The sequence below is a fragment of the Leptidea sinapis genome, chromosome 28 (genome assembly GCF_905404315.1).
Source record: "Leptidea sinapis chromosome 28, ilLepSina1.1, whole genome shotgun sequence".
Lineage (NCBI taxonomy): Eukaryota > Metazoa > Arthropoda > Insecta > Lepidoptera > Pieridae > Leptidea > Leptidea sinapis.
In genome coordinates, this window is record NC_066292.1 from 2,794,224 (window position 1) to 2,938,402 (window position 144,179).

General features: G+C 34.3%; 5 protein-coding genes and 11 non-coding genes across 20 annotated transcripts; 7 read left to right on the forward strand and 9 right to left on the reverse strand.

Moving 5' to 3' along the window:
* Window positions 1–1,738: 1,738 nt before the first annotated feature.
* On the forward strand, window positions 1,739–25,683 carry LOC126973143 (uncharacterized). 3 transcript variants are annotated; one of them, XM_050820290.1, is made up of 7 exons: window positions 1,739–1,873; window positions 3,548–3,682; window positions 14,870–15,785; window positions 18,177–18,384; window positions 21,797–22,087; window positions 22,781–23,554; window positions 25,314–25,683. In XM_050820290.1, the coding sequence occupies exons 2-7, from the start codon at window positions 3,604–3,606 to the stop codon at window positions 25,680–25,682; spliced, it is 2,637 nt and encodes an 878-aa protein (XP_050676247.1). In that variant the 5' UTR covers window positions 1,739–1,873; window positions 3,548–3,603; the 3' UTR covers window position 25,683. The 3 variants fall into 3 exon arrangements, with proteins under 3 accessions (XP_050676247.1, XP_050676248.1, XP_050676249.1); XM_050820291.1 differs by lacking the exon at window positions 1,739–1,873 and adding an exon at window positions 3,158–3,176; XM_050820292.1 differs by lacking the exons at window positions 1,739–1,873; window positions 3,548–3,682; window positions 14,870–15,785 and having other exon boundaries at window positions 17,704–18,384.
* Window positions 25,684–26,029: 346 nt separating this feature from the next.
* LOC126973145 (ribose-phosphate pyrophosphokinase 2-like) lies at window positions 26,030–27,371 on the forward strand. The gene has a single exon (XM_050820295.1). It carries the CDS (start codon window positions 26,170–26,172, stop codon window positions 27,196–27,198), a length of 1,029 nt encoding a protein of 342 aa, XP_050676252.1. The 5' UTR covers window positions 26,030–26,169; the 3' UTR covers window positions 27,199–27,371.
* Window positions 27,372–31,197: 3,826 nt separating this feature from the next.
* Window positions 31,198–39,529, forward strand: LOC126973146 (glutathione S-transferase 1-like). Its single transcript, XM_050820296.1, has 5 exons — window positions 31,198–31,574; window positions 32,410–32,468; window positions 33,513–33,660; window positions 35,937–36,124; window positions 39,099–39,529. Exons 1-5 carry the CDS (start codon window positions 31,437–31,439, stop codon window positions 39,241–39,243), a joined length of 678 nt encoding a protein of 225 aa, XP_050676253.1. The 5' UTR covers window positions 31,198–31,436; the 3' UTR covers window positions 39,244–39,529.
* Window positions 39,530–40,111: 582 nt separating this feature from the next.
* Window positions 40,112–49,748, reverse strand: LOC126973144 (ubiquitin-conjugating enzyme E2 Q2). Its single transcript, XM_050820294.1, has 8 exons — window positions 49,475–49,748; window positions 48,415–48,531; window positions 47,344–47,444; window positions 46,733–46,868; window positions 46,143–46,314; window positions 45,367–45,558; window positions 42,686–42,913; window positions 40,112–40,501 (listed from the first exon to the last, which is right to left on the reverse strand). The coding sequence occupies exons 1-8, from the start codon at window positions 49,634–49,636 to the stop codon at window positions 40,470–40,472; spliced, it is 1,140 nt and encodes a 379-aa protein (XP_050676251.1). The 5' UTR covers window positions 49,637–49,748; the 3' UTR covers window positions 40,112–40,469.
* Window positions 49,749–52,090: 2,342 nt separating this feature from the next.
* On the forward strand, window positions 52,091–99,320 carry LOC126973140 (probable ATP-dependent RNA helicase DHX34). 3 transcript variants are annotated; one of them, XM_050820286.1, is made up of 19 exons: window positions 52,097–52,790; window positions 53,027–53,145; window positions 57,018–57,184; window positions 60,077–60,280; window positions 62,792–62,924; window positions 63,935–64,083; window positions 66,244–66,351; window positions 67,295–67,400; window positions 72,498–72,703; window positions 73,611–73,814; window positions 74,881–75,063; window positions 75,566–75,663; window positions 76,655–76,859; window positions 78,736–78,798; window positions 82,169–82,350; window positions 83,566–83,676; window positions 87,262–87,383; window positions 97,299–97,578; window positions 99,029–99,320. In XM_050820286.1, exons 1-19 carry the CDS (start codon window positions 52,228–52,230, stop codon window positions 99,303–99,305), a joined length of 3,480 nt encoding a protein of 1,159 aa, XP_050676243.1. In that variant the 5' UTR covers window positions 52,097–52,227; the 3' UTR covers window positions 99,306–99,320. The 3 variants fall into 3 exon arrangements, with proteins under 3 accessions (XP_050676244.1, XP_050676243.1, XP_050676245.1); XM_050820287.1 differs by lacking the exons at window positions 87,262–87,383; window positions 99,029–99,320 and having other exon boundaries at window positions 52,091–52,790; window positions 97,299–97,464; XM_050820288.1 differs by lacking the exons at window positions 52,097–52,790; window positions 53,027–53,145 and having other exon boundaries at window positions 57,037–57,180.
* LOC126973191 (5S ribosomal RNA) lies at window positions 79,034–79,152 on the reverse strand. The gene has a single exon (XR_007731282.1). It is a non-coding gene; the product is annotated as a 5S ribosomal RNA (ribosomal RNA).
* LOC126973195 (5S ribosomal RNA) lies at window positions 79,236–79,354 on the reverse strand. Its single transcript, XR_007731286.1, has one exon. It is a non-coding gene; the product is annotated as a 5S ribosomal RNA (ribosomal RNA).
* LOC126973201 (5S ribosomal RNA) lies at window positions 79,438–79,556 on the reverse strand. Its single transcript, XR_007731291.1, has one exon. It is a non-coding gene; the product is annotated as a 5S ribosomal RNA (ribosomal RNA).
* LOC126973202 (5S ribosomal RNA) lies at window positions 79,640–79,758 on the reverse strand. Its single transcript, XR_007731292.1, has one exon. It is a non-coding gene; the product is annotated as a 5S ribosomal RNA (ribosomal RNA).
* LOC126973188 (5S ribosomal RNA) lies at window positions 79,842–79,960 on the reverse strand. Its single transcript, XR_007731279.1, has one exon. It is a non-coding gene; the product is annotated as a 5S ribosomal RNA (ribosomal RNA).
* On the reverse strand, window positions 80,044–80,162 carry LOC126973203 (5S ribosomal RNA). The gene has a single exon (XR_007731293.1). It is a non-coding gene; the product is annotated as a 5S ribosomal RNA (ribosomal RNA).
* LOC126973185 (5S ribosomal RNA) lies at window positions 80,246–80,364 on the reverse strand. Its single transcript, XR_007731276.1, has one exon. It is a non-coding gene; the product is annotated as a 5S ribosomal RNA (ribosomal RNA).
* LOC126973192 (U1 spliceosomal RNA) lies at window positions 86,011–86,172 on the forward strand. Its single transcript, XR_007731283.1, has one exon. It is a non-coding gene; the product is annotated as a U1 spliceosomal RNA (small nuclear RNA).
* On the forward strand, window positions 91,180–91,341 carry LOC126973193 (U1 spliceosomal RNA). Its single transcript, XR_007731284.1, has one exon. It is a non-coding gene; the product is annotated as a U1 spliceosomal RNA (small nuclear RNA).
* On the forward strand, window positions 95,715–95,876 carry LOC126973194 (U1 spliceosomal RNA). Its single transcript, XR_007731285.1, has one exon. It is a non-coding gene; the product is annotated as a U1 spliceosomal RNA (small nuclear RNA).
* Window positions 99,321–99,579: 259 nt separating the features above from the next.
* Trnas-acu (transfer RNA serine (anticodon ACU)) lies at window positions 99,580–99,652 on the reverse strand. Its single transcript has one exon. It is a non-coding gene; the product is annotated as a tRNA-Ser (tRNA).
* Between the last annotated feature and the right edge of the window lie 44,527 nt (window positions 99,653–144,179).

A 144,179-nucleotide genomic window follows, 5' to 3' on the forward strand; every position in this document is an offset into this window, starting at 1 on the left:
CACATTACTGTATTTCAGTCTGTAGGGCACCGTAGCTAGTGAAATTACTGGGCAAATGAGACTTAACATCTTATGTCTCAAGGTGACGAGTGCAATTGTGAGAACGCCTGATGAGAATTTTTGGGTTTTTCAAGAATCCTGAGCGGCACATCATTGTAATGGGCAGGGCTTATCAATTACCATCAGCTGAACGTCCTACTTGTCTCGTCCCTTACTGTCATAAAAAAGGCTTAAATTAATAAAAAAATTATCTAGCTATACAATAAAATATACTTATATAAAAACCGCATTAAGGTCGCAATCTACAGGTAAGGTGCCTAGAAGCTGGCAGTATCACCTCTTTGAATTGCCAAACTTATTCTTTGGCAGAAGTACGTGTCAGATCTCAGGTCACCTTCCGGGATTAGTATTTTAATCCATTTTCTGCTTTCGGCATTTCAAAAACCGTTGGTGATCTCTATTTTCAATCCTACTTTGGGAGAGTGCGTTCGTATTTTAGCTTGGTATTTGTATATACTAAATAGATTTGGAGATTAAAATTGAAAGTTTGAAATGCAGCTTCGGAATTGGTTGATGGATCTCAAACAATTCCTCATAACCGTAAGCTCGAGATCGGATCGGAAGCGGCCGTAAGTTACTCTTATGTCTTCAAGTTCATACTATTAACAATTATATATCAAATTCATAGTAATAATAATCCAGGAAATACACAAAAAATTGTAAAAATTTAAGGATGTATTATATTTACTACAAATGAAACGATGAATTACTTACGTACTTAACAAATTTTACCTTTATTTTATTACTTGATTAATTCGACCGTTACTACGTAATTCATTATTTAAAGGTTTACACCGAACTTTATTGATGTTGAATGCTAAAGTTTTGCTGAACCCAAGTTCTAGTCGTAATCTAAACGAAAACCTTTTAAAATGAACAAAGTTTGAGTGGGCAGTTTATTTTCAGGCTTTAACATGTTGAAATGTAAATTTAAATTGAGTGTTTTAAAGCGGAACGGATGGTGAATATGATACATTTTCGATTCTGATTTGTATGTTTAAATTATATACATGTAATTCTAATTCATTTACACGACAGCTTGCATTGTCACGTCTTATTTGTCAATTTTCTGCACGTGTCATTTTGTACATTCAGCTTTTACAAGTTTTTTTTATAGGTTATCTACACTCATGCTTTAAATCCTCTATTAATAATTCTAAAACAGTTAGCTTATTGCCAACATTAAAACACCCAATGTCTTAATAACCATTACATCATCCAAACGAGTGTTGTAATGAAATTCAGTACAACATTACAACACTCGTTTGGATGATGTAATGGTTACTAGGACTGGCTTTTTTAATGTTAGCAGTAAGCTGTTTCAAAATCTTTTATAGAGGATTTATATTTTGGGTCTAGATAAAGTCTTGTATGCAACTGTTGATAATTTGGTATTAAAACACTCATATGATACTATTATCACATTCGTGTTTTAATACCCCGTATAACACAACAGTTGCATAAATAACTATTTATGTGAATACAACCAAATTTTATGGCATTCTTGATTTGGGTCGTCATCACTATTTTAATAAAATTAAACCAAATATTTGAATGTTTTGTTTGAACAATGACGGTTAATCATAAAACGAGCTATCACACAATATCTCCAATTAACAAACTGTTATCATATTTATCGTTAATGAATCTTATCTGCATTTAGTATTATCCTGAACGCAAAGAATTAAACTACTAAGTACTGTGATTGAATGTTTTTAAATAAATTATAATAAAAACGTGTCACTTCTTAAAAACACTATTTAAACAGTATGTATATATCGTAGACATTAATGGGACTTGATTTGTTGTCGAGGTATGCTTACTTTATTACTATTTCTCATTTCTAATGTTTACAAGTTATTGTGGTATTTATATATTAATTGCACTAATTATATACTGAATTGAAGTACTTTGTGTAAGAGAGAGATAATGTATTTAGGTACCCCAGATAAAATTAAATGAAGAACCCTGCAAAAAACGACAGCTGTTTGGGTTGGAAATAGTTCATACATAATGTCTTAAAATGCGATTTATATATAATACTAGCTGACCCGACAGACGTTTTTCTGTACTTAATAAATTATTTACTGCTTTTTATATATTTGTCAATAATTTTTCATAACATCAAGAATTATTTCGTAACGTATGCTGCTTGTTGTTATAATGAAATTGTTTCACAGCAGAACTGTCAAAACGTGCGTCAATAAATTCTCTCACAGAATCCTATCTCTCAAGTTGGACTAAACTGCACTCCATGAAGTAATCCCCATTTAAATCCGTTCATTAGTTTAGGAGTCCATCGCGGACAAACAACGTGTCACGTAATTTATTTATATTACGATAATCGTTTGTCAAAGTTTGACAAAGCAAAAAACAATAAAATTGGGAAAACAATGCTATTGTCTTAGAATGTGGCTCTGTCATGCTCCTAAGAAATGTTTCGGGATATTATGAAGTCCATATTCATTCTTACCTTACACTACGGTACCACCGGTTACCTTGTACTACAATATCTTGGATGAGGGCAGTGCAGGATCGATGGTCGTGGAGGTCTTTGGGGGAGGCCTTTGTCCAGCAGTGAAGGTATTCCGACTGATAATGATGATGATTAATTAGTCTATACTAATTGTCATTAAATCTCATTAGGTAGACAGAAAGAGAACTTCTTATTTGTAATAGTAGTTTAGGTTTTTATTTTAACAATGGTATTATTTTATGTCAAGTAACTCATTGAGTACACACTCAACTGTAAAATCTAAAAGAATGTTGTATGTGGAATTTTCGTTAAACAAATGATTTTATTTATATATATACTTATATGTAAATATGTTTTATATGGGGCCCTGGCCTGTAATAAATGTTTTTTTTGTTAATTCAGCACAATAGACTTCATTTATAGAACCATAAGCTTGATCAAAGTAAACAGTTTCTAAATGACATCAAAACAAGATTCGTGAATATTATCACTATTTGATCATTATCATTTTATTAACTTGATAAGATTAAATGGTAAGAAATCTAGATAGAATATTTGTATAGGAGTATATAAATATTGCACTAGAATGTTATTTCATTACTGCCAAGGCTTGTAACTGGTTTTAAGAAATATATATTATGTGTGTATCTATAAGTTTGTTAGAAGTGTAAAAGATTAATATGCTTTATAAACCTAACAAGACGAGCGTACAGTAAAGAATAAAAGCTGTAACATAGTCTCGTTTTGTTAAGAAATTATTAAGTAAATTATAAAACCGATCTTAACCGGTTTATCCAACCGAACCGTTGTATTGAACTTGAATAACCAAAAGTTGTAAAGTTTTGATGTACTTTGTAATTAACCAGTTATAATCTTTTTTCGTTTCCCAAGCCTTAATTGTTACCACTACAGTACTACGAATAAGGCAGCATATTAAAAGTATTGATGTGAATAGAATGATTTGCACATGAAGAAAATAAACTCATCTTTTAGTGTATGCTTGTATTTCAGATTTTTCCCCTCATGCCTAGAAGGCTAATGATAAGATACAAATTATACTAGCAAATATGATTCCACGAATTAATGATGCTAAAAGTGACGATGATGAATCAGAAAACATCAAACTTTCATACGATGCTCTAAAAAGTAAGTACATCTTAAGTATTCTTTGATTAAATATATAAATACAAACTAAGATACTTTAGGAAAATAATTTGAATTATATTTAATTAACTAAAATATCTACGAGGGACTGAACTATGAATGATGACCGTTATGGAAAGAAATTACGTACGCCGCCAATACGTGGGCGCTGCAGGACCAGAGCTCTAAACGTAATATAGACAAATCACGTCGTATAAAAACAAAGCCGAAATATGGAACATACCTCAAGTTGCACCATAATAAGCTTCGACTGCTTTATCTATACATTGCTGCATTTATTCCAGTTGTTTAAAATATTCTTGGTCAATAAGCAGCAATGTAAAACATTTATTCAGTTCAAATTTGAATCGGACAGTGACAGTTGACACATGATTTAAGAGAAAAGTGTGCTTACTTTGTCTTTGTACTGTACTGTCTTAAAGCACATTTTTACTGTTCTGCTATCAGACTGCGAATTATATGTTTTTTTTATTGAAAAGGAGGACAAACGAGCGTACTGGTCACCTGCTGTTAAGTGATCACCACCGCCCACATACTCTTGCAACACCAGAGGAATCACAGGAGTATTGCCGGCCTTTAAGGAAGGTAAAGATAGGAAGGAAGAAGCTGGGACGTCATATATAGAGCACGGCAAACTTTAAACTGGCACATATAAGCGCTGTACAAAGCGCAGGTTCGACCACATATGGAGTATTGCTGTCATGTCTGGTCTGGCGCCCCTCAGTATCAATTCGATCTATTTGACACGGGAAGTGTTTCGAAGAGCTGTTTCAGCTGATTCCTGCGACCGTATTCCAATTTAGCACGACATGCCACAAATTAGACTATAATCCCCACCATCTGGATGTGTGGTGGTCCTGCACAGTGCGGTCTTGCAATCAGCTTTTTTCTACGTACTACAAGGCTGTGGAATAAGCTTCCTTGTGCGGTGTTTCCGGTACGATACCTTCTTATCTTCATGGGTACCTTCAAAAAAGAGCGTAGGTGCACTTCTTAAAATTTATGGATGCGATTAATAATTATGACAGTAATCACGACCAACATTTTTTCACTTTCATTTTTATTTCATTCCTTACACAAAAAATGAATTCAAGCTCTAAAGGTTGATGCATCCAATATACGATAATATATATTTATACAATTTATTCTTTAATACTTTTTATGATATATTTGATTTTTTTTTTATGATAATAAGGGACGAGACGAGCAGGACGTTCAGCTGATGGTAATTGATACGCCATGCCCATTACAATGCAGTGCCGCTCAGGATTCTCAAAAAACCCAAAAATTCTGAGTGGCACTACAATTGCGCTCGTCACCTTGAGACATAAGATGTTAAGCCTCATTTGCCCAGATATTTAAAACGATTTAACTTTGAACATGATTCATATTATATTAGATTCAGCACCTTACAAACTTATTTGTTTTGTATCTTACAGCCATTGTAAAATACTCTATTTGATTGAAAAGAGAGGCCGTTGAGTTTCTTGGAAGTTCTTCTCATGACCTCTAATTTATCCGAACATATGGGAGATTCAGTAATTTAAAAGAAATATTTATAGTAAAGATTTAAAAGCGTTTAGTTTAAGCCTAATTGAAAAAAGTTTATTTAACTTTGACGTTGACACAAATAGGGCGAGACGTCGTTTAAATTGAATAATCGACGCTGTCGACATTTTTCGTATATGCTCTATAATTTGCTTCGGTCTTTGTGAGATTGAACGTCTGATACCGTTCTTGTAGAGCTAGGTAATTTATAGGCTGCTTCTGAATCACCGTCAATTATTATCGATCTACCCCAAATATACAAATATACAATCCAAAAAAAAATTGGCAATTGTAGAGACTGCCGATAAAAGTGAAAACCTAGAACTTTTATTATTAAAATTTGAAATTTCCTTTTTGTGATTATAATTATAATTCTTTAACTTTTTAATTTCAATTTATTAATGAAATAAAAACACTACTTCAACAATGCACAGTAATATACACATTGGATGGTGATAAGACCGGTGGAATCTGATATATTTCTTGGCATAACTCTGGATTCCAAATTACAATGGGGCCTCCAAATTGAAGGATTTGCGAACAGACTTAGTTCTGCAGCATACGCGGTTAAAAAGATTAGACAATTAACTGATACATATAGATACGGCACGACTAGTATACTTTAGTTATTTCCATAGTATTATGTCCTATGGTATATTGCTATGGGACAACGCTTCCGATATTAATACAATATTTGTGCTGCAGAAGAGGGTTATTCAAGCTATTTTAACCTAGGTCCTAAATAATCATTGAAAGCAAAATTTAAAGATATTAACATCTTGTCTGTTGCTTCTCAATATATTCGTGCAATGTATGTACATAGGCATCACCATAAGTCAATTTGCTAGAAACTGTCATAAACATAATGTTAATACCAGGAACAGACATAAAATTATATTACTACTACTCGGCTAAGTCGAGTTAGTAAGTCTTTTATGGATCGATATATATGCTTTTACCTCAAGATCCTAGAAATTTTTTAAAACAAAAGTATTACGATATTCAAAAGAATTGTTAAAAAACGTTTGAGTGCTAAAGGTTACTATAACATAAATGACTTTCTTAAAGATAACACTGATAACACAAGAATGGTGCGACCGCCCTCATATTGTAACCATGTAACCATTTTTATGTAAAAAAAGCCCGCTGAGTTTGTTGCGCCGTTATTCTTCTCAGGTCTGATGCATTCTTTTTGGAATGGTTGGTAGTTTTTGACTTTCAATAAGTGGTTTCATATCCATTCAATTTCACATATTATCGCCCATCCAAAAAGTGTCCAACTATTTATATTTATATATTTTTTTTAATTATTTATTTATCGCGTGCACCAGTCATGAGCGTTACCGACATGATAACGCGAACACATAAGACTTTCCACTACCAAAAAGGGTACCCCTACCTACTTTTGGCACTACATGGCTAAAGAAGTTTTCAGTTCAAAATTAATAAGTACGATTTAATAGCTAGTTAAGGGGTGTCGCACCGGCGCGGGTGTGCCACACAATAGTGTTCACGCATTATAATATTTTGTGTTCTTGTTTGAAGAGCAGCGGGTTTTGGTCATAACATCTTATTTCTCAAAGTGATCAGCGCAATTGCAACGCCATTCTTTTTGGCGTTTTCAAGAATCCTTAGCATCATATACCATCACAGCTTTTTTTTCGAGAGAAGGAAATAGTAGATTTTACGAGTGCACAAAACAAACCATTTTTAAGATAAAAAGGTTTTGTGGACAAGTTATAAACTCTGCTTTTCATTTCGATTGCTAGGAAATAAAACAGTAGTATAACGTGGACATTCTGAACAATTTTAGCAAATTTGAAGAAATTAATAAATGCACGAAAAAACAAGACCTGCTTCCCGCCGCTTTTTTTTAATCTTACGACATTGATATTAGGCTGGGGCTCCAGACCTATACAGCCTAGTATTAAATTAATTTTGTAACATATCTATTTCTTTTATTCATTAAATAACCTACCGTATTTTAATTTAATTTTTTATATATTTTATATCTTAAAAAACACATGAGCCAAATAATTAGAAGTAAATATTATAAAATAACAAATTCTATCTCTGAACTTTTTATTGTGTTTGGCTGTATGACTCATATTCTTTGCCTTAATATAGATACATTTATTGTGCACAAAAATCGATTTTGTGCAGCCTATATCGTGGACAAATAAGAAGTTTCAGAGCATGGGAAGTGAAAAAATATTTACGTATTTTGATCCCAAAGCGGGGCCCATTTTATGTCAAAAGTTAACATCAAGCGAGTATGAAGATGTTTCTATATTCGTCTTAGCTCGGGTGTTACCGGCGTGCGGTGCGAGTACGGGCGAGCGCCAAGCAGGCAGTCCAATGATAGTAGATAGATAGATATGATAGTAGATAGTCGATAGTTGCAATCAGAACTATCGAGCGGAGAATCTATTACAGCTGTGAAGTAAAAGTGCGCATGCCTTCCTTAAAGGCCGGCAACGATTCCTCGGAGTTGCAAGAGAATATGGGCGGCGGTGATCACTTAACACCAGGTGATCCGTACGCGCGTTTGTCCTCCTTTTCCATAAAAAAAAGTAAAGTAAAATATTTGTGAAGTGAAACTGTAGTGTTAAAGGCCTACAACAATGAACGACCACGGAGAATCTGACCATGTGACCGACCTTGCCCCGTCATATATGTATATCTAGATGAAGATGACTGGCTAAACCACAGGGCAAAACAAAGTAGCTAAATAAATTTGATTATATATTATATTTTATTATAATATCGTGAGAAGTATATCCGTGATATATATTGATTGCAGAAGGCCTCCATTGAAGACTGACAAATTGAGAATCCTTAACAGACCTACACAATGGCGAGCAGATGACAAAAGATATTCAATTAATCTTATCATCGAATTTCAAAAACCTATCAATATCCGTTAGGACTACAATTAGGATCACATACAATAAATCGTGAGATAATTGCTGATTATTACTTGAACCTAATGTGATGAAAGGCATCGCTCACTTTGATATAAGATGTTAAGACTTCTTAGCCCAGTACATTCACTATAATATAGCTCTAGCGATTCGAAACCAAAACATAATAATGCTTGCACATTTCTGCTTAACAGCATAAAAACGAAATACTGTGGTACCACCTCCTGTGGAATGAAGCCTCCATGCCATTTCAGATGCATACGGTTGCCATGTCAACGTGCTCTCACACGGTTTAGGCACGGTGGCCCGGCGGCTAGGGTTGGCTGACATACTAGACTGATGACATCGCGTAGCCATTTTGTGCCCGTGTTCATGTGAACGACGCTATACATTATACAAATAATACATTACTGCAATGACGGTTGCCACGACAAGACCGTGTTTATTAATGGATAAGTGCAGACGAGACACTATCACTGTATACATGTGAAAAGGCGCTGCCATTGATATAAAAAGGCATGAAGCTCCATCTCTTCCAATGTTTTAGCAAACCCATTAATTATCTAACTAGTAGATATAATCTAAATTTGTGCTCTTAACTACATATCGGTGTGCACGGTACGTGGGTAACACTGAAAACGTTAAGAACTGTTAAAACTCAGAAACATTGCTAATGAAAACTTTTTTGAATTTCAATTTTAGAATTCCTTGGTAACCTAATGTAGTACCTATATTGCATTCATTTCTCATTTGTTTTTGTGAATTGGCGGCAAATCTAAAAGTCTTGTTACACGTGAAAATGAACCTAACGCGAGATAATTTTCGGTCAATGATTTATTATGACTTTCGTTGTGGGCTTACTCAACAACAAAGCTATGATAGGCTGCGATTAGCATTTCTTAATGAAGCCCTATCTCATGCCGCTATTTACAATTGGTTTAAAGAGTTTAAGCGTGGACGTAGCAATCTCAATGATGATCCGCGTGAGAGACGTTCTTTAACAGCGACTACGTATTTGACATCGTCACAGGTGATGAAAGCTGGATATATTGCTACGAACCCGAAAACAAAAACAATCAGCTCAGTGGGTGTTTCATTTCGAGGATCGGCCAACTAAGGTAAAGAAAGCAAGTCAAGGAAAAAAGATGATTGCCTCATTCTTTGGACGGAAAGGTCATTTCGCGACAGTTGTGCTAGAAGATTGAAAGACAGTTACTGCAGACTGGTATGTCCATCACTGTTTGCCTGTTGTCTTGGAAAAATTCGATAGCAGCGCCCTCGAAGCAGGATCCTCCTTCACCACGATAATCCGCAATTCGCAAAACGGACTGTTGAATATTTGACTATGGCATGTGTCGAGATAATGAGTCGTCGAGAGTAACGCCGTACAGTCCTGACCTGGCGCCCTGCGACTTTTATTTATTCCCAAGAACTAAGGATAAAATTCTAAGCATTGGATTTACAAGCCCTGAAGATGCGGTGAAAGCGTACGAAAATGCCATAAAAGAGACCCCTAAGGAAGAATGGATGTGTAGAGAGGAACGGAGATTACTTCGAAAAACAATAAAAGTATTGGCAACTTTCTAAACATTTTCAGTGTTACCTAGGTACTTGCTGACTTTATTAGGAATCATGAGGGTAGTTGTACGTGCTCCGCTAGCTGACAACACAAGCCGCGCTTGGGTTAACAAGATTGAGTTTCTCTCGGGCGTAGTCGCTCACACTACATAATTATGTAAACCATGTTAACCCCAAGTGATAACCTGTGGTCATAGAGTCTACCACAAGCTTTGTGACTCTCCACCAGTGTTGTCGTTCAATCTACGATATCATTCATACAAACTTTACAAGCTTGCGATCGCCTGTGTGACGTTCACCTTGTAATACCAGAGTCAGGTCCATTGAAGCTGCTGCGCCGCCACCATCTGAGTGGCGAGGGAGTGTCCAAAGGCTAGTGGAATGCATTTTACTTCTATCCTCAATATTCTTGGTAGACTGCAAGTGCCTTCCTAAATTCATTAATTAAACAACCCAAAAATCAGCGACCCTATAAGAAACCTTACTACAATCAAAAACAATCGGTTACACCAACAATAATTTCGCTTATCTTTTCTTTCTTCCTGTATCTACGTTAGAGATTTTCTTCTCTCCTGCAAGCATTGTTTGCCTATACGTTAGTATAATATAAGTCCACGGTTATGAGACTATACTGAATAAACTTCATTTAAAGTAGAAAAAAAATTAAACAGCTTACCACACTAAAAAGTTCGACAAAGTAAAAAAAAATATAATGTTTCGGCATTAAACACATTTGTGTGGAAATTTATTCATATCGAAATACTTCAGTGGCCCATATATCACTGACTCTTAGTACCAGACCGTGTTTTATTTTGTATCTAATATAACATGGATTCTAAGATTGTATTAGAAAAACTAGATTATATTTTTATAATATCTCTTCTAGTAATCGATGATCAAAACGCTGTTCGCCAATAAACGCGGCCGCTGATTATTTTACCTTTGATTTTACCCATAGGTATCGGCAAAGCGGCCTTGCATTTTTCTTGCGGCATTCCTTAAGACTATAGAAATTATACAACTAAGATAGAATTAAGCTATTGAGTTGATTTATAATTCTCACTTGCACGGGTTTTAGTTTTTTTCGCGTAACAGTAATTCATAATCTAACTTATTATCTATCGGCGGCAAAAGCAAAAGTTTTTTTTGTTAATAATAAACATCCCCCGCCTAATTCGTTGGAGCCGCCGCGGCCGCGCCGCGCAGCGCATTTCTTGTTAGCTATACTCCATTAAACTGAGATCAGAGCAATGACCTTAGTTACTGGTAGAATAAAAAAGTCAGGAGTTCATTCAACTTCATATCTAATAGATTTAAAAAAAAAATGTGTATAAAGGCTAGTAAGCGTTAAGAGACAGTACTTTCTCCATAGTGGTGTACACGATTCTAGAGAAACGACATTGCATACAGCCCTACATACTTTTATTGTGCCCGAAACAAATTTGGACTATTTGTTTAATAACCCCATAATAATAACCCATATGGTAAAACTTAACCAATATAATATATCAGTGCTGCATTAAATGACATAGTTTTTCTGAGCCTCCTCAAAGGGAAGACAAACTTGTTTATTTAGCCTACCACTATATGTGTTGTCTATTAATTTCATCTTACGAGTATCATAAGTGAAGAGCAGAAGACAGGTTAGATCCAGCTTGTATGGGAAGATGGCCAATGTTTTTTTTTGTTTAAGCGGCGTGGGCACTTCAAGCATAACGTTACTAGAGATTAAAGAGGAATGAAAAGAAAGATAAAGTGACAATTCTTGAAAAAGTAATGTTGAGTTTTGCCCTTAAAGATAAAATGGATGAGTTTAGATTGACTTTACAAATATTAGAGCTAAAGTGGATGGAACCACTTAAGTGTCTTCGATTAGATTAGGGATATAGTTACTAGAGACTACAAGAGTACCAAGGATAAACCGATTAGTGATGGGTTGTTTGCGTTCCCTACGATATGGCTAGGGAAGCGATGGAATGTCCCGTCATTGATAATTCTGCTTTTTTCTAAAAAAATGTTTAAAACATCATTCGGCATTTCACGTTATTATAAGTAAGCCAGTCGTGTTACATAGATCGGTATGCGTCGTACACATCCAACGTTTTAACGTTGCGAGTAGGTAGGTATATCCAAAGTGCTTACGCGAAGCGTTCCTATTGGCTTGCAATTAGAATGTATTATTTATTTATGATTATTGTTTTATTTGCCTTATTTGTCGTAGAATCGTATAAATACAAATGTTAATGTGAATGGTCTTAATTTTCCTAAATTAGTTGCCGTAGTTATAAGGAAACGTAAAATAGTTTATAATAAAAAATAACGGCATCTAACATGTATATATTATAAAACAACCTAGTTTTAACCTAACTAAAAATTAAATTTCTCTATAATATTTTGCAGTTTTAAATAAAATACTCATTTTTAGTATAAATCAAATATTCTTAGCCCCAGGCTGACCGATAAATGACCTTGAATTAAAATGATGAAGTTTTGCTCTATCTACGAAATATAGTTAAAAGGATACCATACTAGGAATCCTACAGTGTGATTTGTAAATTAAATCCTCACTACCTAGACTAATGAGTGTTTTATTATTAATGCGAAATACGAATTATTTTAAATTATTTATATAAAGATTATTTGTATAAAGTTAATAGATTTTATCAATAATAGTAGATTATGTAATGAGGTCAGAGTCTTGTCATGGATGCAGCGTGAATCGTGAGTTACGCACGATTGTATGGTTAAATCCCGAGGGTGATTAACAATATTAAATCCAGAGGTTAGCTAGGGTTTTAAACTCACTCAAGAATAAGACTGATTAATCCCCAATGCACATATTCTACGTTTTTTACTAACTGCAAGAAAATAAGAGCAAATTTTTAAAAAATAACGTTTTTATACACTTTTTATTACGTTCACCTGTATGTGTTAGTGCTTGTAACTGACTCATTTGGGCGCGATTATGACCCACTACAAACGGCCAGAGTTCGTTCAAACTTCGTAGATTTATCGAGAACCGATGACAACACATTAATTTGATAAAATTATTCAATTTTTCAATTTGCAAAATAAGTTTTTGGTTAATTTATATATTTTTTTCATTTATCGTTGATAGGGCAGGAATTTATATCCCTTTTAAATTTCAACCATTATCTTTTCAACCAAAGCGTGTTTTTAGTATCTTAAGCTACTTTTATTATTATTTAAAATATTATTACTAACAAGTTCCTACAGTTTGTATAATTTTTGTGTTTAATACGATTTGACGATTTAAAATCATTATTTTTTAGCATAAATGTCTGTCCTGATGATACCACAGATTGGTACATAGTAAATATTATTGTTACAAAATTCATAAAAAAAGGAAACGCCGCTGAGTCTCTTGCGCACATTCTTTTTATAAGAGGAGGCAAACAGGCAAGAGGCTCATGTGATGTCTAGTGGTGAGGCAACCGCCCATGGACATCCGCAACAGATGCGTTGCCGGCATTTAAAATGGGAGAATGATCTTTTCTTGAAGGTCCCTAAGTCGTATCTGTTCGGGAAAACAGCAGCCGGTAATTGATTCCACAAAGTGTGAGGTTTGAAATTTCTTGAAAAACGTGCGGTTGTGGAATGCCAGACGTCAACGTTATGCAGGTGAATTTAAGATTTTATCGTAATGTGGGGGGTGGAATTCGGTTGCTTGTGTCAACCCGAACAACTCCGTTGAGCACTCTCCATGATGAATGTGGTAGAAGATGCAGAGAGAACCCACATCTCTATGCAACGTCAAAAACTCAAGACAGGTCTGAGACATACATTTTCGAATAGGTGATAGTGGACGCTTTGATTTTAATTATCTTTATTATTTTATTTTTTATTTTGATTTTAATTATTTTATTACCAGCTTGGCTTAGCTTCTTAGTTCTTTATTTGCCAGAAACATTCACAAGTAAAGTTGTTACAAATTTAAGAGTGGCACATGTTTCGTCTTGACAGACATGCAAATATTTCAGTGGTTTCGTTTTATAATATTATAACCTAACACAATCAATAATTACTGCTTTTACGTTGGTAAACAAAACTACACCTAAAAGACCTTACAATATACGATTACAATACTTAATTTAATGTTAAGAGATAATGTAGTAAAAATAATCACAAAAAATTATAATATTAAAATACTCTCTTGGTGCCAGTTACTATTTCGTTTGATAATATTCGTTTATTGAGTAAATACAATATGGGCCAACAGGACTTGAAAGAAATCTTACATATGAAAAAGTATGTGATATAATTTTCTAAAAGTTGGTTGAACTATAGACACTAGTTTCTCTCCCGATTTCAGATCCTCGGCAGTGATATATTTTTTGTATAGCTTGCATTAACAGCCTAAAACATGCGCTTTAAAAAGGGAAAATAATGTTTCAATAATATGGAGTTTCTATTATGATCACTAAGCTAATATAACGATTTCAAGAACAAAAAATATCAGTGGTTTGAGTGCACATCATAAGTTATTAGTCACAGCTTCATAGCTTCAAAAACTTGAAAACAATGCTTGGGTGGTTACTACGACTACGTAGTAGTAGGAACTTTTTATTAGTCATTATTTTTATTATGTTTTCTTTCTTTGCGGCGTTTTACTTGAAAAAAATATTATAGATTAAGTTTAGTTTATAATTGTCGTTATTCTGCGGAAATCCATAATCATCGAAATGTTTTGAGTTTTTGCGAGACTTAGTCTCGTGTAGAGGCAACACACGTGTTGAATTGCTTGAAGATAAATAATGTCGCAATTAACACTCAAGAAAACTAAAAAAAATTGGATAAAAATATAAAACAAACAAACTTATAAAAACATAATATAATCAATTTTGGAAGCATTGATCAATTACACAATAATTTCAACAATTCTCTCATTATAAACATTATATTATCTATCATATTAAAAAAAACTGACTCTATACTAGCCTAAAATAAAAAAACGAACAATTGTGACTCTACTTCAATGTTTAACCAGTAAACGCGTAAAAACAATGCGTTCACTTTTAACCAATCGTATACCGTTTCATCAATGACCGCATCACTAGAAATTATGTTGATTCTACTAAAATAGAAATTATTGTTTCAGAAGTAAAATGGTACGACCACATATTATTGAACCGACCGCTTCAAGTCATTACAACTCTAATTATAGGGGCAATCATTATTCCTCTGCTCATCTACCAATATCATTACATTCCAAGTGGTGAAGACGAACTCTCAGTCGGATCATGTCTCTTACCAGCCACCTCCAGACTACCATGTGGTCCTGGTAACGTTTCTGAGGACCAGTGCCATCCTGAATGTTGTTATGATGTCAGTGCAAATTTCTGCTTCCACCGCCTACCCTCAAGATTCACCTACCTTACTGATCGTTTATGGTCTGAGCACTCAATTCTGCACCCAAGGGTCTTTTCTACTCCTTACAATCGCAACAGCGTAAAAGACTTACGTCTATCAATCAATGAAGAATCTTCATCACACCTTTCTATAACTTTCTATAATGCAAAAGAACCATTAAGACTAGGAAAGAGGCTATATAATAAAACGTATTCCTACCAAGTCAGATCGCCTGAAATAGGGATTACGGTTCGGAGTAATAGTGGCGTAATATTTGATACAATAAGTGGACCGTTGATTGCAACAGATGAGGTCTGGGAAGTTGTTTTTAGATTAACAAATGAAACAATGCACGGTCTTGGTGAATTACCTTTGGGTAAAGGAGTGCGTATAATTTTGTTTAGTAACGATAAAGACTTCAGCGCAGTACCCTTGATATTTGCAAAATATAACGGCTCTTATCACGGGCTACTAATCGATACAAATGCGCCCACTGAAGTGATGATATTGGATGACAATCAAATCGTAGTCAGAAGTTTGACGGGGAGAGGACTCAAATTACATTTATTCGCCGGACCTAAGCCAAGTGATATTATGAAGGATGCAATGACACAAATAGATTCGAAAACAGAATTTGATTACTGGAATCTCGGAGCTCATGTTTGGTATGTTATTTTTTTGTAATTTGGAGTCTCTTTATAGAATACAATACCAAAAGAGGTTTTAATCATTTAAGAATATTACTGGCACATTTATGAAGTGTTGTAGTGTATTAAAAAAGTTTATTTCAAATTCGAATTTAAGACATAGTCGGACTTTAACGTGTGGCGGGAATCGGTGATAGTGCGTATTAACTCCAAATCATATATTATTGTCGGATTGTCCTATTTCCTTGATATTTTAAATCTTGATACCATTATTTTGCAGTCTCTTAATGGTTGAAAGAATGAACAGCGAGTAAAATTATAGCGCTACTTGAGGAAGGGTGTGTGAATGTTATGTGTCCTAGAGGCTAAATGTGAGTAGTTCAACTGTCTAGAGGACTTGGCAACGCTATCAAGAGACTGGATCTGTCAGTAGAAAGCCTGGGTCTGGAAGAAAACCATGCGCAGAAGCTCGAGATAACCGCTTCCTGGTGAACCAGGTATTAAGAAATCGCAAATCTTCTTATGTCAACCTCAAAAAGACTACAGGAATTGAGAGGTGAGCAAACCTCCTTATAGACTGTCAGGAGTAGGCTCCTCGTAGCCAATATATGCAGTCACCGTCCAGCTCGTGGCTCTAAATTATTCTGCGAGCACAGAGTTGGTAGACTTAGCTTCTCTCGAAATTGTGAGATATGGACTGGGGTAGAGGTTATTCTCGGATGAAGCCAGAATATCACTATATGGTGAGGACCGACGTTAGCGAATACTGCGAAGGCAAGGGGAACGTTTCGCAGAAGTTTGCTTTGAAGAAGTAACCCCTGATGGTGGAGACTCAGTTATGTTTTGGGCTGGCAGTAGTTGCTGTATTGGACCGTACGGAGTTAATCTTCATATAAAACGGCACTTTGAATACACACTGGTACATATCAGAAGTCCTTATTCATTTTCTCCAACAACCCTCATTACCAGTTCTTGGAAAAAGTTTGATTTTTATGGACGATAACGATCGCGCTCACCGTTCTAGCAATGTGGAAGCGTGTATTCAAGAGTTAGGGATTCATCGTTTGGCTTGGCCAGCTCGAAGTCCCGACCTCAATCGCATAGAGCACAATTTGGATGTTCTAAAGCGAAAAGTAAGCAAGATCAGTGCTCTCCGCAAAACATCAGGGAGCTAAGGAATTTAATTGCTACGCAGTGGGAGCGCATTCGACAACAAACAATTAAGAATAGCATTCATAGCATACTCGGACGAATACAAGCTGTCATTTTAACAAGAGGGGGCCACACTCGATATTAAACTTTTACTTTTTATTTTTATGTTATTATAAATTAAGCTTTTGGCCTGCTTTTTTATTAAAAAAAAAAAACAGATAAGTACGCTGTTTAGACTTTATCATTTTTCATGAATTCCATCGAAATGTAATGACGAAATTGACAGAAACTACTTTTTGCTTATTTATTTAAAGTATTACAACGATACAAGCTACATAGCATTATGAAATAATCTGAAGATGCCAGTGAAACAGGTTATTTTTTTGTAAAAGAGAGTATTAATAAGCAATGTAAGCCTCTAGTCTAAGGTCTAGCTAGCTAGAAGTATAATATTCGATGCAAAGAACAACAAATCACAAATATTTAATCAATTCAAGATTTCGATTCAGTTTAATAAATTTATTAGGAGGGCTGCTCTGAATGAATAATGATCAAATCAATTTCTTCATAAAACAGACTTGAATTAACTAAAAGTAATATCTGTTTTAATTAAAAGTTGTACCTATCTTACTTCACATAAATCGCATAATCTAGAAATGCTATTATTTTCAAAACAAGACCTTGTGCGTAAACTCGAGAAAATTAATAATTCGTAAATTTTGGCCTGCTAAGAATAAAATAATATTATTAATGAATTTAGGCGGCTAGATTATGGGTAACGGCGCCAGTTTCGACATAGAATCAGTAATGTGTAAATATTACTGTGTTTTGGTCAGAAGGGCGCTGTAGCTAGTGAACTTACTGGGCAAATTAGACTTAACATTTTACAAGAATCCTGAGCGGCACTGCATTATAATGGGCAGGGCGCATCAATTACTATCAGCTGAACGTCTTGCTCGTCTCGTCCCTTATTGTCATAAAAAAAACAATCAGAATCGGTTACACTAACAATTGATTCGCTTTCCTTTTCTATCCTACTGTATCTCCGTTTTTGAAGTTCTTCTCTTTTTGATGGTCTTTATTTAATTCAATGCTTTACTTATTTTCACGGAATAGACTGTGTACAGATTGCTTTACACTATGCCCTAGCATCCTAAGATAACAATTATTATTCGTATATGATATACCCACAGAACAATTTAAAGAGATATCTCTTAACTGTTCTGTGGATATAAGTACCCATGTGTTAAATTTTAGCGGCACGTCAGATATGGAACTCAGTGCGTATATTAACAATTTAGTATCATTGAGGGTACCGTTTGAAAGTCACTGCGGACAAAAACCAATTGTAATTGGAAGCAATCGATGTGAAGCGAAAGAAGAGGAAAATATACGCGCTGTTCAGAACAGTGCAGATGTCATTCGAAGAGTTGCCAGACGGTTCGTGCCGCGGATATCACCGTATGTAAGTTACTAGCCTGCTATCTAACGGCCGTTTTTAATAACCTATCTATCCTTAGTTTAACTTACTAGAGGTAGACAAATCTATCCTTTTACGCTTACTTACGTTTCAATAACCTATCGACAGATAGCATTGGACTATAACTATATTGGACATAACTATGGTTAGATAATATCTTGTCGTTAAACGGTGATAGCAATATATCCGTAGCTACAGATACCTTATTGAAAACGGCCGTAAACCAACCAGTGCTCTCAGATCCTGTCAGTATACGAGTAGCAATACTAGTATCTATTCCTACTCTGTGGCAGTACACATTATTATCATAATATATTTTCCATGGCAATCTTCAAGTGACTAAAGACGTAGAGTTACTTACATGTAACGTGCCTTGCTTTATATTATATATCTAATATATAAAATTCTCATGTCGCGGTGTTTGTAGTTAAACTCCTTCGAAACGGCTTGACCGATTCTCATGAAATTTTGAGTGTGTATTGGGTAGGTCTGAGAATCGGACAACATCTATTTTTCATCCCCTTAAATGTTAAGGGTGGTCCACGGCAAATTTTTTTTAACGTATTTGACATTTTTTTTTAATTTGTTTGATTATGAGTCAGCATTAAAAAATACATACAACTTCAAATTTTCACCCATCTACGATCAACAGTTACTTTTGAATCGCGATTTTAATATCGGCAATACAACGTTTGCTGGGTCAGCTAGTTACAATATAATAAATAGCACTACAATAGCGTATAGCAAAAATTAAAATACGTCGTTAATAAAAGTTCATTAGATTTCTCAACATGAAAATATAAACAGCACAAGAAGATTTTTTTACGAAGATTTTAATATTGCATTTTATGGTTTAAGTACCTGGACGATCGAGCCTTGCTCAGTTTTTTAAGAAGGTACAAAACTAGAAAAAAAAATGGGAAAGCAATAGGACTAGAGACATCTGCATTCTTCTTGTTTCCGGATTGCCCGATGTCCCACCTGATAATAATCTTTGTGGCGAAAACTACCTTTGTATTCTAATGTTATAGTAGCAGTTTCTCATAAAAACACGGATAAAACCACATTTTTTAAAATTGAAACCTAGCTAGAGCGATTTATCGTCCCCTAAAACCCCTGTACACTAAATTTTATGAAAATCGTTGGAGCCGTTTCAGAGATTCAGATTATATATGCATATATTTACATTATATATACATTATATACAAGAATTGCTCGTTTATATATATAAGATATACGTTTGTTATATATTCGGTTCTGAATATTATATTGAATACATTGCAATAATACTGATATTTTATATTAAAACGTGCGCCTGTCTTTATTTACGTTGTGATTTGAATTTGAATTTATTTTTCATTGAATCCGATTTTATTCTCGATTCAAAGGTTTGATTTTCTTTGTGCATAGCCTTAACTCATTTCAATAGAAGTAGCTTAGTCACTCCTTATTACATGAATTATTATCTTAAAGTCTCGTCAAAATGGGTCCTGACGTTTCATAGATAAAGTCATTCAGATAGGCCAAGTCTGAGGACTTTATTGTGTGGGTATTGAAGGAGACAGAGTTTATATACATAGTGGATGCTATTTATATATTACTTTATGAATATAGAATAAAAAGTATTGTATTTCGAATTACTTAGTCCCTACCGTTTTCTAAATGATATTATAAGGTAATCCGCGATTAAAACATTCATGTGCATTACGTAAAGAAAGAAGAAAAATTTAACAACCGACTTCAAAAACACTATTCCAAAACAATAGATATAATATGCACTAAAAAGTATAAAAATAATTGCGTATTCTTAGACAATCTAATTAATTAATCTAATTCTAGTTACGATTATTGTTATTATTGGAGTCGGTGTCAGCCAAGGTAGTTTTTTAACTACATACATACGACACAGTCTCGTGCTCTGGCAGAGTTTGGCGAGTCAACATCTCCTGAGGATGACTCGTGTAGAGGCGAAACACGTGTCGGATTGTTTAAAGACAAATATTGGCGGAATTAACACTAAAAAAAATTCAAAACATTTGGATAAAAATAGAATGATCAAAATCGGTTCACCCAGTCGAAAGTTCTGAGGTAACAAACAAAAAAACATACCGACGAAATGAGAACCTCCTCCTTTTTTGAAGTTGCTTAAAAAATAACGTAATTCCATAATATGTTCAAAAAAGTTATATTCATTGTTATTCTATAGTGTATCTAATTATTTAAATAAATTATTCATTTAATATAATCGAAACAAGTATGTAAGGATCGTAGCAAGTGGAAAGAAGTGCTCTCTGCCTACCCCTCCGGGAAAGAGGCGTGATTTTATGTATGCATGTATGTTTAATATTATATATTTAATATAAACTTCTTGGCTAGTAGAAATATTTTAATTCATAGCAGCCACTTTTTGGAATCAATAACCGGCTGCAGTTTTCCTGAAATGATACGACTTAAGGACCTTCAATATTAAAGCATTCTCAAAATTTCTTGAACTCTGATGCTGTGGATGTCCATGGGCGGTTGCTTCATCAATTCCCATCAGGTGCCCTCTAATGTTAAAATAAACCTTCAACGGAACAATAAAGTGTCGTGCACAAATATTAAAGCTATATCTCTAGTAGGTACTGGTGACCTGGCGACCGGGTCTTTTATTTCCTACCAATCTACAACCAAGTCTTTCATATCCCATGTTTTAAGCATGAAAGCTTACCCACTCGTCGCTGAGAAATAAAGATATTATATTATTATTACTCTAAGCTTAAATAAATCACACTGTTCATCAAGGGGAGTATGTTAGCGATCCCTCCAAGTTTCTACGATGCACAGGTTAGAAATATATTTTCGCATATTTAAACGAAATTAAGGACGTACTTTCGGCAAATTGACACATTAAATGCTGTCACATAATTTCATATGAACTGGACTGTGTCATTTTCCATCTAAATTTGAAAAAAAAACCTTCTCGCATACTTGAACGAAAAAATGCGAAACTTTCAATCCATTTGGTTCATCAAATTCAAATTTCTTTATTGATAGCAGATTTCAAGTAAATTCTATACCTCACACTTTTACCTACCAGCACCTCGACGTAAATAGGAAAATGGATTGATGAGAAGAAGTTCCGCAAAAAACTCAGCAGTGTGCCTTTTTTTCAATAAAAATACTTAAACTAAACTAATAATTGTATCATTAAAACAATCCTATATTTTGTTGTAGTCCTTTTTCATACGACAATTTCTGATAATTGGCTTAAATTTATACATCAATACAGAGCTACTTTCCGAGAAGGTAGAATATAACTGAGGTGAAGTTATAAGGTATAATATAGTAAGTGAGGCCATGCAAGTCCACCAATAACTAGTATATAGTTACATCAGTAACTTTATTTTGTTTTTAGATTCGATACAACGAGAATAGTAGCTTCCCTTTGCCAGCGATTTGCTCAATACTCCCGGAATTTGAACTATTCATGTACCACGAGCCTCGGACGTTTGGTATTTATAAAGGGACAGTTGATGACGATCAAGTTATGTACCCAGCGTACGATATAGCGACGCAAGTATTTCTCAACCGAATGTGGCCTTTTACAACACAATTTGATGGGCTTGTTGTGGAAAATAACTGGCCGTTAGACCAAAGTAATAAAACTGCACACGATCCGTCGCCTTTTCTACCATATTACAATGAGGTAAGTATTTAAGTAAATTTTTATATTTGTAATAGAATGTATGACGACATGAATACCATCACTACGAGAAAGTGCACCAAGAATACTGGCAGCATTTCCGCATTGCATAGCTAGGCTGATCCGTTGACCGAAACAGCTGCCAGCGCTTGGGTTACCAAAAGCTCTATTAAAGCGCGCATTACTTTATACTTTCATTCTACGCGGCTCTGGGCCTCACGGACCAAGTATCAACACAAATCAATTAAGATTAAATATTTTCTTTTAATGTTTTTGAATAATGCAGAACAAGTCAACCGAACTAAATGCTAAGTTCAATTATAACTTTTAATTAAAACGCTAAAAGCCTCGTATAAATGTAATTTTAAGTTTTTTCACTCATATTTTTAATCACGTCGCTTTTTTTAAAATGTAGAATAAATATGTAGTTAAAAATATCAAGAAATAAACATATCAGAAGACCACAAAATTAGAAATGGAGAAAAGATACACGACATTTTTTAAGGTAGCAATAGTAGTATATATGACAATGCATTTGATACTTTCTTGATCTTGTGGCTTAAAAAATATCTCTGTTGATGTGACTGTAATCGCAACCTTTAAAGTTCAAATCTTTTCATGTTAATCTTTTTAATCTTTCTCATGAGCTGGTGTAGCGTTCATCTCATAATTTATAATTATCAATCTTTATTTCAGCAATTCAAACAGGCTCTGCGAAATACACCTAAGTGGAATGTTACTCTTCTTGATCAGGCCAACAAATTCATACACAAACACAACACTTACGGAAAGGAATCATTCGAAGTTCTTTACAATTTAGCTGGAAGCAATATGTTTGCTATGACTACAAGCCAATGGATGAGTGGTACTGCAGCTATTAACCGACAGAATATTAACGCTACCTGGAGTAGCATTAAAAGAGAACTAGTCACAGCAGCGTTGGGAGGAATTTCCGGGCATTGGCTTTGGTCTTCTCCGATTTGTGGCGACAATAAAGACTTTCATGCTGAAAACCAGACAAGCCTATGCATCAAATGGTACTTAGCTGCGACATTTCTTCCACTAATAACGATAGATTGTACCACTGTACCCCGGGATCCAACAGCATTTAATACGACCGAGAGACTACACATGATCGAAGCTTTGAATAGACGACAAAGTCTTCTACCATATTTCAATACGGTTCTACAGAAAGGGCCGCTTTTAAGACCAATGTTCTACCAATTTCCAGATGCACATTACTTAGAGAATATTACGACGCAGTTCGGTGTTGGGGATAGTTTGATGATTGTTCCAAATTTACAGCCATTTCAAAGTCATGTTCATGTACTAATGCCTCCTGGTTCTTGGTTTGAATTTTGGGGTGGAGCTAGAGTGAATTCCAGCGAAGGACAGATGGCTACCATGACTACTTTGGAGTCTGAACTGTTGACTTTGATTCGTGCTGGCTCAATAGTTATGATTCAACATGTAAGTACAATTTTAAATTATTTGATACCTTATTCATACCAATATTATTGTCGTGGAAGTTAATCTATCTATATTTTACGATCACTTTCTATTTAATCGTAATCCTTAATTAGCGATTAACGAAATTTAATTCTATTTTCTGCTTTTGGAATTTCCCTAAAAAATTTATGAGTGGTATCTTGATAATCTTGGCCTAAAAATAATGTGGCAAGCGTTTTGTATATTAAATGACTTTAAAAATTAAGATTACCATAATATAACAATACATGACAATTTAAGATTTTAAACTACATTTTATGCTTAATTTTGGGGAGTTCCCAGTGGAACGCAATACAAGTAACCGAATTATACAGAATGACAAGGTCAGAATTTTCGTAATAAGAGTTGCTTCATCAGATATTTTTTAAATACTTAGGTTCTCCTAGTTATTGATTTTAATTTAACTTACTTTTGTCATCTGAATTGTCAGATTGAATGTACAAGGTCTGGTTAAAAAGTGTATTTATTTATTATGGCGAAATATATTCTTAATAAATAAAGTGTTTATTTAACAACATTATATAAAAAAGATTTCTTTTCGAAATGACTTCCCTTGGCTTTAATGCAGGCCTTAATCTGTCCTGCTACATATCTGTGGATTTACGCACTGCTTTCATAGAAAGTTTAGCCACTGCTTGTTCTAGAGATATCTTTAGAATCTCCAGTGTCGCTTAAAGCAAGCTATGTCACCTAAAACTGACTTTTTATAGTCCAAGGGATTCACATCTACGCTAGACGAGGGCCACGGTTCAGCTCTTGTAAAGTTCAACTCTGGCTGTGTTCTCTGTTCGGAACATTGACTTTCAGCAATGCTTGGGTATTTGGTGTTTTGTAACCACGTGCTTGCTAGACATTCCAAAGCAAATAACACGACCTGTAATGCATCAAGAAACTTATACGTCACAATTTTTTCACAAATATAAATCTTTGTGACTCTTTGTTATCAAAGAGTCTTATGACAGCCCCCACCTGAACAAACCATGACTGACGCAGGATAATAAGCACGTTGCATTTTTCAGACCACTTCTGAAGCTTCTTTTGAGCTATGAGCGTAGACTTTGATATTTTTCTCGTCAATTGTGAAAATATTTTCAGCAGTGAAATATTTAAATTATGATATTTCTGGACTTTTCAATCGCATATTTGTCACACGAACAACTAGGATTTTGATCGAGCCACTCTTTAAATGTAGGAGTTTACTTAGGTTTTGTCCTGTACATCGACGATAAGCACCAAGCTTCGCGATATTCGTACTATTTTTACACTTTCATGTACCTTTATTTTGACATAATATGCAAAGAGATAACAAAATACCTGAATTTCATTCACTCAATATTAAATTCACTCAGCTGAATTTCTACTATTTCTACCACTATGAAAGTACTCATATTATTAGTATATGTTTGCTGTAGGGTCATCCTGTTGACATTAATAAAGTGTTTGCGCTGCAGAAGAAAGCTGTTCGTGCCATAATATAATCAGCTTGGTTATAGACAGCCATTATTTAGTTATTATAAGACGATAAGGAAAGATAATTATTATTATTACAGGAGGCGTCTCAATCGTAATCCGTGATCAAGTATATTTAATCTCTTTTATGCACAGTTAAGGAGACAGCAAATTTCAGGCTTCAGCGAGTGATATTGTGTTGATGGGAAACGTATTAAAAGAATTTTTTGGCAAAGTGTCTAAGTAATCGGCTATTTATTTTTTGTTGTAGGACCCACAGCAAACAGCTGAAGAGACAAGACTAAGATCATTCCACACGTTAATAATCGCATTAAAATGTAATATTACAAACGGAACACTTCACAATTGCTCCGCATCCGGCACCATTTTTATGCTTCCTACAATATCTTTCTACTTCGAAGCGACCCAAGAGAAGTTGTATATCACAGCTCAAGGTGATGACTTCGACCCAGTCTGTGATTGGAGAAACGCTGCGATTTGGATGAATGATATACAGCATATAAAAATATATGGTCTTGAAGAGAGATACAATAATTACGATACGTTTAGACTCATCACTCAATGGATCGACTTATGCGATTTAATTAATGACGATGTTATTGTTTTTGACCTAGTTTAGTGTTGTTCGATTTAATTATGAAAAGGTTTTTCTTGAATCAATCTTTCCACAAATATCATTGCTATAATTTTGTCGGGCGTTTACAGAAAACGTTGAAAGTCGTTGCTAAACAACTGAAATTAACGATTTATTTTGGTTGTTTAGCTATTTGTACAATTTTTTCACTTGTGTTTATGTTTGCGTAACATTTATATACAAATAATGGAACTCTATGAAACAATAATTGTTAACTGATTAAAAAAGTATTTATGTCAATTTTGATATCTCGTTAGTGTTGGTTATTTCCACGTTCATGATGTAATCTTTATGTTTATTTGTCAATTCTAATGTGATTTATGTAATAACAGTGTGTACTCTGTATACTAATAAGATACAAGTTGACCTGACCCAAGCTTGAACCCTGATATGATATTTCTGAGCAAATAATATAGCATTTCACTATCAGCGACACAAGTGAACGCATACTTCACTTGCGTCAGTCAGTCTCATGAAATCAAACCGAGGCCACGAACAGTCTGTTACCGACGATAAAAATAAAACAGTACAAGAAAAACCAAGGATGCCGAATATTAAAGTATTCACAGGGAGTTCTCACCCAGAACTAGCGAAGAAGATCGTTGCACGCCTCGGTCTTGATCTAGGTAGAGCTACTACAAAAAAGTTCAGCAACAAAGAAACGAATGTTGAAATTGGTGAATCCGTCCGAGGTGAAGATGTGTTCATTGTACAAAGTGGTTGTGGAGAAATCAACGATAACCTCATGGAACTCCTCATAATGATAAATGCCTGCAAAATAGCGTCCGCCTCCCGTGTGACTGCAGTTATTCCGAGTTTTCCCTATTCCAGGCAAGATAAAAAAGAAAAGAGTCGAGCTCCAATAACAGCAAAGCTTCTTGCTAATTTAATTTCGGTCTCCGGCGCGGATCACGTAATAACGATAGATCTACACTCGTCACAGATTCAAGGTTTTTTCAACATACCTGTTGATAACTTGTACGCTGAGCCTGCGATTACAAAATGGATAAAGGATAACATTCCTGAGTGGAAACATAGTGTTATGGTGTCTCCCGATGCGGGTGGTGTAAAGAGAATGACAGCTATTGCTGATAGACTAGATATTGACTTTGCAATTATACACAAGGAGAGACAAAGAGCTAACGACGAAGATTCTACAGTGTTAGTTGGTGATGTTAAGAACAGGACCGCTATCATGGTCGATGATTTAGCAGATACTTGCGATACTATAGTGAAGGGTGCTGAGAAGCTACGTGAAGCTGGAGCTACTAAAATCTATGCCATATTAACACACGGAGTACTTGCTGGTAATGCTATAGAAAAGATCAATAACTCATGTTTAGAAGCGTTAATTGTAACAAATACAATACCTCAAGACAAACACATGAAAATCTGTCCAAAATTACAATCTATGGATATATCAGTTATGCTAGCAGAAGCAATAAGACGTACACATTATGCTGAATCTGTTTCTTATCTTTTCACTAATGTACCATATTAAAAGATAAATGTTTGCTTATCATTGTTACTTCATCTTTAACCTTAGAATTTGCCGTGTTTATTATATTTTATTCAGCTTCTGCTCATAAAACACCTCATAGGGTTCGTAATATAAACAAACATTGCGATAAAAATTACGTCATATATTATAAGATAAATAAATATTTTAATACAGTTGTTAAGTTTTATTCGTTATTTATTTTTAATTACCTTTCGGAATTAGGTACATGATACGGTTAAACATTCCTTAAATTTTATGTATATATGTTAATTAAGATTCTTAGACATCCGAAACAAATAAAAATAATACTTAAAGTATGGTCTACCTATACGTACAATATAAAGGTAAGTACTTAGGTGCCTGCCAATCATTTTCTTATACTTACCTTTCGTTCCTGGGGAACTTAGATCTGTAGAGATATATCATCCAGAACCTTACATGTCTAGAAACTCTTGAAGCTTTCAGAATAGTTTGTGCCTTCACTAAAAAGTCTTCCTTTGTCGTATCCCCTGGATTCGAGATCACTCTTCTAACTGCCACAGCCTGTATTGGCATACTTGGCGTCGATATATCGAGCGACGTTCAGTTCCGTGGTCACTTGGAAGAGAATGCCAAACTGGCCTCTAAAAAGCTTGGTGTACTCAGTATGGCGAGACAGTACTTCACTAAAAGCCATCGCCTGCAACTTTATTCGGCCTCACATGGGGTACTGGGGTGATGTGGTGTGGGCGGGTGGTCCCCAGTACCAGCTTCTTCCATTTGACCGCATACAACGAAGAGCGGCTTGAATCATCGACGATCACGTCATCTCCGATCAGCTTGATTCTTTGGCATTGCGTAGAGATGTGGGTTCGCTATGCATCTTCTACCGCATTTATTACGGGTAGTGCTCAGAGGAGCTGTTCGGGTTGATCCCAGCGGCCGAATTCCATCACCGGACATTACGTGCAAAGTACCATCCGCATCACGTAGACGTCTGGCATTACACAACCGCGCGTTTTGTTAGAAATGCCTTGCCTCGCACAGCCACTTTGTGGAATCAACTACCGGCTGCGGTCTTCCCGAGCAGATACGACTTAGTGACCTTCAAAAAAAAGCATACTCCCTTAAAGGCCAGCAACGCATTTCTTGACACACCTGTTGTTGTCCATGGACGGCTAACTCACCTCTCCCCATCAAAATATATTACTTAATGCTCAACTGTACTCTTTTTCAGCAATCATATTCGTACCTATATGATTTCGACCTAGAAACACTAAAATCGTCGATTATATGCGTTTTTATAGTCTAAGCGATGAAATCCAACCAAGCCATCATTAGCATCTTATCTGGGGGTACTGTAATGCATCCTCCAAGTCGAGAAAAAGCAAGCGGCATGGCCGTACCAACCTTTTTTCGAAGCAGTTCAGGCCATTTTCGACCCCTATAATGGCGCTGTGGATAGAAGCGTAAATTCAATAGTAGTTATTGGCAGGCATTCTATAAACAAGTTATATTTCAAATTGCATTCCATTTGAAACAGTAGTTTAAGAATTATTAATTGGAATTTTCCAAGTTCCAAGTACTAGTCAAAGTTTCTCAATTCATTGACTGACTGACTGACGGATCATCAAAACTCTAAGGCACTTCTAGCTGATATAAAAACTTCAAATTAAAAATACAATAAGTGTTTAGTGTGTAAATCAAGGGAACACCAAAATATTGACATCGAAATCAGTGGAGTAGCAGTTAGATATTTTCTAGGCCCAGGCGAAAAAGAGGGTTGCTAGAGAGATTGTCTTATGTATGACGCGAGTATACCTTAATATATTCTGATCGCATGCGCTCGACTTATTACTACATAGACACCAGGAGAACATAAATATGGTAGCGGTGATAGTAATGTATTTCATAGCGGTTGAAATCCTGTGTCATCCTAGCAACATTCTAACATTCAACATCCTAGCTTCAAGGCAGTTAAGAGTTTCATGTAAATTCGGCATCGGATTCAGCGGTATCGTTGATTGAGTTTTTGGACATCAAATTAAATTTGTAAATGTGCAGCCGTCGCAGTGTATCAACAACAAAACCGAAAATAGTAATTGACGCAGTATTCCCAAAATATATTTACCATAATATTAAGTCCAAAGTATTTATTTCATACTTTAGTTACCTTAAGCCTCTTGTATCATTTATTGAAAATGTATGCTCTGGGTCTTAATAAATCTATGTAACAAGGAATATAATGTAAAACAATGATCAAACTTTGTATCACTATTATCATTACTAAAACCTACATCTCTTCCCGAAATTTGCAGCATTGGTCTCATTATTTTGAAACCAAAATTTTTGAAGGTTTCACTACTACCACGTGTGAATTTTTACTTGGGACTTATTTTATAGATTTTTGTCTACCATGTTTCGGCGGACATGAAGTGGAAAATATTAACCAGAATAATAATTTAACACTTTTGATAGTTCCAACCCCTTGCCAGACAAACATTGTAAATCGTAAGAAGAGATTCGTGATTAGAATGACTTATAAAAATAAACTTTTTGCGCAGACCTATATAACTGTTAGTCTATGTAAATTTTGAAAACATTCTAAGAAAAGACATTCCATTATAACTATCTTAAATTTTTAATTTATTCTGTTAATAACTTTAATCTTTAAAAAAAGGAAAATTAAATATTCCTCTAAATTTTAATTAAAAATTTGTTAATGATACAAGCCATTGGTGATACAAAGATACAATATAAAAAACAATAGAATGATACAAAGGATAAAAAAAAGATTGATGACATGACATATTATTTTAAAATTAAATCACATTTTTTCAATGTCTCGTCAGAAAATAATGTTATTTTATCACTACTTTTGTTGCAAATAACACAAATTAATGTATCATCCATGACTTTTTTAAACAAATTTATTTTTATTTACAAAGTCACATAAACAAATTGCAAACATATAGGTATTCTACGTACATACATACCAATAATATTGAATTTACTTTATAGTCTTTAAATATTCGAAATATTTTATTTTCTTAATTAATAATGAATATTAAATTAATATTACTTAAAGATAGTATATAATATTATTTTAGCTTATATAAACAAGTACTGAGGACTAAACAACACATGCGCAGTAGAAATAGCAACTGCGCCGTGAGGGACCGCGGTAGACTAAACTCGCCATCTCACTCGTACTCACCCATGTGCATACTGCCTCGCGCTCTCCTACAGCTACCCTACATGCTTGTATGGCAAGGGGTTGGAACTATCAAAAGTGTCTGGCTAATGGGGAAACGTCATCTAGTTATTACCTAAGTATTATATATATATAAATCAGCTTTTATGCTATGACGTAAGTAAAATTATAATTTCGTGAACATTAAGGTTGTCTGCTAAGGGGCTGCCACGATGGTGTCTGGCAATGAATAACGTGATTTTTAATAATATTCTGAAGGTAATACCGAAATTCGAACTTTATTCTTTGATGTATTTAGATCGGTATTTTACACACCTTTAGTACCGTTTACCTTCCAAAGCCACTGCAACCCAAACTCCATAATAAACCATTGTTCTTACCTGTGTTTGGAGCGTGCGCTGACAAACTTTCAGCTTTTATAAAATGACGTAGGTCTGGGGTCCACGGGCTCTTGCTCTATTAGTTGAACTAGCAAACAAGGAACTTATAAAATATATTATGTTAAATTATTAAAACCACTTACCATAAATATACAATACTCCACCACCAATAAGAGAAAAGAAAACTGCTGCAATCAAGTTAACAGTAGACAAAGCACCAAAAGGTGATTACTGAAACTCGACTCACGCATGGCAGCCACTCTTTCTACATTTTTTTTTTTTTTGATCGTTACACTATATCCGTGGTTTATATAATCATTGGATTTTACTTTGATAGTTAACACTGACAAATGACAATAATAAGTGACCCAAGACCGTTGTCAAATGTCAATGCCATATAACATAGGTATTAACTAATATTGTTGTTTACAGTTTTGTGCCGTGTAGTGAGTGTACTTGTAGTACCCAAGTAACAACGTAGTAGGTACCTACCGGCTATAATATCTGTGAATTGTATTTTTAAAATTAAAACCTACCAAAAAATAAAAACTATAACTGCAAAACTAAGTTTACCCTAGTAAAATACAAGAGATAGTGTTCTTTTTAATATTTCTTATACATACCGACCTAGTGAAACTATTATCTGTTATTTTTTGTTACCTGCAATGGCTGTATTATATAAAGCATACTCAAGTCCACCAGTTAGATGTGTAATGATGGTTGCAGATATATTAAACATTAAGTATGAATCACAAGAAATAAACCCTTTACTACGAGAGCAGGACTCACCAGAAATGACTAAAGTAAGTATTTTACTAAAACTCAACTATGGGAGAGCAAAATTTTTTTATGGTTTATTGCTCATCATATCAGTTCAAAGTACAATTTTTTAATGACATAATTCAAAGTGATTCATAAATTTTGCTTGCCATCCATTTAACACAACATGATAAAAATCTGAATAACTTTCAAATTGATTCAAATATTTATTAAAACTTTCCAAAGACTAGGCAAAGTAGATAATACAAAGTTATCCTTATTAATATTATATATATAATCATTCATCATAAAATTTTGCACACATTGGAGTTAATAAATGGACATAATCCTCTTTTTGCTTAGGTTATACTGCAAGTTTCTGGATGCTCTATCTGGATATTTTAGTCCTTCAAAACTTATTTGTTGCCTTGTCTGAATGTTGTGAATTTGATGTGATGTATTTTTGTGTTGTAGAAAAACATTCTGGGATGTATTTGCAAACTTTTTCAATAACTCTGGAGAAGCATTTATTGACATACTAAAGTCCGTTTTTCTTACCACTGCTTTCAACTTTTAACTTAACTGTACTGACTGTACTCTGTTATGTTTATCATTTTATGTCACTTTAATGTTTCATGTAAAGGTAACCTTCAGATGAATGAGCTTCTTTTGCACTTGGCTTATAGGTCTTTGAATTTGATAGCTCAACTCATAGAAAGTAAATGTACTCTAATTGATGATAATTAGAACCATTAGAACAACTGAAGACATAAAAGCCCACTCACCCCTCCTCTTCCTGCCAAATGATACTAAGTTTTTATTCAATGTTACATATATGTGTCAACTTTGCATTAAAACTTTTTTATTTTTTTCTTTCAGAAAAATCCAATGAGAACAATACCTACATGGGAAGAAGATAACTTTGTTTTAGGAGACAGGTACATGAAAGTTTGATAATTTAGTATAAATATACAAACAGTTTTTTTTTTAATAATATACCTGACCTACACAGAATATGTACCAATACATACTAGGTAAATGAAAATGCTGGTAAACAAAAAATAATTTTAAAATCACTGGAAGCATTATTTTGTACGGTGGAAGTTTAGGTGGAAGCAAAAACATGGAATTTCATTCAGAACAAGAAGTTCATCATAGAACTGACATACACCTAAAATGGCATACAAAGACCTTGTGAGAAAAAACATAGGCATGCCAGAATAGCACCACATTCTGGTAGTAGAAATTGTGGTGACTTATTAAAACATGGCGTGAAGTAGATAATATGATACATGTAGCTAGTGATGGTTGTGTGTGGTGTCACACAAGTATATTTCAGACCATGCATATCATCAGGTAGTCTGAGATAAAATTATCAGAAGAGGTTTAGGGTCCTACTCCATATTATATGAAACAGTCAGATACTTATAATGGTGTTTGCTATTGGCATATTTTAATTCTTGAATATGGAGTGTGCTCAAAAAAACAATATCTACAAGTTGTGGACACATTAAGGACCACCCATAATTAAAAATTATTACTTTTTAAAGTAGTTTTAACATTATCTTCAATTTTCAAAGTATGAAATATTGTTGAAATGAAATGAAATTTTATTTGCAAGAAACATTGTACTCAAAATATAAACATATGTAATGTTATAATATTGTCTAAATACCAACACACTACTGTTAACATTTAAACACGGGCCACAACTAGTACTCTGCAACTAGTGTTAAACTGGCAACTGCAACTAGTTGTATGAGGGTACACCGTTTCGTCGTAGTTCACACCACTTCACTATTCTCTTGACTGGTTCTGGTTTGAGCTGTATTCTGAGTTCCTAGTAGATGTTATTACATAGGTAATGTAATGTTGTTAGCCTTGAGCTTCCCGAATTCCAAGAAAGCACTACAGCGACATTCCTGTAGCCTCTGTAGAAGTCAAAGTTTCTTTAACTCATTTTCAAAACAATTTTGTTTCAGTCATGCAATAATCCTGTATTTATTTGATAAATATGCTAAACCTGAACATTATTATCTTTATCCAAAAGACAAACAGATAAGAGCCAAAGTCAATTTACGATTGTTCTTTGACTGTGGAGTTTTGTTTCCTAGGCTACGGTCAGTGATGGTAGGTAAAAAACTTGTAAAATATTTTTAATAAAAATTCCAATAATTTTAATATTTGATGATATTATTTAAAGGGGATAAGTGCGAGTTGGATTTTAACACAAATGTTCCATGTACAGTCAGCGTCAAAAATATAACGCCACCCATTGTATTTAAAAACATGGCAACACCCATCATTAAAAATTATATTCGATTGTGTTTTTCCTATTCTACAACCCATTATTATTCCACAACAGCATGGTTTTGTTAGCAATAAATCTGTGTAGGCCAACTTATGTGAATTTGTTCATCAGGTAGCTACATGGATCAAGGCTTCCAGGTAGATGTTGTGTATACTGACTATTCAAAAGATTTGATAAAATCTGTCATTTAATCTTAATTCGTAAAATTGAAGAACTCGGTATACATGGCGACCTGCTCTGTTGGCTTACTTCATACCTCAGCGATCAAAGCCAGGCTGTTTACAATTAAAGGTTACTGCTCTACGTTCGTGCCTGTTACTTCTGGTGTTCCTCAAGGATCTTATCTTGGACCCCTTTTATTTACCCCTTCTATACATTAATGACATTATTGCAGTATTTAAACATTCTTCAATTTTTCTCTATGCTGATGATATGAAGATATATAAAACAATAAGTAAACTTTCTGATTCTAGCTTATTACAGGATTATTTGAATGAATTGTGTAAATATTGCAATGATAATCTCTTACAACTTAATATTAAAAAATTAATTACAAGTACACTTTAAATGAAAATCATATTGAACAGGTTTTATAGGTATGAGAAATTTGGGTGTTTCATCTTGACTCCTCAATAACCTTTGTTCATCACTATAGATGTGTGACTGCAAAAGCCTATCGCATGCTTGGTTTTGTTCTTAGAGTTAGTAAAGATTTTAAACATATTACCACCCTGATTCTTCTATTTAATGGATTTGTTCGTTCTATACTTGAATTCGCCTTGGTTATTTGGAATCCTCATTACAAAGTCCATATTCAAGATATTTAAATTTGGTGTTCTGCTATCGATCAATGTGTCCCTAACTTAATCTCTCTGGAAAAACGTCGTAAGGTAAAGGATCAAACATTTCTGCTAAAAATTACTTCATAATATTATCTGACTCTGCACTTCTTCTTAATTGCCTTAATTTCCGATGTCCAAGACAATCTTCGCGAATTAAATCTTTATTTAACTTACATATACTACACGCACTAACTATGCTAACTATATCCGGAGGCCTACACCTTTACTTTTAAAGTGTATTAAGTTGTACTGTTTGTTTCCCGAATAAAATAAAATAAAAAATAGTGTATTTCTACACAAATAATAAGTAAAGAGATGTCTTTATTTAAAAATTAATACATTTTCATTTTTCTGTTTAAACTTTATATTAAAGGTATTATTATTATAATAATTAATATTCTTTTTGACATAAAATGTTGGGCGAACTTGGCCTTGAAATTATGTAAATGGAGACTTAAGATTTAGAATGTTTAAATTTATTGACGTTATTCAGTTAGTAATTAGCAATAATTTAATCATTGTATAAAATTCCCACATTCAACAGTAATTAAAAATTACAGGTACTCTAAGATTTTGATCGCGACCATGAAGGTTAAATATTTAAAAAAATATCAATTGAATATGTATTGCATTATATATTATATTTATTATTACCTTATCTAAAACCAGAGGAATGGTACACAGCTCCGTCTGTTGTCTCCATCTGCATGTTTATAGTCAAATCTAATTTGAATCTCTTAAATTAAAAAAAATCTGATTTGAATCCTATACCCTTTCACCGAAAGTTCGTTTTCCACAAATGTATCCATATTTTTGAACACTGTGTGTAGCGATCTATTTGGTGCTTTGGATGTAGATATGTTTATGGTGTCCCGATATCGATATTTGAGTACTTTGAATGACGCTATATATTTGGTCACTTTCGGTGAATCGATGTATCGGTAATGATGGTTGTTGCCATGTTTTTGAATATAATGGATGAGGCGGACTGTACATACAATACACCTTAATGTATTTTTTAAATAATTTTGTAAAATAAATTTTAGATTTGATATTTGGAATTCAGTAGAGAAAGCACTGGGCCCATTACAACATACCAATAATTTCGAAGTAGAGATCATAAATATTTTTTATGTTTCGTTATGTAGCACTTAATTGTTTGTATCTATTATTCTTTCTTGTGTAAAATAATTATTTTACGAACCTCTGAAGGCAAGAACTTCAATTTTAATATTTTAATTCGTATTTTACAGGCACCGACATATATGGGCAGATTGACTGAAATGTCTAACTCTATGAGAAAAAACATAGACGATTCATACAGAGTCCTTGAGGCTTATCTCTCGGATACTGTATACCTTGCGGATGACGTCATCACATTGGCTGATATAAGTGTGGTGTCAACATTGGCAACTCTTAATGGCCTTCGACCCATCGACAGGTAACAGCTTAATATTTGAAGAGCTCAGCAATGTATAATACATACAAATCAACTTCTTAGTCTGCTGCTCTATACGTACAACTCGTTCGTAGTCTATTCGCTAAATATATCTAAATAATATTGACATACTTTTGCACAAATTATTTTGCCCCAAACTAGGCATAGCCTGTACTATGAGTACCAGACAACAATATATTTAATACAATATACTTTCAGAAACATAAATAAAAATGAACATCCATATTCATCATATTATATGGTTGCACCTACCGGGATTTGAACCCGGGACCTCTAGCTTAGTAGGCAAGGTCACTAACCACTGGTCTATACGGGTTGTTGTATATAATCAAAGGCTTGTCACAAAATCTTGCTCTAAGATGTTGATGCAACAGTACAGGTGGTTAGCATATTTTTAAAGTAAAAAGTACTAATCTATATATATAAAAATGAATTGCTGTTCGTTAGTCTCGCTGAAACTCGAGAACGGCTGGACCGATTTGGCTAATTTTGGTCTTGAATTATTTGTGGAAGTCCAGGGAAGGTTTAAAAGGTGAATAAACATGTAAATTCTCAGAAAAAAATAAATATAAACAAAAATTGTGTTCTTCATTTGTGATGTGTCCCCCGTCGTTCAGAAATCAAATTGAAAGATTAGTTTAAAATAAATAAAAAGTAAGAATCTCTTATCTCTATATCTTCTATCTGTCTCGAGGTAAAAAATAAACTTAATTCTAGCTAACTATAGTTGGTAGAATAACTACAGTTGGTAAATATCTATCAGATTATTTTTATGTAGATTAATAAATCATAAGTTTTTTCACAAATTAAATTTCCGAACCTAACCCATAGTATAGACATTTGACAACCAATATGTCGATCCATCTTCTGTGTGGATTGATACCTTTGACAAAGAGTGCATCCTTCTATCTTTGTCGGTGACGTTTTCCGCTATGTGCGCGAGAACTTTCTTTACTTGGGTTATCCGTTATGATAAAAATTATATAAATTTATATATATTATTATAAATTTTAAGTCATGTGCTTTTTTTTTTGTTGATCTTTTGTGGTAGTGACACTTTACTGTTAAATGCGCGAGAACTTTTCTCACTTTCATTTATTACAATTAACGATGCCGAGGAGAAGACGACCTGACTAAGGTCGTCGCAGTCAATCAAATGTGGGAAGAGCTACCTCACGTGCTAACCGCAATGATGACCAGAGAGAGACAGATCAAGAAAATAGTCATATTGCTGTCAGAATTGCATTCTTTAGTGAGTGACAATGAAGTAGATAAGCTTAGAATGCAACGAGTTCGTGCACATCAAACACAAGAACAGCGAGCACGACATAATGAAATTGAGCGATTCCCAGCTGCATTCCACTGTGATCCGGCAATAGATTATTGTGCCGACAAATCGGTAACAATTGGGGAAATGACAATTATTTGTAAATATTGTAAGGCGTTATATTTTAACGGTGACAGTGATGAAATATAATGCGTTAAAATACAGTGTTGTGCTGGAGGCAAAGTAAAATTGCCACAATTGGTCCCAACACCAGATCTTTTACGCTCTTTACGTTTCTGCGATTGGAAATGATACTAAGCACTTCTTGGCCAACATTCAGAAATATAACAGCTGTTTCCAGACGACATCTTTTTTTCATACCCGTAAATGCTAAGCTTAGTTAATTATATAAACTAAATATATATTTTGACATTTTTGTTTTTATTTTATTATGATTCAGCATTAACAAATACATACCACTACAAATTTTCACTCATCTACAATAAACACCTATTTTTGTATCGCGATTTTTAATTATTCTGTTCTATCCACAGAAATAGGGTTGCAAGATGGCTATCGAATATAATTTATGTACGATATAATATTTGGTAGGTCTGAGAATCGGTATATTTTGTTATACCCCAAAAATTTTAATTACTAATTTGTTTCTTATTACTTTACATGGCAAAACAACGTTTGCTGGGTCAGCTAGTTCAATAATAAAATTCACTAAGCAAAATCGTGTTGTAGAACACATAACGTATGAACCATAGACTTAGAACATACATAGGACATAGCGTATAGACAACCCGATTACATATGACCAATTATGTAAAAAATAAAATAATATTATGTTAATTATTATTTCTTGAGGTAGCTAGTAGTAACATATCAAATAACACTGGAGGTATAAAGAACTTTTTATAAATTAATATTTACTTCTTTATCTTTATATATAAAAATGAATTGCTGTTCGTTAGTTTCGCTAAAACTCGAGAACGGCTGGACCGATTTGGCTAATTCTGGTCTTGAATTATTTGTGGAAGGCCAGAGGTTTAAAAGGTGAATAAATAGGAAAATGCTGCTAAATTAAATAAAAACAACAAATTTGTTTTTCCTTTGATGTGTCCATAATTAGTATACATAATTTCTATGAGAGAATTTATTGACGCACGGTTTGACAGTTCTGCTGTGAAATAATTTCATTACAACAAAAGGAAGCATATTTTACGAAATAATTCTTGATGTTATGATATATTATTGACAAATTAATAAAAAACATTATTTTATTTATTAAATACAGAACAACGTCTGTCGGGTCAACTAGTAAGGAATAAAATGAATCTTTACTTCTTATAAATTTACAAATATGCGACAATATTTGTATTTGAAAGTGCTAGGATTGGGGTGTACCAGCACAATATTTTTTTTATGTAGAAGTATTGAGAATTCATTAGGCCCTATACACCCTGTATTCTTCCTATTGTGGCTTTGTGGAAGGGGCACCACAATTCAGTCAATGTCATGTTACAGCCACCCATGGACCTCCAAGGTTAACGAATTACAATTGATCAATATTAACGAATTTACCATTGTTTATGGTAATTATCTGTGCCAAGATGAAACAAAGTTTTATTTTCTTATTATACCTGAAACAAGATTACTTTAAAATAATCTTTGTTTTTCCAGATTCCCAAAACTCAAAAGATGGTATGACAAAATGTGTGAAGAGGATTTTGTCAGAAGAATAAATATGCCAGGTGCTCAAGAACATATAGAAGGCCTCCTTACTTTAATGGAAATGAACAAATCCAAGCTTAAGTCTCACATTTAATGTTGGTAATGCATCATACAACAAGCTAAGAAGTAGCTAACTAGAAGTCCTTTGGGGTTGGTAGAACATGAATATTTTTTCATTAATTAAATTTGGAGTAACTTCCTCCATTATATTATAGGGTGATGTGATAATCATTTTGATGTATGAAACTTGTTAAACTGTTTTGTTTCTGGTGTGTTATGTACCATAAAATACTGACAAAATAAAACTTTACTCAAATTGTTATATTATAAATAAAGTTTTGTTATTATTTACAATTTATTAAATTATTATTTAAAATTTATTAATTTTTTTTTATTAAATTTGTATACGTATACGCAACGCATATTTGCGTGTCTCCAAATTTAAAAGTGGAGCGCCGTGAGGTCAGTAGACAGAACTCCACAACTCATCTCTTTATCATGTCATCGGTGTTCAATTCCAGCAGATCCTCCTCCAAGATGTCTGGCCTGCGTCAGCGCACTGGGAAGGATTGTAGTAGGCATTTTCATACTGGAAGTGCACACTACAATCTAATCTAAAGTTTTACAATCCACAATTATTGCCCTAGGGACAATGAGCATGAGCAGAAGACGAGTGACTAAATTAATAATTATAATTAAAACACTTTTGTCTGCATTTTCTAGTCAAAGGACAAGGGTGTGCTCTCGCCCCGGCTTTTGTGTTTGAGTCGCTACACAGCTGATGCTATCCGCCATTGGACCGAGTTCAGGGCGATGACCTTAGTTTACTGGTGGAATAAATAAGTGTAGTTTTATTTTCTATTTTGTTTGTGATGTCTCCGCATTCTGCTGCATATCCATGTCAAATGTAGTACAGGAATATTATAACACAGTGTATAAAGAATAAAATAGAAACAACAAAACTCGTTACGAATCACAGGTTTTTTTATTCCGATAACTAAAAAGAAATGCAAAGACTTTCAACTTTACACTCCAACGTCTAATACTACACATATCCATAACTTTACGAGAAAAATTAATGATTACAAAAAACATTACACATTAAACATTTCCTATAAGTCTTATAAGTCTCTCGTGAAACACTTCACAGATGATTAGCACTTATAACATACCGGTCATGTACAGTCAATCAATACACAGCGAAGTGTGATACATACTTTCCTCATTAAACATAATGGAATCAATCAATCTCACATGTCAAAGCATACATTTTTTGGATAGTATGTCGCGGCACATTTGTCTTGGTTAACTTTATAAGCATTAACCGTCCTCCTTGGGTGGTGTGAACCAGCCTGAAAAAGTATTAAATCGAGTAATTAAATGGTAATAGGTAGGCAGGTAGGCATTTTACATAGAAGAACTTTGGCTACTAATATTTTAGAAAATGAATAAAGGTATTATTATAATACATAGACAGTAATACTAATTAATGTTAAATGTTTTAAGTTTAATAATCCCATTATACATGAAAATTTATTTCCGTGGTAATTTTTTATGGAATATCTCAACTGACCAAGAGTCAATGATTGAAGACAACTAAAGCCTTGTATCTTGCACCATCAATAAAAATTAATTGTAATAAAATATGCTAGTAAAAGAATTGTTTTGTCTGACGTCTGTCAAACTGTGAACATTACGTATCGATCGCCTCCACTTTTTAAATAGTAACAATAGTACAAAAGTGATTTATCAGGAATAAACTGCACTGAAAATAGTAAAACAAACTGTGTTGAACAATATAAACTAATAATCTGAAGGCCAACTATTGTCAAATTCACAAGTGTTGCCAGATCAGTCCTAGACCTACCAATTAGTAGAAAATCGGCACAAAGTATGGATGAGCAAACAAAAATATTATTGACCACTTTAAAGGATGAGATTATAAAACAAAACGATAAACAAACCATAACTGAGACTATCAGCAAAACTATTGAAGAAGAACTGCTGCCAATTAAAGAAGAAAACGAAGCTATGAAGTCTGAGATTTTGTTACTGAAATCGAAAGTAAAATATCTGGAACTTGAATCGAGGAAACATAATGTCTACTGCATGGGGTTGAAGAAAAAGAAACTAACAATCTAGAAAAAGTTCTATAAGATAGATATAAGAAATTTAATTGTTTGTTTTCAGTTGAATAAAAGGCTTTATTATTATTTAAAAGAATTGTATGGGAAAAGCTCCACCCATGCTATCTTGCAACTACAGAGAAATCACAGAAGTGAAGCCGGCTGCTATGTGTACAGCAGAAGACACAAGATCTGAGGGAGAGTTACTAACTATTGCCAATTTTAATCAACTGGTATCTAGTTTATAGCCAGCAAGTGCAAGGCTTTCTTTGGATTTTTAAACTAAGTAATTAAACATAAGCCATGCTGATATACAGAAACAAACAAAAAGTACTTAGTTAACCCTAGAACCCCTATCTATTTTGGACATACACAAAGCCTTACTATATTTCTCAGAGGCGTACACATATAAGGAAGGAAGTTTCATAATACTATATAATCCCACTACTAAGCTAGAGGTCCCGGGTTCGAATCCCGGTAGGTGCAATCATTTATATGATGAATATGGATGTTTGTTTCCGAGACACGAGACAGTTTGGATTATATGTATTTATGTATGTTTAAGTAAGTATATTGTATTAAATATATTATCATTGTCTTGTACCCATAGTACAGGCTATATGTCTAGTTTGGGGCAAGATAATTTGTGTAAAAGTGTGTCAATATTATTATTATTATTATTAAATAATAATAATAATACTGACTATGATCTAATGAACGAAAAAAATAATATGCATAAATTTGAACGAAAACATTAACTTTTACAAAATCAACTGAAACATATATTTTTAACGCTTATTAAGTAGTAATTCTTAAGGCAAAGATTATAACTAATCAGACCTTAAAAGACTTGACCTTGTGATTGCCACATACCTACAGATTTTTTTACATTTATAAGACACTAACTTGGATATTCTTCTTTTTTTATAGAAGTAAAAGATGCACACACTATTTACGATTTTTCGTCTCGATTTTCAATAATTGAAGCAGTAGGCGTTACGAGAAAGTGACTTATATATTCTTGCACCTATAGATTTTTCAATGTTGGAGCTTCAGGTCTCTTCTTCATACAAAGCGTGACCAAATCTGCGCTTAGTTGCATGCACTGTCACACAGGATTCTTTAAGAACCCAAAAATGAGCGGCACTACAATTGGGCTCATGATCTTATGTTATGTCTCATTTGCCCAGTAATTTAACTAGCGCCCTAGCGCAATGGCGCCCGCCCTTCAGACCAAAACACAATAATACTTCACGGCAGAAAAAGGCGCCGTTGTGGCCATAATCTAGCCGGCATCCTGTGCAAAGGAGCCTCCCATTGGTGATTGTGATAAATAAATCATTATTTATGTCCAAAATAGTTAATATTCAATATCAGTTATAATTACACTCGTTTTTAAATTTCTCTTACCATTCTTTTCATGTATCTGCACTAGGCACTTAAAGCTTTGTTGCGCACGCGCAAGGCTGTACTGCGACTGTGACACTAGTTTAGTCGCACCAAACTGGATGCGTGCTTTGCCCTTAACTAATGTGGCAGCTATCTGCATTATAACCGCTTCGACTGTGTATGCTGAAGACCAGCCCTGTTTTGTTAACAGCTCCATACATATTGCACCACCCACAAGTACATAACCTCCTGGAATTTTAATAATAATATAAGTTATAAGGAATAATGTGGAATGGAATATAAATACTAACTTCAATTAAATATTTAAAAAATGTGTAAAAGATACCTATTGCTTATTCATGAATTGACTAAGACAAATCTTTTTTTTATAAAAATTATTATGTGAGACCTAAATATTTCAAGTTTGACATACAATTAACACAACAAAATATTTATTTATTAGGACCCCAACAGCTATTAGCTATCTTAATGTTATTTTACAAAACTGAGCCAATAATAGGACTCCACCCGTAGTGACAGAATAATTAAATTCAACAATATGAATAAACACTAAAGTATATTACTAAAATACAATGCACAATATGTGAAATTAATGTCATAGTACAATACAACTGTTATGAATTTCTCTCACAAGTACGGAATAAAATATGATTTGGCAAATATCTATTATTTTTTGTTACAAAAGTTGGATTGGTTATAATATTTATCATTATAATAGAGATGTCATGTCACAGAAATTAACTTAGCCTCTAAACCTCAGTATAATTATGCCACACATGTGACAACATGGCACTTCCACTTGTATTTTCTATACCATATTTACAATAAACTTTCAAAGTTTAGATTTGACACAATAATTGTGCCTGAGCTTGATGTATTTATTTCATGTTCCATATCATCTATATAGCAATTGTCTGAAGCACATGCACAAGTGTTTTGATACTATTTATATATAATATATAAATGAATTGCTCTTAGTCAGTCTTGCTAAAACTCGAGAACGGCTGGACCGATTTGCCAAATTATTTGATCTTGAATTATTTGTGACAGTCCAGGGAAGGTTTAAACTGTGAATAAATATGAAAAATTCTCGGAAATAATCTTAATATATATAAATCTCGTGTCACAATGTTGGTCCTCAATGGACTCCTAAATTAATGAACGGATTTTAATGGTGATTACTTCATGGAGTGCAGTTTGGTCCAACTTGAGAGATAGGGTAGTTTTTATTTCGATTTGGGACCCATAAATATTTTTATTTTCAATATTTGTTTTGTATGGACATAATTTCTATGAGAGAATTTAGTGACGCACGGTTTGACAGTTCCGCTGTGAAACAATTTCATTCTAACAACAGGGAGCATATTTACGAAATAATTTTTGATGTTTTGAAATATAAAACAGTTGTTTTTTTACTCTCTACAGAACAACGTCTGTGGGGGCAGCTAGTTTATATATATAAAAATGAATTGCTGTTCGTTAGTCTCGCTAAAACTCGAGAACGGCTGGACAAATTTGGCAAATTTTGCTCTTGAATTATTTGTAGCAGTCCAAGAAAGGTTTAATAGGTGAATAAATATAAAATTTTTCGGAAAATAATAAATATAAACAAAAATTTTGTTCTTCCTTTGACATGTCCCCCGTCGTTTAGAAATCAAATTGAAAGAAAAGTTTAAAATAAATAACTAATTAGAATTTATATTAAACATAATTCTAGCTAACTATAGTTGGTAGAATAACTACAGTTGTTAAATATCTATCAGATTTTTTTTATGTAGATTATTAAATCATAAGTTTTGTCACAAATAAAATTTCCGAACCTAACCAAAATATTTGACATTTGACAACCAATATGTCAATCCATCTTCTATGCCGATTGATACCTTTGACAATGAGTGCATCCTTCTATCTTTGTGGGGGACGATTACCGCTACGTCCGCGAGAACTTTCTTTACTTGGGTTATCCTTTGTGATAGATTTTTTTTGTTGATCTTTTGTGATAGTGACACTTTATGGCTAAGTGCGCGAGAACTTTTCTCACTTTGATTATTGTGCCGACAAATCGGTAACAATTGGGGAAATGACAATTATTTGTAAATATTATAAGACGTTAAAATACAGTGATGAATCTACTGTATTATGTTGTGCTGGAGGCAAAGTACAATTGTCATAGTTGGTCCCAACACCAGATCTTTTACGCTCTTTACGTTTCTGGGATTGGAAATGATACTAAGCACTTCTTGGCCAACATTCAGAAATATAACAGCTGTTTTCAGATGACATCTATTTTTCATTTACGGGTAAATGATAAGCCTAGATAATTATATAACCTAAATATTTTTTTCACATTTTTTTAATTTTTATTATGATTTAGCATTACATACATAGCACTACAAATTTTGAGCCATCTACATTCAAAGCCTATTTTTGTATTGCTATTTTTATATTATTGTGTTCCATCAACAGAAATAGGGATGCAAGTTGGCAATCAAATATTATTAATGCATGATAGTTTTGGTAGGTCTGACAATTGTTCATTATTTTTTTTAAACCCCAAAAATTTTAAGTGCAAATTGTTTTCTTATTTCCTTATATGGCAATACAACATTTGCGGGGTCAGCTAGTTAAATAATAGATGTTTGACTTGTAAAAACAAATAAAAATAATATGTCTATAGTTACCTGATATAATTGGGTAGACAACTCGAACAAAAGGTGGCTCAAATGGATATGTTTCTTTAAACATAATGTTGAGTAAAATTGAGTCTTTGCCCTCCTTCTCTTTCAGGAGTAATAAATCATTGTGTAAAGGGCTGTCAGGATCTACAGATCTTAAACGGATATTCCATTCATATAGCGAGTCATTAATCAATTCTGAAACACAATATAGAAATAAAAAAACCCATAACCATAGAAATAAAAAGTGTATTTAGAAGTCAATTATTATGATCAAAAAATATATTCATGTAATTTCAAACACTCAATACTTACAGGAACTTCTTCATTAATATTGATTAGGCTTTAATTTCCAGGAATTTTTTATTTTGATCTTTAGCTTAATAAAAGAGTAAAAAACTGTTGTGGATAATAAATACCAAACTGGATATGATCTTGCTTACAAATGTAACCATAATGTTAACCATTAAGTGCTTCCACATTAAATATACATGCTTAGTGCATTTTGTATTATAAACAATAAAATTATTTAGAATAATCTGCATATGAGAAGCAGCAGGAGTGATTTCCACATAAATGATTGCTTCATTGTTTAAACAGATATCCACTGCTCTTAGGGTTGTACATTACGGTAATTGTAGAAAGGTACTTGTTTTGTGGTGTGTGACATCGATGAGCCTGCCATGCATTATACTAGTATCACAAATACTCATATTCAACTGAATAGAGTGTCATGTGATAAGTTTCTCTTATATTAAGATCAAAATACCAAACAACATTACCTATTGAGTACATGTTACTTTTAAATGAGTGTGATCTATAAATATCTCTAAGTTCTTTCATAAGTCGATCAGTTGCCTGTAAGCTTCCAGAAACACTTCCAGCCAAATAATCCTGTCTTTGATTTTGTCTCAGTCGCTCCAATGTTGCTAAATGCTCTGTTTCCATTTCCTCCTGAAATTAAAGATATTTTTATAAGTAATATATGACATAATATTAAAAAGACTAAGAGCACAAAGAAACATTACTTTTTAATAAGTTTTAGTTATTGTAAGGCTTTATTACAAAAGCATGAGAGTTTTTTAATAAGAGGATTCTATGAAGTTTTTAAAAAAAAATTGATATGAGATTTGTATTATGATGTGTGTAGGAATTACTAAATGACACTAGGACACATCACAGCCAATTTATTGTTTATTATTCTCTCCCAATCACATTTATTGGAAAGATATGCTGAACTGGGCACTGGGGAAATTTACCACACATTAACACCAAAAAAATCATTCATAAAATGAACAAATCAATAGGTAGCAAAGGTACAAAGAATGAAAGAAAATTTCAAAATTAATAATTTGATGTGTACTAAACAAACCTTGTTGCTTCTACCGGCATCATCCACCATTTCTAATGGCAAGTCATCCTCTCCTTCTGAGTCATCATCTTCCACAGGCATTTCTTCATCTTCTTCTGTACCAGATTCTGCACCATTAGATGTACAACTTTGTACTCTTTAAGAAAAAAAATATTCAAATAGTGAGGTAAAAAATTATAACTCAAAAAAAAAGGCAATAATAGTTTTGCTAACTTTTCTTGTCAAAGTCAAGTAAACTTTATTCAATTAGACTTAAATTAAGCTAATATTACTAACTAACACATATAGCTTATTGCTGAAGTAATTTTGACACAACATATAAATGAACTGTATCAGAATTTATTAATCTATGACTAAAAATTTTAAAGTGTATGAGGGCTTCAGAATAATACAAGGAAAAGGTGAACAACAGTTTTATGACAAAACTGTCAATTGTATTAGATGAGATTAATATAAGTAGTTTTAGAATAAAATATCAAAAGCTTTCCTGCTAGCAAATCTTCATGATTAATAGGTAAGAGGAGAACCAAACATCTAGTGACACATTCAATTCAGCTCAAATCATAAAATATATAAAAAATATAATAATATATAATAAATTACAAACCAACCTCTGGTGTGGCATTGGATGTAGGGGCAATGACAGGGAATCCAAATCTGGGGGCTCAGGGACTCCATGTAACTTGCATAGTTCTCGCAATAATATACCAACCTAAAATCAAACATTAATAAGAAGTTAATTGTGATATATAAAACTGAAAGCAATTATTTTAAGAGCTACAATATAAGAAATAAGGAATTGCTCGTTACTAAATCTAATACTTGTAAATACACTATAATAGTGAGGGCAAACATATAAAATTCTTTAACAAAGTAAGTAAGCCTATATTCAGACATTATATCTAAATCTAAAAGTTTTATTTTAGGTATATATTATAACTCAATACTACATTTGAACACAATACTGAACCTTTGTTTGGACCTTTTCCCAGCCTGAGAGATAGCAGCCTAAATTAATGATTATATTATCAAAAAGGAACTCCTGCAGAGCTCTTTTGGCTCTAAATAAGTAGTAGTAATTTAATTGACATCAAAATTAGGTCTCATGAACTAAATATAAAATAAATTATGACCCTCATAACATAGTTATTTAAAACAATAAATAAATTATTTGTGATTCAATTAATATCAACATTGAATCTGAATAATATATTTCAAAGTAGCAATGGCAATAAATATAATATGAGTGAATTACAGTGAACTGACTGTCGTGCTGTAATGTCTTATGTGAATATAATAACAGCAGCTATTCTTCTGATAGTAGTTATATTTATAGTAGTACTTTACTGTACATACACTTGTTTGTGAGGTAAGAAAGTCCTAGAAATCTCGCTTAGATTATGCTGCTACATAAGTCAACCAAAGCACAAACATTTTATATTTAAATCATTAAAAGCCTCTCCCATCTTTTGTTTATAGAGTTTTGAGATCTTACCTAGAAATATGTAAGTATCAGTTACTGTACAAGTGATAAAATAATAATCTACAAATTATTATTAATAGACACTCACATAACCACCATTATTATAATTTTTATTAATATTTTCAGTTGTGGTAGGCCACAACTTTCTAGCAACAAGGTAAATAAAGTATAGATTTATAAATACCTGAAAAAAATTTACCTGATTTATAACATGATTATCCCTTCCCTGTGTATTACTGAGGATCTGAACAGCATTTGTAACAATTAAATCTTCACTATCGGCAAACCAGACTGGAGGTGTAGTGGGGTATGTTTCCTGAAAATTATTTTTATTCACTTGAGAAAAATCTTGATGTAACTTTAAAGATGAGAAGTTGTAGGCAAGAATTTATGACCATATACTTAATGGTTTTGGAACATACATAAGAAGTGAAACCTAACAGTTATAGTTTTTATTCAAATGTATTATTTACAACTACATCTCACTGATCATTATAATAAAAAAATTGCTTTAAATGAATGTGTCCATACCCCAGTGATTTCTTCTTGTTTAGTACAACAATAATAATAATGAATAACCAACAACACAATATACCCATACATGTATATATTTACTTGAATTGACAGGTTTTCACTTATTATCTTAATCAGCTGTTAATGTGTGATAATTTATTTACATAGAAATTACTTAAACTCTAATGTATCGACCTATAATAATCTTTACAATGTTATCATATTTCAAACATACTTCATTATCTCAAATGCAATAAAAACAAAAAGACTAAACTCTATCGAGTATGACTACAAAAAACAGGTAGAAAACATGACAAATTGCCTTTGTCCCAAAAATCTCGGCGACAATACCGTTACTCAAACACAGCTGTACTCTTCGATAAATGTAACTGATAGTCAACAGTCATCAATACCTAGAATACTGACTAGGCTACTGAAACTGGAATGATCGTAACGATTTGTCACGGAGCCGTAAAACAGTTTCACGAAAGTATGACCGATCGAAACCTGCGCGCAATCATGTTAGCTTACTATACCTTCGATTAAGTTAATAATAACACTAATCTTCACTGTTTACATTAATAGAAATAATAGCAACGAAAGTACTTCCGTATATTTTCTTGTTGACAACACGGTCCCACAAACAACGACCCTTTGTCCGAATGATAAATCGATGAACAATAATCAATATTGCAAATGAACATAAATAAGACATAAATGAACAGATAGCATAATAAGGAACTTACTGTGATATTCGCATGAATTTCGTATTTCTTTCCATTTTTGCCAACGAATCTGCAGGTCAGCTCGTCGACACTGGCTGACATTATCTGAAACCGCTCATGATTTTTCGGAAACACTTGTTCTAAAGTCTTTATTTCTAGCTTTAGGGTATTCAAGCAAGCCATTAGTGTGTTGAAACACTGTTTTTTGTTTAACTTTACTTCAAAATCACCACATTACAATAAATAAAGCTGTTTTCCGTTCACTCCCGACCAAGCAAAATGGCGGATAGCAATGGCGGCACCAAACTAATAATCATTATTCAATAGGGGGCGCTTATCGGTATTAGAGTTAGGAATGTGCAGTACAGTGTAGAGTGAGAAAAATTGGTCTTAAAATTCTATTTTTATCTAAATAATCATCACCAATTATTATAAATTTATGTCTGTAACATACTGTATGATTATTCAATTGAATAAGAAATCGCAGCCCGGTTTAATTGTTTTGAATTCTCGGTTTCATGGAAATTCAGCCCATTCTTGGTTGTTTTTGTTCATTGTTATAAAGTCAGTATTCATAGTCGATCATTAGTAGCATTGTAGAACTTCACACACTTCACCAGGCGAGGTCTTTTTGTCAACGTTTCTCAGATAATTGTGATTAGATGAGTTATTTTTTAGAAATCAAAATTCCTCCCACAGAATAAATAATAAGAAAAACAAAAAATAAATCAGAAACTGAGAAACTTTTCTTCCACGCGAAGGACGATTAAATATTAAGTGCGACCTAGCCAAACACCTCATCAGTATTCCGCATATAGAACATATATAATTTCAAATAGAATTTATACAGCAACGGATGTCGGATGAATTGTGTAAATCCGGATATGTATAGTTTCGCTAATGAAAGCTGTCCCTGAGAATCTGCGGCAATTAAAAAAAAATGCTGCTGGGAACACTGGCTATACATACATACATATAATCACGCCTCTTTCCCGTAAGGGTAGGCAGAGACCACTTCTTTCCACTTGCTACAATCCTTACATACTTGTTTCGCTTCGTCCACTTTCATTATTCCCTTTATATATGCTCCTCGGTTTAGAGTACTCTTGACCTGGCAAAGGCAAGACCACATCAGGGACGTATTGAAACTTTTTTTGTTGTGTTTAAACGTCCGCCTAGGTCCCTTCCAACACTTTCATTAACACTCGCCTTATACACTTTTTTCGTCAATCGTTCTGCATTCATTCTCTCGACATGGCCAAACCATCTTAATATACCTTTCTCAATTTTTGTCACTACATTTTCTTTCAGACCACAACGTTTCCTTAACTCACTATTTCTTATCCTGTCACTCAGTTTAACTCCTATCATACTTCTTAACGCTCTCATCTGAACTACATTTATTCTCCTTTCATGTTTCTTCTGCCATACCCAACTTTCACTTCCGTACATGAGTGTTGGAACCAACGCCCCCTCATGCACAGCCGAACGGCCTTATTAGACACCTTCTGACTGTTCATAAAGGAGTGCAAAACTCCATTCACCATGTTTCCTGCATTCACTCTTCTTTCAATATAACTCTCACACTTTCCATCTTTTGTAAACTTTGAACCCAGATACACAAACACACTAGCAATACACTGAATAAACGAAGATAATACTCTTAATTATGGTAGCACCCAGAAATTATCCGATAATTTATTCCGATTTCATACAGAAAAAAATACACAACTAATTTTACGGAAAGTCCCGAATCCAATTTTTTAATTCAAATAAACGAATAACATTAGGATTTTGATTTTTAATCAATTAGTGATGCATAATATATATATAAACATAAATATAACTTTTAATGTAATCATTTAATGTAAAGAGTTCGCTGTCACATTCCCTCTAAAAATGATATGGGAAATTAACGTTGACATTTAATAATACCATGTAAATTGCAAAGGTTTAAATTGATAGGTTTTGTGTAAAGACGATGACTGATGAACGTATGTCCATAATAAATTATTTTACAAATAATTAATTATGGGCATACGTTAAAAATATGTGAAATATCATTAAGATGAATCAAAATAAAACATTTTTTTAGATAAAATGTAAATTAGTATCAATACAAATTCATCGTACTATACAATCACGATATTGCTTTTTTTATGGAATAGGAGGACAAACGAGCGTACGGGTCACCTGTTGTTAAGTGATCACTGCCTCCCACAATCTCTTGCAATACCAGAGGAATCACAGGAGCGTTGCCGGCCTTTAAGGAAGGTGTACGCGCTTTTTTTGAAGGTACCCATGTTGTACCCATTGCTTGTTAAATAATGATTGTCGTTGAGGTTACATTAGAGATGTCATGTCATAAGTTTTTATATAAATTTACACACAGCTTGACTTTAATTAAGTCTGGCTAGTTTCACTAACCAACCTTTATTTATATTATAATGTTTTTATCATTACACCAGATCCATAGTTTGATAACTCATTGATCCTAGGGGCTAAGCCATAAATGATAAAACTAAAAATACGTAAACAATAACAAAAACCACACGTAATGTATATTTTGTAAATTTAATAAATTAAATTACAAAGTACACTGATTAGTAATGATACAATAATATTTTTTTTATTGAATATATATAAATATAATGAAATCAATGAAACAGCAATATTATTAATTAATTAATTATTATTATTAAAATTAAGTGGAATATGCAATAAATCTTGAATACTGTTTAATAATACGAATATTTCTTTATTCTATTAAATATATGTTATTAGATTCGTCCAGTGTTGACGAAATGGATCGAAAACCAAGAAAATATAACGAGTGCCTTGAGTTAGATCGAAAACGGTCTCATTCTCGCCTCAGTTCAAGCCCGGAGCGCCGTAAATTTAGAAAAATTTCAGAGAGTCATGCTAGTGACTTCAGTTTTACCGATTATAAGAGAAGTCTTAATAAAATTATTCTTAATATACACGATACCAACATTGTTGCAAATAATCTTGACGACTTTTGGAAGTTTGTAAACAAATATGAAGCAACATTGAAAAAAGCTGGTAAAGCAATAACTTCAAGTTCTGAATCAGAGAATATATTAAATGATGAAGGAATATCTTTGACATTTTCGAAGGCAAACAGTGTTAATTTTTGTGCCAATATGAAATTTACTTCAATATATGACAATAGGGATAAAATAAAGTTACAGGAGGGAATGTTTAAAACATTTGTGAACATTATATCTTTTTATCTAGATTTTAAGAATAAAGAGAAGTTTGAAAAACTTAGAACACTTAGAAAATCTCAAAAAGAACTTCCTGTTGCCAAATATAGGTATTTAATTAAATAATTCATAATGTTAAAATAGTGAATATAATTGAAATATCAATAATACTATATTATGTGTATCGTCACTTTTCTTCTTCTTGGATCTTCTTCTTCATCATCTGTTCATTTATTTATAATTGTGTCTTTCTGTTATTTTTTACTTGAGCAAACTTATTGGCAGAAACCCATATTATTCAAGTATACCCATATTATCATATAATAATGTTTGTTTGTGTTTACAGAGATGAAATTGTATCTGCTGTACAAAATGAAAAAGTAGTAATTGTAGCTGGAGATACTGGCTGTGGAAAGTCAACACAAGTACCACAATATCTCCATGAGGCAGGATTTGAGAATATTGGTATATTATATTTTAATTCATATTTTAGACTGCTAAGCTAAGCAATCATTTATATGAGGAATATGGATGTTTGTTTCCGAGTCATGGATGTTTATATGTATTTATGTATGCTTAAGTTAGTATATTGTATTAAATATCTTGTCTTGTACCCATAGTACAGGCTATGCCTAGTTTGGGGCTAGATAATTTGTGTAAAAGTGTGTCAATAGTATATTATATTGATGTCTGGCATAGGTACTACAATGGTGAACTTCATAAGAATCTTTTTGCTCCACACAGCACCTTTTGTATAATCATTTGCGGGTTGCAGTGTTGCCACACCAATATGAACTATGGAAAGAGCATACTCCCATTTCAAAGGCTGGTAACATATATATTTTTATAAAACATTATGTCCATGAGTGGCTGGCTTTCACTTGGTGAGACGCTGGCCCGTTTCCTCTATGCTAATATACACAAATATAGTGTATGTACTGTAATTCTGAGACCAGCTACACAGCTACCTACCCTACCCTAACAAATTATGCTCACGAATGTCAAAATTATACATTTTACTATCAATTTGGAAAAGTTGAGCTTTAATGGGAGAAGTGGAAAGAAACTCATTGCCACTATTAAATTAATATTTATTGTTTCATCATATACAAATATTTTAAATACAATCTATGGAAAAGAATCTACAAAATATTAAATTTTGTTTGGTTTTCCTACTCTATTATTATCACAAAAAAGCCATATCTTCTAGGAGGAAGGCTGAGTTCTTCCCACACTTAATTGCCCCAATCAAAGTAACCCACCATCTTAATGTATAAGCCTGGCTTCTTTTATCACTATATGTTGAACCCCTTCATAGTTATTATTACCCTGTTTCTCAATATGTGCCTCATACAAAATTACTTCCGATATACTACAAACCAAATATATGAGAATATTTATACAATATTTTTTGCCATTTGCATATTAACCAGTTGTTACAATGGTGGGGGCATTAAATAAAATGGTAGAATAGTGACACTTAAACATTTTATGTATTAATTAATTTATTGAATTCAATTAAACCTCTCTTCTGACAGGACAACCTATTTTATAGTAAATAGGCTTGACTTAGAATTTTAAAGTATCATAAACATAGTGATTTTGACATCAAAAGTGTGCCAACTTAATATCCATTACCATGCAAATGAGGGCCACAGTAGACATTGAGTTGCGAAAAATAGCATTTTTTTTTTAGAATATTTATTTTAAATACAATATAGTTATAGCTTACAATATAATAACACACACTTAAACTTTAGGACGCTTATCTGTGTGTGAAGTCGCTTAGAATTAAATTACATAATATTTAAAAAGAAAAGAACAATTACTTTCAGTTAATACAGTTATTACAAGATGTTAAATTACAATTTTAAACAAAGTAGTATAGAAATCAATAAAATGCAAAACAAAAAATAATTATCAACTAAATGTTAGTAATTACAAGTTAGCTGTCTACTTAGCTTACCGCAGATACAATTATATAAATGAAGGATTTTGTAAAAAGTATTATTTTAATGATGACTTATATTTATTTTTATTTATATATATTTTTGAATCTCTAAGGGAGTCTCGTTTAAGTATAGAGGAATGACGTAGTTGTTTGCTCTTTCTTTGAGGGACTGTCCATAACCAAGCTGATATATAGCACGAACAGCTCTCTTTTGCAGAGCAAAAACTATATCAATGTCAGCAGCATGATCCCACAGTAAAATACCGTAAATAACTAAAGTACACTAATCTAGCGGTCGCAACATTCCTGTACTCTCTAACGCAAAGCTAAGTCTATCTGCTAGTTGGGCAATTTGTGGACCCCACTGAAGCTTTTTATGTAACATATATCTAAAGTATCCCAAGAAGAACGTAGTGTCCACGAATTCCAATCTCTGGTCATTTATAAGTACATTGGTTTGTACCTCCACTGTGTTTGGTGTAATTAACCGTAAACACTTTGTTTTTTACTGTTAAAGTGCAGATTATTTGTCTCAAACCAGCACACTATCTTTGAGAGTGCATTGTTTAACTCGTCATCAATATCTGCACGTCGCTTCACTTTAAAAATAAGTGAAGTATTGTCAGCAAACAATACGATCTCATGGCTACCACAAACGGTAGATCGTTAATATATATATATATATATAAGAATCAAGAAAGGACCGAGAATAGAACCCTGCGAAACACCTATTCCTACAGATTTATCCGAAGACCGTTTGCCATTTACATCGACTATCAAAACTCTTTTGCTTAAATATGATTTTTAACAGATTTAGGGCTCTATTTTTTACTCCATAATGCTTAAGTTTTAGTAGTAAAGTTTCTTAGTGGACGCAGTCAAATGCTTTGGACAAATCAGAATGCCCAATGCATCCTGTGACTCTTCGCAGGCGTGAAAGTTGTGTTCAATGAGTCTAGTGCCCGCATTAAAGTAATAAACCTGTTGTCATGTGTTGCCTAACCCCAAGAGACTCTATCTAGACATATAAACTACCTCAAATCAGAACTTCTTCAGAGAATGCTTTGCTAGAGCTTTATCTCCTAAAAGCAGATGTTTCCTTTGCCTTTTCACATGTCCAAAAGATGTCTTTGCCTGAGTAGTTTTTAATACTAGCTGACCCGACAGATGCTGTTCTGTTAATAGAATAAAAATTATGTATCCAAGTATTCAAGAATAATGGAGTTTAAACTCTAAAGCCATTTTAATCAACTGTCCGAAAAAATAACTGTCCGAAAAAAAACTGGACGGGTGACATTTCTGACCGGTTTAATTATAGACCCATATCGCTTGCTACCATAGTTGCCAAGGTATTCGATAGTTTGATTGACCGAAAGCTCAGCGAAACGCTTCAATTTCATGACGGGCAGTTTGGGTTTCGACCTGGACTTTCAACGGGAACCGCGATATTAAGCCTGAAGCAGACTGTCCAATATTATACCAGCCGAAAAACGTCGGTATACGCCTGTTTCCTTGATCTATCCAAGGCTTTCGATTTAGTGGCATACGATGTGCTTTGGGAAAATATGGAGAGAGCTGGCGTACAACCGGAGCTGCTTAATATTACGCGATTTTGGTACGCGAACCAGTTAAATAGTGTCAGGTGGGGAAGGGAGCTCTCTGAGCCGTACGCGTTGGAGTGCGGGGTGAGGAAAGGGGGGGGGGGGGGTTAACCTCGCCTAAGCTCTTCAATTTCTACATGAACTAGCTGATCGTGGAACTCAGCAAAAAGCCCCTCGTAAGCAAGTGCAATATGACCCTAGTATCGCACACAATGGGACTTTACTCAAACGAGTGACCCAGTACAAATATCTAGGTCATTATGTTACGGAGGACCTTAGGGACCGGGTGGACATAGAACGTGAACGAAGAGCCTTAGCCGTAAGGTGTAATATGTTGGCCTGAAGGTTCACCCGATGTAGCAAGGAAGCAAAAATTACGCTGTTTAAAGCCTACTGTCAAACCTTCTACACGGGGGGGCTGTGGACCAACTACACTCAAAAGACACTCGACACGCTAAGGGTGCAGTATAACAACAGTTTCAGGATGCTGCTGGGCTTGGCGCGGTTTTGTTCGGCATCAGGCATGTTTGCTGAAGCACGAACAGATGATTTCTATGCCATCATAAGGAAAAGGACGTCATCCGTCCTGGTAAGGCTGCGTTCCAGCTGCGAAAAAATGGAAACGCGAATACTGTAACGATTCGTCCAATTTCTTGTCCGATAAAAACACACTGTCTCTGATTGTTATCAAAGTTATTCTATGTTTTAATTATGTATTAAGAATAAATTATATTGGGCCTCTGTTGCCCCAATAAAGAAATTTATTATTATTATAAAATTTTCAGCTTGCACACAACCCCGGAGGATAGCTTGTATATCATTATCAAAACGAGTTGCTTTTGAAATGCTTACACAGTTCGAGACAAAAGTTGGTTACCAAATAAGATTTGAAAAGAGCAAAACAGCTGACACAAATATATGCTTTATTACTGAAGGATTATTACTAAGGCAGGTGGGTACTTTGATAATAATGTCATTAAGAATCTTAACTGTATATACATCTAAATAATATATAAGCCAAACACAAGCCATGCAGGCATGAATCTGCACATAATCATGAATAAAATGATTCATGTGTATTTATTGTTACCTTAACCGCGGGATTTCCAAAATTCTCACTAGATGCTTTAGTCTGCATATTCCTACAAAGTTTAAAATAACAATATTTTGTTCAACAAGGAAAGAAAATTAGCCATTCCAAAATATGAGAGTTCAATTTGTAGGCACGACCCCAAGTCAAGTTTCAGTCTCAAGGGCGCCGTAGCTAGTGAAATTACTGGGCAAATGAGACTTAACATCTTATGTCTCAAGGTGATGAGCGCAATTGTAGTTTCATTCAGAATTATTGGGTTTTTCAAAAATCCTGAGCGGCACTGCATTGTAATGGCTAGGGCATATCGATTACCATTAGCTGAACGTCCTGCTCGTCTCGTCCCTTATCTTCATAAAAAAAAATAGTTCAAAAAAACTAAAAAACACGCTTTATATAAAATTCAACTAAAAAATAGAAAATAAATTTAAATTGAAAATATTGTAAAAGAAAAATATATTTCATTATAAAAAATGCGTGGGGTGCTTTTTATGATATTATTAAGATAATTCTTCTACACCCCACGCTTTTTTTATAATAAAATATATATTTTTTTTTACATTATTTTCAATTTAAATTTATTAAAATTTATTTTCTATTTTTTTTTAGTTGAATTTTATATAAAGCGTGTTTTTTAGTTTTTTTAAAACTATTATTTATTTTTCATTTTTTAGGTAATTTTTTTAGATTGAATGAAGGGTTTTAATATTTGCGAATATTAGCCGGATATCTCCGAACTAGCTCTTATAATAATTAGCTCATTTAAATCATGCATTAATAATTTATAATGGAAACAGATTACTTAAACAACGCCATCTTTTCGTAAATAAAAACATTAATTCATCATTACAGAATCATTTGTATACGCGTACGTTCCATGATAAATTTCATAATTGCCTTAAGAGTTTATTAAAATGCTGCTAGATGGCGTGGAATATAAATTCACTGCCATGTATTCGCTTCTACACGAATTAGATACTATAATTGTGTGGAACTGTCTTGACATGTCGCACGGTTACTTTGTAGTTTACAATAAATTACTAGATGGCGCTTATTAGTGATTTATTTAAAAATTATATAAATTGGCAAAAATCTTATATTGCAAATTGAATAATGGAATAATCTTATCAAATAAGTGTATTGTCATCGGTTCTCGAAAAATCTACAAAGTTTGAATGAAGTCTGGCCGTTTTAAGTGGGTCAAAATCGCGTCTAAAGGAGTCAGTTACAAAAATACAAGTGAAGCTAATATAAAGCGTGTAAAAAAATCGGACAGCTTCATGAGTGCAGAGGAAGCAATAACTACATCCCTGAACCAGCGCGGCGACTACTATACGGCAAATGGATTGAAACCAAACCAAAATAAAACCGAAGTCAGCGTATACCAACTACGAAATAAAGACGCACACAGGGAACTTAACATCTCATTGCAAAACACAAAATTGTCCTATAATAGATTACCCCAAATACTTGCGCGTAACCTTTGACCGAAGCCTGACAATGAAACAGCACTGCATGAGCAGAAGGTCTGCACACGCAACAACTTACTGAGAAAGCTGACTTCGACTTCCTGGTGAGCTAAACCAACCGTCTTGCGCACTACAGCCACTGCGCTCTGCTAGTCCGCGGCCGAATATGCCTCGGCACATATAAAGCTGTGACGTAAATCGACGTAGCTCTGAATGAGTCCTGTCGTTTAATAACATGTTGTCTGAAGCCAACACCTACCGACAAACTGTTCCAGCTGTCAGTAATAGCCCCCCCCTGAGGTGCGAAGAGCGGTCTCCAGCTCGGTAGAAAGAACAAAACACAACACAGGACAGACGGCACCCACTATTCAATCATAAACCGGCCCGTCCTAGGCTACGCTCCAGGAATAGCTTCTTACACTCAGAGCAGCCTCTGAACCAGTCCGCTGAAACTACAAGTCTTGCTATGTGGAGGTCACGGCTATGCACCTCAAACCCGAACATCAGCGTGAAGGAGAGACTAGCCGAAAGGTACAATCTCAGCTGTCCTATCTGGAAGTCGCTCAACCGCCTCAGAGCAGGAGTGGGGAAATCTAGGGTAAACTTAGCTTATCTCTGGACATGATACGGAAGTGCATTTGCAGTCATCAGAGACAGACCGTTGCGCAATTAACCGGGTGCTCTGCGTGCCCGACAACCTGCACGAACGATCCACGAGCTACACGAGCTATCGACCTAGCTATCACGGGTGCGGCTTTGGGCTGCCCGTATTGAGGTGACCGTCGACTCGATAAGACGAAGAATCACATAATTCGAGAAGGTGTAATTCTCCCAGCTTTTTTCATAATAACAGCTGGCATTGGTTTACCGGGATGGAGACTTTCTCACATTCACAATTTAACTTTAGGAAATCATCATCGCAGAGGCCTTCATACCTTGTGGGAACGAAGGCAATACCAAAGAGATATGAGGCTCACTGGAAATCCTTACGTTGTGAATGGCTTAGAGAAAATTCCGAATTGAAAAATTAAGTCGTTGGATTTGATATGCATGATACATTATTGTATTATGAATTATGATGAATACTGAATTTCACTTATTATATATAACTTTTAAACTATATGTTTAATAAGGGTAACTGTATCATGGTATAAAAGTGTTTTATTTTTAATTTTGTTAAATAAGATTATACATGTATTTAAATATATATAAATTATCAAAAATGCACGTGAATTAGTTTTGGTAGCCACTTAAATGACATCATAATATTTGTTTTACTTTTCAGATGTCAGCTGAAAATTTACCGAATTATGACGTCATAATATTGGATGAAATTCACGAGAGGCATTTGATGGGCGACTTTTTACTAGGAGTGTTGAAATGTCTGATACATACTAGGAATGACATAAAACTTGTGTTGATGTCTGCTACTATTAATATAAAGTTGTTCGAAGATTACTTCGCTTCAGAGTCAGCTGTTGTAATTCAGGTATTATTAATAAATATAACTCATCGACACACAATAAAAGGCGTCGCATGTGTATATATGCCTTAAGTTTTATGCTAACCAATCGACTTCATATATTTTTATTTATTTATTTATTAGGATTTCCATCAACAAGTACACTAATACAACAATAAATACAATATAATTAAATTAACGCTAAGTGTCTTATCACTTACAGGAAAGCACAGCATGCACAGAATTTTACTTAATTAAGATAACAACACACTCACTTATATTTTTATTGCATACATAAAGTAGTAGCAAATAAGTAAGCACAGATTTAAGAACCTGTATGGGTAATATTATTAAAGATTTCTCTTTCAAGAATAATTTTCTTAAAGTTTGAGAGACATTCGTGACAATTGGCAGAGTTTTCTTAGATTAGTGCGACAATTTGGTAATGAAAATAAGATTTGTCGCTGACATGATCTTGTAATTCTATTTGGTATATGTTAAAACATTTATTATAGTTTGGGTAGACATTCGTGACAATTGGCAGAGTTTTCTTAGATTAGTGCGACAATTTGGTAATGAAAATAAGATTTGTCGCTGACATGATCTTGTAATTCTATTTGGTATATGTTAAAACATTTATTATAGTTTGGGTAGACATTCGTGACAATTGGCAGAGTTTTCTTAGATTAGTGCGACAATTTGGTAATGAAAATAAGATTTGTCGCTGACATGATCTTGTAATTCTTTTTGGTATATGTTAAAACATTTATTATAGTGCGCGCGGAAGCGCCTAGTCTTCTGAGGTATATATGCGATTGACAAGACGCACACGATATATTTAAGTGCAGATAAATCTCAGAATAACATGTTAGAATTAATGTAATGGGTACCTAAATGAATATTCTATTTTTCTATTTCCTGGTTAAGTGTTTATTATATTTTATTATTTAAGAAACAAAACAATTTTATAAGCAAACTAACATTTCTCAATAAGTAAATCTATATATATATATATAAAAATGAATTGCTGTTCGTTAGTCTCGCTAAAACTCGAGAACGGCTGGACCGATTTGGCAAATTTAGGTCTTGAATTATTTGTGGAAGTCCAGAGAAGGTTTAAAAGGTGAATAAATAGGAAAATGCTGCTAAATTAAATAAAAACAACAAATTTGTTTTTCCTTTGATGTGTCCATACATAATTTCTATGAGACAATTTATTGACGCACGGTTTTCTGCTGTGAAACAATTTCATTACGACAGCAGGGTGCATATTTTACGAAGTAATTTTTGATGTTATGGTACATTATTGACAAATTCATATAAAAACATTATTTTATTTATTATATACAGAACATTGTCTGTCGGGTCAGCTAGTAAAAAATATTATCACCGTTATAGTACATTATAAAAAAATCAAGCTGACTTAAAAAAAAATTCAACGAAATTTTATTATACGCCTGTAAGTGTTTCTACGCAGAGAGTTGTCGTTGCATGAACTTTTGAAGTCGGTTAAAAATTAATCCATATCTTCTACATTACTGGACACGTCTTCAATTTCCATATCCTCCTCAGTATCTGAATCGTTTCCTGCATTTATGATCAACTCGTCTATCATATTGTCAAATTATTTAAGATGAAGCTAAATTATTTTTTATATCGGCACAGAAACTCAATGGGGTTGAGATCGGGATGATACGGCGGAAGGCGAAGAATGATATGACCTGCAGCCTTTAATATTTCGTTAATTGTGTAATTTTTTTCGAACTGAGTTCTTTTTATCGGAGAAAGGAGTTCGGCTATAGTATTGTCTGGTGTAATGTCAACATTATGTCACGTAATCAATCTTGCAGGATTCTTTTTAAACTTGACATTGTAGGTATTTTCACAACCTGTAGGAGGCATTGTAAATTACGACCACTGAATTAGGGGCTAGTTTATTCATCTATTTATGAAAATTTGTGACATTCATATCGCCATGGTAATCCCCGCAATCTTAATCAAATTTGAAAATTGTTAAGGTCCCGTCAACTAACCCGTCACGGCTTCCCCCGTGAATTTTTTTTTTATGGAATAGGAGGACAAACGAGCGTACGGGTCACCTGTTGTTAAGTGATCACCGCCGCCCACAATCTCTTGCAACACCAGAGGAATCACAGGAGCGTTGCCGGCCTTTAAGGAAGGTGTACGCGCTTTTTTTGAAGGTACCCATGTCGTATCGTCCCGGAAACACCGCACAAGGAAGTTCATTCCACAGCTTTGTAGTACGTGGAAGAAAGCTCCTTGTAAACCGCACTGTGGAGGACCGCCACACATCCAGATGGTGGGGATGATATCCTAACTTGTGGCGTGTCGTGCGAAGGTGCGAAGGTTGAACAGCTCTTCAGAACACTCCCCGTGATAAATGCGGTAGAAGACACATAATGAAGCGAATTAAATTAATAATTACTAAATTTTATTTTTAATTTTAGATTTTTACCTTCGATTGCTATAAATTCTGTTTTAGTTTTAAAGAATTATTATAACCTTCCATTCCGTCAGGTACCTGGTCGACTATTTCCAATTGAATTACATTACAAGCCAATACTTATCGAAGACAAACCAACACGAGATGACAGATTGGATCCACAGCCATATATACAGATTATGCAACTCATTGATAGTAAATACCCAAGTAAGTTTTTTTTCAATTGGTTACTATTGATACTTAGTTTTTGAAGAATTTTATGAAACTTTTCTTTTTTGGGTTGTCATACTAATACGATGAGAATAAGTGCAACATACTAAACGAATATAAACACTTACAAACGTTGTGAAATACATCATAATTCATGTCATTAAAAAAAAAAGTAATAGTTATTAGACCTCAGTCAGGAACGAAGTTGCTCACGCCTTTTCTTCAACATTTAATATTTTCTCTCTCTTAGCAATGTGCCCTATTAGTTTTCATGTTTTTCAATGCAAATAACAATATAAAATCGACGAGTTTAATATTTTAATATTTAGGAAAAAATATTAATTTATTAAAAAAGTATATAATATACATTTAAACAGTTTTGCACGCCAATTCACTTGAGTTTTAATAATCAACTCAAATTCGTTCTCTGGCCGAGAAACATCCCTGAGATCTTTCAAAAAACTCGGCAGCCATGTTGACTTTCAAATATGACCCCAAATTCGTTGTGAGCCAACACGAAAACCGAGGTAATGCTATCCATATTATTGTTATACAACTTATCATCTTAGAAATAAAACCAATACTTCCTTCCAAAACAGTTGGTAATTTTATCATTTACATCGTGATTTTGTTGGAGTTACCAAACAGAGTGCAGCAAGATTTGTCTGTCTGATTCTCTCGTATTTCGGTCAATATATAATAGCTCATCTAACGGCCGTTTTCAATAACGTATCTCTGGTTACGGATACGTTGCTGTCACCGTTTAATGACAAGATCTTATCTATCCATAGTTATGTCCAATATAGTTATAGTCCAATGCTTTATGTCGATAGGTTATTAAAATGTAAGTAAAAGCGTAAAAGGATAGAATTGTCTACCTCTAGTAAGTTAAACAAAGGATAGATAGGTTATTGAAAACGGCCGTAAGACGACATCCTCTAAGTGGCTGTTTAAATTGTATCTTAATTTGGGTGGGTATTGAACATTGATAATCATAAATTGTGCAGGAGACGAGCGTGGAGATGTTCTCATATTTATGTCAGGCGTGCAAGAGATTACAGCAATCTGTGATGCGGCGCAGCAGTACGCCGAGAAGAACAAGACCTGGATTGTTCTGCCGCTGCATAGTGGACTATCGCTTGCAGAACAGGACAAGGTATATTGGAAATATGTGGAAATATTTAATTTTTTTCACGTCTAAACTATTAGAAGAATTTAAGGTTTAAAATAGTAATAGGATAAAGGACTAGATAGAGCCTCTACTGCTAGACAACCAATGAAAACTGGCCAGGTTTGTAACTTTAGTATGCGTGACAGGCCACGTCTCACACTCGCGATTTGTATGTCATTTTGCGTTAGTGCGCGTGCATTGCTCTAAATAGAGGTTAACTGTCAACCTCAAATTTTTGAGACGTTTTCACAGCTGTCACAGTCTATCTAGATGTATAAATGATCTAAGACATACCATAAGCCATCACCGATTATTATGAAAATGTTATAGAAACAGCGAAACAGTCATGAATTTCGTCAAATCTGTAGAAATCTAGAAGAGAAGTCAAATAGGCTTCGTCGGAACTGGTGATCAACAGACTGAAAACTGCAAGCCGACCCCTCGGACGAGTAAAAAATTAAGGACTCCATATCACCTTTCATAACAGTGAGGCACCAAAACAAGCCGGTAAACGTGTAAATACATAGCCCCACGCATACACTTACACTAATACAAGCCGATCGGCCGCCATTATTAGATTTGCCATCGTCTGTGACAGATCAGTTTGCGTCGCAATAAAATATTTTTAAAATGCCGTCGTGCATTATGAAAAAGTGTAAAAACAGTAATATAAAAGTATTTGTGGATATATGATTATTTAAGTAAGAAAAAATTGTGTAACTGGTATACCCCGTAACCCCACACACACTAGCATAATGGTGCTTCACTTGCTAATATCACGGCGCGGAGTCCTTCTTTTTTTACTAGTCCGTGGCCGACCCTCATTTTAGCACTTTACACGGCTATATTTTGCACTAATCTCTGGTATTGTGTACCGCACTTTTAGCTAGACTATCTTATTCTATTGGCATTGTGTAAAGAGACGTCGCTTAATTGTGTGTCTTTTACCGCTACAGCATGAGGAATGTGGAAGAAGTTCTTGAAGCGACTCCTACACCCAAATTCCACCATCGCACCAACCGCGCTATAAACCTAAATATTATCCAACGTTAGTTGAAGATAGCAGACATAATTTTATAACATATACTTACATTTATACTGATTTATGGAGAGCCGTTGTTTTCCTTTGGTTATTCTGCGAAAACTACTGAACCGATTGGAATAATACTTATGCGTTTCGGAGAAGGTTTTAGTATATATTTGTTGGTGATTACTTATCTGGAACCTATATTTTAAATGCCCTTCTATTCGCAATACATATAATTCAGTAAATCACTAATCATACAATGAGCGGGCGCGGGGTACTTAATATTAGGGGCTAAAGTATAAAATTGCCGACTTGTACTGAAAAAATTAATTTGTTTTATTTTAATAAACATATTTATTTAATCAAAATAATTACTATTATTATATTTAGGTACATTGCTGACATCTAATAGGTCATTTATGCCTTTGCAATAGAACTGTGGTGATCTAGATTCGACAAACTGTGTGAAAGCATTTTAGTTGCAAGTTAGTTTGCTATCTTTGACGCAAATGAGTTAATATTGTTGGTGAGGTAACGTTAAACCATGTCGCTAATTCCTGGGTAGTTTGGTGGTCTTCCACGTGGTTCGTTCTTAAAATAAAAGTTTCCATCATGTAAGCGTTTAAACCAAAATCGCACGGTGTGTTCATTAGCAGTCCCCTCTCCAAATGCACCATTGATATTGCGAGCTGTTTCTGCTGCATTAGTTCCGCGTCGGAACTCGTATTCAAAAATCACTCGAATTTACAAAGTATCCATCTTTCTTGTCTAAGCCGAATAAAAAAAAACAACTGAAAGTCGATAATCGAAAGCTGCACATTTTTTTAAAGACATTTTAAAAACTTTTTTACATAGGTACCACGTGAAAAAAGTTTCACTCAAAAATCTCAAACCATGAAGATTCTATGTCATTTCGAAGTACATATTATAATAAAACTTCACACTTTAACCCCTATTATAATTCAAACAACGTTTGCTAGGTCAGTAGGTACTTGTGTATAAATATAATTATGTATATATATTTTATAGTGCCTATATTATTGAGGCTACTGTTTGTTTCATTTTAAACTTATTTATAAAATATGAGTACGAATTCATTTTCTGTATTTACTTTCAAGGTTTTCGATTATCCACCAGAGGGCATCCGAAAGTGTATCGTGTCAACAAATATTGCAGAGACTTCGGTGACCATTGATGGTATACGATTTGTTGTCGACTCTGGGAAGGTAATTTGATACTTATATTATTATTCATTATTCATGTTAAATGTTAATTTGCAAGAAAAATTGTACTTAAGATGTGAACATAATATTATTGATAATCCAATATGTTTCGTTAATTGACATTAAAAATCTAAACTAATATTATAAAGCTGCAGTGTTTGTTTGTTTGTTTGTTTGTTTGTTTGTTTGTTTGTTTGTTTGTTTGTTTGTTTGTTTGTTTGTTTGTTTGTTTGTTTGTTTGAACGCGCTAATCTCTGGTACTACTGGTCCGATTTGAATGATTCTTTCAGTGTTGGGTAGTCCATTTATCGAGGAAGGCTATAGGCTATGTTTTTTTTTTCAAAATTAGGGATCCGTAATAAAATTGCTATTTTGTAACACAAGTTGTAAAATCGAAAAACTATTTTTGCGTGCGCTGCAAATACTATTGACAATAGAACAAAATGATGTACAGGCTATAATATAAGCAATATTTTATTACTTATAAAACTATCGCGTGAATTATACTTTATATGGCAAAACAACGTTTGCCGGGTCAGCTAGTATATTATAAAACTGTCTAAATACCAACACACTACTGTTATACTGAAACATGTCGGATTTCACAATACTATCTTTAATATTTATAATGGTATAATATAAGATGTAAATAATTTAATAATTCATTTCGTACCTATGTATAATGTTAACAAATTCAATGTCATAAAAGTATATTAATTTAAATAAATTATTATCAAATGGCATAAACAAACAAATAAAATATGTAAGTACTTAATAGAAAAGATAAGAAAGTAAATTGAATCAATATGAGATAAAGTACTATCCTTTTTTTTATTTTATTACATTATATTATTTTTATCCTTTTTTTACTCTTTGTTTTTTAATACAAAAATGTCAACTGGGAATAAAAATAACCCAGATATTCTATTTTCTCTTTCAATTTCAGGTCAAAGAAATGAGTTATGACTCATCAACTAAAATGCAGCGATTGAAGGAGTTCTGGATCTCGAAAGCCAGCGCCGACCAGAGGAAAGGAAGAGCTGGCCGAACAGGTGAATATATATAACTAAGAAGTAGAATTGTTATCTGTATAAACAAATAAATGAATTGTTTAAATAAATAAAATAAATGGTTATTGAGAGGAGCTTGCAACAGAGGAGGACATCTCTATCGGAGATACGCAAGATAGAAAAGGAAAGCGAATCAATTGTTACTGTAACCGAATTTGATAGATAAGTAGTAAACTGTCAGCCACGGTTGACGTTAGCTTAGTGTTACAACTATACAAATTAAAATTGGTCAGCATTATCGGGGTCGACTGTCAGATCGTCTGTACACTAGTATATTCTATGAATGTGCCGTAGATCGAATTTTTATTTTTATTGTGAGATTACTAAACTCAATTTCATAATGCTACATTTTTAATCAACTTATGAGGATGCTCATTGTCGCTCAGAGGGCAATGGAGAGGGCTATGCTCGAAGTTTCCCTGCAAGATCGAATCAGAAATGAGGAGATCCGTAGGAGAAAGCAATTTCATCGACATAGCCCAAATGATTGCGAAAATAAAGCGGCAGTGGGCAGGGCACATAGTTCGACGTACAGATGGCCGTTGGGCCAGTAAAGTCCTCGAATGGCGACCACGTACCGGAAGACGCAGTGTTGGTAGGCCCCCCACAAGATGGACCGACGATCTGGTCATGATCGCCGGAACACGTTGGACGAGGGCAGTGTAGGACCTACCGTAGAGATCTTTGAAGGAGGCCTTTGTCCAGCAGTGGACGTCTTCCGGCTGATAATATAATATAATAAATAAGATGGCAAACTCTTATTTCACTAAATCAAATCCAGTTTTAGGTATTTGTATTGACCAAAGTACATCTACCATGAACCTTATAAACCATAGTTGGTTCACGGAATTTTTTAATTTTCTTTGTTGTTCTGCAAATATGAAGATTTTTCTTCAATTAATTTCTTTAACAATGAAGATTTTTCTTCAATTAATTTAAATTAAGTTATTTGACAAGGGAGGACAACTCTTGCAATATCATACAAAATAGGCAACATTCACCAAATATAAATGTTACTGCTATAGATAATCATAATATAAAGCTCATAAATATTGTTCACCAGAATATACAAGGTATCTCAAGTAAGGAATTAGAAATTGAACTGTTTTTGAGCTGCTGTAATATAGATATATTATGTATTACAGAACATTGGCGTAAGAGTCATCAGCTCCAGTTTAGTTTTAGAGAACATAAAGTAGTCAGTTCGTTTTGTAGAAGTAGGGCAATACATGGAGGTTCCCTAATTATTATTAATAATAGATTAAAATGTAAAAATAGAAGAGATATTGTTAATCTCTCTATAGAACAACTAATTGAGATAGCTTGTATAGAACTAGAGCAATTTATTATTGTAAGTGTATACCGCCCCCCCACTGCATCATATGAACAATTCCAACATAGAATGGAGGAGGTACTATCAAAATTTAGCAAAACTAGCAAGTCAATTATAGTGTGTGGAGATTTTAATATAAACTTGCTTGAACCTTCGGCCAATTGTACTAGCCTTAAAAATTTATTTCAAAGTTTTAATTTGTTCAATGTATTTTGGGAACCTACTAGAATCACTTCTACAACAGCAACCTGTTTAGATAATATTTTTACAGATGTTACTATTACTAGTAAACTCATAATTAATAATCTTCAGTCCAACCATAGTGGGCAACTTATAAAAGTAAATACAAGATTGGACAATGTCAGACCAAAAAAGGTGACGATTATACCAGTTACGGGTAGCCGTCTTGAGAGGTTTAGAAATAATTTGGTAAATACGATACCATTTTTACACTGTGGTGAAACTGCTAATTTTCACTATAACTTAGTCTTCAATTCCTTCTGTGAGGAATTTGACAGGATTTTTACTCCAGTAACGGTGACAGTAAACAACAAACATAGTTTTAATGATTGGGCAACAATGGGTATCCACAAAAGTCGTAAACGCTTATATGACCTTTATTATGAGAAACATTACAATAATAGTGAAGAATTTAAAATATATGTAAAAAAATACTCCAAGCTTTTTAAAATAGTTTGTCATGAAGCGAAAACACGTTTCATTGCAGATAAAATTAAAAACAGTAATAATAAAGTAAAAGCGACTTGGAGTGTAATTAACAATGAAACTGGTAGATCGAATTGCCGTAACACCTCTATCTGTTTAAGTATTAATAATCGCGTTATAAATTCGGAAATAGAAATTGCAAATGAATTTGATAAATACTTCTCCGAAATCCCGATTGTCACGACCAAATACCTTAACGCTTCGCCAAAAGCAGCATATGATATGCTTAAATTACACGTACCAGTATCTTCTACTGACTTGAAATTTAAGTATGTTACAGGTAGCGATATAATAAAAATCTTCAAATTAATTAACCTAAAAAATACAAAAGACCTATGGGGCCATTCGACTAATATTGTTAAATACATACTTGACATTATAGCACCTGAATTAGCAATAATATTTAATGAATGCATAGATGAGGGTGTGTTCCCTGACCTCATGAAATACAGCAAAGTTATACCTTTGTTTAAATCGGGCAGTTCTTTTGACCCTGCTAATTTCAGACCTATTTCAGTGCTGCCTGTTTTTAGTAAAATTTTTGAAAAACTTTTGCTTCAACAGCTACAAATGCATTTTTGTAAATTAATGAACAAAAATCAGTTTGGTTTCACTAGGGGTTTATCAACAATTAATGCGGGTACTAGACTCATTGAGCACATCTTTGACGCCTGGGAAGAGTCACAGGATGCATTGGGCATTTTTTGTGATTTGTCAAAAGCATTTGACTGCGTCCACCATGAAACTTTACTCCTAAAACTAAAGCATTATGGAGTGAAAAATAGAGCCCTAAATCTGTTAAAATCATATTTAAGCGAAAGAGTTCAGATAGTCGATGTAAATGGCAAACGGTCTTCGGGTAAACCTGTGCGAATAGGTGTTCCACAGGGTTCTATTCTCGGTCCTTTCTTGTTTCTTATATATATTAACGATCTACCGTTTGTGGTGGATGATAGCCATGAGATTGTATTGTTTGCTGATGATACTTCACTTATTTTTAAAGTGAAGCGACGTGCGGATATTGATGACGAGGTAAGCAATGCACTCTCAAAGATAGTGCGTTGGTTTGAGACGAATAATCTGCACTTAAACAGTAAAAAAACAAAGTGTTTACGGTTCATTACACCAAACACAGCGGAGGTACAAACCAACGTACTTATAAATGACCAGAGATTGGAACTTGTGGACACTACGGTCTTCCTGGGTATCACGTTAGATAAAAAGCTACAGTGGGGTCCACATATTACCCATCTAGCAGATAGACTCAGCTCTGCGGCATATGCAGCTAGAAAGATTAGAGAGTACACGAATGTTGCGACCGCTAGATTAGTGTACTTTAGTTATTTTCACAGCATCATGACGTACGGTATATTACTATGGGGTCATGCTGCTGACATTGATATAGTGTTTGCTCTGCAAAAGAGAGCTGTTCGTGCTATATATCAGCTTGGTTATAGACAGTCTCTCAAAGAAAAATTTAAAGAAATAAATATTATGACTGTTTATTGTCAGTACATTTATGAAAATTTAATATATGTTCACAAAAATCGTCACCTTTTTGCTCTTAATAGTGATTTTCATTATTATAACACTAGAAATAAGGGATTGCTTGTAACTAATTCTAGTAGGCTTCATAAGATACATAATAGCTTTAAGGGTAAATGTATACACTTCTACAATAAAGTCCCAGCCACTGTTCAGGCATTGTCTATAAATAAATTTAAATGTTTTATAAAAAAATGGCTCTGTCGTAAATCCTATTACTCCACTGCTGAATATCTAAATGATCGGACAGCCTGGGACTAGATTGTGATTATTTTATAGCAACTGTACAATATTGTATATTTTTATTGAAAAGAGCGCAAAAAAAAAGAATGCTGGGAGAGTTTCTTGCGCCGCTTCTTCTCTCTCAGAGCGCCATTTGTTTCCGAAGCGGTAGTAGTATCTAGTAGTATAAGAAATGACATCAAAAAGAATTCTAAAGGAATCAATTTTGAGAAAATAAATGCCTTTTATGCCTTTTTATGCCTTTTATGGTATTTTTTTAGGATTACGTACCCGAAGTGTAATGAACGGGATCCCTTATAACTCGATTGTCCGTCTGTCGATCTGTATTACTATTGCTGGTGTAATACAATATATAAATGATGACCAGATAGCTATGTTGCTTTTACAAAAATATTCAAAAAGTGCATATTCTTATATCTTGTACGATGCGATGGTCGCGAAATCCAATACCAGTGGGAGACTCCTTTGCACTGGATGCCGGCTAGATTATGAGTACTACAACGGCGCCTTTTTCTGCCGTGAAGCAGTAATGTGTAAGTATTATTGTGTTTCGGTCGGAAGGGAGCCGTAGCTAGTGAAATTACTGGGCAAATGAGACTTAACATCTTATGTCTCAAGGTGACGAGCGCAATTATAGTGCCGCTCTGAATTTTTGGGTTTTTTTCAAGAATCCTGATTGGCACTGCATTGTAATGGGCAGGCTGCTTATCATCCAATCAATCAACTATCAGCTAAACGTCCTACTCGTCTCGTCCCTTATTGTCATAAAAAATATCCCATTTGTGTAAGTTTGACTAGTACTCGTCATCCGATAGATTCTTTATTTATTTATTAAAATATAATGTAAAATTACAGATTAAATCAAAAGTGTAACAAAGATACTATAATAAAGAAAGAAAACAATCAAAAATTATATACTAGTTATCATATTTTATAGAGCTTACAGTCACCATACTCTCAAATCTTTTCTTACATTCTTTGACCAAACATCCCATCGAGCTGGCAAATAGATCACACTGTGAAATGAAACAATAATATTTTAACTTGCTGTTCACCTGATCATATATGAGTTATGCAGCCCGTGCCCTTTCAACACCAGGGTAATTATAAAAGCGGTGACGGGTCTAAATTACATACCCCATGTTATATTAACCTCAAACACTGCCGATAGGAGCAAACATCACATTTAGGCTTCAGGCAACTACTAACTGCTAACAAAAAATCCAATTTAGGTCCTGGTGTATGCTATCGAATATATGCCGAGAAGCAGTACTCTGATATGGACGATTTCGGCACTCCCGAAGTATCTCGGGTTCCTCTGGCCTCTTTGTTGCTGCTCATGAGTTCCCTGGGAGTGAATGATGTGAGAAGGTTTCCCTTCATCGATAAACCACCCGAAGAAGCAATCGAAAATGCCCTGTTGGAATTGAAGCAGCATGTACGTATATTTTTTGAGTTAACGTTTATTGAAGAAGTCAAAGGCACCTAAAAAGGATTATAAAGGAAGATTGTACATGCTAAATAATTATTTAATACGCACAACGAAAATATAGACTAAAATTCCTTGTGCGGTGTTTCCAGGACATGAGGGCCCGAAAACAACATTAAAGGCCAACGTCTACCTCTGGTGTTGCAAGACATCGTGGGCAGTGATGATCACTATCACGTCACTGGTGTGCTCGTCTATCCTTTATGGATGGAGTATATCCCATATATAAGACATTTGAGATTCAAGAGCAAATGTCATGTCAACAAATTTTAAATTTCCCTTTATTATCTTTATCGCAAAGTTTACTATAAAACATAAGATTTATGCATAGGATAAAAACTTGGACGATTTCTGCAGTTCCTATAGCAACCATAAATTATAATATCTTATGTTTATAAAGCTCCGATTGATCGCCTTTAATTTTTTAATTTATTTCAAGCCTAAATAAACAAAAGCATAAATAATTTACTGGTCTCTAGATATATAAAGATGACTTGATTTGGTATATTATTTAAATACAAATGAAATATAGCGACCAAGCTCAGAGGATTCCTGTAGCTATAGTAGAAAAATGCACAGATGTTATAGACAAATGGGTCAAAAAGTCCTAGTTTACATTAAAACTTCAGTTATATTGCAACAGATGTTCAATCATAGACCGCTGCCGGCCTTCGAGTTCTCAGTATGCTCATTGCTTAAAAGTCCCAAAATCGTTTTCGGTTAGGAATCACTACAGCCGCAAGTTTATCCACCAAAAAGTGTAAACGAAGCAAAAAATTTCCCTTTGAAACTTACCTCCTTTCAGAAATTTTTAATTTTGATTTTACTTACACTTTTTCGGTGTTTGTATCAACAGGGGGCGCTCACGTCGAACGAGAAACTAACCCAGCTTGGTAAATCTTTGGCTAACTTGCCTGTCGAAGTGTCGCTCGCTAAGGCACTAGTTGTAGGTGTTGCGACTCTACCGCCCCACAAGTTGGACTCGGCACTGGCACTCACGGCCGGACTGGGCATTCGGTCCATTTACACGACGCGTGCACATCGAGACTTTGAATGTGAAGTAAGTGGTATACCCCAAATTCTTAGGGCTCCGTACCCGACCCGAAACTAGGGTATCTTATAATGGATAAAAACGAGTAAAATCATGAAATAAGGAACTTTAGATCAATTTCATCGTCTGAGAGCCATCGTGCAATATGCGGCACCCTATTTCCCCCAGCCGAAATATTTAGCAGCCAGTTCATGACCCATTTTACCAGCCAATAGATGGCCACTAGTAGCATCACGATCATTGTATTCTATCCCATGATAAATTCCAATTACGGTTTACAATTTAATAACAATTTTCCCTAATAAAGTCATAATTATTTATGCAACTGTTGTGTAATAAGGGGTATTAAAACACGAATGTGGGTGTGTGATAATAGTATCACATGAGTGTTTTAATACCTAACTATCAACAGTTGTATACAAGACTTTATCTTCACCCAAAATATGAATCCCCTATAAAAGATTCTGAAACAGTTAGCTTACTGCTTACATTAAAAGGAGTGTTATTATGAAAACGGATGATATAATGTTGTACTGAATTTCATTACAACACTCGTTTTGATAATGTAATAGTTATTAGGGCATTGGGTGTTTTAATGTTGGCAACTGTATTATAATCTTTAATAGAGGATTTAAAGCATGTGTGTAGATAAAAGTTATTATTGTAAGAAGTGCATACAGACAGTAGCTACAAAACTTCGACTACACTCGCTATGGCTGCTATAGTTATAATGGCGGCCGCAGCCGGTAATTCTTGGCCGCCTAGAGCTGCCGCGGGCTCCTACACACTGTTTACGTTGGTATGGCTGCCTGGTCCGCGGGGGCTGGTGTAATGCTAATATTCATATAACTAGTACCAATAAGGCTGCCATATTATTGTTATTATTTTTTTCTTATTCTGTCTGGTATATTCTAGTTTTTTATCTACCTACTGTTCCTTCTATTGATTATTACCGCTGCATAGTTTATTAATTAAAATACTCCAAACTTTTCGAAAATCTACACTTAGATATAGAGAAAAAAGGGTATAGCGCCGGACGTAAACATAGAAATAACCCTTAACCTAAATCTTTTAGAATGCAAGAAAACCCGATGAATCAGACCATGGTGACCCAATAACACTAGTGTCATTGTACTGCGGGTGGCTCAAAGAGAAGTCACGTGGAGGCGGAAGGGCGTGGTGCAAACGACGAGGAGTGGAGGAACAGAGACTGTACGAGCTCACCAAGCTTGCGGCGCAGTTGAAGGCCTTGTTACAGGTGAGTACTCTTAGAAGCGTGCGCCAAAGAGGAAGTTAATACTACGTAATAAGAGGCAGGACTAAAAGAAAACATTTAAATTTAGTTTAGTATGAAACGTGCAGTGAGATTTTCATCCTATTGCATGGAGCATGTTAGAACTTAAATAGGAGTGTAACGGTTTTTTAATCTTTACTACTTTAGATTTATTCATCAATATTATTTTGTTTTGACCGAGAAATTAATTTTAAAAAAGTGCTATTATTTGAAAAAGTAATTTTAAAAGTAAAGTCAGAGCTAATTTTGATGTTATAGTATGGAGATGAATGTTAATTTTCCACCTTTTGTCTCCACGTGTGTTTGGCGGCTTAAACTTAAATGGTACAAATAATCAATTAATTATTCTAAAGGTATGTAAACTATAAAGTAAAAGTAGAAAAACAATATGTCCATATTGTCCCTATTGGATTGAAATAACTATAGTTATGTTTTTATTATAATTTATAAATGAATATTTGAACAGGATAATAATCTCATGGAAGTCATAGAAGCTGAGTCGATGTCGTCTTCAGAGAGAGCCATGCGACACGGACAGATAAAACAATTGAAGGACATGAGAAGGTTTGGACATCATTAGTCAGTTCTCGTTTTAATGGTACTCAATACAAGATTTCATTAAAGAAGGTCCAGCGGCGGTTATTGAAAATTATAAATAAAATTATATCATCATCTTTACGTCTAGACTCTAGATAGACTCTGACAGCTGTGAAAACGTCGAATAAATTGAGGCTCACAGTTAACCTCGATATTGAGCAATGCACCCAGACTAACACAAAGTGTAAGACGTAGATTCTCACGCACACTAAAGCTAGCAGCAAGAGGCTATATAGCCTAGCCTATTTCAACCCCTCCAAGCCTTTTTTCGCGATAAATAAAAGGTAGCCAATGTCCTTTCCTAAGCTCTAGTCTATCTCTGTACTGAATTTCATCAAAATCGGTTCAGCAGTGTAGCCGTAAAAGCGTAACAAACAAACTTACATTCACATTTATAATATTAGTAGGTATGCTCTTTTATAATACAAGACTAATAATAATGAGAGCGTTGTCGAGCTTCTTCGCCGAATAAAAGTAAAACCGAAAACTAATATGTGTATGTTGCGGCCGAGGCTTGCATCGTTTGCTTAGTTTTTTTTTTATGAAAATAAGGGATGAGACGAGCAGGACGTTCAGCTGATGGTAATTGATACGCCATGCCATCCCAATGCAGTGCCGCTCAGGATTTTTTGAAAAACCCATAAATTCTGAGCAGCACTACAATTGCGCTCGTCATTACAACATTAGAAGCTAAGTCTCATTTGCCCAGTAATTTCACTAACTACGGCATCCTTCAGAGTGAAACACAGTAATGTTTACAAATTACTGCTTCACGGCAGAAATAGGCGCGTTGTGGTACCCATAATCTAGCCGGCATCATGTGCAAAGGAGCCTCCCACTGGTTTCTACTTATTGCAACAACAATTTCTTTCGATTTCTATATGATCCTTCATTATGTAAGTAGTATCCGTCAATACAGTACAATCACCTACATTTATTATTTAAAAAATAATTTCAGAAAGTGTAAACAGAAAGCCGACGAGGAATCCAAACGTCGTAAGCGCCTGAAGGTGGACTCCTGGGAGATCGTTGACGATAAAGCTGATGATGATGTGATGGACATTCGGGACATTGAGTTCAGGCTGACGAACGACGCGAGCAGGATCCAGGCCCTCATCAGCGGTGCGAGTGCCAGCAGCGGCAGAGACTTGGTTATGTTGAAGGTTAAAGCAATTTATTTATTTTTATACGGACAAAAAACGAAGCGGTTAATAATTTGTGTGTATTTTTATGTTTGTTAATTAACACCTCTCTATTTTAGGGCGGTGTTTTAAGAAATTAATTTATGCCTGTTTTAAGTTTATTACCTCATACCTTAGTATGTTATTGAGGTATTTGAAGAACAATTCCTTTGTTGGAAAGAAAAAGATTTGTCAAAACTGAATTTGAGATCACGGAACTGCACATTTATTTTTATTATACTTAATAAATATTAATTATATTTTTTTTAAATAACGTATCAAGTGCTTACATATCTAAAGTATCATATGATAAAGTGGAACTGATGAAAATTTGTGGTAACAAATGGCCGTCGAAACGTTTCAGTTGGCTTTTTACTACGCGAGAGTTCTTGGGGTTGAGGAATCGGTCTTGCGTTTCCACACCCAGCAGAGCTCGGTCACCCAGGTCCTATACCTAATACAATAATGATAATCTAATTCTACTTGGCTTCCATCATCTGTACATAGCTAAAAAAAATTTTTTTTTATGGAATAGGAGGACAAACGAGCGTACGGGTCACCTGTTGTTAAGTGATCACCGCCGCCCACAACCTCTTGCAACACCAGAGGAATCACAGGAGCGTTGCCGGCCTTTAAGGAAGGTGTACGCGCATTTGAAGGTACCCATGTCGTATCGTCCCGGAAACACCGCACAAGGAAGCTCATTCCACAGCTTTGTAGAGTACGTGGAAGAAAGCTCCTTGAAAACCGCACTGTAGAGGACCGCCACACATCCAGATGGTGAGGATGATATCCTAACTTGTGGCGTGCCGTGCGAAGGTGGAATTCGGCGGCAGGAATCAGGTTAAACAGCTCTTCGGAACACTCCCCGTGATAAATGCGGTAGAAGACGCACAATGAAGCGACGTCTCTACGCAACGCCAAGTGATCCAGCCGTTCACAGAGCACTGTGTCTCCGACAATTCGAGCTGCTCTACGTTGCACACGGTCAAATGGATCGAGCTGATACTGGGGTGCGCCAGACCAGAGATGACAGCAATACTCCATGTGTGGCCGGACCTGCACTTTGTACAGCGCTAGTATGTGGGCCGGCTTGAAGTATTGCCGTGCTCTAGCTGCCCATCTATGTGTTAGGTATAGCAGAAGATCACCTGCCGACCGACCATGGCGAAACCCGTATTGTCGGTCGTTGATCAAGTCGTTGGTCGTTTTTCGGTATTACAAAACGATTTGGAGTAACATATTACTCTTAGATATTGTATAAGTCTACATAGTATTATGCTGCTAGACAACCGATGAAAACAAGACAGGTTTAATACTTTAGTTTGCGTGACAAGCTACGTCTTACACTCGCGATTTGTATGCCACTTTATGTTAATTTCAAATAGAGGCTAACTGTCGACCTCATATTTTTTTGACATTTTTACTGCTGTCACAGCCTATCATGATGTATAAATGATCTAAGATATAATGGTGTTAATACCATTGCAATGCCACACTTTGATACTCAAATGTAGGTAGTTATAGATCATATTTGATATTCGGATTGAATCAAATTAACAGTAATAAAATGTATATTAGTTATTTATGCAACTGTTGTGTAATAAGGGGTATTAAAACTCGAATGTGGGTTTATATATGAGTGTTTTCATACGTAATTATCAACAGTTGCATATAAGGCTTTATCTACACATATAACATGAATCCTCTATAAAATATTCTGCATCAGTTAGCTTACTGTTAACATTAAAAAACCCAGTCCTAGTAACCATAACATAATCCAGAGGAGTGTTATTATGAAAACGGATGATATAACGCATATCGTGACAATAGCTTTATAAGTCTTTTATAATTTCAGACTGTGCTGTGTCGCGCCCTCTACCCGCAAATAGCCGTTGCTGATGAGTTCAATCATTGTAAGGTAATTGACGTACTTACCTATCTTATTCCAACATTTTTGAGGTCTAATTTGGCATTTGGCATTTGGTAATTTATAACGATATTACTTTATATTTTAGTAATTTTTTTAACGAAATTATAAATATGCAATAAGCCAACAGTGCTATACTTCGGAGATCGGACGAGGACCGGTGGTATGGACGTTGGTAAAAAATTATATATCTATGGTTAAAGTAAACTAAAGCAAAATAAGATAAAGCCAACATCACGCGGTGTTCCCAAGCGGTCACCCATCTAAGTACTGACCGCGCCCGACGCTGCTTAACTTCGGTGATCGGACGAGAACCGGTGTATTTAACGTGGTATGGACGTTGGCGATAGACCGTTCGAACATTATCAACCAATAATTTTAACACCAATTAACTAAACCAAAATAAAATAAGAGTTAAATGAACAAAAAGCCAACATCACGCGGTGTTCCCAAGCGGTCACCCATCTAAGTACTGACCGCGCCCGACGTTGCTTAACTTCGGTGATCGGACGAGAACCGGTGTATTCAACGTGGTATGGACGTTGGCGATAGACCGTTCGAACATTATCAACCAATAATATTAACACCAATTAACTAAACCAAAATAAAATAAGAGTTAAATGAACAAAAAGCCAACATCACGCGGTGTTCCCAAGCGGTCACCCATCTAAGTACTGACCGCGCCCGACGTTGCTTAACTTCGGTGATCGGACGAGAACCGGTGTATTCAACGTGGTATGGACGTTGGCGATAGACCGTTCGAACATTATCAACCAATAATATTAACACCAATTAACTAAACCAAAATAAAATAAGAGTTAAATGAACAAAAAGCCAACATCACGCGGTGTTCCCAAGCGGTCACCCATCTAAGTACTGACCGCGCCCGACGTTGCTTAACTTCGGTGATCGGACGAGAACCGGTGTATTCAACGTGGTATGGACGTTGGCGATAGACCGTTCGAACATTATCAACCAATAATATTAACACCAATTAACTAAACCAAAATAAAATAAGAGTTAAATGAACAAAAAGCCAACATCACGCGGTGTTCCCAAGCGGTCACCCATCTAAGTACTGACCGCGCCCGACGCTGCTTAACTTCGGTGATCGGACGAGAACCGGTGTATTCAACGTGGTATGGACGTTGGCGATAGACCGTTCGAACATTATCAACCAATAATATTAACACCAATTAACTAAACCAAAATAAAATAAGAGTTAAATGAACAAAAAGCCAACATCACGCGGTGTTCCCAAGCGGTCACCCATCTAAGTACTGACCGCGCCCGACGTTGCTTAACTTCGGTGATCGGACGAGAACCGGTGTATTCAACGTGGTATGGACGTTGGCGATAGACCGTTCGAACATTATCAACCAATAATATTAACACCAATTAACTAAACCAAAATAAAATAAGAGTTAAATGAACAAAAAGCCAACATCACGCGGTGTTCCCAAGCGGTCACCCATCTAAGTACTGACCGCGCCCGACGTTGCTTAACTTCGGTGATCGGACGAGAACCGGTGTATTCAACGTGGTATGGACGTTGGCGAAATATTGTTTGAAATATAGGTACGTATAGTATATACAAACATAGTTATACTTCTGTGCTACATTTATTTAAAGAATATATTTATTTGCTTTTTGTGAGAAACAAACAGTACACGTAATTACACTATAAAAACATATATCTACAAGTAGTTCTAAAACCAACAAAGTATCTTCAGATATCCGATAAGTACATAATTTAAGCTTACCACTACGATATGATAATATTATATACAGATTTTTGAATATAAAAATAACTGTATAATAAAAGTATATGCCTAGATAATAATCACCATTTTACAATATGTTAAATAAATCATAGTACTAATACTATAAAATAACTTCTAATAAAAAAAAAATCTTTACAATATCCTTCAACAATCTTAACAGAATGTTTTCAATATATTGTGAATCCAGGAAGATTTCACTTCTGACGTAGCAGTTCCACGATCGATTTTCAAAAGTTGTATCATCATAGGTAACATCACTGTAAGTTATAAGGAATAAAGTCCCAGCCACTGTTCAGGCATTATCTATAAATAAATTTAAATGTTTTATAAAAAATGGCTCTGTCGTAAATCCTATTATTCCACTGCTGAATATCTAAATGATCGGACAGCCTGGGACTAGATTGTGATTATTTTATAGCGATAGAAATGACTGTACAATATTGTATCTGTATTTTTATTGAAAAGAGCGCAAAAAATTAATGCTGGGAGAGTTTCTTGCGCCGCTTCTTCTCTCTCAGAGCGTCATTTGTTTCCGAAGCAGTAGTAGTATGTAGAAGTTATTAGAAATGACATCAAAAAGAATTCTAAAGGAATCAATTTTGAGAAAATAAATGCCTTTTATGCCTTTTAAAGATAAAAAATTTAATTTTCCACAAAACTTATAAACTATCTGGAACGGTTCATAAAGCTCTACCCAGGCGTCTTGGTCTAGGCACCGTCATTTATTTACTATTTTTGTTTTGATGCACAGATAGCCAAAAATATTGCTAGGCATCCCGTCACAAACGTTTGGAGAATTCGGTTCTGAGATTTGCAGTCTATCCCTGAAGGAAGCAACTCTTTTTCTCATATAAAAGTTACTCACTGTTTGATGTACTTCAAATTGGTATTGGCTAAATTCTAATGAATCCTGCATAAAAGCCACAAATTTAGCTTATTTTGTGGAGGACAGTGTGAGTACCAAAGCCCATGCTGCTCTGCAACTCCAGAGGAATTGAATTTATAAGAGCGGTGTCAGGATCGAACCAGGGGCACCGTATAGTAAATGAAAGAAAGAAAGAAAAATATTTATTTCACAACACACTCATAGGATACATAGACAAGCTTCTACCATCCGTTTGAGAGTAAACTCCTCCACGAGACAGGAAGAAAAAAAGTTATTATTATGACGAGTTCCTGTATTGTACTTATTGTATAGTTCGTCTCTCAATAGTCTTAACAGTGTCGATAGTATATAGTATCTTTGCTGCCGCCACATAATTCCAATATACATATATATACATACAGTTTAATTCGATCACCACGGGGCATAATCACTCTTGGCCGATTATAGTGGCCTGTCCGTTTCATATGAGTACAAAATAAATCGAAAAATAACGTATTTAAGTAATGATTGATTTAATATTGGAGAGTTTCGGTGCAGTGCAGGAAATGTGTCACCGACTCAGGATTATCTGTGACCGGGCCGTGGCTATGAAACATCACTTATTTTCAGCGGTGGTTATACCTAGTGCGCCACCAATTTTTTACCTCTCATCCTCGATGACTTTTAATCGATAATTTTTTAAATATTTCAGTCTGTGTCCGAACAACTGTACCATACTTGGAGTAAGCCTTTTGTGTTCCTGCACCCGACATCAATCTTCGGGAAACAACCCCGCACCCTCCAGCTAACCGACGGGGACATCCAGACAGACGCGCCCCTTGGCTACAAGAGCAGACTTGCTCTATCCTCAAAGCATCAGATACTGTGCTACTTGTAAGTATTTCTGTTGAAATATCACATTACGGCTTACCACGGTTACGTGGAATCTATAATCAGGTATAATCCCCATATTTGGGTAAAAGTACAGTAGTCTTACTAGCGCAGAAAAAAAATGAGGGCTGCAGCAGGAAAAGGGCCTCTTGATAGCTATAGCAGACCCGTATTTATAAAATATAACTTATAAACGATTGTTGAATTACGTCATAGTGCGAAATTTTGTCAAAATGTAGATGTTTTGCGTGATTTGCAACAAACTTCTTCCGTAGGAAAAACACTTTGTGAAATCGTCTGCGAGCTGCAGTGTTCCCGAACTTATATGACTTAGAGAACTTTAAGCCTGAAGCATTCTCTCAGCTCAAAAGCTTCAAGTAATGACGTTCTATAAATATATTCAAATCACGTTGTATAAAAACAAAGCCGAAATATGGAACATGCCACAAATTACACCAAAAATAAGCTTCGACTGCTAAATCTATACATTGCCGCATTCACTCCAGTTGTTTAAAATATTATTGTTCAATTGAATCAATGCATAACCTTAAGAGCACTTTTGCGGTTTTGCTATCAGACTGCGAACGATATGTCCTTATATGTGAATGAAACGCTTTTGGCTACAGGCAATTCAACTCTTACTACGAGAATATCATCGAGAGAAGTATACGAGTGTATCGTCTATGGTTTTGACTAATATCTGCTAAAGTTTTGTCATGTACTTTGTGTAATAGTATGGCATATACAATAAATAATAACAGAAAGGAAATCAAGCTAGATCTTTCTAAATCTCTCGTAGGGGGGAAAGGGGCTCGGCAAATATCACGTAATTAATTTTCTAGCAGAAAATGATGTAAAATTCGGTAATGTTCACAAATATATGACTTTGCCAGTCTTCAATAAAAGTAATAGAACAAGAAGTGGTTTTGTTTTTTCTCAACAACACTTAAATTTTTAAGATGGAGGGAGTTGAGGAAAATATTACGATATGTCACCAAGGGGGGAGGGCGAAAAATTCTCGAAAATGCCCATAATAGACGCCCCCATTGATATTCCGAGACATAATGAGTTTTAAGTTATTTGTATTTTTTTTTTATAATGCTACTGATATTTGGCTTGATTGCCTCTCAGAACAGAGGATGTCTTGATGGCTCTAAAGTTCAAGATTTTAATGTAACGGCGATGAGATAGACTGATAAGAGTGATTATAATTTTCAGATCACTTTTGGAGACAACAAAACCTTATATAGTGAACTCAATGAGGATGCCTGCCGCACAGACTTTGTTATTGTTGGCTCACGCTATCGATACCAACATGGCATTCACAAGGTATACTTCACGTTCTGTTTTATAGGGCCGCGGTGATAGCCTGTTGAAGTAATATGGTTTTTATGGCAATAAGGGATGAGTAGGACGTTCAGCTGATGGTAATTGATACGCCTTGCACATTTTCAATGCACTGCCCGGGATTCTTGAAAAACCTAAAAATTGTGAGCGGCACTACAATTGCGCTCGTCACCTTGAGATATAATATGTTATGTTTCATTTGCCCAGTAATTTCACTAGCTACGGCGCCCTACACCGAAACACAATAATGCTTACACATTACTGCTTCACGGCAGAAATAGGCGACATTGTGGTACCCATAAACTAGCCGGCATCCCGTGCAAAGAAGCCACTCGTGAATTAAATCCCTTAGTCGCCTCTTACAACACCCTTGGGTCTGGGACAAATTTGCAGTAAACCGTGTTCACATGCAGCTGTTTTAGTTGATCGACTAATATTTTTTTTTATGTATAGGAGGACAAACGAGCGTACGGGTCACCTGGTGTTAAGTGATCACCGCCGCCTACATTCTCTTGGAACACCAGAGGAATCACAAGAGCGTTGCCGGCCTTTGTTCCAAATCGCTTGTGATTTGAGTCTGAAACATAGAACTACTTAGACCATAATGCGTCACCAATTTAGATACGTAGATGTGTGCATTAGTTAATATTGGTGGTCTTATATTTAAATTACTAAGGAGCTAATGCCAATCGTGGCTGACTGTCTAGGACTTTGTTATAGTTAGGGTTAGGTTGCCTTAATTCGAAATGCTCGCTTTAATTATTTTATTATTAATTTACTAAATATAATGTACTTTTTTGACTTACTCGTGTAAGGCATTGACTATATGACGTTTGAGTATGTTTGTTGCATCACTTTACATATTATATTGTAATTGATATGATTTGTAAAACAATGAAAATGTAAATCTTGATATAAAAGAGTGGCAATGAGTTTCTTGCTACTTCTTCTCATTTACTCAAACCCTTTACGAAGTAGCGGTAGATTCAATAAGAAAAATATTTTTTTTGACATTCATATATGTCATTTCCGTGACCTACACGAATAAAGTGATTTTGGTTTGATTTGATTTACTTTTTCTATCTTGCTGTGTCACCGTTACTGCTGTTCATTTCTCTCGAACGATTTGTTTGTATTGTATTGCAAATAGTATATACGATAGTATATTGGAAGTCTGTGGTATGAACGGACGTTCAACAAAATCGAATCGATAAAAAGCCGTTTCGGTAAAATATTGTAAACATTCAACTTTTATCGCTTCAGCAGACTTTTTAAATGTCAACTGCCGTTGGTGATTGGATAGGTAGGTATGTTTTGTTATGCCAATTTAAATAAATTTATTTGGATTTTAATATGATCATAATAGGAAATCATTTTTACATCCATAAATAGTCTCTCCATATAACATTGATCGCTTAATACTATTATTATATTTATTGTTTTATATTATTATATATATAAATAATTACAGACTAAATGAACTTTTCTATGTCCGCCATCTCTGCTATTGATGTTAATTCGATTTTAATCCAAGTGTCTGAACATGTTAATTCGAAATTTATATTTTTTTGTTGAGAAATAAAAGAAGTACTTGTTGCAAATATGTTTAATTGATGTTACATTATTAATATTAAAGCAGTACCTATTTGTGACTATATATAAGTATATGGTATTACATAAATGACATGCAATCTTAGTATTTTAAGTGTTTTTTTTTTTAATAAATATTAATATTATTTAAAGGTCATAAGATATTTTTAAATAAATGAATGTTATAAAAAAATTGCATAATATATTTGTCAAATAAATACTTATAAATAGTTTTTGCTACAGGACAAATTACGCTAACTCACTTATGACGTTTGAGATGGGATATAATTAAAACAGTTTTACACCAAAAATAAACAAAACTATGCTAAAGCAAAACCCGTTGTTGATGATGAAAACAAAATCTACCAAGGTGCTATGCTAAGATCACAAAATATTGAGATAATGTTAAAAGTAGTTATTTAATATTGTTACAGTAGTACATTTGCGAAACACAATTGTATTATGCCATACCTACATAGCATAAAAATGAATTATAAAGTTAATCACATAATAATAATAATACGGTTCTTTTAAAACGACTTGTTAAATTCAATGGATTGTGAAAATAACGACCGTCAACAGATGGCGCTATTTTAGAAGTAAAGTACTGTGATTTAGTTTCTCAATAGATACTAGAGGGCGCTGCATATTTTGCAATAGTATATACAACGCGCTATAAAAGTTTATTCAGTTTTGCGGACTACTCCGCTTGAACTATGTTAAAGCATACTTACCTGGCGTAGGGGACACCGTGATCAAGAAGGCGGTTCCCCCAGAGCGAGGCCCTTCCATTGCACTGCGGTCGGGTTGACCTCTGCGATTATCCCTAATGCGGATAACTCGGACGCGTAATTTTTGGTAGTGGGGACTGCGTACGCGCCGTCCCCCCATTATTTTAAAAAATAAGCTAAGCATTTATGTTTCATCAACCAATTTCAATTTACATTTTAAAAATTGCCGGCAAGATTCAAGATTTCTTCTGCCATCGCCTATCAAACATTAGTGTGCAAACACTGTGTTTCAGTTATGATTATTTGTAAGAAGCTTACTTCCAACATAGACTTACGATATATAGACAAAGCGTGCCAGAGAGAAGAACATCTCTAACGGATACAGCACATCACAACGAGCCGTTAACATTCAGCATGTCGTTAGCTCCTTAGTATTTTTAATACTGACCGAGTAAGACAGTCTCGTGCCAGAGTTGCGCGAGTCAACATCTCCTGAGGATGCCACGTGTAGAGGCGAAATACGTGTCGAATTGATTTAAGACAAACTTAACGGAATTTACTCTCAATAAAAATAACAACTTAGAAAAAGTATAGATATCCGCATAAAATAATGCGTAATTGAATTAAAAAGTCTATATATACCTAAGTCTATGGTTTAATTATAGAGTATCTTTGGCACAGTTAAGGGTTCCTGTAATAGTTTCAACTTAACCCTGTCTATTGCAATTCGACTCAGTTCGAATCAGTTTCATCAAAATCAGTTTTTATTCTTAGATGTTTTCAATACAATAATTTTTTTAATATTATTTATACCTAGCTGACCCGACAGACGTTGTTCTGTATATAATAAATAAAACAATGTTTTAATATTATGAATTTGTCAATAATATATCATAACATAAAAAATTACTTCGTAAAATATGCACCCTGCTGTCGTAATGAAATTGTTTCACAGTAGTGAAACTGTCAAACCGTGCATCAATAAATTCTCTCATACAAATTATGTATGGACACATCAAAGGAAAAACAAATTTGTTGTTTTTATTTAATTTAGCAGCATTTTCCTATTTATTCACCTTTTAAACCTTCTCTGGACTTCCACAAATAATTCAAGACCTAAATATGCCAAATCGGTCCAGACGTTCTCGAGTTTTAGCGAGACTAACGAACAGCAATTCATTTTTATATATATATTGATACGAATACATTTATATGACGTATCATTTCTGCACATGAATATTTTCAGAATAATATGTGATTCATGGCTGTTGTTGGAGTTTCCATACCCGGACTCCGGTTTGAGTTTACTGCTGAAAGCTGCTAGAATTAGACAGCGATGGGACGCCTTAATCAATAGAAGACTATCTGGTAATATCTTGATATTATTTATTTTATTGAATGAATGAATGAATGAATGAAAACTATTAATAACAAAAACAAACCACACTTCATAATACAAGTAAAAAAGAGTTACAGATGTTAGAGGAAAATAATTAAACAAATCAAAATCACTTTATTCATGTAGTTCACGGAAATGCCAATTATGAATGTGAAAAAAAATTGTGTTTTTCTGCTACTGCTACTCCGTAAAGGGAAGAATTCCTAATGAGAAGAAGTAGCAAGAAACTCATTGCCACTCTTTTAAATAATGTTATAAATTTTCATCTTTTTACGAATCATTTCAATTACAATACTATATACATAATGTAAAGTGATGCAACAGAAATACTCAAACGTCAAATAGTAAATGCCTCACACGATTAAGTGAAAAAAGTAAATGTAAATAAATACAAAACAAAAGAGTTATTGAGTACAGTAGCTGCATCATCCACACATACCGTAAATAAACAAAGGTATTCTAAGAGCATTTTATAAGCAATTATAAAAAAAAAACCTATATAAAAAATGAACACAAAAATATACAAAAGCAAAAAAAACGATATATAATGTAAAATGTCGATGTTTTAATGTAAAATTACTGTTTAGTAGTCATTGTTATCAAGAGGAGCTGACTCAGCGTCATGTTGCGTGGTATAATACCAACACAGCGCTTATTTCGGCAGCCCCCTGGTGACTACTTTTGTGGGAGTGAAGGGGTGGGAGTAACTACAATTGTTAAATAATATTTTTTAAAACGTTACATTTTTTTACAACCGTTGATAATTTTAATTTTGGTACTAAGTACTGTCTAGAATATAGCTTTTTTTGAGTAAGAAATTCATAATTCATAAAAAATTCATAAAAAAAACGACGTTCAGTTGATAGTAACTGATACGCCTTGCCCATTACTATGCAGTGCCTCTCAGGATTCTTGAAAAAACCCATTAATTCTGAGCAGCACTACAATTGCGCTCGTCACCTTGAGACAAGATGTTAAGTCTCGTTTGCCCAGTAATTTCACTAATTACGGCGCCCTTCAGACCGAAACACAATCATGTTTACACATTACCGCTTTATGGCAGAAATAGGCGCCGTCGTGGTACCCATAATCTAGCCGGCATCCTGTGCAGAGGAGCCCCCCACTGGTAAAACATATATATTTAAATAATAATAATTGTATATTTAAGCAAAAAAAATGTAGATTCAGAAAATTTAGTAACAGAAACAAAAAATAATGTAAGTCGTGTGCAGCCGATTTGTGAACTGATACTTAATAATTAAAAGAGACATAAATGCAAGCTTTTTAACTTTTTTCGGAAACGTTCAACAGTTTCAAGCTGCGGAAATGTGGTGGTGGTAAATCATTTCAGCACTTGGTGGCACTGTATCCGAAACATTCTCTAAAAAAGGCGGAATGCTGTAGTTGGGACTGACAAGACATGGAAAACAGACCTTGTTTCAAAATTTAACTGGTTTAACAACTAAATTGCAACAAAAATGGTTTTTATAGCTAAAATCGACGAGGATATTGTAAATTCAAGAATAATGTTGTGATCCATTACCACCAAAATGGTTAAAATGAATTATTAGATATTGAGCGGCAAAATCAAAAGGAGCTAGCTCAGTTTTAGATATATCTGGATGATACACCAATGTGGTCCTTTATTCCAAAAGCCCTATTGTCCCTTGAAGCAGTAGCTGATATCCGTTTATAAGACTAATCTATAGATAATAATATGAATGAAACGTAAAATTTTATTTGCTTCATATAAAAGAATAAGTACCCTTTTCTTAAGTGCCTGTACGGAAAATACCATTGGATCCATTCTTAAATTAAAAATTGAAGTTTTAATATACTTATTAATAATATCCTACTTGGATAGTAATAATATTAGGTTGCAATATTGTAATATTAAAAAAGTTAACTCGATTCATTAACTATAAACCATAAATGAAACATTATTTACCTGTTGACCTATTATTTATTTATTCATTTATTAGTATGGATCTCCAACAGTTGCATCTAACACATGCCTTATATCTACACATTAGTATGTACTACCAATTATAGGAGAACACATCATTCCTTAAAAATATCAGTGACTCTAATTTGCTTTTAAGGTGACTAAAAACTACTTAAGTATCTTACAAATAAGTTGTATAATAAGTATTAGTTGGAAAAATATAGTTTTCTGAGCAAGAACAAAATATGTTCAATATAGTAAAAAGTTAAACACTAATTGATTGGCCCAGAGTGTCGCTACATTTTTTCAGATTTTTTTTTTACGAATTAAAATCATGATTTATATTCAAATCTTTTACTTTTTAACCGACTTCAAAAAAGGAGGAGGTACTCAATTCGTCGGATTTTTTTTTATGTTTATTACCTCAAAACTTTCGACTGGGTGAACCCGATTTTGATAATTCTTTTTTTATTTATTTGCAAAAAAACAACCGACTTCAAAAACACTATTCCAAAACAATAGATATAATATGCACTAAAAAGTATAAAAATAATTGCGTTTTTTTATATAATCTAATTCTAGCTACAATTATTGTAATTTTTGGAGTCGGTGTCATCCAAGATAGGCTTGTAACTAGGTGAGAGGCGAGAGCGGGTCTCGGCGGAAGGACACCGATTCCAAAAATTACAATAATCGTAACTAGAATTATATTGTATAAAAATACGCAATTATTTTTATAATTTTTAGTGCATATTATATCTGTTGTTTTGGAATAGTGTTTTTGAAGTCGGTTGTTTTTTTGTTAAATTGATTTTTTATATTTTCTTTTTAACTTTGTGAAATCTGTATGCCAGTGTATCATTTAATCTTCCTTTAGTCCGTGTGTTGTATTGAAATTTAAAAAGAGTTGCTTACTTATTGTTTATACTTATAAGGTACAATTTAAGAACATCGCTGATTTCACCGTATTATATACGTCTAGACGACCTATTCCAACTAAGTCCAATCAATACACTGCTCGATTTGTAGGGGATAGTACTCTATCCCGTTGCAATCAACCGTTCGCAGAGTACTCTTTGTGAAGGGTTGATTGCTTGTCGTTGTGTAAAGACAGTTCTCTGTCTTCTAAGTACCGCATTTAACGCGAGGAGCGTTCCTTTACCTAAAATAATTCTAAAGGAATCAATTTTGAGAAAATAAATGCCTTATATGCCTTTTAGTAGTTTGACATTCTCTTCGGTGACCTCTGCACTCGTATGATGTCAAAAAAATCTAAATTCGTTTTATTTTTGTATTATCTGTACGGACATTTCCGAACTACTTAAAAATAAAAAAAATCTCAATAATAACTGCTAGTACACTAATCGGATTGCTTGGAACTAGAATACGAATATAATATGATAGAAATAACGGTGTACAACATTGAATTTATGATATTTTTAGAAGGCGCAAATAGAATACCTACTGACACATTTTCTTGCACCGTTGGCTCAGAGAGTGGTTATTGTTGACCACTTCATCATTAAATAATACTATTGAAAGTAACGAATGTTCTTGGTGAAAATAAAAACAGATTGCAATCAATACAACTAGTTACATGCATAATAATATGAATTATTATGATGTGAATCCAATAAATTAATTCGCTGGTTTTCGAAAGTAACGACCGTCAACAGATGGCGCTATTTCAGAAGTAAAGAACTGTGATTTAGTTTCTCAGTAGATACTAGAGAGCGCTGTATATTTTGCAATAGTATTACGTACGCGCTATCAAAGTTTATTCAGTTTTGTCGACTACTCCGCTTGAACTGTGTGAAAGCATACTTACCTGGCGTAGGGGACACCGTGATCAAGAAGGCGGTTCCCCCAGAGCGAGGCCCTTCCATTGCACTGCGGTCGGGTTGACCTCTGCGATTATCCCTAATGCGGATAACTCGGACGCGTAATTTTTGGTAGTGGGGACTGCGTACGCGCCGTCCCCCCATAATAGATAAAATATAATAATTAAATATATAAAGTGTCTATAATTGAATACTCTTAATATCAAATTTAACAACAGAGATAGACTGACTGATGCAACATATTAATTAATATTAATTATTCATTATGTTATTATAGATTTATTTTGTGTGATTTATAAATATATTTAATTTATTATTATTTATGTTAAAATATCATTATTATTTTTTCTTTTCTGTATTGATTTAGGGGCTTTTATACGTATGTACATGTCAGCCCCATTATAATCTAAGTACATTAAAAAGACAAAAGAAAAACAAAATTCTTAACTTAACAAACTAAAAAAAAGTTAATAAAATGAAAAGCAAGTTATATCTATAGTGTTCAACAAATAAGACTTATGGATTCAAACAGACTTATGGCATCCTTAGATGCAGGGCGGGCAAGTATATTTACAAACATGCCCGTATCAAATCTGTTCAAACCCATAAGTCTTACAATTTTGTCTCTACTAGACCGAAATCGGACACATTCCTTTAACAAGTGCTCAACATCCTCAATTGTTCCACATGACTCACATACAGGTGACTCCGCAATTTTCATAAAAAATTTAAACTTATTCACAGGCATGTGTCCGGATCTCAGTCTGTGAGCAATAACAATCAACCTCCTTTTAATCTTTACATTAAAAAACCACGGTATATAAGGAGGCTGAGACTGCAAAGTTCTATACCAAATTCCTTTTTCTAAAGATCTACGATCAAAGTACTCTCCCCATAAATCCTGACATTTCCTTTTATATTTTGGTAAGAATTCAATAAAATCCGGTTTAATATACATCTTTTTACCCTTCAGTGTTGCTTGTTTAGCCAGTCTGTCTGAGGAGGCACCTCATTGCCCCTTCAACCAATATGCGATGGAACCCATTGCAATCTAAGTTCTTTTTTATTTCTATTAAAATCCAAAATCTTTGAGAGTATAACATAAGCTATTGAGACACCTCTGTGGCCAGAGGCGCATCGAGCTATATGCTGTAACGCACTCTTACTATCAGTGCAGATTAAGACCTTTTTATATGGCAGATTTTGTACATACTTAAGTGCTTCAGAGATTGCAATTAGTTCCAAGGTCATGATTGATACATTAGTGTTCAAACAATAATTATTGAAATAGTCAGCTACAAGAGGATCATAAAAAGCTGCACCATTACCATCTTTAACACTTTTGGATCCATCGGTAAACAAGGTGTGCCATTCATGATATTTGTCTGAAATTTCTTTGATTACATTGAATTTTAGATATGTGGGATCATACAACTTTTTGGATTCTTTTAAACTACTCAAAGTGTGTGTATGTGTTAAACATATAATATCAGACAGGTCAATACCGCTGACCCAAGAATATAAGTTAAACATTTCTAATGGACCTGACGAAGCAATATCATCCGTACTTATCTCAATTCTTGTTGTAATCAATAATGGTATCTTTTTATTAGTCCAATATCGGTTGTTACACAACTCTCTCAATTCATTCAGTAACAGGGTTGTGACATTGTTTGAGGATGATGCTGACTTTAGGTTATATTTATATGACAAATATTTTCTTATCAAATGTAATGGTGGTACGCTAAGCTCGCTTTCCATTAAATGGGGTACTCTTGATAAAACCACCAATAATTCGCATTGATTGATTTTGTATTTTATCCAACTTATAAACATTAGCTTTAGCATTACTATCAAAAAGAAAACTTCCATAATCTAACCTACTTCTGATCATTGCTATATATATCCGTCGTAGGTGTGTCGGATGTAGACCCCAAGATGAACCAGCCAGGTTTCTAAACAGATTTTGTAATCCTTGAACTTTTTCAACAGTCTCTTTTATGTGTTTATGCCAACGCAGAGATTTATCTAGCCATATACCCAGTTATTTTTTTATATGAAGCCACATAACTAATCTGATTGTAATTGATTCTTAAATTTATATCTGGATTACGATTTCCTCTACTATACACACAATATTTGGATTTTGTTTCTGAAAGCTTAAGACCAAGTCAATCAAGGAGTATAATGAAAGTATCCAAAGCTTGCTGAATTTTATATACACTTTCAAATATATTTCTATGAACAGAATATAAAACGAAATCGTCAGCGTACTCACAAATTGAAATATTAGTGACACTCTGACACAATTCATACGTTACAATATTAAATAGCAGTGGTGATAAAGGATCACCCTGTGCTAATCCTTTACGTGCATATCTTACTAAAATGGGGTTATTATCAAATTCATGTTATATTTGTAAATGTCTTTCTGTTAAAAAAATCCATACATATAAGCAAATACTTTTACCCACCTTCAATTGATCCAGAATGGTAACTAATTTATCAATTAATATGTTATTATATGCATTTTCAATATCTAAATAACATGCCAAGGTAGGTACGTTCTTAGAAAAGCCAATTTGTATATTTGTAACTAATCGTGTTAGGCAATCCATGGTCGATTGTCCTCGGCTTAACCCTGAAGTACATGCCGATAAAATTTTATTTTTCTCGACAAACCATTCTCAGCGTTTTGCTATCATAACATGAAAAATTTTAGTAAGGCAAGACAATAATGAAATCGGACGTAACTTTGATGGTAAACCTGGCTGATTGGACTTCGGAATAACTACCACCTTGATATCACGCCACTGTTCTGGTATCTTCCCAGAACTATAAATCAAATTATACATTTTTAAAAGAAATACTTTTGTACACTTTAGCAAACTCCATATCATTGAATATGTAATCCCAACACAGCCCGGGGCTGTATCTTTTTTCTTCAAACAATTGTTCATCTCAGCTAAACTAAACGATTTATCCAACTTTAAAATATTATATTTTACGAATTACAATAAGTGTAAAAACAGAATTTATATAGTTATCTAAATACAATCACTCTCAGAGGTTTAGGCACATATGAGCGAATTCAATTTGCCATCTCCCTGATTAACTTACCTGGCTTCATGTACTGTGAAGGTATGTTTTCAGAACATCGCCGATCTGACCGTATAATATACGCCTAGGCGACCTATTCCAAGTCAATCCAATCAACACACTGCTTGATTTGTTGGGGATAGAGTCTTATACCGCATTTGTCACGGGGAGCGTTCCCACGAGCTGTTTGACCTGATTCCTCATGCCACATCAAACCATATCTGTGACTTCCTTTAGTGCGGTTTTAAAGAAACTTTCTTCCACATACAACCAAACTGTGGAATAAGTTCTTCAGACGGTGTTTTGATCGTAACGCATGGGTACCAAAAACGTCGTATACACATCTTCTAAAAGGCCTGCAATGCTCATTTGCATTCTTCCGGTGTTGCAAGAGAATGTGGACGGCGGTGAACATCTGGTGACCCGTACGCTCTTATGTCAATGTCAAATAAAATTTATTCAATTAGGCTTAAACAAAGCGCTGAACTAATGAACTGCACTGAATCTACCATATGTTCGGAAAAAGTAGAGCTCGCGAGAAGAACATACAAGAAACTCAGCCGCCACTCATTTCAATCAATAGAGTATTTTACAAAACAAAAAAGTTTATAAGGTGCTGGATCCAATATATTAATCGTGTAAGTTAAAAGCGTTTTTAATATCAAATACTTTATGAAAAGAAATAATAGAATAAACTGTATTAATCTACATTGTCGTGTATGTATATATAAGAATGCTTCATGAACGTGATGGTCGTGATTACTGTCATAATTAGTAATAGCATCCAACAAATACAATGATTTATTAACTATAAAAGGTCGACCTGGCATCACAAGCAGCCATCGGTCCCCTCGCACATATTGTTCTTCAGAAAAAATCTATCTAATTTATTATTGCACTTTCTGTAGTCACATCTCAGAGAAAAATATCATAAAAATTTCAATACCAATTGTCACTACACTGCTCAGGCTGCTTGGGATGATGGTAACTTTGTACAACCATTCAACTTAGATATTTTTTGTAAAGGCGCAAAAAGAATACCCACTGTTAGAGTTTCTTGCAACGGTGTTTCTCAGTAAGTGAGCAATTCGTATTCGAAGCACATTTGAAAGATAAAAATCCTAGTCTTCTCGGTGAATATGAAACTAGATTGCAATGAACACAACTAGTTATTATACATGATATGTAAATAGAATAATAAAATATGATGTAAAACCAATGTTTAAATAACTTTATTTGCTGGTTTCCGAAAGTAACGACCGTCTACAGATGGCGCTATTTCAGAAGTGAAGAAATATGGTATAGTTTCTCAACAAAGACTCTAGAGGGTGCTGATTATTTTTTAATACTATACACAACGCGCTATCAAAATTTATTCAGTATTGTCGACTACTCCGCTTGAACTGTGTGGAAGCATACTTACCTGGCGTAGGGGACACGGTGATCAAGAAGGCGGTTCCCCCAGAGCGAGGCCCTTCCATTGCACTGCGGTCGGGTTGACCTCTGCGATTATCCCTAATGCGGATAACTCGGACGCGTAATTTTTGGTAGTGGGGACTGCGTACGCGCCGTCCCCCCATAATATATAATAATTAAATTTATAAAGTGTCTATAATTGAATACTCTTAATATCAAATTTAACAACAGAGATAGTCTTACTGACTGATGCAACATATTAATTATTCATTATGTTTAATATAGATTTATTTTGTGTGATTTATAAATATACCTATTCTGCTTTGCACATTTTAATAATAATAATTAAGTAGCAATAGAACTAGATGTTTTTTTTTATTTTAATAAGGGACGAGACGAGCAGGACGTTCAGCTGATGGTAATTGATACGCCATGCCCATTACAATGCAGTACCGCTCAGGATTCTCAAAAAAGCCAAAAATTCTAAGCGGCACTACAATTGCGCTCGTCACCTTGAGACATAAGATGCTAAGCCTCATTTGCCCAGTAATTTCTCTAGCTACGGCGCCCTTCAGATCGAAACAGTAATGCTTACACATTACTGCTTCACGGCAGAAATAGGCGCCGCGCCGTTGTGGTACCCATAATCTCATCCCACTGGTAAAATGTATGTGCAATGTTTGACATTATAATATTTTAATATACAAACAGATGTTTTGAAAGTGGCGATTGGACCCATGAGCAGACACATTCTATGAAATACGGGTTTAACTTAGTTCAAATCTTTATAATCTCTTAATCAAGATTATAATTAATATTTTTTATTAATATTTGTAATACATTATCATTTATTTATTTATTTTAGGCTGAGCAGCTTTGATCCCAAGGCTGTTTATTATACAAGAAATCAGATATTTTGTAATACAGTTTTTAATATAGAATTTTCTCAATATGGATAGGTATATTACATATACATCGTCCATCTTGGTATAAGTATAATCAAAAAATTCTGTGTGTAGGACTTATGTACGCACGCAAGAAGATAATCTTCTTTAGAGTAATAAAACAAAAACCCTTTATTGAAATATTTCTCGTGCTATTTTACGTTTGTAGAAAAAACAATATTTTAATAAAGAAGGTATTAAATACAACCAAAGAAAATATAATTATGCCACATAATTTAGTTAAGTAATTAAATATCTATAAATTATTATTATACAATTAGAGAGAACTTGTGAATAAAATTGAAATTATAAATTGCAAATTGTCTAGTTGACCAGCTAACGCCAGGGTGTCTAATTTGCGTGACGGTGTGCGCGTTCATCGTAATAATTCACTCTGATAATGTTTCCCCAACGCGCCAAAATACAAACACAAATTGAAATGAAGAAAATCTTTACAAGCTAATATATAATCAATTGGCAATAAGTTTCTTGCTACTTCGTCTCATTAGCTCAACCCTTTACCTTTTACGAAGTAGCGGTAGATTCGATTAGAAAAAATATTTTTTTTGACATTCATAAGTGTCATTTTCGTGACCTACATGAATAAAGTGATTTTGATTTGATTTAATCTTGTTACAGACGCGAACCCAAATAAATCAGTTGAAAATGAACTGCAGAAGAAATTCAAAATGCCCTACGATGAAACTCAATATGAACTGGCGAAAGATGTCAGTAGCTATATGTCTAGTCATGTGTATTACACTATTAAGCGCCTACTGCCCGCTGACCTAAAGACTTTGTATCAGGGCGCTAGTGAGCATCCGGAGATAGACCCCAATCCGTTCGAAGAAGGATTTCAGGGGAGACCGCACGAGAAAAAGGGGGGAGTGTATGTTACTGATAATATCGTTTATAATTGGTATGTATCCATCAGTATGTTCGTATATTTTAGTTTAATTATACCGACTGCTATATTTTATATATATATTTTTTTTAATATAATTTAAGTGTCGAATAGGTATTTATTTATTTATTGGTAATCAACAGCGTTACAGTAAACGTTAATAAACAATAATATATAACATAATTCTTAAGGCCATTATAGATTACTCATATTGACAATATTATTTTACAATAGTTTTACAACAAGATATATTACAGAACAACTGCCTCTTGTGTTTCATATTTACTGTGTGAAAGCGTATGTGTGGGTGTGAAAGCGTATGTGTGTGGTTAGTAGATAACAATATGTATATACAGCTGACCCGGCAAACGTTGTTTTGCCATATAAAGTATAATTCACGCGATAGTTTTATAAGTAATAAAATATTGCCTATATTATAGCCTGTACATCATTTTGTTCTATTGTCAATAGTTTTTGCAGCGCACGCAAAAATAGGTTTTCGATTTTACACCTTGTGTTACAAAATAGCAATTTTATTACGGATCCCTAATTTTGAAAAAAAAAAACATAGCCTCTAGCCTTCCTCGATAAATAGACTACCCAACACTGAAAGAATCATTCAAATCGGACCAGTAGTACCAGAGATTAGCGCGTTCAAACAAACAAACAAACAAACACTGCATCTTTATAATATTAGTATAGATTTTAAACAAATGAGTAAGGCACTGCTTTAGATTGGTGTAATTTAATAATTTTACGCTTCAATTATCCTTTTCTAACATGAAGATATCTAGAATATCATAGTTATTATTGTAATTATTTTGAATCCTGCAAATAATCGAGTTTTTATAATAGTTCGTTTTGGTACGTGGTGCAACCAGGAGTTTCGTATGACGTGTTCTATATTGTGGTACATTAAACGATAGGGCACTTAATAATTCAGAACAGTTTGTATTGCCCGACAATAAAGAATGTAGAAACATTACATCTTGTTGGTTTCGGTGGAGTTATATGCAGTGGGTCTATATTAAAAGATTTACATGCTTCCTCGTATGACGTGTATCCCTACACGTGTAGGGGTGATAAGCTTTGTAACATAAATATTTCAGGTTTTTTTTTTGTACGGTTTCAATTACATTTTATAGAAATAACTACGGATTAAACTCTCTCATCCAGCTCATATGTGTAAGCTATAGTAAAATATTTAAGTTAGATCGTAATATCGATATTTTTTCAAATTTTTCACTTTTATAAAAAACAGGTGTCTTCGTCATTAAAAAGCTTAAATATAGATATAGATAGAAAGTAATTAGTAGTAAATTCATTACTTTTATTTTTTAATTTGTTTTTACCATTAGTTTAGTAATGTTGTGCATACCTTTAATTTAGATATGTAAATAGTAATACTTATTAATGTTTATCTTATGTAGTTGGTAAGCCTTAATAAATAAATAAATACTTTCAGCGTAGTGGACACTGATTGGAGCTACAATAGTTACCAAGAAACTTACTCAATACCGTGGGTATGTACAAATTGCGAAGTATCCTTATGTCTGTCGCCATTAGAGCGGATTCAGCACAGCAACTTTACATGCACTTCTAGAAGTGTCAAGAAGGAAGAGGAGAAACCACCGCCAAGGCAAACCAAACCCAATGCAAAGGAGTTTAAGTGCGATAGTTGTAATGAGATTTTATATTTGACGCCTGTTGAAATATTGCGGCATAGGAAGAGTTGTAAATAAATGTTTTGTTATTAACAGTAGTTTTATTATTTAACCAATAAGATTCAAAAATATATTTTTAGCTGACGCGACAGACGCTGTTTTGTTTGTTATGTAGGTAAGTATTACGGAATAGTAATAATAATAATATTGACACACTCTTACACAAATTATCGTAAAAACTAGGCATAGCCTGTACTATGGGTACAAGACAACGATATATTTAATGCAATATATATAAATAAACATACTTAAATACTCGGAAACAAACATTCATATTCATCATATAAATGTTTGCACCTACCGGGATTCGAACCCGGGACCTCCAGCTCAGTAAGCAGGGTCACTAACCACTGGGCTATAGGGGCCAGTATAGTAGTCAAAAGCCATCGGAAATGTGTTATCAAAGTTATGAGTTAAAAATTAAACAAAAACGTATTTTTAAATGATTTTATAATATTATGTAGTAGGTAATAAAATGATGACTAATATCGTATTTATGTAAATAGATTATACATTACCGCTTTATATATGCGATATGAGTATATTAGCTTTAAGAAATAGACATATTATGGCATCGACTTTCCTGTAGACCTATATAAGATATAGAATCACACCAATCAAATTACATACTTAAACCTTCCTTGAGAAGCGCGCTATCCATTGGTGAATACAGCATGAAAATCGGTACAGTAGTTTTTGAGTTTATCACGAATAGACAGACATACGGACGCGGCGGAGTACTTTGACTCATAATGAAAGAAATTTGTAGTAATGTTAATAAATATATATAAAAATTCGTTTAACAGTATAAATCATCGGGTACAAGGTACTGAAACCTAAAACTACTGATAACAGAAACATTTTGTATGACATGAGTGTGTCGTCATACAACTCTCATTAACTCTTCATAAATAGTCTGTCTGACCTCTGAGCTAGGAGTCCTCATTCCTGGTTAATACTAGGAAGTAATATTTTTCAAATTTTGTAATATAACTTTTAAATGAGACCTCATCTGAGGTTTAAATCGTCATTTTTGCCTACCCTGGTACTACCTAAGATATTAGTGTGAAGATATTTTGTTCTTAGTTTTTTATATTTGGTCTTATCCATTTGCGCTTTTCATTATCCATCTTTAATATAGCTTTATAATATACATATAATATCTTAATTAACTTGGTTTTCTCATTGCAACTAAATGAATAGAATTGGCCAATTAATTACAATCCATAAATGTTAATACTTACTGACAAATGATATTTAAATTATATTAAATTAGTACCAGTGCATACTTACACATATATAATATTAGCATGCACAATAAGTAGATCCCAATGAAAGGCTATCTTGTAGTGCAACTAAACAGTAAGTACATAAATAGCCAATGAAACGCTTCCACACAATTACTGCAGCCAGTCACGACCCATTCCTGGCAAATTGCAATAATAAATTAACAAAACAACTGCCCGATCTGTCTGTTACAATCGAACCAGGGTGAAGAGCAGTTTAAAGGGCTGGAATACTTATTTCTTTTTATCAAGCACCAGTTTTTTTCAGTAACAGACTACAGTTACCGCATTGCATTGATGCATGGTGGGTAAGTGATCAATACTAGACGGCCACATTATCTGTGGACTTCGCTGGAACGTGAAACCCACAACCCAAAAATTCTGAGCGCCACTACACTTGCGCTCGTCACCTTGACACATAAGATGTTACGTCTTATTTGCCCAGTGATTTCACTAGCTACGGCGCTCTTCAGACCGAAACACAGTAATGCTTACACATTACTGCTTCACGGCAGAAATAGGCACCGTTGTGGTACCCAAAATCTAGTCGGCATCTTGAGCAAAAGAGCCTCCCACTGGTAAACCCCCATTTACGGTTACTGCAAAACCCTCTAAAAAACATGAGAGACAATTTAAGGCAGCGACCCCCAGTCCCCGGCGACTCCGCTCGAGGTGGTGGTCGAAGACCATTGGACCTGGCAACATACAATGGCACACTGCGGACCGACGAGTTGAAGGAACTGGAGGAAGCTTTGAGCAGATTACGATGGCATGTCGTGGGGTTATCTAAATCCGAAGACAGGGTGAGAACTCGATAATCCTAAATTCCGGACACGTGATTTACTTCTGGGAGGGCGACCAACTGTCCCACTACATTAGCTCGACCCATCTTACATGGAAACGCCACAGCACATACATTTTGAATGCACCCATGATATATTTTCTGGTAAGAAAACGAAGCTCGGAGTGTCTCTGCGAGATCGAATCAAAATTGAGGAGATCCGCAGTAGAACAAAAGTCACCGCCATAGCCCAGATGGTTGCGAAACTGAATTGGCAGTGGGCAGGGCACATAGCTCGACGGACAAATGGTCGTTGGGCCAGTAAACTCCTGGAATGGCGCCATGTATCGGAAGACAGTGTTGGGAGGAGGACCACCACACCTATTACTGCAGCAAAATAGCGCTCCACTTGTATTGTTGCTTACTGTGTTCAAGTTTGAAGGTACCACCTGTACAAACACACCAACAGTACCAGTGGGAGGCTCCTTTGCTCAGGAAGCCGGCTAGATTATACGTACCACAACGGCGCCTATTTCTGCCGTGAAGCAGTAATGTTTACACATTACTGTGTTTCGGTCTGAATGGCGCCGTAGCTAGTGAAATTACTGGGCAAATTAGACTTAACATCTTATGCCTCAAGGTGACGAGCGCAATTGTAGTGCCGCTCAGAATTTTTGGGGTTGTCAATAATCCTGAGCGGCACTGCATTGTAATGAGTCAGGCGTATCAATTACCATCAACTGAACGTCCTGATCGTCTTGTCCCTTATTTCATAAATAAAACATACAGTCATATCTCAGTACCTATGCTAAATCTTAGTTTATTTTGACAAAATAGCTTAGTAAAAGAGCTTTAAATATGTTAGTATACAGGTATGTGAATGAATAAAAAAAAAATATATATCGGCAGCCCAAATAAATTTAATAAATATAACTTAATTTTAAACTTTCCTACAAAAGCAGACTTTTCGATGACATGATCGTCTAGCTACATGACCGTCGGACCATCCACCGCTTTCCATACCATATTATACGTAAAAGAACGGAAAAGCTTCGCCTGTCACGTGAACTAAACCAAATAAAAATAAAATTGTCTACAATTAGTTACCCTTTTTCTAATTATTCTATGTGGTTTGTTTTGTTATATCATAATTTTTTAATCGTATTTCAAAGTAGTAGACCTCCCAAAGCATTTAGGGCATTCAAGGCACCCTAACTTTTATATCTCTTACTAACTTTGTAATGGCATATTTCAAGAAGCTCAATTGGCTTTGACCTTGTTGAGAGACATTACATTTATTATTATGTTTTAGAAAGCAGATATATCTGAACAACATCCCGATAAAAAATCTAAAAATGTCTACTACTCGGCTAAGTCGAGTCGAGTTAGTAAGTCTTTAGTGTACCTTTTTATATGCTTGCACAAGAATTCAAAAGAATTGTTAAGAACATTTATGTGGTAAAGGTTACTATATCATAAATAACTTTCTTAATGATCCACACATTGGGAATGGAGCGATCGCCCTCAGGCTATTAAATAATAAGTTTAATTGTACGATATTACATTTTAACCTTGTTTTTATGAAATAAAAAAGAAGTCCGCTGAGTTTCTTGCGCCCGTTCTTCTCAGGTCTGAGGCAAACCTACTTTTTGGAATGGTGGTAGTTTTTGGCTTTCATTAAGTGATATCATATCTTATTTTGAATAATTTGAATTTGAGAATGTTATTTCATTTAAATGTAGAATCAAGATCAGTTAACGGAGAAAACCTGCATTCATGAAAACCTTAAATACTTATACCGAATCGAATATTGAAATGGACTGTAAAGATTTTGAAATCAGTTCATCTTGCTTTACAACTTTGGTACATCATACTGTCTCGGCTTGCGGCAAATGTTGCCGCATTATCAAGTGGGCCATTATAATCATAGACTAACGGCCGTACCCAATATTCAGTCTATCGCCTACTTGAGAACTTTCCTACAAAATCGTAACTATCGTTGACTTTTCTGTTTCAATAAACTTATCGACGGTAACTCACCTTATCCGTACACGCTGTCTGTCAATGGGACGACGTACCTATAGCTTACTAGCGATAGATGTTTGTATGGAAATTGGAATTCACGCGTCCCAATATAAGACGATAAGAATGACTTATCCTGTATATTGAGACAGCGTCAGATTATTGACGGCTAATTACTGACAGTAGAAGGTAGTAATTTATCTGAGAATATACTTTATACGTTATACCTGAGAATAATCGAAGAATAAGCAATATGACTATATGTTGTGAACATTATAATATAACCTATACCAAGTTTATTTGTTAGGCTATTACTGTTTACGGCTTGTTAATAAAAATCGGTTAAAGTTTCAAATATGCGCTTTCCTTTTCTATCTTGCTGTATATCCGTTAGGGATTTTCTTCTCTGTCCCACGCGTTGTTCGTCTAAACGCTAGTCATTTGTAAGTCTATGTTAAAAACTAACATATAAAGTTATAGCTAGATGTGACGTTCAAACCGTCGCAGTTCGTGAGTAATGATAGTGCGATCTCAATACCGGCTCCACAATGAGTAGCCCGTACCCGTACCCGTAGGCCGCACACAGACGGCGCGTCATTAACATTGCACACACGCACCGCGTCGTGACCCGCCCGCCGGCCACTCCGCTGCCTGATGCACCAAGATGCCCTTTTTAATTCGCACAATAACGCACCGTGTACTGCGAACACCACACTGGCACATTCTTTACTCACGTATCAACAATATAATAGTTTAATAATAAATTTAAGTGTATTGAAATAACAGCTACTAAATGTATCAGTATAACTGACTAGTTGTTACCCGCGACGTCTACTGCATTTACCAGTGTAACCATATTAGTCTGTATTACAATACTGCCATATACAAAACAATCATATATCATCGTTAAGGCAGTGTTCTTAAGTAACGTCTTCGTTCGACTGTTTTATCTGCGACTTTGCAAATCCGCTTACCACGAAAATTTCTTTTAATTTTTAGGGTTAATTTAATATAGCCTACGACACTCATAAATAATATGGCTTTCTATTGGTAAGAGGTTTTAAAATCGGTTCAGTAAATCCGTAGATTATCCCCTACAGCCTCAAAGTTTACCTCTATATACTATTATTATAGATTACACGTTATATCATATTACCAGTTTTTAAAGGTTCTCAGACGTCATACGTGAGAACCCTATATTTGTGAGACAATTCATCATGTTTGAATAGACGATTGCTAGATAATAACAGTGCACAATTAATGTTGAAACAAAACTCTACTTACGCAAAAAAGGAAAATACGAACTTAAAGGAAACTAGGTAAATGAAAAGCCAAAATTTAAATCACAGTTCTAAATTCCTGCGAATTTTTTATTTTATTATTCATTCAAATCATATTGATTTGTTGGTAGAGTAAAATACCAACTAGCTCCGGGTAAGATTATAGTCTCTTTGAGTTTATCAAAATAGTCCTAGGTCCCTTCATGCCAAGTTGCAATGTTAAAATAGTAAATGTCACCACAAACTAAGATATCATCCTCACCTTCTGAATGTGCCGTGTACCATCACACTGCACTGCCGTCTATGGACATATTAAACAAAGCTATAGACGCGTTGCCGTGGAGAAAGGCCTAGCAGCTCGGGAAGCCGGTATATGATGATTCCACAAAGTGGCTGCGCACAGCAAAAAGTTACTTGTAATTACAACCCAATTGAGGAATGATATTTTACATTCGCGTTTTTTCAGGTCAACACGGCAAAAAAGCGCTTACACTACTTACCGAAGAGAACGAAAAGGTGATTCTTCTCGTGTTGTAAGAGAGTTTGGGTCACGCTGATCACTTACCGTGAGGAGAACGGTACGGTCGTTTGTCCTGGAACAAGTTTCATGAATAAAATGAATGTAGGGAATGAGGTAGTGTGACAGCGGGCTTGATGCTGCGTCCAGCAGTCGTCGTGAGAGACGCGCACCACGCCCCCTCTCAGCCTGACATTACACCGGCCTGTACCCGAGCTTGAGGACGACTCATTCCATACCATTCATACACACCTTCTACTTATATATCGTCTAGTGTATTTATTAAACATTTTTACAAATAAACAACCGACTTCAAAAAATATATTCCAAAACAATCGATATAATATGCACTAAAAAGTATAAAAATCTAATTCTAGTTACGATTATTGTTATTTTTGGAATCGGTGTCCTCTCGCCTCGCACGTCACAAAAAGCACATCTATAATGACAATGTATGTAGTAAGTAACACATAACAGGTAAAATCTCTTTAAACTGTTCAGTGGTAATAAACCTACCTTGGCTCACACCGACTCCAAAAATATAAATCCTAACTAGAATTAGATTGTATATTTATACTTATTAGCGCATATTATATCTAATTATTTGGAATTTTTTTTTGAAGTCGTTTGTTTTTTATGTAATTTTTTTCTAGATTCTGATTCTGATTCTGTTGCTTGTGTCGTATCTTCTTTCTCAAAATCTCACCAGTGGGAGGCTGCCGTGAAGCAGTAATGTGTAAACATTACTGTGTTTCGGTTTGAAGGTCGCCGTAGCTAGTGAAATTACTGCGCAAATGAGACTCAACATCTTATGTCTCAAGGTGACGAGTGCGATTGTAGTGCCACTCAGAATTTTTGGGCTTTTCAAGAATCCTGAGCGGCACTGCATAGTAATGGGTAGGGCGTATCAATTACCATCAGCTGATCGTCCTGCTTGTCTCGTCCCTTATGTTGATAAAAAAAATAGACTTAGAATACTTACTTGTATTTTCAAATTGTCATTTTAATATTTGTATTCCTGTGTATTTCAGAGTGGCATATCTATGAATTTATATAGCTCGTTTAAACCTCTCGTTTTAAAGGATATAGTATTTTTTACATTCCCAATATTATATTTATTCAATATTCAAGATAAGAAGTGTATTGATCTGCAAAACAGCAATCATATTACGAATCTCATTCAAATTCACGGGAGCAAAGTAATATTTGATCATTCAAAAGAATATCATTCAAAAAAATTAGCGCCAGTTATCTATTGTAACAGCAATTTATGCTCTGTACTAGTCGTTATAAAATACAAATTGGATTGTGCATATTTCTCCCAGGGAGGTCTGTCAAAGTTGTCATTTTCGTCTATCTCGTATTGTAAACTATGGTTGGTATTGTTTGACGGCCATTGTTACAGTAATTGTACTACAATGTGATATAATTGGATAAGTTTAAGTCATTTTATGAGTATTGTTCGACTTTTTGCTAAAATCTGACGTAGTTTTTTTGGTAGGAATGACTTGTAAGTAGCTATACTTGTGTAGGTAATATACGAATTGTATTCAAAATTCAATGTTTGAAATTGTTGGACAAACGAGTGTACGTACGGGTCAGATGATCGAACCAGGGGCAGTGACGTCATGAGGGTCAACTGTTCTACCTATTACGCTACAGATGCTTCTGTTCATTAAAGGATGAAACAATATAGCTATATTTAAAGTCAAAGTCAAATAAACTTTATTCAAATAGGCTTAAACTGAGCGCTGTTGAATCGTCAGTACAAATATTTATTTTAATTTTTTTACGAGCAGGACGTTCAGCTGATGGTAATTGATACGCTCTACCCATTACAATGTAGTGCCGCTCAAGATTCTTGAAAAACCCAATAATTCTGAGCGGCACTAAAATTGCGCTTGTCACCTTGAGACATTAGTCTCATTTGCCCGGTAATTTCACTAGCTACGGCGACCTTCAAACCGAAACACAGTAATGTTTACACATTACTGCTTCACGGCAGAAATAGGCGCCGTTGTGGTACCCATAATCTAACTGGCTTCCTGTGCAAACGAGCCTCCCACTGGTATATACATATTGAATTTACAATATGTTCGTGAAAAGTTGAGCTCGTGAGAAGAACTTACCAGAAACTCAACGGCCACTCTTTTCAGTCAAATCGAGTATTTTACAATGGCTGTAATATACATAACAAATTAGTTGTAAGGTGCTTCATTCAATGTATGAGTCGTGTTAAAATAATATAAATTATTTCATTAATTGTATAAATATAAAAACTTTTAAAGTATCATTGTTTGTGTAGGGATGCTTCGTGAACAAGATGGTCGTGATTACTGTCACAATGAGTAATTGCATCCAATAAATGCAATAATTTATTAACTATAACAGGTCAACCTGGCACCACAAGCAGCACCCGTTCACGAGTTGACGTATGGACCAGCCATCGTTCCATTCAGTACTGGATAATCTAGTGTCTTCTTTGTGTTATACTTAATTACCTTCTGTATTAGACTTCGTCTGCGAAATTTTATTAATCTGTGTTTTTTTGTCTCACCTTTCATAGATTGTATTGTAATTGAAATAATTTGTTAATAGATGAAGCCGTAAATCAATTAAAAGAGTGGCAATAAATTTCTTGCCACTTCTTTATATTTATACTGTTATGAAGAAAGTAACATAAATAAAATATTTTAAGCTTATGCTTTTTATTTAATTTGAAATGTTTGTACGTATGTTTGGATCAAATCTTGCAAGTGAATTATGATCTACATACATCGTAAGAAGCCCGAAATATCTCGAAACTGACTATTTTTTTTATTCATTTTTGTTCAAAACAAAGCATACAATAAAATTTCTATATCTAACTACCACGAAAACCCCTAAACAGTTTAAATTTTACAATGGCTATAATATACATCTGAGGAATCTTTCCAGCGGTTTTGATTTGAAGTCTTGAATGTTTGCCTGAGGTTCAGTGAGACACTTTGACTAGGTACAGTTACGATGTTAAAAATAGGAATTATTATTATTATTGTTAAGAATTGTTTTATTAACCTTATCGATTATGTTATTTTTTAAGACGACGATTGACAACGGTTGAGAAGGTTTTTATTCATGTATGATTTGTGTATTGAATTAATATCTCTGTACATTTAAATGTTTCTTATTAGTTTAAACATTGTTTAAATTTTATTGTCTATTGGATTTTATGTTATTTTTAATTTTATTTGTAAACAATATTATCTATATTCTGTGGTAATAAGTGTAAATGGTTATAGGCCGTTCTAGTAAACAATAAATAAATAAATCAAATCAAATCAAACCATCTTTATTTGCAAGATAAGGTAATAATAAGATGTCGTTGGCTTATAATTAACAGATGATCTTATCCTAACCCATAAGGCATGCAAACTTATAGTGGAATACATAGTCAGTTTACGTTTTAATTTCTGTAACAATTATAATAAAATCGACGACCACTATAGCCCAGTGGTTAGTGACCCTGCCTACTGAGCTTAGAGGCCCCAGGTTCGAATCCCGGTAGGTGCAATCATTTATATGATGAATATGAATGTTTGTGTCCGAGTCATGGATGTTTATAAGTATTTATATGTGTTTAAGTAAGTATATTGTATTAAATATATCGTTGTCTTGCACCCATAGTACAGGTTAGGCCTAGTTTGGGGCAAGATAATTTGTGTAAGAGTGTGTTAAAAAAAAATATATACTGTACTATATTAAAAAAAAAAATAAATAAATAAATATATTATCTTTGGATCTGACGTCGATAAAGTCACAGTGTCACTTTGTTACAGGTGGGCAAAACAAGTATTACTATAATAGATCATTAATTAATTAATAAACTCGATTTATTTTTTCTGTATTTTGATTGATTTATAAGTGTTGTGTTGTGATGCTGATTATAATTATTATAATGATGAAAAAACACAGAAGAATCTGGGTTAGGTAATAAAAGTATTTATTTTTCTTTCCAAACTATTATAGCGACACAGAACTATAGAAACTACAGAAATATTAACAACAAAAGTCAAAACGTAACAATTACTTATAACTTCAAAAACAAAGCAGTAAATATGATGAAATATAACGCACAAACAAAACTGAAAACATTTTTTTTTAACGATGCGGGATTCGAACCCGCGACCTCACGCGTTCCGTGCGAGTGCTCTTCCAACTAAGCCAACCGTTCGAGTGACGTATCGTCATAAAATCTTTTATGCTTTGCTGGGTTGTGGATTCAACTTTAGATGAAAATTTTTTTTTCAGTTTTATTAATGTATTAATTTTAGAAGTGGGGGTTAACACTTTAAAAAAAATTGGTTTTCTGTAAAATCGGTTTACTGACGATGGTTGAACGTGACAACGTCTTAAGAAAATACTGATGGAATGGTAGCATTTTCAAAAGAAAATTACAATTTCATTTGTTTAAAAGATTTGTATGTATATAGAGAAGGAGGTAATTGGAAATCACAATGAAATTGATCAAGTTAGATTTATTTGTACGCATAAATACAATTATGTCAATTTTTTTTACAATATAATAGTTTTTACAAGTATAAATGTGCGTTGAGCAATTGTTTTATTGTTTAAATTTTTACTCAATTGTTAAAATTTAAATTTTGATTTTATTATTTTAAGAATATAATTAAATTTTTTCAATTACTTAGGTACTTAATTATTTTTGCAAATTTAATTGTAATTTGTTATAAAAAAGTAATTATTTCAAATAATTCATTATAAGAATAAACAATGATTAAATTATTGTTTATAAATCTTACATTTGGAAATATTAAAATTTTCGTAAATCTAGTTTTTAAAAAGCCCGCCTCAATGTGTTTGATATAGGAGAAAATGTTCCCTTTGACGGATGGCTGGTCCAACCTGTCATTTCAGACACGTTGTTGTGATATGTGGAAGATTTAATATTTATGTTTTAATTTTTTTAAATCATAGCTACGCTCGATAATTATTTCGATTGAATAGTAAAGCCATCGATTTTTTACTCAGCGTGAAATAGTTCTGTTAACTTATTGTTTTAATTTTGTCAATTATAGCATAACCTACAATCGCTGCACTAGCGGACCGATGCTATTCATTTTAATGATGAAAGCACGAATATTCGACAATATATCACTGAATATATAATTAATATCGAAAGAATCATTACCTTTATCGCTGTAATTATCGTTGCTATAAACAATTGACACCACATTCACTTTTCACTGCACTTGATACTCGATCAAAACATGTAAATGTACTATAGTATACAGTGCAGCCAGATCGCGTGTAAAAAGTACCCCCACTTTATGCCATTTTCAATGTACTCAGACGACAGTGTCCCACAAAGTGGGAGTACTTTTTACACGCGATCTGGCTTATAGTACAGCAGCTGTCCACGCAGACGCATCGCTCACTCAAGTAGGAGAGAGACGGATGTCGAACGCTGCCGAACGCAAAGGCCGATTGTGCTTCTTTGTCACTCGTTCCGCACTCTCGCTTGCACTTCAAGCCTTACATGGAACGCCTCAGAGCGAGGTAACGCCGCATGAGTCATGTTTTTTCGTGCGTGCTGCCGGCTCTATCGAATTATAAGACGTTGTCACGTCAAAAACATAACAAATTGTTATGAAATATATCGGTTATGAAATTGCAAACCGTACTGACGCAACAGCGCGAGTGCGACGGGCTGAAAGGAGTACGGGAGGGGGCTTCACGTTCCAACGAAGTCCAGATGTAATGCCGTGTAGTATTGAAATCTTAGACCAGGATTTATTTTTATACGACCTCCAAAAGAAATAAATTTAAACCAGATTAAATTGTGGAAAGCGTGAGTCACAGTGTATCGTTATCGATCCTGTACGAAGGAGTGTAAGGATAAGATCGTATGTAGCGTCTCACCGCTTCACGCCGCGAAGATAAGGCTTGAAACGTACACGGCTGATAGGCCTTTGACACGCAACCTGACTGTGAATCTATGTATGTACTATAGATACTTAGATAATATATGTATAAAACACAAAAGTTGTTTGGCTAGAGACTAGAGTTCACTAATGTCTAGTTCTGTTTTCATAAGTCGCTTAATAATAGCATATAAAAGAAAAAAGTAAGTATGTGTGGATTCCAAAATAGAGAGAGACAGCATAAAAGAATAAGAAAGTGAATCTATTGTTAGTGTAACCGATTTTGAATGACATATCGTAAATAGTCAGCCACCCTATTCTTTTTTTATGGAAAACGAGGACAAACGAGCGAACGGTTCATCTGACTTAAGTGAACACCGCCGCCCACATCATCTTGCAACACAAGAGGTATCACAGGAGCGTTGCCGGCCTTTAAAAAAGGGTGTACGAGCTTTTTTTGTCCATGTCGTATCGTCCCGGAGAACCCGCACAAGGAAGCTCATTCCACAGGTTTGTAGTACGTGGAAGAAAGCTCCTTGAAAACCGCACTGTGGAGGAATGCCGCACATCCAGATGGTGGGAATGCACGCACACTAGCATACAAGTTGCGAGTTTACGCACACTAAAGTAATAAACCTGACCTGTTTTCATCAGTTTTCTAGCAGCAAGAGGCTCTATCTATACGTAGGTATAAATTATCTGAGCAATTACCAATGTATAAATACTAATACATTATCTGACTAAAACGTTGTTACCTCGTTGCTGTTACTGAAATAGATATCATACGGCAACTGATTGAAACTAATAAAAAAAATATATGACAGCAAATTCGTACTGTTTTAGGTAAAAAAATCTATTGTACTTGATTAATACTAATAGGTGTGAACGAATGGAAAAGAATGGGCCCTGTTTATATATCTATAATTAAAATTAAAATAGCTTAAAAACTAAAAAACACGCTTGGTTGAAAAGATAATGGTTGAAATTTAAAATGAACAACAATTCCTGTATTATCAACGATAGATGAAACAATTATATAAATTAACAAAATTCTTATTTTGCAAATTGAAAAATGCAATCATTTTATCGAATTAATGTATTGTCATTGGTCCTCGATAAATCTACGATGTTTGAACGAAATCTGGCCGTTTAAAGTGGGACAAAATCGTGCCCAAATGAGTCGGTTACAAGCAAACATACACGCAATAATAAAACGCGTGTAAAAAGCCTTATCTGTCGCCAAGCAGAAGTATTCAAGCCCTGCTTGTTTCGATTTGATTTGAAAGGCACCCTAGCTACTGTCAATGGTGGGCTGTTGAGATTGAATACATTAATATGTCTTTAGGTGACGAGATTAATGTTTTGCTCATCTCGCCACTTGTTATCATACCGTATATGTATGTATGTACGTACGTAAGATATACCTATATTTTAAAATATAAAAGCCACAAAATGTAACAAAAATGCAATTTAGTCTAGAAAACACACAACTTAACACCACACGAATTAATTTGAAACGCTCTCACACAAGACATTCTCCGAAACAATTTCATTAAAACAGCGGACAGACTCTACCATAGCTTCCTATACAGTGAAGGGTTGACAGCTACGTTTACAAACAAATTCAGTCAAGATACAGACGATAAGAAACCTTAGTACGATCGTGATAGGGAAATTTCATGTGAATTATGTTTGTCAAAGCGAAGGTTAAAAGTTAACCAGTGCTGGGGAAGTCAGAAGTGGGATCACGAGTCACCACTCGTGTTACCTAGGTTATGTCAGAATGTCATTTTGTGATTGCACGAATTCTGGTGCTGCACGAGTTAATTTGCTTTTACTTTATAATTTAAATAATCTGCTTGAATCGTATCTGCACGTAAATAAGCAATGAAAATATTGCAATCGTTAAATTTAAAAAGAATTCATCTCATCTAATGAAAACTCGAGCCTGCTTGAAAATATTATACCCTTTTTGCTTCCTTAATTGTGTAGGTTTCATTTGGTAATTTGATTTAAAAATGGGAATAATGTAAAAACATCACAATAATAAAGAATATGGTTATACCGAAGGTAACCTTTTGCCAATAAATTTTCTTGGTAACGTGTGACGGTTTAATTATTGACATTCACTGGGGAAATCAAGTTACTTATTGAAGTGAAATTTTCTTTAAGTTCATTTAATGTTATGGGCACATCAAATGTAAAATTAAAATACTACAATCTTAATCACAAAAAAAAAGTTGAATAATTTAATTGTATAATTAAGTGAATATTCCAGCATCGCAACGACTTACACTTATATGAAATACAATTGAGACAATACCGCTCGATACTGTTTACTCATAATATGTAAGTTAAATGAATTACCATCTTAAAATATTTTGGCGTAAGATAAAAACTAAATTTTTGAAGTTAAACCTGCTTTAGCGGCGTTGAGCACTTTTCTTGGGATGGGTATAAAATGTTAAACTCGAGTCAGGACACGTGAACTGTTCGAGAATTCGTAAGAAATTGTTGAAATTATTGATGAATGTTGATTTTTCAGATAAACTTTTTAGTGTGAAACAATTGTAATAGTTCTAAAGTGTTAAATTTTTTATATAATATAAATAGTCATTTTTGTGTACGATAGCGCATTAAATGAATATTGTATTTAACCACATAAATGCTAGTACTTTTATACTAATAAATAAAGCAATTCGTGCGAAATGATTCCCTAACCATTCCAAAATATTCAAAAATGCCAATTGGTAATGTTCAAGTTTTCACTTCTGCCGGCACTCCCGGAGTGCAACTCGTTATTTTTTTTACCCACTTTGCTGATAATTCTATTAAAATCATAAAGTCAGTTGGGTTTATATTTGCACGATAATGATTTTATGACAATTTTTGGTAGACTGTCAGTGTCTCTTAAAACCATGTATTAAAATGATAGCTGTTACTTAGGAAATTTATGTTCAAGCGAATTTCAGCCTACTTGCTTAATATGAATGTAGGAAAATCAAAATAACGTGGGTTCATCATAAAGGTTAATTTTTGTCGATAGTACTAATAAATTTTGAAATCGGCCCCTATCGGCCTAGCTCATCTGAGCCCTATAGTCGTATTGCGATATAGTTTATAAGCGACATTTTAAAGAAGGAGGCTTCCGATTAAGACGCACTTGATTTTTTTTTGAATTGAATACTTTTTTAGCCGTGTTGGGCACTTTTTGGTAGGGAAAAATCTTATGTGTTCGCGTCACCGACTTGCTCATGACTGACGCACGCGATCAATAAATAATTAAAAAAAGAAATATAATACATACAATAACATCAAAAGTTAGGCAATTTTGGTTGGGTAAAATCCAATGACGTTCTGTTGGTAAAATCCCTTGAGTTTGTGTCACCGAAATGATGATAGCAGTATTTCTGTATACTTAAATGAAATTGAATGGATTTAGTGAAAAGTACAATGTGTATATACTGAGCATTGTTGAAATAGTGTTGTTGTTTGATCAATATATTATTGAAAATTATTCTTAAAATAAATTGTAGAGAGGAGCAAGACGTTTGCCTTATGGTTAGTGATACGCCCCGTCCGTTACAATACAGAGAATTCCTGAAAACCCCAATATATTGCTAGGTAGCAGAAAAAATTAGTTACCTATCCAGCATTCTGTATTAAGCCCAAGAAGCCTCTCACCAGTAAAAATGCGAAATTGATGGTGTTATATAACATTAAAGATAAAATCAGAGACCAATAATATTTTACATTAGATGTTATTACATATTTCATTATTTTTAATTATTCACTACAACAGAATTTCTTGTAAAAATATTAATTTGTCACTTTCCACTTTTGTTATCTTTTAATACAATTTCAATTTTTTTCTACTTATTAATGACTTTATATTACCATAAATAATGACGAGTAAATTAGGAAGATTGATTTGCAAAAAGTTAAAAACTCTCGTGGAATAGTCTGTTGTTTGCGATTTTTGGCTTGGTTTTGTTGGCGCAGTCACGCAACTGCAGTGTGTCTTATTACGTATCTAAATTGCAATCGCTTAGCGATCACTATTGCTATTCCTTTTTAAAGGCACTATTAATAAGTTATGAAGACTACCTGATTCCATTCAGGTACTATAGTTCTAAAAGTAAATTAATGAAATAAATACCGCATATTCCGTATATGCGGTTCTCATGGAACTTAATTTCACGAACAAGTTAGGGATGGATTTTTCTCTATTTAAAACATAGTTATAGTCTTTCCAGCTCGGTAACTGTTGTAAAGTGATTGGTAAGTGAAGATTGACTATTAAGTGTTGTCGTTCTATTCTGCAAATTGCAAATAGTTTTTTATTATTATTATGATAAGCTCAAGGTTAAGATAGTATTGTCTTTGACTTTGAATTTAAATTTTACAATTGTTGAGTTTTTATCGGTTCTTCTATTCATATTACGCAGGTTTCCAAACTTGTCTCAAGTAACAAAATAAATAATAAAAATATTCAGATTCAGTTCTTTAAGATTATTATTACACTTATACATGTATAACAATGCTTGATTCATATTATGTTTAATTAAAAATAAAATACAAATAATACACAGATATATTACACAGAGAAAAGTAATAGCAATCGTGGAGCGATACGTAATGTGAGCGCAGTCATTTAGAGTTAAGTCTTAACTCGGGCGGATACGTTGAGCATTGTCTTACGTCTGGAGCCGGTAATTACGGAACAGGTGGGGGTCGCAGATTCGAGGCCAGTATCTGATGTATGGCACTCGTTAAACAACCTACACCCTAAGGAGTTGGAATCAATATTTCATCCTGACATTACAATGTGTGATTCATTTGTCATTGGTTTTTCTTTAAGCATCTAGGTTAGGAACTTTACTGCTTAGTATATTTTATTGAATGGGATGACAGATGGGGTTAGTGCGGTACGATGAACTGATAACAAGTCATTACCGCCTTTCATACTCTTTTAACACCAGTAGTATCATAGAAGCGTTTTAAGATTTATTGTAAAGTAGTATTATTGATCGATCGACAGACACTCATTAACGGTGTGTACACGCACTGTACAAGCTACACATCTGGAACTTGCAGCGTAGGAAGTACACATATACCTAATACTATATGTTATACCTACTAGTCGGTTAAGTCGAGTTAGTAAGTTTTATATTGGGCGATATATATTCTTCTGCAATATGATCCTAGAAAATGTACAAAACAAATGTTTAAAAGAATTTTCAAAAAACGTTTCTGTGGGAAAGGTTACTATAGCATAAACGATTTTCTTAATGATACCACAGACTGGGAACGAAGCGAAAACCCTCAGGCTCTTTAATTATAAATGTTTATTGTACGATATTACATTGTAGGTAATCCATTTTTCTATAAATAAAAAACCCGGCTGAGTTTCTCGCGCCCGTTCTTCTCAGGTCTGACGCAGTCTATTATGAATGGGTGGTAATTTTTGACTTTCAATAAGTGATTTTGAATCCTATTTTGAATAAAAATATTTGAATTTGTATTTATGACATGGAATATGCTAGCTTTATTATATTTATTCGTTGTATTATGTAATTAGTCTACTTGACTAAGATCATTTGTCTTCTCTTTTTAGCACATCCTATTATATGCTCTTTAAAGTCCGGAAAATTTTATATATTTTTTCCGCTTTTCACAACATTACTTTTTGTATTGAGGGTTTTGCTGATCAAGCTCTACTCGAAATGAAACCTCGGAAAAGGTGTTTGCCAAAGATAGTAGCAAGATCGGTTTTCGCCACCGAAAAGCTCGTGTAGTTTATTTTATTCAAATCGTTAAAGCCGATACCGAGACACGTTAATTTTAGATATAAAAATATTGGAACGGGTTTCGGGTTAAAACCCACTTAGAATATTGAATTTGCACAGTTATTATTATTGCCAAAGAGCCAAGAATTCAAAAACTGATGGTATATAATATATACGCCCTCCCGATTACAATGCAGTGCCGCTCAAGATTCTTAAAAGACCCAAGAATTCTGAGCGGCACTACAACTGCGCTCGTCACCTTGAGACATAAGAAGTTAAATCTCATTTGCCCAGTAATGTAACTAGAAACACAGTAATGCTTACATTCGTGCTTCACGGCAGAAATAGGCGCCGTTGTGTTGTATCCATAATCTAGCTGGCATCCTGTGCAAAGGAGCCTCACACTGGTAAAGTTTACATAGGAAAGGATTGTGAAAAGCATGATAAACCTATTAAAAACTCATATAATCATATAACCTCACAATTAAAACGCAACAGCAGTGCATAGCTAATGATGTATTGGACGAAAGTATTCGGTAAGGTGTAAGGTTACTTATACTAAGAAACAAACATTGTGCTAGCACTCGAACTAGAATATATCGTGTTTCGGCTGCTAACAACTGACTAAGAGAAAAAATTTTAAAGTACAGTTTACAGAAAAATCGTTCTTGTTCTTAAACTCTTTTTCGTGGAGGACAGCTTATGAGTCTTGTTATAGTTTTAGGAAACAAACTTAACTAGAAAGTTAACGCATTGGATGAGAGACCTTAGAGATATTTTACCTCATATATTAAGAACACTTTGATTATACTATATAGTGGAGGTGATTACTGTTGCTGTAGTTAATATACTTTGACATCAAATATTTCAGCTAAATAATAAGAAATTTGTTATGTTTTTAAAGTGATAACCCTCACTTCTGGGATTAATTACACAAATAAAACTGAAAACAAAATTTAATGAACGATGCGGACTCGAACCCGCGACCTCTCGCGTTCCGTGCGAGTGCACTTTCCAACTGTGCCTACCATTATCAACTGTAAAGTAGATCCTGTAGATGAAGCCACAACCTGAGAGGTGAACAAAGCATACAATATTTTATCAACGATACATCACTCGAACGGTTGGCTCATTTGGAAAGAGCGCTCGCACGGAACACGAGTAGTCACGGGTTCGAGTCCCGCTTCTTTCATAAAATTTTTGTGTTCAGTTTCATTTGTGTAATTAAATAATAAGACAATTTGAGCACAGTACAAAGTAGAAATGGTTCTTGTTGCTATCATTAATATATCAGATATCTAATATTTTAGCTGCGCCAATCAAAACAAATTCAGCACAATAGGTACACATACCTACATACTTGCTTGTTGTGGTCAATTACATATATTTACACTATTATTAATATAGCTTCAAACATTTTCGTTTCATAGTTTATTATTTTTTATTGGAACGTAATACTTTGTAAAAGTGATACGATAAAAAAATCAAGCATTATGTTTATTGTACAGTATCCCTACTAATAAAACAAAATCCTTCCATAAATCATACGTGGCTTAGAAAATTTAAATTTGGTAACAAAAGTAATAAAAAGAATACTTTAAATGCAATGTATTGGAGACCAAAATTCGTTTCAGTTTTAAAATATCACAACCCCCGGGCATCCATATTTGGTCACAGTGCATTCTACCCGCGATAATTTAAAAATAAAGGGAACAAAACTGTTATTGTGCCGGCGGCGGTCGACGCGAGCGGACGCGTCCCATGTCGCTCCATTGTGCGATACTTTACTACGGCCATTTGTTTCGTTGTCATGCATTATTCTGATACTTTAGTTTGTAATAAATTATGTTGTATTCTGAGTATTGAGAGGCTTCTTATTAAAATGCTAAATTCTTAACATTGCAATTGCAAGCATTCCAAATACCCGACAACACTTGATATGGTATTGCATAAGATCACCACTCCTCTCACCGATTGACTGTTGTTGTTTAGACCTCAAGCGAGTGAATGCTGGTGGTCCTACAGGCAGTGTACTTTCACTGTTCATCGTGCCTATCAATAATATGTTAGGTGCCTCCAACATACATTGTTACGCCGATGACATTACCGGGGATGCCGTATACAACGTGCAGCATGTACTCTTTCTTAGTATCTTGTCTGCTCTTTTCAGAACAAGACCTCCTGGTAGTCTCTTGAACCGATGGCATCAAAATTGACTTTCCTAAGTGTACTTAAATTATACCTTCATGAATAAAGACATTTCGTTTACTTCCTCTGGTGTTGCGACTACGGGCGGCGATGACCACCTAACACCAGATACCAGTAAACCCTTTAATCCTCCTTTACCATAAAGTACTAAGCTCTGTAACTTTGTGCATTCATTGTACTCTTATTGCGATATCTCAACGGGGTTTATCATCTTTATATATATTATATTTCTTGTGTGCGTGTGTATGTCACTGAACTCCTCCTAGACGGCTGGACCGATTCTAATGAAACTTTCTGTATGTATTCAAAAGGATTCGAGAATGGTTTAGACAATTGAACTACCTCCTAAACGGCTGGACCGATTTTGATGATTTTTTTGTGTGTTCCAGTGAATTTGAGATTGGTTAAGATTCTCAATTCCGTCGATATAATATAATTATCCTGCTCATGTGTATTTAAGTGGACTCCTCCCAACGGATGGACCGATTTTTCAAATTTAAGACGTGTGTCCGAAATTTCCGACAGGACAACGTCTGTTGGGTCCACTAGTCTTATATATAAAATTCTCGTGTCACAATGTTCGTTCCCGTACTCCTCCAAAACGGCTTGACCGATTCTCATGAAATTTTGTGAGCATATTGAGTAGGTCTGAGAATCGGCCAACATCTATATTTCATAACCCTAAATGTTAAGGGTGGTCCACACGATGTTTTTTTTAATTTTTTTGTCATTTTTTTTAAAGTTGTTGGATTATGAGTCAGCATTAAAAAATACATACCTACAACTTCAAATTTTCACCCATCTACGATCAACAGTTACTTTAGTATCTCGATTTTAATATCGGCAATACAACGTTTGCTGGGTCAGCTAGTTATATAGATAATTATTGGATACTTTATTTTAGTTTCTTAGAAATTTACTTAAATATACGAATTATATAATTATTATAGTTTATTTTTTATTTCGTATAATACCTTAAAGGTAAAGCTTTGAATCCGACACAAGTGATCCCTTAAAATAACCGTAATCAATTCTAAATTGAGAGCATTCTAGAATGTTATTAAACGTATCCCATAATAATAATTATTATTATTTTAAACCTGGCACGCGCGAATGTTCGGATGTTTTTCCTTATAATAGCTGAGCTGTTTCGGACCGAGAAGTAGCGTTCCATATAGCACTTAACTGATTATAAACTTATGTTGTAAACCACCGTTCTATATTGATGGTGACCATAAATATTGATAATAAAGTATTGATATATTGATAAAGTAATTAAAATATCAGAGGATTAAGTAGAATATGTGAGCGACAATTAAAAGTGGAAAGGATTTAAAAAAAGATTTTATGATTATGTAACAAAATTAAGCGAATTTTATGCCTAGCAGTACCATAACACTTTTTATACCCAATGAGGTTGATATTTAAATTTTGTTTTTCTTCGTTTTTTTTTTAAATGTAACGTTTTCATCAATAAATTAAGTATAAATAATTATAGTAGCTAACTGTTTTAATTAAGAATGATAGCTATTATTACATTATAGGTAACTACTGTTTTATTTCCTCCTATTCCCTGCGCTTTCCAAAACGCTACAACGCTAAGGCCCGTATATTTTAAATGATAATAAATAATAATAAATACATTATAATAATAAGCTATTTTTGGAATGGCACGTTTTACGCGGGAGTCCCTCAGTCTGTCGCCTAACTACCGGCGGAATTGTCTTAAACCTACGCTTGCGGATACCTATCAATTTTAAAATAATAAATGTTGTAGTATTGAATTTTAATCTGTAGGTCGAAATATAAAATAAAAGATTTAAATGTCACAAAAACATAATAATTTAAAATAACAAAAGAAAATGATAAAATTAATAATGATTATAGGTTACAAGTAATTATTAAACAATAACAATAATGTTGTAAGTAACAAATTGTGTATTTTATTTTATTTTTTTTACCAATATTACGTCCACCACCAAAGAAGTGGCAATAAATACACAAATTATGGTCACACTAGCTTCGAATCGGTCGGATCAGCGGTGCGTTAATCGCCTGCCTGTAATTGGGCTCACTTTGCCCTTCATAAATCAAATATCTAATTAGACATAGCACATCCCTTTGACGTTCCGCTGTTTATAAGAACAAGGTTTTTTCAGTAACTGATATAAAAAACTAATACTTACTATAATATTTAAAGTTCCACAACTTCGTCCGCGTAGATTATCAAAAATTTTAGAATATCGCCCATATCCACAATTTATGTTTGTACTAAAATTTAGGAACAATGATGGATAGATAATTTTTTACAGAGTATAGGTATTGCCACTATAATAACGATAATAATAAGAACCAAGCTGGCTAAATCTAAAAAGGCTGCAATAAAATACCTTTTACATTGGATTATGTCAATAAGGTTTGTATTCTAGAAGGCGTTTCAATACGTAATGTCACTGTCATTATAACGTTGCGTAAAAGAGAAAAAATATGCTTTCAGATGAATTATCTACTATTGGCCGTTTTCAATAACCTGTCTTTCCTTAATTTAACTTACTAGACAAATCTATCCTTCTACGCTAACTTACATTTCAATAACCAATTGACAGATAGCATTGGACTTTTTTTTTATGGAATTGGAGGACAAACAAGCGTACGGGTCACCTGGTGTTAAGTGATCACCGCCGCCCACACTCTCTTGCAACACCAGAGGAATCACAGGAGCGTTGCCGGCCTTTAAGGAAGGTGCACGCGCTTTTCTTGAAGGTACCCATGTCGTATCGTCCCGGAAACACCGCACAAGGAAGCTCATTCCACAGCTTCGTAGTGCGAGGAAGAAAGCTCCTTGAAAACCGCACTGTGGAGGACCGCCACACATCCAGATGGTAGGGATGATATCGTAACTTGTGGCGTGTCGTGCGAAGGTGAAATTAGGTAAAGGTAAAAAAGGACTATTACTATATTGGACATAACTATGGATAGATAAGATCTTGTCATTAAACGGTGACAGCAATGTATCCGTAAGTTAAACTAAGGATAGATAGGATGTTGAAAACAGCCGTAAATATATTCCGACTTCGTGCACGACCGTCCCACGGGGTGATAGACGGTGACGAGGACGGGGTACTAAAGTTATCAGAGGGTAGCTGATGGTATGGTGAGGAAGGGTAACGCGTGAGACTACCGGAACCCGTTACCTGCTGACATCTGTAGTATCCCGTCCCTGCCTGAAAACCATAGGAGCAGTTGTAAAGCGGCGCATCGTTAAGCATTACAAAACGACCGATGGAGTCTTGTTTCAGTACACCGATGACTTCTAGCGCCGTGGATCAATACTGTAGGACATCATTAAGAGGAAACACCAGCTGAGGCAAAGAATATACACTGCTGAGGTCTTTTTTGATTTAAGAATTCTAAAACAACATAAGGTCGCACTAACGTGGGCGACAGACAGTCTTCAGTGCGTTCAACTCAAAGATCAGAGTTTTGATTTCAGCAATTTTACCTATCGTAACAGATTTTAGAAACTGAATGGGCTGGAAATTGTCTGTGTCGGACTGTTTCTTCCGCCATTTTTGTTGTCGGATTTGTAAACTAGTCGTCGTATATAAAGCCGTTATAAGCGTTACAAAAACGAAAAAAGGAAGACAGAGAGATAATACATACAACAGATAATGAAGATATTGATTTTAAACAACTTATTATGTTTGAAAGCGATAACCCTCACTCACATTAAATTTATTACACAAATAAAATTTTAAAACAAAATTTTATGAACGATGCGGGACTCGAACCCGTGACCTCTCGCGTTCCGTGCGAGTGCTCTCCCAACTGAACTAACCGTTCGAGTGACGAATAATCATAAAATCTTGTATCTTTGGTCAACTCTCAGGCTGTGGCTTCATCTACAGGATCTACTTTACAGTTGATAACCTGCTGAACCCCTATATTATAATAACGTGAGAGGTCGCGGGTTCGAGTCCCGCATTGTTCATAAAAAAATTGTTTTAAAATTTTATTTGTGTATTATTGATTTTATTTAAAAATAAGTTTGATCTAGGTTTAAAAACCAAGGAGAGGAACGAAAGTTGATTTGAGTGGACGATATTTTCGGTTAAGTTAATTCAGTAAAAAATAATAAATAATGTGACCTACCAACTTACAAAAATCATTAAAACAATGTTACAGTAACGATAGATAATTAAATATTTGATCGCACAAAGGACTAGATAAGAGCAAGACACGCACTTAAATCATTACTCATTACGTATCCGGCATGTAAACGGCGCAGTTTTTATAATAATTACATTAATTATTTGTAATACGGACTCTTTATATTCAAGGATGATAGATGTATTTGGTGAACGGAGATTTGTTACATTGTAATAGAAGGTTTTTTGATGTTTGATAATTACTGTTTTATAATACCAACTATAGAATACAGCTGTAATCACATATAAAACTCGGTACGCTTGTCATTGACATAATCTGTCAAACCGTATAGAATCTCTGCGCTCACTTGACACTAGATTTCGTAGGTTTTGTATCTGATGCATTACTCTTTTGTTGATACCAAATTTGGTTAATTTGTTCAATTGTTATTATTATATTAGTGTAGCTGCATCTTTTGTAAAATATTGATTGAGTTGTTAATTTGGCTGTTGTGTCATAGCTAACAGTCTGATACTTTGAATGTTATGTAATGTTAATATGCTTACACAATATAGATATACGTTTAGATAGAGTCTAGACATGCTGCTAGACAACTGATAAAAACAGGTACTTTTGTGTGCGTGACAAGCCACGTCTTACACTCGCAATTTGTAATTTGTATGTCACTTTGTGTTAGTGTGTGTGCATTGCTCAAAAGAGAGGTCTGTCAACCTCAATTTTTTTCGACATTTTTACAGCTGTCACAGTGTATGTAAACGTATTAAATGATCTAAATTAATGTGTTAACAAAACCTAATGGTACAAAATATTTGATAATAAACGTCATATTTAATTACGAATTCTCATATTGAATCACTGTTACATATTTTAAATTTGAGTTTAAAAAAAAATGTAAAGCTTTTGCAAACAAGGAAGCATGCTTAAGGATTTGATGAATACTATATTCACTGAACCCAGTAAGTTTTAAGTGAATTAAGTAATGAATGACCACATATCTACAGAGTAGCTTACCGCTCTTAGCTCTGTAGTCTATACTCTGTAATTCTAAAATTGCAACTGATCGCGACATCTGTCAAAAACATCAAACTTTGACGTATCGGTTTTGAATTGAGTCTTCTGGGTTTAAATTAACCAAATACAATTTTACATTATTTCGCTACTTTTTGAAGCGAAGTTTTTATATGCACGTTCAGGCCGTTCGCCGCGCGGGCTGTACACTCGGAGCGTTACATGTGAACGTCAGACTTAGGACCGTAACACGTTATATATATATATATATAAGTATACAGTGTTAGCTGCAAACTGAAAACACGATGTAAACAGTTGTTATGATCAATGGTTTCAAAAACTATTTACTTTAAAAGTATGTATTTTTTTATATCCAGAGTGTTAAATACCTTAGTGTTATTCTTATTTCTTCAGGAAGCTGTATGATTTAGTCATCATAAAAGGAAAATTTTGAAAACAAGGTCATTAGACGCGTGCCACTATTGCCACCAATATGGAGCCGGATGCCTCTGTTAGCACATCACAGCAATATAACACATTCGGTAAACTAATACTGTTAAATGGCGCGCAATGAGCGCTATTGGCGGGAAAAAGGCCGCAGTGATTCAACGTGACAACTGCGTCCAAACGAACTTGATCTAAGTTTTGGTACAGTTTGTGGGTGAGCACGGAGCAATCGTTGGTAGTTGTTAGTTATGTGAACGCAATTAAAATTTATTATGATATATTGAACCTGTATGAATGTTTGTTGATATAACGATATGAAGAAAATTATAAAAGATATGGGTATATGTGTCGCTCATAATTCACATGAATGTTCTAGGTTCTGGAACATAAAATTCAATGATAAAATTACTAGAACGCTATATTTAATGAAAAAAATCCAAAAGTTTATGGATTGAAGCTTAAGCCGCACAGAAAACAGTGACTAATGTTGTGGAGTGAGTAGCATTAACATGCTCAAGTCATCACGATTATTAAAGGCCAAAAGAGGCGACATTGTGATTGATACCATGATCATCTAACCAGAATTAGGTTTAATGAAGCCGTTCACTAGTACTTAATAGTGAAAGGATTTTTGGTACTTTTTATTGAAACAGTTAAAAAAAAATCTGCTTTAAGTTTAGCCCACAAAAATAGTCAAGCAAACTTAATTAATGATGGGTGCCTACTCCTTTTTTAAAAGGGTGATAACATTCATAATTCTTTACCAGATGATCTTGATCTCATTTTTCTTCTTTTGCAGATAAAATCATGCTGCGATTATTCGAATAATGGTCCGCCAGCGTATTTTCAGTTGCCTTTTCTTAATGAGATAAGAAGGCTAACGGATCACTCATAGGAAGTGATTACCTATTTATATATTAAAACAAGCAGATGATTCATCTGATGTTGGATGGCGCTATATGTTTATAACAGTCTAAAAATTGAGACGTAAGACATCATCGAACTACCACAGGCGTAGCGCTATCCGTTACGACCCCGACCACATCACACTGCACTCGTTATCCTGATAAATAAAAGTGTTTTTTTTTTGTTTTGAAAATAAGGGACTAGCTGAGCAGGACGTTCATCTGATGGAAATTGATACGCCCTACTCATCATTACAATGCAATGCCGCTCAGGATTCTTGAAAAATCCCAAAAATTCTGAGCGGCACTACACCTGCGCTCCTCACCTTGAGACATAAGATGCTAAGTCTCATTTGCCCAGTAATTTCACTAGCTACGGCACCCTTCAGATCAAGACACAGTAATGCTTACACATTCCTGCTTTACGGCAGAAATAGGCGCCGTTGTGGTACCCATAATCTAGCCGGCATCCTGTGCATGGAGCCTCCCACTGGTAAATTTCTATTTTGAATCTTTAATTATTTTGTAAAACGAGAGAAAAAGCAACAACATTTTCACTATTTAAAGTGTGAATAATTCAAGTAGTTTTCTTGTTGGCACGTCGTCAAGATTGTTGCAAGGCGGTGTAGATATAATATCTTTGACACAATAGCAAGCTCATGTTTACCGTTATATGAACGAGTCCTTCACATAGACAGAGTCTAGAAACACAATCAAATCTTCAAGTACACACAACAGTACACCAAATACACGTGCTAATTGGTAATAATTGATGCGCAGCGGGCAGGCCACCCGCGTCGAACGTATATATAACTAGTGATGACCAGTCCGTCGGTTAGTTTAGCTATAAAATAAGCTTGCTTGGATTTATGCTTCTTGAAAAGGTGAAAATAGTACTGTTTTATGAATGTATTTGGATATGATACGTGGTTTTGTCTGTTTATGAAACAATGAGGAGTTCCTGTTAGTGTTTTGAACATAGGTCCGAGTATTTAACCAGGAGGACATCATGAATATAATCTGCTTTTATAACCAAATAATATTACTATTATTAGTAATATATCTTACGAACTATATCCTTTTCTAATAATACAGTTTATTTGAAATCAATTATGAACGGAGGTGAGTGCAAACAGACAGGTGAAAAAAGCTGTGCCACGTAAATACCTCCTAAAATCTTTAGATAATCATAAAATATCGTCGTTATGTAAAATAACTCACGTAATAACGGGTCACGGTTCTTTTAACAAGCATTTGTTCAATATAAGTTTCACCGATACTTCCCGACAGACGCGCCAATATGTGGTCTCGTAACGGGCCAAACATTTGGGGTCACTGAGGACTCTCCTCAAGCTCATGGGTGACATCAGAGGCTTGAGTAACCTCTTCTAGAAGTTGGGATGGCAAGACTAGCAACCCAATCCTTCCATACAAAATAGGCGCACAGTTGAGTTTCGGTGAATAGCCCGTGATTACCCATATCTACACCGATACCGATGATAATAATGAATATCTTTTTAAATTTAAAAATTAAATTTTAACTATTACTATAGTTAAAATTTTGAAAACAATGCGTAGGTATATAAATAGAAAATAAATTCTGTAGACAGTATCATATTAATTCATGTTATATCATTTAAATTCATTATATTTACAGAACAAGCATTTATAACAGAACGATTTTCAAATACATATAACAAATTATTTTCGTGTCATTTTTCCCGTCCTACAAGTTTCGGCTTCGACAGTTCAATAATAACTCACGTCATTTCCCTCCTCTCTCGTTAGCGTTCTGTTCCAAGTTCAAATTTTAAATTCATACCGAGTCATTTGCTCTCGCGGTTCGAGATTGCTCTGCGCGGGACACATGACGTCATTAGTCAAGTTTGATGGACACGCGAGTTTTGATACTTGAAAATGTTTGAAAGGTTAGTGAAAAACAACTAATTGAATTTGTTTCTCTATTTTTAATTCATTTAAATTTTCAGAAGTTTAGTTCTAATTTCTCAGTAGTCAATGTTATACATTATTTTCATCAGGAATCTATCTTTTTTAATAAAAAAATTTGCGTGCGTACAAAGTACACATGTCAGAAGTGAAACTTGCATTGTGCATAGACATGAAACATGATTTCAACCGCTATGAAAGACATTACTATCACCACTAATATATATATTCTGGTTTCTATTTAGTAATAAGACGTGCGCATAGCGTCAGAATATATTAAGGTATACTAGTGTCATACATATGACAATCTCTTCTTCAACTATGATCGCCTGGTACCAAAACACTGTATAATGCTTCCTATCTCATTATCCCACGTTAAATATTATGAATTTATGTGTATGCTCTTTTTACTGTCGCTTTTTCGTTTCATCGACTTTCAAATCACAACGATGCTAAAGAAGTTTTAACTTCAAAAACAAAGAATGAAAAAAGGGTACTTCAAGGATAATTCAACTTCTTATAGTAGGTACATGATAGATGAGATAGATCCCATGTGAATTAAATTACTAAAGACATATCAATATGTGTGATAAATCCAACCTGTGCGAATTTGAACAGATTATAGATCGATGTTTGTGACAATTTTTTAAACATCTACGAGAGACAACGAGAACAATTAAGAACAATCTTGTAAATGTAATAAAATAATTATAATTTTAACAGTATTTAATTTTTATTACTTACCGCCTGCCCATTGCTACTGTATTTTATGCCAAAAGAAACACATTTCAATAAAATTTTTATATTAAAAATAGCAAAAGCTTCAAAATCGTTTATTCAGCCACTAGCAACAGTGGCGGCGGTGTGTCGCGGGAACGGTGGCGACATGACGAATGGCCGTGTTCGAGCGTTCCAAATTTAAAATTTGCCGCGTAACGCCAGGCTAATGGCATTGTTTATGGAAGCGTTTTGCGCTGCCAGTGACTTGAGATTTACGCATCGGCAGAAATTTTTCCATTTGCCTTGTTTTTAATAGCGCAACAAAATCATTACATACTCGAAAACTTCGACTATTTTTCTTAATGTGAAATATTTTTTTAAATGTAGGTACTTCGATTGGTATTTATTAAACTGGTATTTGTATGGAATTCCATCATATCAGTCCGTCTCCAGGATCAGATCTCGGAGCCTATCCGACTGCAGCGGGAGTCAAACAAGGCGATGTCATATCAGCCAAGCTTTTCACTGCTGCGTTAGAAGACCTCTTTAAGCTTCTGGACTGGAACGGACTGGGCATCAATATCAACGGCGAATATATCACTCACCTTCGATTCGCAGACGATATTGAAATCATAGCAGAAACCATGGAAGAAGAGAAAGCAGAGTTCCCAAAGAGTAGGTCTCAAAATGAACATGGACAAAACGAAGATCATGTCAAATGTCCATGTCGCACCTACTCCCATAACAATTGGGAACTGCACTCTCGAAATTGTTGACAAGTTCTACCTTGGACAAACAATACAATTAGGCAACTTCGCGAAAGAGGTAAGTCGTCGAATCCAACTCGGATGGGCAGCGATCAGGAAGCTCCGTAAAACCTTCTCGTCCCAAATACCACTGTGTCTGAAGGCGAAGGTTGTCAACCAGTGTGTGTTGTCAGTGATGACTTACGGTACGCAGACGTGGTCGCTAACTATGGGCCTAATGAGAAAGCCCATGTCGCTCAGAGAGCAATGGTGAGGGCTATTCTCGGAGTTTCCCTACGGATCGAATCAGAAATCCGTAGAGAACCAAACTTAAAGACATAGCCCAAATGATTGCGAAACTGAAGTGGCAGTGGGCAGGGCACATAGCTCGACGGACAGATGGCGACTACGTAACGGAAGATGCAATATTGGAGATGCAATATTGGTCAGCCCCCCACAAGATGGACCGAAAATCTGGTCAAGATCGACGGAATACGTTGGATGAGGGCAGCGCTATACCAATCGTCGTGGAGATCTTTGGGGAGGCCTTTTTCCAGCAGTGGACGTCTTCCGGCTGATCATGATGATGATAAGGTTTTGTATAAACAACTAAATAGTCCTGTCGTCGGTTTTAACTGATGGGAGAAAATCAGTCATAATAAACAAGTAGGTTGAAATTCGCTTGAATATAAATTTCTGTAATTGTTATCATTTTAGTAGACATTAATATTCATTCTTTTTCGTGCAAATATAAATCTATCTAATCGTTGTAGCAGGTAACCAATGTAAGACAGTTACTACATTTTATTAGATGTAACAACTTAAACTAAATTTCTTATTTAAGTCTCGGAGTACCGACCACAGGGCAAATAGACAATAAACATCCAGATAGTGTGTCTGAGAATTAATTGAACTGCGGAATAAAGTTTTATTTCTGTCTGTATTTCTCATTGTTTTCAGACGGACTTTGATCAAATGAATTTATGAGTTTGGCTACCTTTTGTATGAAATGATGTAGGTAATTTATAAATGATAAAATATCTTAGAAAAAACAAATTAGTTTTATGCACAAAATATATAACACAGTCACTTAAATATCATACACGAAAAATGATTATAAAGTTAATAAAATTAGTAGATCTGTGTAAATATTTCAAGTTGATTCGTCAATAGTAAATCATAAATACCAAGCGATCCACTTAAACGCGCAGTAAAAGTTTAATTGAAATCAGCCTAGACCTTCCGTAGGAATTAATTTACTCACGTATGGAACAGAATAAACATTGAAGAAGCATCATGTACTTAGCCCACAAAAATATATATATTTAACGATGCTTCTATATAAGTGTCTGATAAAGGTTACACCACAGAACAGAAAAAACTAGTAGAAGTGGCATCATGCCATTTTACTATGGAAACCGATGTCGCCAAACTCACACATTTATCCATTAAATATGTAATAATTCCGGTTTTATAATAGGCCTAAATACACAATCACGAAAAGACATTACTACAAATTTATTTACATCAATTTCGAACTTAATACAATTACGCTAATCTCATATTCTTAAACTAATAATGACAACCTCATAACTTTTTCTTAAATTGCGAAAATAACATATAAAAACTTGAAGTAATAGGAACTCGGATGATGTAATCAGGGTTGATAAAGTATATTACCGATAAAGTACGTCATAAGCTAAAATAATAACAGGCCAATTTTTTTCTTAGGTATAGTTTTATTTAAAAGGATGGACAATATTTAACTCAATTCAAATAAAATCAAGACAGCGTACACGAATAGTCTTAGAAAGTTACAATACCAATATTATATTTAATGACGGAAATCGAACCTGGGACCTCCAACTTTTAATAGGTACAACAGCGCACGCACTTCGCCACAAGCACAATTGGAAGTAAACATTCTATTTCTTTGTCACAATAAATTCAAATTCACATTCAAATATTTTTATTCAAAATAGGTATTATAATCACTTATTGAACGTCAAAATCTACCACCCATTCAAAAGAGACTGCCTCAGACCTGAGAAGAATGGGCGCAAGAAACTCGGCGGGTTTTTTTTTTATATAAAATATGGATTACAATGTCGTACAATAAACATTTATATATTTAAAGAGCCTGAGGGTGTTCGCTTTAATCCCAGTCCGTGGTGTAATTAAAAAAATCGTTTATGCTATAATAACCTTTCCCACACAAACGTTTTTTAACAATTCTTTTAAATTTCGTAACACAGTTGTTTTGTACATTTTCTGGGATCATGTTGTAGAAGCATATACATCGCCCAACAAAAGATTTACTAACTCGACCCAACCGAGTAGTAGGCATAACAAGTTTATGTTTGTTCCTCGTGTTAACATTATGAATGTCACAGTTTCTAGAAAATTCCTCAATGTGCTTATGAACATACAAAACATTATCAAAAATGTATTGAGATGCAACAGTCAAAATGTTTATTTCTTTAAATTTTTCTCTTAATGATTCTTTAGGACCTAGGTTATAAATCGCGCGAATAGCCTTCTTCTGCAGCACAAATATAGTATTAATATCGGCCGCACTGCCCCATAACAATATACCATAGGACATAATACTATGAAAATAGCTAAAGTATACTAATCTCGCCGTATCTATGTCAGTTAACCGTCTGATTTTCTTAACCGCATATGCTGCAGAACTAAGCCTATTCACCAATCCTTCAATATGGGGGCCCCACTGCAATTTGGAATCAAGAGTAATGCCAAGAAATATAGCAGATTCCACTGGTTTTACCAGCTCTCCATCCAATAAGTTATTGGCCCTAAACCAGTACACGATGTCAGATAGAGCATTGTTTACTTCGTCATATAAAACTTGGTTTCGTTTCACTTTGAATATAAGTCAAGTGTCATCCGCAAACAATACCATCTTGTGTTTTTTTTCTTCAAGGTTAGGAAGATCATTTATATAAAATATAAAATAATAAATGTTTTGCAATATTATAATAATTATTTTTCATTTATAATTTGTTTTTTCTTCGACTCTCGATAACATGAATATATTCAAACTACAAGGTAAATACACTTTAGTTATCAAAATAGCCAGCTAGGGTTCCGCCAAAAAAAGTGTGATCTATTAGGGTTCCATGGCCAAATAAAATTGGGAACCTCTGCTCTAACCAACTGAGCTAACCGTTCAAGTGACGTATCGTCATAAAATCTTTTATGCTTTGTTCAACTCTCAGGTTGTGGCTTCATCTACAGGATCTACTTTACAGTTGATAACCTGCTCAACCCCAATATTTGCATATTAGGAAATTGACTTGAGACGTCGTTCTTGCTAATCTAAACAATTTGTTATGTTTTTAATGTCCTCACTTCTAGGATTAATACACCAGAAACAAAAAAATTTGTTTCTCATATTTAATTGCTTATTAGTTTAACTGGAGTCTTACACATATTTCAAATCAAATCAAATCAAGTCATTTAATTGCATAGATTGAGTGGGTACATTGGTGTTACATTATAATCATAGGTGCTAACAATCTGCCGGGTAGGCATGCAAAAATAATATTTTACGATTCTTACTCTAAGTTTACCGTGAAAAACATACAACATAAAAACCAAATTATTCATAAAAGTCTTTCCACCATAATATTATAAAAATGTGAAAAATTAAAATTTGCAATTTGCAAATATGGTCGAGGGAGGCGATGGCTGGTCCATGCGTCAAGTGTCATTTTTGTGACCTACATGAATAAAGTGTTTTTGAATTTGAATTTGAATTTACACTTCTTATACATTCTTATTTAGACTTCGATATTAACATATATAATGTAAATAGTAACAATGTGTAACTACAGTGAACCGTACGTTAAACAACTATCAAACATCTTGTCCCTAACATATAAATGGTAGTTTATAAAACCCTCAAGCCAAGAGCCACTCAACCTTCCTTCATCACTCACATTTGCATCCCATCTCATTTGCGAGCAGCTTCACGGATTTTATTGTCCTTTTATTCGAGGGTGAAAGGGATGTTTTTATGTTTATTAACTCTAAAGCTTGAATAAAACTAAGTTCAGTTCTACCTGGACTTGTTTTACATAAATAAATCAATCATTTATTTTATTCTTTTGGAGTTTGAGGACATCTGAAAAGTGCCGCTTTAGATATTGCAAAAATTATGTGGTTGTTGGTGTCTATTAATAATTAATTAACAAGTATCTGTCTTCTATCTGTACACAGAAGTTGCCACGAAAATGATGCCGTAATGTCAAAATAAGTAACACTATGATTAGGGGCGTGCATTCCATATATGCCAATAGGCATAGCCTACCTACCATATTTAGAGTCTAAATAATATATCTACACTAGATTCCAAGATAATTCAGATAAATTTAGTTCTTTTATTCTATAATCGAACTTCTATTGAACACCCAACCAGTAAGGTTTTCGTTACGCCATATACTAAATACTCATAGTAAGCAGTTCCGATAATGCTTACTCATGCCTAATCTTATCATAGTCTATGTTGAGATAAACTACTACCGTCTGACGTCGATGACGTCACAACGTCGCTTTGTTACGGTGTGCAAAACAAGGATCACTAAATATATCCAACTATTATTATTAATAAATAAACTACGATTTATATTTATGTATTATTGACTGATGTATAGATGTTGTGTTGTGATGCCGATCATTATTATTACAATGAAAGAATCTGGGTTAAGTAGAAAAAGTATTTAGGTATTTTTCTGGCAGTACTATTATAGCGATACAGAACAACAGTTTACAGTAGGTACTATTAACAACAAAACTCAAAAAGCAACAATTAGGTCCTATAACTTCAAAAACAAAGCAGTGATGGCATGAAAATATCACGATATGCTCCTAACGGTAATGAAATTTCAAGCCGTACTGACGCAACAATACGAGCGCGAGGGGGTGAAAGGTGTACGGGAGGGGGCTTCACGTTCCAACGAGAACTAGAGATAATGTTGCCGTGTAGTATTTAGGTACCAACTATCCGACAGACGTTGTTCTGAACATAATAAATAAAATACTGTTTTTTTTTTGTGAATTTGTCAATAATATTTCATAACATCAAGAATTATTTCGTAAAATATACTTCCTGTTGTTTTATTGAAATTGTTTCACAGCAGAACTGTCAAACCGTGCGTCAATAAATTCTCTCATAGAAAATATGTCCTTACAAAACAAATATTGTAAATAAAAAAATTAAGGGTCCCAAATCGAAATAATACCTATCCTATCTCTCAAGTTGGACTAAACTGCACTCTATGAAGTAATCCCCTTTAAAATCCGTTCATTAGTTTAGGAGTTCACTGGGAACAAACATCAGGTCACTAGATCTATCGATCTTATATCTTTAAACGAGCAATTCTTGTATAAGTATTATAAATATATTTCGGAAACGGCTCCAACAATTTTCATAAAATCTACAGGGGAATATACTATACTATACCTTACTAAATATACAGGGGATTTCGGGGGCGATAAATCGATCTAGCTAGGTTTCAATAAAAAATGTAGTTTTATCCGTGTTTCATGAGAAACTGCTACAATAACATTAGAATACAAAGGTAATTTTCGCCACCAAGATTATAATCAGGACATCGGGCGATCCGGAAACCATAAGAATGCAGATGTCTCCAGTCCTCCTACTTTCAAATTCTTTTTCAAGTTTTGTACCTACCTTCTTAAAAAACTGAGCAAGGCACGGTCGTCCAAGTACTAATATTGATGATGAAAAGATGCGCAATTCTGCCATCCGGAACACATTTAATGATTACATATCACTTTAAAGAACAGCATCTTAGAGAAACAGCACTACTTACATTAATGTTATAAAGTACATTCTCGCCAAAAGGCTAAGGGCTCGAATAACCGTAAAAACCTGTTGATACTGAATTTGTTTTAACCCTCATAAAGTTTTATTAAGATGGAGTTGCTAGCTTCACCCCGTAGGAATGAATGTAGGTACTTGAGTTTAATGTTCACGAGTTAAAGGTAGTTTTATTGAAGATACAAATTAAGTAGATTGATTGATTATTACCAGACTTAAAATTCAAATTCGATTGAAAAATATGGTTATAACGTAATATCGTACAAATAAACTAATAATTTAACAGCCTGAAGGCGATCACTCCATTCCCAATCTGTGGTATCATGAAAAAAGTTTTTATGTTATAAGTAAACCTTTTATGTTATAGGTAGTTACCAACACGCCTATAGATAATTTGACAATGATTCATAATTATTTCAACATATTATTATAACATTAATGAAACAACGATAACCTCTAAAAGAAGAAGCGGTGCATAAACCCTAACAAAACTTTGCAAATAAATTACTTAAAATTTCGGCATGTCAAAAACCACAATTTCAAACCAAACTCGAATCGTTCAGATCTAAAAAAGTAAAACAAGAACTCGAACAGAACTCATTCGAAACTCACAATAACTCCAATTAGGTAACAACAGTCGGACAAAAAATTGTTCATTAGCCCAGCTACTTCAGGAGTTTCGTAAACTTTCCTGGGTATTTACAACCATGGGGATTTGTTTAGTGGACTCGAAATTCAAAAGTTGATCGGGAAATTTTTGAAGTGAAAACTATTTCAAGTGCGCTGAGCACTTTATTTTGTGGGAGGAATTCAATGAAAATGAGCTATCACGCTTGGCATTGTTACGCTCACTTATTCGGGTAAAGTCGACTCTAGTTGAGTAAGGGAGACTCGCTCGATCAGCATGGTTTTATTTCGTATTATTTCAAAATCAAATATTTTTTTTCATAATAGGAATTATTGAACATCAAAAACTACCACCCATTCGAAATATAATGCCTGGCCTGACCTGAGAAGAGAGGGCACAAGAAACTCAGCGGGTGTTTTTTGTAGGTATCGTATTAGGCTATTGCCTGAGGGCAGTCGCTCCAATCCGAGTCTGGGATGAATCAAAATCATTTATGTTATAGTAACCCTTACCACACAAACATTTTTTAACAATTCTTTTGAAAAAAACACATTTGTTTTGTACATTGTATGGGATCATGTTGTAAAAGCATATAGGTAAGTACCTACATCGCCGAATAAAAGGCTCACTAACTCGACTTAACCGAGTAGTAGGCATAACAAGTTTATGTTTATTCCTCGTATTAACATTATTGTGGTCGCAGTTTCTACCATATTTATTATTACCTATCTAAGTATTATAAATCTAACTTTAATGTGAGCCGTTTTACCTATTTCTTAAGCCCAAAGTAGTGATCTACTAACAACATTTAGCACTGCTAATTAATATAACTTAGGTGTCAATGCACCTACCTACATGCACTATATTATATATACTAGTTAGCAAAGCCCTGGTCCGCGTGCGCGGAACTATTGATCCGCTCCCGGCAGTCTCAGCTGTGACAAATGGGACATTAAATTAATTATCCAGAACCTTCATTAAGGGATGAAGAAGAATAGGGGATCACCTGAGCTTATTTGCTTAAAAAACGACTTAAATGTAGATAATTTGGTTGTTGATACAGTTTTGGATTGAGGGGACATAGCACTGCTGATTAACATAATTAATATTTACATTCATTGATACACACTTATTTATTGCATTCATATGGTAAATTTCAGGTCTTACAGTAAGGTAAGCATATTATGAAACCTTATTTTAAACGGGTATGGTAATGTAAATAAAATAAATACAAATAAAAAAGCCTTTTATTTCTTACAGCATATGAAACATGAAGTTATATTAGATTAAGTTAGTTTACCTACATTCAATTATTAGTTTTGTTAGTAATTAACTTTGGTTCCTAAAAGTTACTTGTGTTAGTTTTTCCTTAATCCTATATTATTACTTATTCTTCATTCTGTAAGAACTCCTCTGTAGGTGAAGGCCTCCTCAAAAGATAGCCAGTCCTCTCTACATTGGGTTACTTCAATCCAGTTGGGGCCAGCTGTTTTTTTGATATCATCTTCCCAACTAGCTACAGGTCTAGGTACCTCTCTTTCTTTTTCCCTGTGGACCCGCCCATGTGGTCACCGTTTTCGTCCATCTCTTGTCCAATATAACATGCGTCTAATAAAATTAATCACCTAATTACCTAAGACCATTTTATTCTTCCGTCTAAAGAACTAGCATTCAAGATCAAGAAATAAACTAAAAAAAACTTAATTACGAAATAAAAACGTAATTCTTTGATCTTTTATTTAGAAATTAAAGATAATATTAATTAATATTATATAAGGCTAATATGACTACAGTAAGAACTACAGTTTTCATGAATTTGATGAATTGAAATTTCATGAATTTTCAGTCAATAAAGAACATATCTAGTTCTAGTATTCATACTCGGATAATATCACTTCTAAAACAGTAAGAATACCTACCTTCTTACTATAAGGTTAATAGGTAGGAAAACTATTACTTTAACAGTGTTAGATTTAGAAATACCTACTGATAAAATCTTTAAATACATGGGCTCGTATTCGTTAACTGTCACATTGACAATTCAATTTCTATGAAATTTAAATTGAGAACTCGGCGTGGGCGTGTCCTGGCCAATGAGATTAGCGAGCGTTGTCACGCGTGGCGACACGGCGACAGTTTGAACCAATCGCGTGCCCGTTGACCTGTGACAGTTTTAGCCAATCACATTCGCCGCCCAGTTGGATAAGTCACATTGTCTGCATAAAGGAGTTTTTCAATTAATACTTAGCTACTTTTTGTAATGTAGGTATAACTATGTACTCGTAGTATTACGTAAAGCAAAAATTTGGATCCTTTTGAATATAAGTAGATACCTTTATTATTGGGCACAGGGAAATATAACATTTAGTGTAGCTTAAATTTAGGTGTGTAGGTACCTAATTTACATGAATAAAAGCACAGTTTTTGTTTATTTAATGGCATGAAATTTAAATGTAAGTACTTAGGTTGGTAAATAGATACCAAAGTTACCAGGATTGTTTTTTGAAAATTACAAAGCAAGGACGAAAGAACACTAAACAAATCATTACTAAGGTAGCTAGGTACTACCTAATAATAATAATATGGATAGGTAGGTATGTACCTACCTTAATATGACCGAAGGCAACTTGTAATTTATAAGTTAAAAATTATAGGTAGGTACCTACCTACTCGGTACCTTATTATGTAGGTAGGTATCTACTTAGGAAGGTGTAAAACATGAAGAGAAATTTAAGTAATATCTCATACCTACCTAACGGAAACCTTTGCGTCTCAATATACCTTATCTTGATAATGTATAGCCGAATGGTTAGCGATCCTACCTACTAAGCTAGAGGTCCCGGGTTCGAATCCCGGTAGGTGCAAGCATTTATATGATGAATATGGATGTTTGTTTCTGAGTCATGGATGTCTATATGTATTTATGTATGTTTAAGTAAGTATATTGTATTAAATATATCATTGTCTTGTAACCCATAACACAGGCTATATATACTTAACTTGGAGCAAGATAATTTGTGTAAAAAGTGTGTCAATATTAATATTATTATTATAATATAGTATAGGTACCTACATGGATACACTAAAGTACCTGCCTAGGTACTTACCTACATAAGCATAGGTACCAGCGAATTTTAACCAGGGTCAAACATAAGCTTGTAATGCCTATTTCGTACTCGGGTAAGTCGGGATAAGAAGTCTTTTAATGGGCTATGTTGCTATATAGATATTACTATACTTTAACATCATGACTCGAAAACACATGACGTAGGTAGGTACCTGTTAAAAAACGTTTATGTGGTAGATATCTACTATAAAATAAATTACTTTCTTAATGATACAACAGCTTGGGAATGGAGCGATTAAGGTTCTTTAATTAATTAATTAAAAAATTAATTGAAACGAAATTTTATAAAAAAACCTGATAAGTTCTGTGCCCTCATTTTTTTTAAATTAAAATAAGGGACGATACGAGTAGGACGTTCAGCTGATGGTAATTGATACGCCCTGCCCATTACAATGCAGTGCCGCTCAGGATTCTTAAAAACCCCAAAATTCTGTGCGGCATTACAACTGCGCTCGTCACTTTGAGACACAAGATGTCAAGACTCATTTGCCAAGTAATTTTACTAGCTACGGTGCCCTACAGCCGGCATCCTGTGCAAAGGAGTCTCCCACTGGTAGATTCTTCTCAGGTCTGAGGCATAGGTATACCAACCTAAAAACTTATTTTCGAATGGGTGGTAGTTTTATGACCCTATTTTTAATGAAAATTGGAACTTTAATTGATTTCTAGGTTGATACTTAGGTATATTTTTAATTTAGAGACGGCAAACTCGCAAGTAGGTCCCTACTTATAGGCTCATCACCACAAAGACCAGTTGTTAAGAGATAAGATATTACTAATTCTAGTAGGCTTCATAAGATACATAATAGCTTTAAGGGTAAATGTATACACTTTTATAATAAAGTCCCAGCCACTGTTCAGGCATTATCTATAAATAAACTTAAATGTTTTATTAAATAATGGCTGTGTCGTAAATCCTACCACTCCACAGCTGAATATCTAAGTGATCGGACAGCCTGGGACTAGATTATCCTCATTTTTAAGCAATGGCAATGACAGAACAATATTTTTTATTTTTATTAAAAAGAGCGCAAAAAAAGAATGCTGGCAGAGTTTCATGTGCCGCTTCTTCTCTCTCGGAGCGCCATTTGTTTCCGAAGCGGTGTAAGTATCTAGTATATTAGTAATGATATCAAAAAGAATTCTAAAGGAATAAATTTTGAAAAAATAAATGCCTTTTATGCCAATAACTACCTCCTACTCCTCGCAAATATCTACCTAACTTCAGTCGCCCTGTGATCATGACGGTTGAGACAATGTCGAAATATCTTGAAATTAAAATATCCTAGATTTGACTCATTACATTCTGTCCTTAATGTCCTCTGTCCACTAGACGTAAATTCCGTGAAAAGGTATATGGATACCTTTAAAATATATGGACAAAAACCTTAGTAAATACAAGCTCGCATCGAGGAATATTCTGAACTTCAGGATGGAGCTGGGCTGGTTGGAGTGGTTTATATTTTAAAAACAGGAGACTCTATACCAAATCACCAGCGGGCACTCCGAGAGAGAAAAGACGTTATAAACTCATCTTTTCTTATTATTTATTTCTTATTTTGCACATTTTCTAAAGAAATTAATTACAATTTACACTAATAGATAGGTATGTGTACGGTTATCTACGAATATGTATACTATGTCATTCCTATGATGCCCATATTTATCGCTATAAAATACCTAATTACAGACTGGGATTGAAGCGAACACCCTCAGGCTCCTTAATTATAAATGTTTTTTGTGCGATATCACATTTTAATCCATATTTTTATATAAAAAAGCCCGCTGAGTTTCTTGCGCCCGTTCTTCTCAGGTCTGAGGCAGTCTATTTTGAATGGGTGGTAGTTTTTGACGTTAAATAAGTGATTTTGAATAATTATAATTCATAGTCTAGTCCCATTTCGATATTTTACTGTTGAGTTATAGGATTTACAACAGAGCCTTTTAAATACCTATTAAGGTGGTATCTAATTCTAGTATTTATTTAGGTAACCCTCACACCTTCATCTTCGCATGACACGCCACAAACTAGGATCATCCCTCCCATCTGCATATCTGACGTTCCCCTACAGTGTGGTTTTCAAGAAATTACCTACCACCTTCTTCCATTTACCTACCACCAAACTATGGAATGAGATTCGACATAGGTAGCCGTTATATAAAGTCGCGTACACTTTTCTAAATGACCAGCATCGCTGATTCCTCTAGTGTTGCAGGAGAATGTGGGTGGCGGTGATCTCTTAACATCAGGTGGTCGCCCTCCCATACATAAATGTATCTATGGATCTACTTACCTATATTATGAAAGATACCTAAGGTAGGTAGGTCTTTAAGCCCAACGGCCAATTCTGATAAAAATTTGAAATTATAAATGGGTTCCACTTAATAAAATTACCTAAAGTGAGCAGATCGTTGAAGTCCTCACGCGAAATTCCCACACGGAAGCCGATTATATTCTGATCAGAAGCTCGTGCCCACTAACATTTAAAATTAAAATAATTCGCAGCACGCGAATTATATTTAAAAAAAGGATAATAAGCTTAAGAACTTACATATCTACATATATGCATATAGGTACTTATAATAATTCATGTTCAATTAATGAGGTTCGAAATCTAGGAAATATATTTGAAGAGAATCTTAGATATAAGAAGCATATTATAAACAGTAGACTGTTGCAATCTTTTATTGCCGTTTAAAGCTACTCTATCGCATTAGGAACTATTTAACGGCCGTTCCCAATGTAGGTTCCCTACTATCTACAGATAGAGATAAATTACTACCTTCAATTGTCAGTAATTAGCTGTCAATAATCTGAAGCTATTCCAATATACCCGATAAGTCATTCTTATCGCCTTAGCCGTCGATGGGACGACGTATACGTCGTCCCATTGACAGACAGCGTGTATGGACTCACCTTGAGTTACCGTCGATAAGTTTATTTGGACAGAACAGTCAATGATAGATACGATTTTTATCTCAAGTAGGCCACCACCGGAGACGGACAGAATATTGGGAACGGACGTAAATTGAATTATAATAACACTACGTATAGTCCCAGACTACGAGATCGCACCAAAAGTACTATACAGCGAGTAGGTACAAAACGCCTGCGCCCGGTTTTGAAGGAATATTCCATACAGAAATCATGTTAGTCCGTATCTTAGAGAATCCAATATTCTGAACATGGAAAGCCGGAGAAGGATACACTTTGCTTGTATGATTTTCGGAATTATAAAGACAAAACCGCCAGCATATCTCTAAGTATTCGAAACTATTATGGCCAAATAAGGGCAGGGTGTTGGATCGTATTACAAGGAACAGGTTCTGTCCTCGCAAGCGGCTTTCAGGGGAAGTTTCAAGTACCACTTTCCACCAGGGGTTGTAATAATATACCACCACCGCTACAATATCCAATTTTAGCATAAAGTACAGAAATTACATATTATTGATCAATAAATACCTCCCTACATCCCCGGCCTTGGTGAGTTTCAAATTCTATTTCTATTATAAAAAAACAATTATATTTTATTATTTTCTTATATATTTACACAGTTTTTATTATTGTTATTATCGTCATCGTTTATTTTTTGTTAAATAATTTAATTTAATTTTTGTATAGATAATACGTAGGTATTTTAGTGCCACAATTATTTATATTTTACTCTTAAAATATTATGTCAGTTCAGCTCCAAACATCACACCATGGAGTCACTGAAAGTTAGTGTTGTGGTCATTAAAGTATGGACATAACTGTAACTGAGAAGACCCTACTTTTGGAAGACACACAGATCATTTAGTATCTATTGCTTATTTTTTATTTTTATTTTGTATTTAAGATTATGCTTAAGTAAGTATTTTATTTTGATTAATTTATTTTTTGTCAATGTGTGGTAAAGCTTTTCCTCCAAATAAATTTATATTCATTTTTAATGTCGAAAACTTGCCATGTCTGGGGGCCTTCTCCTAAAATCGATATTCGATAAATCGTGGCATTAATCGTGTCGAATCCTACTCTTAGTTACATCGTAATCAATGTCGAATCGATGATTGAACGAACGAAATATTATTCGATATTATCGGTCCAAACCCTACTCTTAGTTGAAAATGTCAGAGACGAATATTCGAATTTCACAAATAATCAAACGTCAGTTTTACGATAATCTTAACGACACCTCCTAGGCTGTCGATGCTATTATCGTTTCAAGTTGTATATATATATTTGCCAAACAATATACATACTTAATAAATATTATTGAAATAATTATATGTGATTTACTATTCAACAGGATTTTTTTGCTACTAAGTCACTTAAGCCATTTTGTTGATTGTTTATGCGTAGAAATAATGCAAATGGACGCCTGAGAAATAGGAAGTCGACGAGAAGGGTTGAGTTACTTTTTTTACATTTTATTATCCGCAAGTTTTGTATTATTTATTCAATTTTAAATGGTCATATTATATTCATTACATATTTTTTTAACATTTACATTATGTGTAAATGATACCAAATTGGTGTTGCAGAGTCTGGCCTTAGCTCCTAAACTATGTTTTGACTTTTGACACTTAAGAGCGATAAAGCACGGATAATGTTTAGGTTTGAACATATTTCATTCCCACTAACATCGTAAAAAATCAAAATATTAGTCTATGGTAACGATAAACGATAAGGAATTCGAACATTTGTTAGAGTAGGATAGTTGCCATATATTCAGAGTAATATCGTATCGTTGTCGATTTTGCGAGTAGACCTCCTGTACCTATATTAATTAAAGAAAAAAAATCTAATAAATGGCAGGTTCCCTGTTATATATCATCTTAAGGTTCTTACAAGAAAATCTTATAGTAACTTATTGAGTTTCCAGGTTTTGGTGTTTCCAGGAAGATACAACATCGATAACTTCAAAATAAGCGCGTACCTACACCTTCTTTTAAGGCTGGTAATGTTCTTTTTTTACATTGAAAATAAGGGACGAGTCGAGAAAGACGTTCAGGTGATGGTAATTGATACGCCCTCCTCATTACAATGCAGTGTTGCTCTGGATCCTTCAAAAACAGCTCAACAAAATTTTGAGCGGCACTACAATTGCGCTCGTCACCTTGAGAAAGACTTGAGAAATACAATAATGATTACACATTACTACTTCACGTCAGAAATAGGTGTCAACGTTGTGGTACTCATAATCTAGACGGCATCCTGTGCAAAGGAGCCTCCCATTGGTAAATTCGTACGATTACACTGGTATCACAAGAGAATGTGGGCGGCGGTGATCACTTATTTTACTCAATTGTTCGCTAATACTGATTATGAATCATTCTAAATTGGCGCATAACTAACAAGAGAAATTACAACAAAGTTTTTAATAATGTAATTAATTAATAACCTATTTATAACCTGGATAAGTCAATAATCTACCACATCTGTAATGTTTACCCCCAAAAAACCCCATTAATTAAAAAGTTGATCTAAGAAAATAGTGAATCTCAACAACACATTTTACGATAAAGATAAAAAAAAAAT

Bases quoted from the DNA above. Each gene is read 5' to 3' on its own strand.
- LOC126973143 (XM_050820290.1), top strand. From the start codon at position 3,604: ATGATTCCACGAATTAATGATGCTAAAAGTGACGATGATGAATCAGAA. The intron at 18,385-21,796 runs GTAAGTTACTAG...TTTTGTTTTTAG, and splicing joins TGCCGCGGATATCACCGTAT to ATTCGATACAACGAGAATAG. The intron at 23,555-25,313 runs GTAAGTACAATT...TTTTTGTTGTAG, and splicing joins CAATAGTTATGATTCAACAT to GACCCACAGCAAACAGCTGA.
- LOC126973145 (XM_050820295.1), top strand. From the start codon at position 26,170: ATGAAATCAAACCGAGGCCACGAACAGTCTGTTACCGACGATAAAAAT.
- LOC126973146 (XM_050820296.1), top strand. From the start codon at position 31,437: ATGGCTGTATTATATAAAGCATACTCAAGTCCACCAGTTAGATGTGTA. The intron at 31,575-32,409 runs GTAAGTATTTTA...TTTTTCTTTCAG, and splicing joins ACTCACCAGAAATGACTAAA to AAAAATCCAATGAGAACAAT. The intron at 32,469-33,512 runs GTACATGAAAGT...ATTTTGTTTCAG, and splicing joins AACTTTGTTTTAGGAGACAG to TCATGCAATAATCCTGTATT.
- LOC126973144 (XM_050820294.1), bottom strand. From the start codon at position 49,636: ATGGCTTGCTTGAATACCCTAAAGCTAGAAATAAAGACTTTAGAACAA. The intron at 46,315-46,732 runs GTTTGTTTAGTA...CTTTAATTTCAG, and splicing joins ATGCCGGTAGAAGCAACAAG to GAGGAAATGGAAACAGAGCA. The intron at 42,914-45,366 runs GTAACTATAGAC...TTAAAATTCCAG, and splicing joins TGTCTACCCAATTATATCAG to GAGGTTATGTACTTGTGGGT.
- LOC126973140 (XM_050820286.1), top strand. From the start codon at position 52,228: ATGTTATTAGATTCGTCCAGTGTTGACGAAATGGATCGAAAACCAAGA. The intron at 60,281-62,791 runs GTATTATTAATA...CCATTCCGTCAG, and splicing joins AGTCAGCTGTTGTAATTCAG to GTACCTGGTCGACTATTTCC. The intron at 78,799-82,168 runs GTAATTGACGTA...TAAATATTTCAG, and splicing joins ATGAGTTCAATCATTGTAAG to TCTGTGTCCGAACAACTGTA.